Here is a 119,495-nt window from a genome sequence, read left to right on the forward strand (position 1 = left end):
GGGTCAGTAATTTTTTTTTCTTTCTTTTTTTTAATACAATCAATACTTTTATTCAGCAAGGATGTGTTAAATTGATAAAAAGTGATAGTAAAGAAAATATATTATTAAAATATATATTATTAGAATTTTTTTTTTATTTTGAATAAATGCAGTTCTTTTTAACCTTTTATTCATCAAATATATTAGACAGCAGAACTGTTTCCAACACTCATAATAAATCAGAATATTAGAATGATTTTCTAAATGATCATGTGATAGACTGGATGTTACATGTGACACTGAAGGCTGGAGTAATGATGCTGAAAATTCAGCTTTGCATCACAGGGATAAATTATTTTTTTTAAAGTATATTCAAATAGAAAACTATTATTTTAAGTTGTAATAATATTTCACAATATTACTGTTTTTTCTGTATTTTTGATCAAATAAATGCAGGCTTGATGAGCAGAAGAAACTTCTTTCAAAAGACATTAAAAATAGTAATGTTTCCAAACTTTTGGTCTGTACTGTATATACACACACACACACACACACACATATATATATATATATATACATTTTTCCCTCTTCACTTTCTTTGGGGGTTCCAGTCTTAACTGGGGGCCATAATTCACATTTTTTCTGGACCAGGATGGTCGCTAGTAAAGGACTTTGGAGTGTTTGGAGTTAGGAATAGCATACTAGTGTACAACTCTGTTGTAGTATGCTAGTAATGTAGTATGCTATACTAGAAAGAGTAATGCTTGTCCTATTCCAAATTGGTGCCGTCAGCCTTGTCAGAATGACCCCAAAAACTGCAACCAGTTTACACTGAAATTAACTAAATTTGCAGTTCCTTTTAGTTTGCAAACTGACCTCTAGCTCCAAAAGAAAAACATCAGCAACATGTACTTTTGTGCATTCGTTGAGGAAATGTTTAGTCATTTTTAAAAATGAACTTATCAGTGCTGGTTATGGCAAATAGCCTCACCAGCTTCCTGCAACAACCTGCTTTCCCTTCCTGCCCATTTCTTTTGGGACCTTCTATAAAAAGCTTTAGGAATTGTAGCAAAATTCCTTTTTTTAATCTATGTACCCAAGTATGGATACACATATTTTCCACATAATTGGCTAGATATTTATTATACAACTACTGGTCAGATGGCTTTCCTGTCTCAAAGGCTTTCATGGAAATAGACCTTAAAATTACATTGGCAATCAATGTAATCTTTTAACCAGGTGCACACTGATTTACCAGGACCAGACAAACATTAGTCGAAAGATGAGAGGTAAAACGGTTGTAATGGCGGGCAGATGGTGTCCACTTGAGAACTGACGTCTATTCTGAAAACCACTATCAGAGGTTCTGACATCATAAAACCGTTGAAAATGAGGAACTAACTCTGTGGCCGAAAAACAGGATGGAGTGTAATTTAGATAGTCTTTGTTTAAATGCCACACAACGGCCTACATATCCTGGTTTCAGATATTTCACCTGCCAACACACACACACACAATCCTAATAAGTGTACTGGCTCACAGCCACATGGTTTAATGTGAACTGAAGAGTTTCCCATTTTGTTAGCAGGTCGCTCTTAACTCACCCCACTGAGTTCAGCTGAAACGCAGCTGTCTATACTACTCCAGTTCTTAATCTCTGCTATCAGCAGACACGTTATAGTTTGGCTGACTCTTTTGTTTAACTATTCCATAAGGAAAGAAAGGCTGGAGAGTTAGAGGGAAGGAGTAAAGTTCATTAACGAACATTAATGCACCTGTTACAGCCTGAGGCACTGAAATGCATGTGTACTGTATACGTGGGGAACTGAATGTTTGCTAAGTGTATGGGAACTATTATCAATCATGAAATAAAATTCATCACCTAAAATTTAAAAACACAACATCATTATCTATTAATTAGTTAACAAATGGTCTATTCTCTATTGGTATAAAAAAACAAAGCCACACAGATGCTTGTTTTCAGTGTGTGCACTTGATATGAGGCCATTATTTACTCACCTGCCATGGCAGGCAACATCATAATAAACCCTGTAAACAGAGGGAATATTGTCTCAACTAGGCAATAAGCTGGAAGTACTACTTACTACCTGTGTGTGAATGGAAATAGTAAGTCGGTTCAGAACTTGGATAGTGGTTAGGAAAGCACTTAATGTTGTTTCTAAATCTGCCAAGCATGTTAGAGGCCTTCAGCAACACTTCCTTTAGAGATTAATAAGCTCAATGCATTTCACAGACAAACACACGCTCACTTTTTCAGACTGATAATGCACTGTTTAGTTCAATTACATTACATTTTTACATATTTTAAATAAAATGCAGCGCAAGTGATGCTTTCATTTTCCAAACTGGCCCCCATGATATTATACACATATTTATTGTTTGTATTGTAAAATATTTTATTAAACTGCATTAAATTAGATTGCATTCCACTATAGATTTAAAAGCAAAAGATCCAACTAAAGGATCATCGTAGGATAAGGTTAAAAAAAATTCCAATGATATTGTTGGTAATTATTGTGGTAGAAAAAGAAAAAGAATCAAGTGATGCATTAACATGTCTAGTTTAATTCAGGGAACTTTTCGGATGGAACAGGGATTTTACTTTGATTTCAATCTCGAAACATGTAAATAATGTCCGGTGAATCCCCTTCAAATGGGACTAAAAGATTACACAAAAACTTTTCTTTCTCTGGAAAGAGTTGTACAGTCTTTTTTTCACCAGACAGCATTGCATTGTGATGCATTTCCTCCGCAATCTCTCTACCACATCCTGTCTACACATGTGAATTGTATCTGCACTCTCTCACAACCATGCTCACACTCTGTGATCACGCCAAGATGCCACATACATCAATCCATTAAACTTCCTTAGCAACATGCACCAAAATAATTTAATAATAATCCAGTGATATACAAATGTAAGTTAGTTTCACCAAAATAATATAATGCATAGAGGAAGCTTGACTCATTCAGGCCTCTTCTTCTTGCTCAAGTTATTATATAACAAACTCTAATGAAAAACTTGCACATAGACTGTTTTGTGTGAGGCTTGGAAACACAGAATTAAGGATGCCGTCATGCAGTCAGAGCTCAGAAAACAGGAATATAGCATTGGCGCAGTCTCTCGAGTTTTGCATGTCAGTTGTAAAGTCTGGGGACAAAAGCTGTTGTGCATGAACTGAACTGATTTTCTCCAAAACGTTCTCCTTGTTAAGTCAAATATGTTGTTTTTGCTGTCAGACTATCGGTGCAGGCCTAAGCCAAGATGACGTTTGGCACTGTTTACTGACTCCGTTTCCCATGTTAGCAACCACAAACTCAGCAAACACTGCTCTGTAGTGTAAAACAGATTTTCTGAAGATATGTGGCCTCATTTATTAATGACATATAAATTGCCTATTAATGTGCACAGACTTATGTTTTTGTGTAAAATTTCAACCGGAATCACAACAGGTGCCTACGCATACACATTTGTTCATGCCCTCAATCATCCAATGTTGATGGTGAACTCTAAATGAGGGGGCGCGTGCCTGCAGGTAATAATTTGCTTAGAACACGCCCAAACATCTCCATATAAGGGCTTTTCACACAACTTAATCAGCCTCTCTCAGGCTTGTTTTCGCTCAAGTTAAATTAACATGATTTCTAAATGTGTAAGGAATAAAAGTTCATTTTAAACTCAAATTTGAATTATAAAAACGTTCGCACACAAATTTTACGCAAAAATATGTGCATACACCCAATAAATTCCCATGAAAAACTCACTTGTTTCCATCCAAAGTTACGAATTAAACTTATGCTCAAAATTGCAATATCGCATAAAACGATGCAAATGCGAATAAAGCACCATTTCCATCCATTGAGTTGAAGAGAACAAAATCGCCACTTCCTAATTAACTTGCGCTAAATATCACAAAGAAAAAATTTACTATATATAGCTTAATCAATTTGTATAAAATAAAATATGCGCTTCTGAGCACGCAGACGAAACGCGGTCATGTTATTTTATTTTCGGAGTCTGCTGTTTGAACGGAGTTCTGGAAGTTAATTACAACAAAGCACTTTAACGAAATGCGCATATTTAGAATTTGCGCATCTTGGCTTTCCATGCAGTGTATTAAAAATAGGTGGTGGATGCAGAGCCGGTGTTGTGCTGAATTCTGCACCCCCTCGTTGAAGTCACTACCTAAATGCCTAATCCCAACCCCATCCCTAATCCTAACCCCTCCCCACACCTACTTCTAAACCTACCAATAGGGGGTGCATAATCTGGCAGGGTGCAAATTTCGCCACTACACCGGTGCCAGCGCAGCAGTGATGAGGGGGCAGCTGAGGTGACAAAATGGGACAATGACATAGCACTAAATAAAAGTAAAAAAAAAAAAACATATGTGGCCCATTCACGTATTTGTCGGACCGTAAACAGACCTGACAGCTACTACAACTAGGTATTTTGATACAGGGTTCACACAGATAGTGTTTTGATTGCGAGACAGGTCATTGGAATTTTTTTTTTTTTTAAGTACAAGGTCTAGAGATGTATTTTAGTAGCTGGATTTCTTTAAACTTTAGCACCGTGTTTTAGAATGATGTATTATGCACGAGAATTGAGCGAGAAGCTGCTATAAAGACCTGTGACGAGAGCACAGCATTCAAGACCCCGAGTAACACATTTACATTGAAATACAATGGAAAAGTACAGCAGTGGAATGAAAAAATGCATTTTGAGTGAATGACCCCACTAAAAGCTAGCAAATACAGATGGCAGTGTATTAATAAAACAAAATCGCCTAGTCACCAAATTTGAAAATCCGACATCCAGGAAATAAATATGTCTTAGGCAGCAGTTTTACCACAAATATAGACAAGTGATTCCACCACTACCACCAGAAATACTTAATTGTGTCTGCTTTACAATGAAACACAAGCTCATTGCGACCGATTCCCTGACTTTGCGACCCATTTAACAGATGCATCATTTTAAGTTAGAACAACTTGAACAGCAACAAACACAATACAGAAAATAATTAACTAATTACGATCATCTAGCCCTCTATTAAACATTAAACAATTATTTCATCATAGCTTACTCAGTAGTGCTGCATTCTTGCACCGTTTGTGTGGGAATTTGTGTCAGAGATGTAACAATTAAAATGCGACTTTGTGAAATGGACTGTCCTAAATTGTTACTATAGTACATGGATAGGCAACGTCGGTCCTGGAGTGCCGATGTCCTTTAGAGTTTAGCTCTAACCTTGAAAAAAAAAACACCTGCCTGTAGCCCTACCCTGCGTTCTATTCGGAGGGGCTCATCCCTATGCCCCATCCCTTCAAAGGGTTTACCCTCTGGAGTGAGAGCTTCGAAGGGTTGAAGGGTGTAGGGAACCAAACAACTGTTTCTTGAAGTGCCCTTCTGCGTCATCATCACATGCCCAGACGGAGGCGCTGTCATCATGCAAACAATCTGCGCAAAGGATCATGGGAGCCCGAAGTGTCCATCAATTGTACTCTTCAAAATCCTTTGAAGTGGCCAGTTTTGAGCACTTCGGTTTGGAATGACCCTTCAATATGGCGGCCATGATTGTTTTCACTCCAAAATGCCCTTCGGAGGGTGATATATCCTATTTTGGATGCACCACTAGTAATTCTGAAGACCTTAATTAGCTTGTTCAGGTGTGTTTGATTAAGGTTGGAGCTAAACTCTTCAGGACAATGGAACTCCACGACCGACGTTGCCTATCCCTGCTATAGTAGCATCATATTACTAGAAAGCCTATGCATTTGGCAGCTATATTTTTTTAATAAACCATTATATTTCATAATTAAAATCTACTTTCACACTCATCTTGGGTGACGGGGTGGGATAGTCTGTCTGTGGCGTCGCCCCTGGGTGGATGGAAACATAGCGTCATGATATGCTAGATTGTGGGTGGTTGGTTCAGCATTGCTAAAGTATGTGGTTGCTAAAGTGCTATAAATGGTTTTTAGCGTGCCCTTTTGCATTTGTTTAGCAGTTGTTTAGTGGCCCAAGAAAAGGAGCCACCTCTCAAGTCTTTGACATTGATATTCTGGCTAACAGAAATGCTTCATGTTGCTTCTTTGATACTGAATATGCTAATGATTCAAAATATCTACTAGGCCAAAGTGAATCGAAGGATCAATCCTTTTTAGAAATCAATCAAGCAATTACATCCCAAGTTTAACACTTAAAGATAGTGGTGTAGATCAAACCACAGTAACTTATACATGAGCACAACTGCAAAAATTTCACAGGCTAAAAAGGGTCTATAACTTTTTCATCCTCACACAAAACTCCCAATCACCTGTGAAATTTTGCCTAACAACAAATGTGACTGCAACTTAAGAGCAATAATTATACCCTTACTACACTTTTACTATAATAAAACCATGGTTCATTTTGGTAAGGGTAGTGTTGCTTACTTTAGCAAACATCATTAATAGGATATAAATATGGATATTAACATACTTGAGTGCCCCATCTCTACCAAGCTCCCATCTCTCCTGCATTGCTAATTGCACATAACCCACTGTCAGCCCATTGTTTTGCCCAAGCATTAAAAGGCCCATTCATGGCTTTGCTTTGGGTCCCCTTGTCTCCTAACTAAATTATGCATTCAGACTTTTTTTTTTTTCAAACTATCGTCATGGCATGAAACGACTTCAGCTTAAAAACTGCTAAAACCCAATTATGTCTTCAGCTGACAAGTTACCCACACACCCGTCACCGTAACCAAAGACAAAACAATAGCTAATCAAGACAGAGAACTATGCAGTACTGAAACCAGCGACCATCCAAAGAGGTTCTGACGTAACGGGCACCGGCTGTGAAGGCAGACAAAAGGGAAACGACGTAAAGCGAGCAAGAGAAAATAGAAGGGGGAGTATTTAGTGACCTGGAAGGTCAGGCTGTACACTGGATGATGCGCTTTGTGTCTTGTCAAAGCACCATGGGGGAATGTTTTTGTGTGTGCAGGCAGAGGGCAAAGGTTCAGCTCTGACCTAAAGGAAGAGAATCGAAGCTTGTGGCCTGGAATCCTGGGGTCACCCTTTAGAAGCACATTCCGATGCATATTCCTAATAGCGATCTGCACATTCCCTACAATGAATTTGTTTGACATCACAGAAGGTCTCTCAGAGTCCAGCATTAGAGGAATACAACCAATCCCTTCATACTACAATACACACAGTCTCTGCCCCATAGGACGAAGTTGTTTTTGAGGTTAGGAAAGCACATTAGGGTGTAGTCTTTTGTATGAGCTGCCGGTATCATAAGTGCAAAGAAAAATATTTTGGAAAGAAATCAAAGACATCTGCACAATAAAAGCACTTGTGCTCAAATGGCTAGTTTAGTCTGAAGTGGACTTTAGGGAAAATAACCTGAGCATATGTACTCAACATAGAAAAGGCAAAAAAAAAAAAAAAAAAAATTGAAAACTGTACTAGAGAAATTATGAGGGGAAAAATACCATCCTTTTATTTTCAATCTACATTTTCACAAAAAAAAAAAATAAAAAATAAAAAATAAAAGTTATTTACACATACATGCCAAAAAGGCACTTATTAAATATCCTTCAGGACCAAAGTATTTTCAAATATGATCTTCAAATATTATAAAATAATAATAATATATAAAATAATAATAATTCAATTAACAAAATTATAATTTGATTAAAAAAATTAAAAGGTAGAAAATAAACATTAAATAAATAACTTAAACATGAACAAAATATGTACAAACATTTGCTTCTTGATTTAGGTGCAAAATGTGCACCAGGAAATAAAGTTAGACAATGTTAATAAACTGGTTAAAGGAGTTGACAAAGTGATTAAGACACACTGGTCCACATTTCTGGGTCTTGTTAACATATTATTTGTTTATTTTAACTTATTATTTTTTAAGGGATTTTAAGAAATATTCATGTGATATAAGGATTTTAGATTAATTTGAATACTTCAAGTCTAAAACTAATATTTTTTTATTTTATTTTATATTTTGATTATGTTTTGTATTCTTTAGTTATTTTTTTGTATTTAGATTTTTTTGGAACTTTATAAAATTGTTTCTCAATTTTTCTCAGAAAACAAGATGAAAACACTGTTTTATCATCACTGGATTCTTTGGTTTATCTTGGCGTCCACTTTTGGTCTTCAGTTTCCTTTTCGCTTGTTTTAAACAGGGAGTCTTTGAATTCTCAGTTCACTTTTGTTTCTCACAGTTTGCTTTCCTCCTCTTCCAGGGGTCGGTTTAGTCCGGGAATGAACTTCAACAGACTCCGCCTGAAGCTCTTCTGTTTGGGTTTACGCTGCAGTGTGCTATACCCCCCGCACTGCTGTTTCTCTCCGTTAGGCACCGAGGATGACGACGGCGGGCCCCTCAGGTAACTGCGTGTGCTGGCGCTGCGGGTCAGGGTGGTCTTGGCAGTAGCAAAGAGCTCGCTGGCAGGTCGGATGAGGCGTGAACGGCCGCTTTGAGTCTTCTCTTGCTTTGAGTCGAGCTCGTCATTGCTGGCGTTGTTGGAGCGCTCCCCCTGGAAGATGCAGGTTTGGTAGAGTGGGTCGTCCTCAGTTGTGGCGGCACTAAGATGGCTGATGCTGCTGCTCGTGCTCCCGGTGCCACGTAACGCACGCATGGCCGCTGGGCTCGGAGCTCCCAGACTACCGTATAAACCAGCTGACTCCAGAGACTCGTACACAGCCACATCACTCATGACGATGCCTGTGGGATTGAAAACAGATAGCTAAATAAACCTCTGGAAATGTTTTAAAGGAAAATTACTAAATTACTAAATTACTATCCTAAAATCATTAGGATATTAAGTAAAGATCATGGTCCATGAAGATATTTTGTTAATTCCCTATTGTAAATACATTAAAACTTAATTTTTGATCGGTAATATGCATAGCTAAGAACTTCATTTGGCGATTTTCTCAATATTGACTTTTTTTGCACCCTCAGATTTCAGATTTTCAAATAGTTGTATCTCAACCAAATATCGTCCTATCCTAACAAACCATACATCAATGGAAAGCTTATTTATTCAGCTTTCAGATGATGCATACACCTGGTTTCTTGGTCCAGGGTCACATATGTTTTTCTTCATTTACCACACTCTTGAAGTCATCTATCACAACATTGTGCTAACAGGAAGTGTTTTGTGTGATATAAATACATGCAGAAGTGTGCAAATGTCAGGCTGCCAACCTTTATACATTGCTGAAACGAGCTCATTCAAAGGCCTGGTGTAGTAAAGATCACTATCATGTGCTAAAAACTCACCATGCACAAGCCGCTGCTCCTGCACCATTAGAGATCTGTATTCATCCCATTTCTCATGCAAGGTTTGCTGGAGAGACAAAAAGACACAGTAAGAGTCATTTCACGTGTCATTCTACTAGTCTGTTTATTTACTTTTTTCCATCGTCGTCATCATAGAGAACAGGGAAGTGTGTGGTCCATGAGTTCAGACAGTTCTCAAGTTCTCTATTGCTACTTCTCGCATCAAACTCACTCACTGAATGGTTATTTGTTTGTTGGGTGGGTTTTTTTATTTTTATTTATTTTATATGAATATGATGAAAAGAACAAAAAGTTGCTTTGTCATGATACTAATAAACTTTATTTTTGTATTCATTCTGGTATCTTCTGTTTTTATCTATTTTACTGAATCTCATAAAAAGGTATGCACCTATTTTACAATAAACAGATAGCAAAGAGCAGATTATTATTTTTATGTTATGGCAGACAGCTGTTAAATTGACAATATTAAAATGTTATACTATTTCGTCTAAATAAATGAAAAATAAAACATTAAACTAAAATAAATGTTGAGGGTAACTTTCAGTGAGCCAGGGATATTTTAGTATTATTTATATAATACAATAGTTTTTATTAATCATTTTAATGAGTTTTTCCGTTTTCAATTGAATTTTAGTTTAAGTTATAACATTTTTTTTTGTGCTTTTGTAAATTGTTGTTTTTTTAAATTTAGCTTTTTTCCCAATTTTAGTAATTTAAACATTTCAAATGAATAAAAATTGAATGTAGCTGACATCGTCTGACATCTATCTTTATTTGATTTTTCAGTTTTTGTTTGTATTTAAATAACTTCTTTTCTTTTAACCCTGACAAAAGCCTTTGTGCCAAAACTATCTCGCAAATACCACAGAAGTGACAACCAAAATGAATCTGTATTATAGTTGTATTTAAACTTTATGGCCTAGGCAACTTCTTTCACATATGAGAAGGAATGTAAAAATGTGCCTTGCTTCGTTTGGGACAGCGCAATGTCAGCTGTACTGTGGTATGTGAGGATTAAGACTGGCCTGTCACTGGAACAGGTGGGTTTGTGAAAGGAAACAGGTGTGGTCAGCGCTAGTGCTCATGTTCAAGCTGGGCCAACATTACAACGCTTGTAAATGTCTGCGTATACGAGAGGACACGCTGCTTGATTCGTGCATGTCGGTGTACATGTGGTCCAAGAGACTTACCTTTAGATACTGCAGCCGGGCTTCCAATTCTGCTTTTCGTATAGAGTCACTATAGACGGTTTCTAGCCTAGACACAGGAACACAACACAAAGTCACTTCATATTGTGCGGTATTACACTTCAAAGTCTCAATCTATTAAACACTGCAATTAAACAGTCAAAGAGCTCTTTAAAACAGACTTATGACCACAACATGTCTGAATATGAGCTTAGTGGTAATACAAAACTCCCCTTCCCCCAAATGTATATAATTTCAGGACGGGCATTGGTGATATGGATATGAAGCGGGAACCTCTTTTTAATGGGCTGCTGTAAACTTTCTCATTTACAGCATAACCCCACACTTAAAAGTGGAAATAACTGGGTTATGAGCCGTGGAGAGGGAAGGCATGAACTTCTTTGCATTCATGTGGTTCACATCACTGGTCTCCACACTTTATAAATGAGGGTTCATTTTCACTGGCCTTTTATCTTTTATTAAACAGGAAATAAAAGGGGGAAGGAGAGTGTGGTTCCAATCAAGTAATAGCAGATCTAATTCTTCATGCTAATCAAAAAAAGACCACAGGTACACTTGGAACAATTTAGTTTTAATTTAAACTTTTAAAGCTTATTTTCTACTTTGAGGAAAGTGTGACAATTTGGCTCCTTTAGAAAATCAGACATGGCAGAACACTAAGTATCTACATACCTAATGCTGTTGCCTGATGATTTAATGAGCTGGACGATTTCTTTATGGAGAAAGCCTTCCACAGAACTGTCATTCACGCTGGCAATCGTGTCTCCTACGAATCCAAGAAAAGGAGTGTTAAACTGAGAATATATCTGATTGGACATTGTATAAGTAACATTTTGTGTACATTTTTGTGTTTGGCCTTGAATGGACAGTTCAACCAAAACTTTATCATTAACTGTATTTTGAAACCTGACCCATTTTTATTCCAAGGAACACAAAAGGAAACACTCATTTCCACATAATTAATGTGAACGGTGACCATGGCTGATGCCCAAGAGTTCACAGGAAACTTTTTCAGTGATCACATCCAATTTCACTCTGTTCCTCACAGAAACCTATTAAACGGCTTCTGAACATTTGAAATACAATGCATAAATTACATTGACTACTTTTATGGTGCTTGTTTGAATCTTTTTTGAGCTTGGCATGCACTTTCCACTTTCATTGTACGGAAAAGAGCCGCGTGAACACTCTGCTAAACATCTCAGTTTCTGTTCCACTGAAGACAAGTTATACAGGTTTAGCCATGAATGAACACAAAAAGTCATGTAATTGTTTTTTCTCCATTACAAAACTCAACTTGGAGGATTTTGGGAAGACATTTCACTAAAGTGTTTTGGGACACTTCTGCTGGAGAAGGGCTGGAATGCACACATCAATATGGAATGAAACAATTTATTTTCTCCTTGAAGAGATTTGGGTTTTCTTGTCTAATAATGATGAGGTCATGTGCTTTTGAGAGATAGACCAAAGACGACAATAGCGCAAAGCATGCAGGGAATGCAGGAAGCGAAACCAACTCTGAGTAGGAGTTCCTCTTTACCTCTGATCTGACATCAGTTTATCTATTGTTGTAATGGTTCTATTTTGGACTTTGGAGAAGATCAACTGATCTCAGAACAGAGAAACTGGCATTTTAGATGCAGAATTGTTTATTCTTTTTGAAATTATAGAAAAGAATGCAGATTCTTCATATAAAAATTCTGGCAAGTGGTAATTCATACAAGCCTGAATAGGGCATTTAAGGACAATGACACCGATGAATTTTTAGGAAAGCGTTTGTTGTACTTGTCAACTTGTTCTACAAGTGGCTCAAAATTATCTTCTAGATTTTCAAAACTTAAGATTTAACAGCTCCTTTTTATTTATACCAAGTAAAACATTTACGTCAAGTAGAGTAAGAACTTGCTAAAACAAAAAGGAAACAACGTTCAGAAAAAGAAAAACTTTGTGTGTATAAATATGCGGCCCACAAAAAAAAAAAAAAAAAAAAAAGCCACAGAGCGACTTGACAGTATCCGGTTTTACAGTTTGAAAGAGTAAAAATCCACGTACAGTCTACGTGGGTGCTCCTCTGTGATACTGTATTTGCTCTTGCTTAAACAGCAGGGCTGCCACTCAACTGTCATGGTGTTGACAGATTGATGAGATCTCCAAGCGAGAAAGCAAGCCTTCTGAAATATTACTCCTATTCACACAGACTCATTTTACTACAAAACAGGATATTCAAGAGCTAGATGAAGGAAGCTGCTCTTTATGCTTTAAAATGCAGTAACACACTCCCTGTGACCCCAAGGACCACTCTGAATATTCTAGCATCAGTGTCAAATGCCGGTTTAGAGTGGATATTACTGAGCAAACATAAAGGGTGGTGTTAATGTGAGCACACTTACCGACTTTAAGGCCTGCAAGTTGGGCAGGACTGTCTTCGTGGACTTTGCAAACAAAGGTGCACATCTCCACTGAGTTCTCACTCTGGTGATGCAGCCCATATGTCTGTAGACACACACAATAAAAAAAAAAAAGGACTGTAAACAAAGATGTCTTGTCTGCAGAGGGTAACGTTATTTGTAGATCTGTCATCAGATTATACTAAAGTAAACAAAATGAGTCATACACTCGCAAGGTGTGCCATTTTCTTGTAAGCCGTGGCTTATTGTTCGACGTAGCATTGCTAAATTAGGTCTGAAAGTGTTTCCACAGTGGATTAACACCATAATGTGCTCAATGACTAGAATGTTGACCTGCGCGGCTTCACAAAGACTAACTGACAAACTCAATGGCTTAAAGGATGCTGAACATGAGGGATGGCTCCAGGTGGTTTACTCGCATGCAAACATCCTAGATAAACAAGCCACACCGAAACTGGGCCATTTTTGTTGTTGTTTCAACGTTTGAACTGTAAACGCAGTTCATCACCACTAAACCACACCAAGCCATCTGGCTGAGGTGTACAAAAATGTGTGGCTATTCAGCAGTTTACATTTTAGCTCCATTTCTGAGAGCTAGCAACAGCCACAGCCAGTTTACTTGGTGTCAAAACCAATTTTACTTCTGTAATGTGGCGGTTTCCAAATAGAAAAATATTAAATTTAGTCAAAATATTAAATTTTTCAGAAAAGAAGCATGTTACATTTACTTTGAATATATTATTTTATACAAGTTGGATGGTAATATCATACAGTATCAGCGACTCTACATGGGACAAGTGGTTTGCAAAATGGATAGATAATAATGTAATATATTATATAATAAGCGTTGAATGGATGGATGATGGGTAATATAATACAATGAAAATTAATACAAAATATCAGCTACTCTATGCAAGCAGTTTACAATATGGGTGGATAATATAACATTTAAATAGTCAATTAGGTAAAATAAAAGTAGTAATTTTAATAGTAGCAATAAAAGGTAAGTCATGTCAGTAAAATCCTATGCAGTTTCTCCACTTTATAATAAAACTACTTGGGTCAGCTGAAGGACTAGCAGCTGGATCTCTGTGTAAACTTCTATTGATATAAAGAGGCTATAACAAATCATAGTGGTGTAAGATATTCTACGAGTTAAAAATACCGTGCACTTCTACACAGCAAAGAGAAGTTTAAAACAGAACAGGAAGAGACTTAGTGAGACTGTCGATATGCAAAACATCAGCTTCTGTTTCCATTCTAACTGTAATCAGTAGCTCATGTCAAAATGCACACGCTGATATACTAAAGCCATTTGCATGTCGGTGCCTTTGGTATCAGTGGTACTTTGGTTCATGGATGTATGCAGATTCAAATGAGCATCTGACTTTGCTGTTAGTTTCCTGACGTGCATGGAGCCTAAATGTTTGCTATGGCACACAATGTTTTCATCAGTCACCACAGAAACACGCTGTGGCTCCAAGATGCTCTCACGATGTTCACTTTCACAACGAATGACAATTTCTTGAGTGTAACATGCGTAGGAATGCCTTATTTCAATAGCTTTGAGGATGGCTGATGTTGTTGCTCACTTCCCATACAGAAACCCAAAGCTGCTGTTGAGGTTAACAGCTTCGTGAGCTGAGGATACTGTTAAACCTCATTCTGTCAAATAGAAAAGGTGATTCTGACTAAACTCTGGGTGACTCTTCATAAAGGCGGTCTTAAAGGAATAGTTTACTCAAAAATGACTGTTCTGTCATCATATACTCCCTTGTGTTGTTACAAACCTCAATGACTGACATCATTCAGTAGAGCACAAAAAGAGATGTTTCAAAGAATGATCATGCTGCTCTTTAACATTACAATGAAAGTGAATGGGGACTGGGGCTGTCAGCTGCCAAAAAAGCACCAAAAAGCAGTTAATATTACGTGTGTGCTAAACCTTCTAAAGCCATTCTTTCAGTTAAGTTTGTGCGAGGAACATATAGCAATTTCAGTGCATATTCAATTAAAAATCTTGCTTGACTGCGAGTCACCATTCACTTTCACTGTATGGAAAATAGCAGCTCTGACATTCTCATTAAATAAAAAAAATCTATTAAATTTAAATTAAACTAAAAGACAGAAAAAGTCATATGGTTTCAAATATTATGAGGGTGAGAAAAGTTTGAAACCCTTCTCGACTTTACTGTCCCTTTAAGAAAAACCTCTATAGTGTTAAATACCCACTGCATTATTCTATGGCCTGAACTCCCAATAAACACTCAAAAAATGCAAATTGAAACGCGAATCATTTGTAAAGTATAGTTTGGAATCATCGGTTTCCTTCCTCTTCCCACACACTCCAATCGCTTACGCGAATCTCTGAGACACGGAGCGCCTCAGGAGATGCAAAATACAGAGATATTTACATAGTAGATACGGCCAACCGTATCCCTGCTGCTAAGAGACTCCGAAAACAATGTTGTCTACAGCACGCCATCCTAGAAAACAATTTGTTTCTTGATATGTTGCCTCTCATGTGACAGAAACTTGATGTCATGTCCTGTACTAGAGGACAAGGCAGGAAAGGAGGGGTCCTCCATCCTGCATCTGAACTATTATACATTACTAAATATAAACTAGCTATCTGGTACATATGTCAAAACAAATGACATAGTGCTTTGAACCGGGATAAATAATTACAAATGCAGGGTTCATAATCGGTTCCACATTGAGGAACCAGACTTTGATAAAGTGTACACTGTGAAGAACAAATTACAGAGAAAACAAGCATGTTCTCATACTAAGAGGGATTTTTGATTTGGTCACAACTACAACTGGATTACACATGGATAAATCTTAGCTAATAATTGGTTCTGTCAAAATGAGGTCAAATAAACACTGGTGTCATCGACTAAACATAACAGCTATTTAACCATGAATAGATCCTTCATCCAAAGTCTTACGTTGATTTAATTATGAGCGGCCCACCCCCATGTACAAGCCACCTTAGAAAGGTTTTACATTAGTTACCACCACTTCAAACACCTTGAATGAATTCAAAGAGTTTTAAATCCCTCTTACCTGGATCTCAAAGCCAAAGGCCTCCTCCTCTTTCTTCATCAGGATCACCGTTTTCCTGAAAGGAAAAAACAAAATCGAGGGTATTCTGTTAATGTGCTTTTGCACAGAGATGGTCTTGGTAAAGTGTCGTTCTGAAGCGTTTTGTCTCAATCTATGACCTTGACTGATGGTCAATGCTTAACAGGAACATGGATGATGAAAGACACACAGAGGAAACGCATAATCAACCGCATGATGCTGCTGTTAGGAGGATACGTCTGTGTGGCGTAACGGAAAATGTTTGAAAAAAGTAGAAAAGATTCTGGGTGTGACATCTGAACAGCTCATTTTCAAACTTCTGTTGGGAAAATAGTAGTTGTCTACAGTAGTCAGCTAAGAAATCTCAGGATTCAAACATGTCCATTATGAATGCCATGACATCACAAGAGTCCTGTGTTTCTGAAAGCACTCATACATCATTAGGCAATCATGAATTATGCATACGCTTATACTAAAGAATAAAGAGATGCATACAGTGAAGAAAGATCGCATCTGACCATCTGGCCGATCCTAATCGCACTCCCTTTTTATTCACAGACTCGTTCGAGCCTCACTGCAATCATTCTGTCCTCCAAAAAGGCCATTTTATATAAATCTATAATTGTGGTTGTTTAAGGGTGGATATTTTAATTGCATGACACCTTGGAAAAAGCGTGAATGACTAGGGTCTGACGTTTTCATAACTGTCACAATAAATAGAGTGTTTTTTAAGGAGGTAACAATGACGCATGCAAACATCAGTCAAATCTGTGTAGGTGGAGAACAAGCAGTGTCAATCTTACCTTTGTGGTTCTGGAGAGTGTGAAAGGGGCTTCCACTTTTGCAGCCCACCATTCTGTTTAGCAAGATGAAGAGAGATGAAGGGGAAAATAGAAAGACAAAAAGAGAAGAAGAAAATGAGTGTCTGAGACCTTTGGAATATCTGCCCTTGTGCACATAGAAATCCCCTCCTGATCAACAGGTCTTTTCCTAAGGTCTGAGTTGTAGGCTGTGCAACGTGTTCATTTCATGCTGTTTAACAGCTCGGAATGCATCGTAGATATAACCTGAAATGCATGTCTGCCTGCCGCTTTCACGTAACCATTTATACCGCAGTTATCTCTGGTTTGGTTTCTGATCTTATTTTATCTCCAGACTAGGTATACTTATCGCTGTAAGCGTCTCTGAAATTATCACAAGGAGATCTAAGATGCAGCCAGGTTGGAAAATACAAGTTCTGTCATGTGCTACAACAGCACTGATGATCTGGCTGATAACGTTGCAAACCCAACCCAAACTGCACAACGGACATAAGAATTCATTCATATTACACCCGCACTTACAGACGCCCATTCAATAGGGCTGTACCTCAACCCCAACAACTTCAGCTTCCCACAAAGTGCACTTTGTGCACGAACCCTCCAAAGCTAGTAAAACGTTGCCTTTCTTTATTTTCATACACTTTGAGAATTGTCGTAGGGTCCCCCTCAATGACTTCATTTATTTCCATGTAACTAGAGGGTCCCTCGGGGCCAGTTGGATGGGGTAGCAAAGTTCTCGGCCACACAATACCCTGTTGTGGTCCGGCGTTCACGCAAAGTGTAGGAGTCCAGATACAGAGAGCTGTTCATAAACCTGCCCTGCCCTACAATCCAAAAGCCTGCCGTGTAGTACTCCACTGCCAGTAAGCTTTGTTTATAACTAATTTCCACAAATTAAAATACTACATTTAAATGCTGCAGGGTAGTTTTGAGTAAACCAGCGGTCAAGGAGCCATTGTGTTTGACCTTAAAATGGCAAAAATTGCGGTCATTCTGCCCCAATTCAAATAATTATAATATTTTTCCCACCATCTAAAAGACTTCTATTTGTACACGGCAACACTGTCTTAAAGGGATAGTCCACCCAAAAATGAAAACTCGGTCATCATTTAGCCTACTCCCCTTCGATGACAAAAAATGGGATTTTACTGACTTTCAACGCATCATTAAACAAAAACAGAAAATTTCAACTACAACAAAACAAAAACTAAATACTAAAACAAAACATTAAAACTAAAATGAAAACTTAACGAAAGCAAACTAAAACAAAACACTGAGATAGAAGAAGAGTAAAGAGTAAATACATTTCTGGGTGAGCTATCCCTGTAAGAATATCAGAGTCATAACACATACTAGATTTTAGATGTAGTATTGATTGGCACCAGACAGTTACCGGGAAATACTGAGATCATATCAGACCTATTTGAATTTCAAAAGCCATTTCATTACACGGTCACTAACACAACTGAACTGACCCCTGGTCACTCGGCCTTTTCAATTCTGCAGTAAATTCAGTTCCACACCACAAAGGTTATAGATAGACAATCTGGAGGGGGCTTCACTGCCCTGGACACTTGGTCAGGATCCATAAAACGGCTCGGCTGGCCACACAGGAGGTGGACTGTAAAAGAGCAGGCCCAGAATTCAGCAGGGACACGTAGGAGCTGTTTAGTTACTCAAAAGAGTCAGTGGAGTCAGACCTGCGTGTGGGTGGTCCAAAGACACCAGGAAACACTTTACACCATGAGCGACCATGAAACACACTTCAGTGTGTCTAAATCCAAGGGCCAGAACCAAGCAGACTCACATCTGTATGGTCAACACCCAAGAGCAACTGCTTTTGCCAAAGCGGAGTACATTGTAGAACTGACCAGCAGATGAATGCCTCTCTTTGGATTTGGAAAGAAATGTGGGAGACCTTGGACTAGACATTGTCTATACTATCTATGTATGCATCTATCCATCTAAAATAATAATAATAATAATAATAATAAACATGTTCAGATATGTAAATATTACTTTTTCATTATTATTATTATTATTATTAATAGCAAAAAAATTCAGATATGTACATAATAGTTAATAAACAATAAAAGTTTTTCATAATTTACATGAAAATGCCTTTTCCATTTATTATTGTTAATAATACTAATAATCATAATAATAATGTTTTTTAAAGTTTAGCTTATAATGTTCAAAATTTCTTTTCTGATAATGGATGGTTGCTAACTTGCTACCTAAAAAAAGTTGAGCATACAACCTTTGACCTTGTGAAAATGTATGTAAACAATTAATAAAATAAGTTATTTTACCACTGAATAGAAGTAAAAGTTGTATAAAAATGGGTCAGTCTCTACTTTCTGTGGCATGATATGAATTATCGCCTGTGTTGCATGAAAAATAATGATTCAGAGTCATGCAGAAAATGGAAAAGTGGCCACTTCTAAATTTCTGCTTGACTGCTCACACATATACATTCAAATGAGTTTCTTCAGAGGAACCGTCACATGCTGATGGTCACAGATGCACACTGATGAACAGGTGTGAATGAGCGCAGATCAAGAAATTCCTTATAAGCCGAGCAAACTGTGACAACTACTTGAGACATTCAATCAGGAACATCAGAGTCTAAGTGACTACCTAATTGAGTCTAGCTACCTTAACTAGTCCCATGCAACAGTAGTTCTTAATCCTGGAGTATTGCACATTTGGAATGTCTCATACCCCCAATTCAGAGCATCAAACAATGAGCTGATGATATGGATCAGGTGTGTTAAGAGAAACATCCAAAATGTCCAGTTAAAGGCTACTCCAAGACCAGGTTTGAGAAACACTGTCCTATAAAGTTACATCAAATAATGGTGGCATATAAAAGTTAATAGGAGAGCTCAACTTGTGTGCCTTCAAACTAATCAAACTAGAGTGTTGCATGCAACTGCTGGTTCTAATCAAAGCAAACTCATCACAGGACTGCTATTTCTGTGCTTAATTAAGACCAGACAACACCAAACAATATATTCAAGATGTTGATCCACAGAGGGCAGATATAAAGGAGGTAAACATGTGTAATATATCTTTTAAAGCTTTGACTCCAGTAGCTGATATTAGAGTGATGAAGTGTGAGTTCAATTTTAACACTGTAACACCCTGAGGAAATTACAGCTCGGCCCTGCTTAAGATAAAACTGGTTTGCTGGTCTAAGCTGGTCTCCCATGGTTTGTTTAAGATGGTATATGATTATTCAGGATCAGGATTTTCTAAATAAGCATGTGCACTCAACATCTGGCTATAGTGATAACTTGCCAATACTGCTCTAAAAACAGCCTAAACCAGCCTAAGATGGTTTGCTGGTCTTATCTTGTTTAAGATGGTCTCCCAACCTGACTATCTGAAAAGTGCATTTAAAACTATTCATAAACACCTTTTTGATCATGGGTTGGTTGACTAAGACCAGTGAATCATCTTAGGCTGGACTTGAACTTTGTTTTTTCTCCAGAATGGAATCAAAAGTAGATAAATACACTCACATGTACTGAACTAAATATATGTATTAATATTTCGCCATGCTACATGTAAACACAGTCAAATACAGGAATTTCAAATTAAATGCTCTAACCTTTTTGAAGTTCCTTGGTAGGGTCCCTCCAGAGTAAGCGAGGGTCTTATAACTATAAACCTCAGTGGATTTTGAGGGTCCACGCGCCACAGTCCCGCAGCTGTCCGATTTTGAGGACGTAAAGTAGATCTCCCCGCTGTCATGACACAGCGACCCGCTGTCCGGCTCGTTTGAGTTCAGCTTCTTAACGCGTCGGAAAGTCATATTTTTCATAGTCCGCGTGTCACTCAATAAGAAAGCAACAGTATATGAAAGAAGAGAGAGATGAAAAGTACTGAGTGTGGGCGAAAAGCCACCCACTCGCCACGAGCCAGCACTCTGACTTGTGCAATAATCCTCAGCTCTTGCTCAGTTTCAGCAGCAGCAGCATCTGCGGACAGACTCGTCGCGTTGTTAGAAACGCACATGTGAAGGAAATACTTTAAAAGGGGGCGGGGCCACACAATTGGCGCGATGCGATTGGTCGTCATGCACAGAAGCGATGTTTTGGTACGACTCAACATTGAAGACCATTGAAAGTGTTTTGCAGTTATAAATAAATACTGTTATATGATCATACATAGCATTATTTAGTAGACACTATTATCAGTGGTTAATTACAAAAAGTACTAGGCCTATAGTTTTATGTGTTCGACTGCCATGGTCAACAATGTTTGTACCAGTGAGGGCAAGATTGACTCATTTCAGCGAGTCGGTTCTTTAGAACAGTTTCGAACAGAGATTCTTAACAATAGACTTAACACGTCACGATGTACGATTGTAAACATTTATTATTATATTATTAGTAGTATTTGTTGTAGTAGTAGTATTTAAGCGAATTATAATTTGCATTAATATTAATATTAGTTAAATCCTGAACTTTATTTAGTTTCTCTTTTTTGGATTGTTGCACAATAAATAAATTGCCAATTTTAAGAGGTTTTGTATGCGAGTTGCTTAAACTTGAATAAACATATTTCGGGTACATTCGTTATATTTCTAGTGTTTGGATATGAAAGTAACTTTCAGCCACACCATTTAGCGGTTCACTGACTTAATGAATGTTTTGTGAACCGACTCTTTGAAAAGATTCTATCAGACAGCGTTTGTCATGGTGAAAGTGTAATGAACCTTGAGATTAAATCAGACATAATAAAGAATTAGTCCATTATCCTTACATACACATGCAACTGTAGCAACATTTTATGTAAAAAAATAAAAATAAAAATATTGAGCATATTTTAGTACTGATATGTATTATTAATGACTAATATTTGGGTTATCATTGAGTTATCACGAGTTTGGAAGAAAGTATATACAAAATAATTATGATATACTAACTAACTAACTAAATACTTTCAGTAACCTAGAAATGGCATATATGAAAACGAAACTTGTACAGGCTCGTGTAAAATTAGTCAAACTGACAGCGCCCTCTAGTGCTTTTCCGCAGTAAACGCCTTATGAGTTTTGAGGCAAATTATGGCACTTTTATCAAAACAAAGAGATACACTGCAAATCATTTAACATTGAAATGTTTATTCAGACAAATTCACAAAATTAAGAGATCCTCTACATTCTCAAGAGCAACGTAAAATTAAAAGTCTGCCAGACTGCCATAAATGTGCAATCTAAAACCTTCAGGATTTTGCTCATTGAGTTATCAGAAGGAAATACAATAGATTGACTGCTGTGTAAATGTATGAAATGCTGCAAAATCATTTTACACAACCGACTCAATACATTCTTAATACAATGAAAATAACCTAATAAAAAGTTAACATACTGTTGGTTTCATTTTAATATTTTATCTAAACATTACACCTACTATTTTAGGCGTTTGCATTAACAGCAAATAAATTAGACGTCTCATAAAGCTCTTCAGATTTTAATTTGCGAAAGCTAGTCATTGTTCTGGTAAAGATCACACTGGTAACCTGTTTAGCCTGGAGTAATCTGACATTCAAGATTAGTAAATTAGAGAAAGCAGCTGAGAAAAAAATCTAAAGGAATAACTAAAAGCAGTGTGCAGAGTTAGCGAAGATATACTTCTAATATTTAAACCACCTATACAGCAAAGTCACTGCGCATCAAACCTTGATTCATACACTGGATGCTTTGGAGTGATGCATATTTTTTATGTATATCTACATAGCCTTAAAACAAATATCCAACCTATTTACTTGGAATGACCTGTGGACATGATATTTGTATCACAGCAAAAGAATGCATGAGCTACTGTTTAAGAGCACTACATTTCTTTAAAGAGAGCATATTTGATGTTAAGATGGTCTAGCTAAGAGTTTGTACCTCATGTAAGGATAATCTCCTAAAAACACACAAGGATTTTAATAAGAGCTAAAACCTTATTAAGCATTTGGTGCAAAATTTACATACACTTTACACTGTCATTAGCTTCAGAGTCCTTGTTAATGCACACAGAGTTTCAAAGCGAACTGAATCATCCTCAAGCGCAGGTAAACTCTATTTCAGGTTGAAAAAGCCAGATTTGACTTGAGGGCCCATCAGCATACTGGCTTGGTTTTTGTGTGTGATGTGAATCTGAGAAAGAATAAAAAAAATAAAAAGCAACACATTAAGTTAAATCTCATTTAATGCTGATATGTTTCTATTAGTTTAAACTGAAATAAAATGAATTGTTCACTAAAAATGTGTACATGAAAACTGATTACCCTCAGGCCATCCGAGATGTAGATGTGTTTGTTTTGAAACAGATTTGGAACAATTTAGAATTGTGTTTATCAGCTCTCATTCTGATGGCACCCATTCACACCAGTAATGCTAAATTTCCTCAAATCTGTTCCGATGAAGAAACAAAATCTACATCTTGGATGACATTTTAAGTTGAATAAAATTTTTAATATATTTTTTAAAAAATCCTTATCATTCAATAAAAATTAGACGATTACATTTTTTTTTGATTATTTAGAAATAACACTTATATCTAAACACTTTTTATGGAGTTTATTAGTAGATTTGTAGACACAAAGTGTAATAAGACTTGACTTGGTTGAGTTGAGTGAATGAATCGAATGATTATTACTACTACAGTGTAACCAGCAGAAAGGGTCACTAAACAAATCAGTGTATAAATCTGAATCTTTTTAGTAAATAGATTCAAAAGAGTCATCTGGATGAATCAAAGTGAAATGCTTTGAAATGCGGTATGGTGGACACTTACGGTACAAGGTGGCTGCATCCACGGTTCTCCATCAATCTGCATGGGCAAAGGCTTCTTTGTTCTATAAATAAATGAGTGTAGGTACATTTTTAGAAACAAAAATAACCAGTGAATCATTTAATGGGCAATTGCTTGGGTGACTGACTAAGCACACATTCACATTATATGACTCAATAGTGGTTGACAGAGTGTTACAGAATAAATTGACCATCCCCATTTAATAACAAAAGAATTAATGAGATGTCATTTAAATATTTTACTTTTGAAAAAGCGAACAGTCAAGTATGCAAATGCATGTAGACTAGATAGTTAAACATGTCTGAGCATGTCATGACTGGTTTGTGCCTGTATGAGCTTGTTTAAGAACATTTGCTGGTAAGCGTTTGTCTCACCTGATGGTAATCTGAGATGTTTTGGCGAGTCGGACTGCGCTCTTCAGCCCTGTGTATATCTGTCCCATTTCAATGGCTCCTTCCAATCCCACCAGCTCCACACGTTTGTCGCTCATGTCTGTTTGGAGACAGTCTGTTGAGTGTTTCGGATAATCTTCATATTAAAAGTTTCTCCATGCATTGAAGGAAACGTACCTTGTGGGCTCACTTTTAAGACTTCGGGGTCTATTATGACTTCAGGCAAGTCCTGCTCCGCTCTGTCACTTTTTTTGGCTTCGCCCCACAGGTTAGAGCCGCCGTGCATGCTGGGAATGTTGAGGACAGCGATGCCTTCCAGAGAAAGATTACTGAGATCCAACTGGGTCCCGCAACACTGGATAAGGCCAGACAGAGGCTCTGGGGTCAGTTCTGTTACGTTTTTCATATTCAAAATGATTTCTAGCTGAATGCTTCTAACGTGCGTAAGCAGATTTTTAAGTAATGAATTGCATTTGCTTCATATTCTGAATTAATGCCCCTGATCTGGTAGATTGAAATGTTCCTGGCTTGAGCTCTGACAGAAGACTAATACCAGAAGCAGGTTAATAACAGGTGTTAGCACTCTAATGCCCTCACTGTGCTCATGCTTTTAAGCTGATGCCTTTTGATGGGCTTTCAACACAAGGAAAGAAGCAGCAAGGCTGGCTGGAATGATCAATAACCTCTTTGAACTTAGATGCGAGTGTGATCCTTTTTTGTAAGGTGTTTTTTTCTTACCTCAATGGTGAGACACTCTTTGAGTTTTTTACAAGAAGCTGAGATCGTCTCGGACGTGGCAAATTCAAAATACCACAGTTTGTTCTTCATTCTGTAAGAAAGTATATATGCATGAAAACGAAGCCACACACTGACTGCTGATCATTTTCTTGATGGTGTTTATGATTTATGTTTTTGATAATTAAATTGAATGTTAGGAAAACTGCTTTTCAAAAACAACAACAAAACTATTACATACACTATAGTTAAAAGTTTGCAGTCAGTGTAATTTTTAAATGTTTTTGAAAGAAGTCTCTTATGCTTACCAATGCTGCAAATATTTGATAAAAAATACAGTAAAAACAGTAATATTGTGAAATATCATTACAATTTTAAATAACAATTTTCTATTTGTATGTTTTATAATGAATTCTTTTGATGCAAAGCTTTCTGATATGCTGATTTGATATATATATATATATATATATATATATAAAATATACTGTATATAGATAGATAGATAGATAGATAGATATCTAAATTGTAAAAAAAATTTACTATCACTTTAAATGAATTTTAATGCTGAATTAATTTAATAAAAAATAAATAATAATAATAATAATAATAATAGTAATATTTTGTTTGCAGTTATAATTATCTTTATTACAGTTACATTAATTAAATTCCAGGAAATAATCAGCAAAAATTTAATATGTTTTTTTATTTATTTAAGAAAAGCACTCTATTTCATTCAAACAAACAACCTACATTTACAATGGTTTTCATTAAGTTTAAAAAGAATTTTAATTAATAAATGAAAAATTATTTAATGTTTCCTACAAATAATTGACATCAAATCCACTGTTCTGCTGTGCATTGTAAAGAACATTAGACATACACCCTGTTTACAAACATCACATAATTATAAAAGGCCAAGACTGAGTAATTGACTTACATCATAAATATTAAAATTAGGTGATGGATTTTGTGTATATATCTTTTTTTTTTTAAATAAATACATATTGATGAGAAGATCTGTGGACTCTAGTGGGGTCCTAGTTTGCAACATGCCCACCTGCTGTTAAACTTCTGTGGGTGTTTCTCTCTCATGGTGTGGAAGCGGTGAGCAATGGAGGCATCCTGTTCCACAAACAATCAATACAGTCAGAATCATAAATATACTAAGAGCTAAATAACCAAGTTTTTCAAATAACATTATATTGGCAGAGAAACAGAAAGAAAATGAGAGGATTGAAAGTACATAAAAGTGAATATAATCAAGGTCATGTTTCAGATGAATGCAGTACTGAATGTGTCATACCACTCCAATGGAGAAGTAGTTGTTGATGATTTCGTAGGGCACAGGGTCACCTCTCTCCTGACTGTCCTCCAGGGTCACCTGTATGCTCCAGCGATCCATCGGAACCATAGAACTGCCCTCAATGTCCTTCAGGATCCGGCCCAGATCCATTCCATCATAACCTATAACATTATAACAGTGAAAAACACTAGAAATATACATAAAAGCACATGTTCAAGTTTCAAGTTCAGCTTTTGCCCTCACCTCCTCCCCATCGAAGACAGCGTGCAAGATCATTTCCTGTGCCAAGAGGAAGCACGGCCACCGGGGGGCGCATTGGCAGGTTGGCTTTATCTATGAGGAATTAGAAAGAACATTTGGTTGAAAGTGAAATGAGAGCTAAACATACATATACTCTTTGGTTTTGCTTTGAGCATCACACAATGTATGTTTGATTTAGTTTCCAACCTATAGCGTCAAGGATCCAGCCAACTGTGCCGTCACCTCCACAAACTAATATTCTATAGTCGGGCAGATCTCTGAAGAAACATAACCTGGTTTGGAAATAAAAGGTCATATATATTACAACCACTTTACAAGCTTCTGTTAAAGTTTTAAACCCAATATATCACCACCCACAACTATAAAATTCAAAATGTGGTTCATACACCATGCGTTTTTCAATCTTAAGCTATTTTTAATAGTTTTGTTGTCCATAAGTTCAGTCAAGTGGATCCAGGGCATGAATAAAGACATACATATGCTAAAATAGTAGTGAAATCCTTACCCTGGTCCCGGTCCACCATTGGAAAGGTTATAAACCTGCCGAGGATTCAACAAGTACTGGAATTTCCGAAGGATTCTATAAGAACGCACATTTTGTGAGTAAAAATTATGATTTAAAATAGTCATATCTAAGACACACAGGCAATTAGACAACAACTGATAGATGGATGGATGGATGGAAGGAAGAGTTCTCACCTCTCCCCTTGTTTACCACCACTTTTAGGATTCACAAACACCAAAAGAGGATGAGTGTCAGCAATTGGGTTTATCTGATCGGGTACAGAAAGTGTTAGTTTCATTCAGTATCTGTTGTCTCTTTCTGGGAAAGCTGAAACAGTCCAGGCTGAGTCTTACCTGTAGTACCTGTCCATCAGGTGTAGTGTTGTGGTCACTGTCGTCACTTGCTAATGAGCAGCCATTCTTTATGCAGTTCGTCCTCTCCTAAGTGAGGAAACAAAGAACAGAAGATATAATTAATCCAATTAACCTATGCTTTTGTCTTCTATATAAGCAGACCTCTAATCTTTTAACCATTTAAACCTTGGAACTTTGCAGGCTATATTTATCTAATATACAGTATAAATATAAAATAATAATGTAAGCCTATATTTAAGTGGATTCTGCTGTATACTACAGATGCAAATCCTGAGAGTCGAATCCATGGAATTAAGTAGGTCTTCCAAACAGACTTGAATTTGCATTACCTTGATGACGGGATAAATGGCCCACGGTGGTAAGATATGATCTCTGAAAGGGCCACAATCACATTCAAAGGGTTCCTGGGTTGCACACTCATCATGTCTCTAAAATATGACAGTAAAAATCATGTAATGAAAATGACAAACTGACCTGCTTCATATGTGATATTTTATCAACGGTAATTCTTAAGTGCATTTCTTTTTTTTTTTTTTTTATCTTTTATTATATAAAGATTTTCGGCAACTGTATATTGTAGCTTTTCAGAAAGTCTCAGTCTCACCATGGAGTGACACCAGACACATCGTTTCCCAGTGAGGCCATGCAAGCTCTTTATCTTCTTCTGACACCGGTCACACTTCCCAGAATCACAGTTTCCACTCACCCAGTCATGGGCCGCAATCTGCATGCAAACAAATTTGATTTCCAGTGTCCACTTGATGGCAGTACTAAAGAAAAACACTTGCCCTGGGCCCAATAAGTCAGATATACAATAGAATAATGTCCTTAGTGAGACACCCTCATCACAGAACCCGTGACAAGAAGAAATAAACTGATATTTTTTAATACATGTAGCCAATTTTTAGACTATTTGAAGAAGATGAGTAGATTATTTTTGTTCCTTTTTTCTTTAATTCTTATTCTGTGAAGGAATTTACTTTTTAAAATACAATTTTAGAAATAATATGTAACTTATAGAGGTAGCATTTAATAGCATTTTTTATGTTTTATGCATATTACTTTTTACATTATTACACTTATTATGTCATGCAATTCTGGGATGGGATTTATCTGTATTGGTTTTAAATTTAGTTAATTTAAAAAAAAATGAACAAATAAAGGTTTTCTTACCCCTGTCTCTTTCTTTGACATCACATATGTGCGGGAGCACGGAGCCGGGTTTTTATTTGCACACCGACCATGGACTGTGTATTTGCAGCCTGTGTGTAATAGCAAATGATTGTGACACCTGAACTGAATCAGAAGTAAACATATGGATTTGCAAGGTTATGCATAACTATATAGCTAGGTAGATAAACCACAATATATGTTAGCACACTGGATTTCTGGAATATATCTTGAAAAGTTTAGCATCTTATTGCTAAAATGAAACATTTCATTGGCAGTCTGGAAATGTTGATTACATTTGCAAAGCAATCTGTGATCTTTTCTTGTAAATTACCCAGAATATCACTTACAGGTGCAGCAGAGACCCTGTTTGCGCAGCCCCAGGAGCATATTCTGGCAGACGTTGCAGTACACAGGCTTGTTGAAATGTTTCATCCTCCACAGGTGCTGGCCGTCTCTTTGGGTCATTTGGGAAAGCAGAACAACATCATGTTAGAAAACATCTTTTCTGCTAATGTGACTGCACCACAATTCATGAGCGATGTGTGGTTCATGAACAAATCAGTTTGATTTTTGAACTGGATCAATTGGTTCAATTAAAAGAATCAGCTCTTTCATTCACAGCTTTGGTTGTTAACATCAACTCACTGACACAGTTACAGTTTACTGGAGGGAAAGTTTAGCAGTAGATCATCACACAATGATATTGCATTACTTAAAATATATCAGCTGAGTCACTTGAACTACTTTTTGGTGTTTCTTTGCCATTTTTGAAGCTTAAAAAACTCTATGGCCTTTGTTGTAATAGGGAAAAAACATGCGTGAAGATTAACCAGAAATTCTCCTCCTGTGCTTCACACAAAAAAATAACAGCAAACGGGTTTGGAATAACATTAGGGTGATAAATGATGACATAATTTTTAGTTCTGGACAAACACCTTTAATACATAAGATGAAATGTACTCATCTATTAAAAGAAACAGATGACAACACAAGCGTAAATGAAATACTAATCAGTGGAAAGTGTTTATGAACCACTCTAAGTGAGTCACAAGAGTTGTTTTCTTGTTTACTTCACATTGCTTCCTTATCTTACACCTACTGGCCATTCTTTATGAATTCAACGGCCGGCTGGAGGTGGTTAGGGTGGGTTGAGTACATTGACTCACGCAGTAACATCAGAGAATTAGTAATAATTCAGAATATAATTGGTTTGGATGACTCAGGTGGGAACTTCAGGGGGCCGAACAGTAGGTCAGAAACTGTAGCCCACACAGCCATGCTGTAACTGGGCCTGATGGCTCAGCATAGCCCCCTTGTGCCACTTGGGCAGATGGAAATAGCACGTGGGGAAGTCCCTGGCTTTGATACATGGTAAAGCATAACCATGATACAAAGCTCTGACTCACAAATGCAAGACAGGAATGTAAGTTTAGGCTGAGTAAATTCATGTGATTAAAATAATCTATATGACGGCACAAACTACATTTGCTGTAACGTAACAACGACCGTCTTGTAGTTGTAAATTCTGCACTGACTTTGCCTATGTGGTTTAACTGTGAACCATGCCTAATAGTGCTAAATGCACATTTCTTGTGTGAAAGTGCCACTGGCTTAGCATTTAAAAGGTTGAACTTTGCGTTTCATTATATGTAGCTGTAATTAGTCATGGAAAAAAAGTTGCTGTTAACTCTGTGGCTTGTCTCCAGGTCATGCACTAGCACAGTATGGACAGACACAAGAGTCTCAGGAGTTTAGATAGCTTATGTTCCCCCTCCAGAGGAGTGTGAATCCAGCTACTGCTCTAGTGTTACTTGCAGGATGCTAGCTTGAGCAAGCTGCCAAGTGGCTTGTGTGAATAGATGCATGTCAGAGATATTCTGAACACATACCTTCTTCAGATGCATGCTTATTTTAATAAGATGTCATGTAAAGTACATCTTATGCATGAGATGCTAATGAGATGCAAGGGATATCTGGTTTGCAAAAATTCACGAGTCTATTTGCGTCTTACTGCTGGTATATACATGCCTCCTGGTTGTGAACCACCACAGTCACAAAATCTATATGGGTTTACCACTGACAAATTCTTAAAGTTTTGAATCTGGTCCACCCATCATGACTATACCCGCAAAAGTGTGTGGACACTTGGGCACCACATCCATGTGTGCTTGTTAAAAATAAAAATTTAAAATAATAGTAAAATAAAATAAAATTAAACAAATAAAAATGTAAATAATAATTTTATCTATCTATCTATCTATCTATCTATCTATCTATATATATACACTGTATATAAAATAAAATAAAATATTCATATGAAATCATTCTTATATGATGATAAAATAAAATTGTACAATTTATCAAAGGTAAAAATAAAATAAAACAACAAAAATATGACAATAAAATAAATATATAAAAAAAAATAAAAAATTAATTAAACAATATGGTAATATACTTTTGGTTGTACTTAAAAGTATGTGTGTGCGTGCAAGCATGTATTGGACATGTCACTGTTGCTTGCACTAGTGCAAAGTCAGCAGGCTTTTGGTATGCTATACTGAGGTTGAGCCAGAGGAGAGAGCGCAATAAATACATACATCTACTAAATTTTAATGTTTTCTTTTTGCTTCTGAGCAGTGTAATCTGAGGAACACGCTTGTACACTCCAAAAATAGCAGCTCTCTGACATTGCATCTGAAACTGTGAGAATCTATGCTTGTGTTTTCCTACCTTAAGTCCCAGCAAAACCAGCAGCGGGACGTTATTCATTCCCCCCTCCACCCATTCCTGTAATGACACCGTTCCACTGCTATCTGCGTCAATCGCTGTCATCATATCTTTCAGCACCTGAGAACAAGCACATTGTGCAATGAGAAAGTATATGCTTTTGTATTAATGTGTTTCTGTTGTGACCTGTACATGATGTATCTAAATCATCACTTCATTTGTATCAGAAGAAGCAACATATGCAAACGATCTTGTCAGATTTATTTTTTCTCTTCCTTATTTTGCCCCATGGCAAGTTGATTCATGCCAAATGAGGAGGAATTTCTCTTCAGCAAGGTGTGGTTAAGATGGAAAATACCTTGTCGAACACATAAGCATTTCACTTCTTCTCAGCAAAAATCACACACACACACACACACACACACACACACACACACACACACACACACACACACACACAAACAAACAAAACACAACTCACAGGCCTCAGTTCGGACACATCCCAACCGAGGTAATCTGCTGCGTGCATCATCTGGGCAATAATGCGGTCCACTTCCTGTTTTTCAGAAACATGACTCGTTATAGATATTACCGAATGATGTAATTTGAGCATGATGATTTAGTTTTGTTACATAATGAGGAATTGGAAGTAGATTATATTTCAGGCTAAGACCACCCACCGAACTGTCCAGGACACCGTTGCCATCTCTGTCATAGAGCCTGAAGGCAACTGTGAAGGGAAAAACATGGAGACGTATTGCAAAGATAGCAACAATCATTATGGATATTCGAAGTGGCAAAAAATTGAGATTTACATTCAAGTTTGTCCCTGGGCTGCCCGTCTTCCAGGAGAGAGAAATAACAGGACACATCCTTCAGAAAGACTTCCCCTAAGAGAGAAAACAAAGAATTTAAGAAATCCATTCGTTTCATAGTTTGAAACATTGCTTTAAAAAAAAAAGTTATTTAAAAAGGTTTTTAAAAATTCTTTTATAAAGCAAACAAATAAATCCTGACTTTGAAGGTTTTTTGTTGTTGTTGTTTTTAGTAAATTACGTGATAGAATTTGATCAATCCAGCTTAACTCAAAAAGTGCCTTTAAAAAATAAAAAGCAAACACTGATAAAAGGGTTCAAATATATAAATATGATTCCCAGTAATTTAACTAATTTTTTTGATTTACATGTACACAATTGTTCAAAATTTTGAAGTCAGTAATATTTTTTTATACTTTTCAAAGCAGTCTCTTATTCAAAGCTGCATTCATTTGGTCAAAAATACAGTAAAAAAAAATTATTACAATTTAAAATGAATGTTGAAAACAGTTGTGCTGCTTAATATTTTTCAGTAAACCATTATACTTAATGACAGGATTCTTTCATGAATAGAAAGTTTAAAACAACAGCATTTACTTGAAATACAGTATATCTTAGATCATTATAAATGTCTTTTTTTTTTAAAGTATTAATTCCATAAAAAAGAAAAAACTTTTGAACGATAGTGTATGTATGTGTATACACATATACATATACAAGCATATACATGACCCACTGTTTTCATATGATTTTGCTGACTCTGAGTTCTGGAAGGATCTGAAGAGCCGCTTGCACAGATCCGTTGGGAAGTCCTCTACCTCCAAATAAGTCTTCAGGAAGAGGCGGAAACCTTCCTCATCAATGCACTAAAGACAAATCATTTTGAGTGTGGTGCTTTAAAGGCTGCTACGCATTCAAGGAACACAAACACACACAAACAAACCACTATCACACTTAGTTTTTGGAATAGTTCATTAAGCTTTTTAATAACATCTATTTTGGTGATCATTCAGAAAGCACACATTATTGGAAACTAATAAAGTCATAAAATTATCTGGAACCTTCTCAAGGGGATGTAACAGAGATCCAATTAGATTCTGCACTACAAACCTAATCCTAGTTCTACTAACAGCGCCTGCTGTTCCTGTCCTAGTTTTTAAAAGAGTTAATAAGAGAAAAAAAAAAGCCCAGCAAGTTGTATTCAAACTTCAAAGGCCTCAGGATACTGCTGTTCTATCTCGAGTAAAAATAGGAAAGCCGAGATATAAGATATGTTACAGTCAGATACTCCTCCCATACTAACATACATAAGACTTCCATGACATAATTTGTTGTTTATTTTGCAAGTAAACACAAGTAAAATACAAAGCTTAGAGTGAGGCAAACACAAAAATGACTGAAACAAAACTCTTGAAGTCAGTAGCCAAGTCAGCACACAGTCAGCTGAAAAACTAGTGCACGGATCAGGTATACGGACTCAATCTTTGCAACATGAGCATGTCTGAATAGCAAATCTTTTAAGAGCTTCAATCCCACGAATTCAGAGCAATCTCTTTCCATTTTACACTGAACTTCCTGTTGTTTAACTATCACAATTGTGTTTGGAAGCAGTTAACTTTGTAAAGGAAAGCAGTCAGAAATATGTTTTTTTAATGGAACAGTTTATCGAAACTTTCTGAAATCTAATATATATAATTTTAGATTTTAATATACAAGTAATTTTTACATGTATTTTATGTTTTGCATCATATTTAATACATCAGGCTTTTGTGATAAAATTCTGATAGCTTGTGATGTAGGCCAATAAGATCTTTATAACAGTATAAAAGACTTCTTACATAAAATGCATAAACATACCAGTTGGGGAGGGCAAAACATACGCAATGCAAAACAATGATGATTGAAATACAAATTAACTTATTTATGTACATATAAACATTCTTCAAAAGCCTGTTGTATTATTTTTATATTTACATTTTAACATGATTTAAAAAAAAAAAAACAATACAGTAAATGTTCTGGATCTCATCTCATGTGGACAGGCCTTTTACTTTTTAATAAAATATGAAATATTGTGATGAAATATAAAATATAAGTAACAGTATAGGGACCAATTCTCACTATTAACTGGTTGCTTATTATCATGCGTAACAATTACATATTGGCTTTTTATTAGTACTTAAAAAGCACATATTCTGCATGACCATATTCTATATCCCTAATCTTCCCAATAACAACTACCTTACTAACTATTATAAACATAAATTATAATAAGCAGCAAATTAGGAATTTATTGATGCAAAAGTCATAGTTAATGATTTGTTAAGAGATTAGGCCTTAAATAAAGTGACCAAAATATAAAATAGAGGCCTTAGAAATTCATATAGCAAACATGATACAGTAGGCTTTTATAGGGTTAAATCATGCAGCTTGTTGAAGAGATGTGCTCTTTTTTTTTCAATTTTTTCCTGCAAGCTGATAAAACAGGTTGATCTGCATCATAACTACTTGGGGATCAGCTGTTTTGGCTCGGGTCACTAGAATACTCTAGTAAATGCGTAGCAATGCTCTAAAAAAAATTAAAAAAAATAAAAATCACAGTGAATAGGAACTGCAGAAAAAAAAATGTCCTGGCACCCACTACAGCTTCACATAATGGCATTGAGTTTTGTGTGGGACACGCTGCTAAAATCGATACACACGGCACTCACTGACTAAGCAGGTACACGTTACATGAATCGTCCAGCGGATGAGCTCAGATATGCTTAACCAAACGTGAAGTGATTCACATTACAGAGATGGATGGATCTGTTCATGGGTAATTGGACTAAGATGCTGTAAAAGCAGAGTGCTGACAGTTGGCCCCTGGCAGTCTGTTCACTCACCTCTCCGTGTCTGTACTTGGCTAACCTGCCATCTGCATTGAATTCCTTTAACACATCTTTTACTTTTAGACTGCAGTCTGCAATGAGATAGACAGGGCGAGTGGGAGGAAGCAAAGAAAGAGAGAAAGAGAAAAAAAAAAGACAAGATGACATTTTGGCACAAAGAACCACAGCCATCACACCTTTTAATGAACTGTATCCATCTGCATCAACTCTGCATGAAAACAGGCTTAGCAATAACTCAGTACACACTTAGGGCAAGTATCTACAAATACTTTCTGTATAAACATCCCACAATCATGTATGAGACACATGGATGGAGCAACCAAGGGGTCAAGGTTTGGGGGCTGTTAGCAGATCCTGCAATTACAGGAAATGAAAAATGTCTTTCTCCATTGATGGCCATTCAAAATAGGGGGACCATATATCCTCTTATTCATTGACATGTCCTGGATGGGATTTCTGAATTGCCTAAAATGTTCAGGTTTTGGCTTTGTTTTCCTATTTTTGTGCTCCCTCCAGTCCTCATATGTAATATGAATGCAGTTTTGCATTGCTTTGACTGTTTTCTGTAAATCCCACCTTCTTGCCATGATTGGCCAGTTATAAATAATGCCTGCATGATGTTGCTCAAACTACTTTTCAGTTATTATCTTCAGCAAGAATGACATTTTAAGCAATTTACAAATCCCAGGAAGGACAAGGATTTATGATGGCCGTATGTATTTTGACAAAATTATTTTAAATTGCAAATAAAATGTGTAATTTTTATTTTTATGCTAAATTTAAATCCTAAATATATTATAGTATTTGCTTTACCAGTGCACAATTCATCCTGAAGTGCTTTTTTCAAAGAATGAAATGGATCAATATCCATAAAGAAACACCTGGAATATTTTATTTACAATTACACTTAAGTATTTACCAGATGATGCTTTTATACAAATCGTTAAGGCATATTTGTCCAATATATACTTTGTAAAAAAACATTTTTGACACTTTGTGCTTTCTCTGGGAACTGAACCCATGATCAAATGAAGCACAGAAACACTTGTATTTCTTAAAAAGCACTAGTTTTTCATTCTAAAAACTTGTAATGTCCTTTAATATTAAGCAAATATTTGTAATTTTAATAGTTTATCCAATATATTAAAACATAGCCTATATGATAAGGACATGAAAATATACTGTATGCATTGAAAAATACTTGGTGTTTATAAACATTTAGAAAGAAACGGCAACTAACACTCTGTATTAAACATGAAATTTTGAAGAAGAAAAAAATTGAAACATTTTATTGGAAAATGTACTCCAATAATGTGTTTTATTTACATCAAATCCTTTCTTACAGTGTAGTAACTATGATCATTGTGCATTATTAAGAATACTACTGAATAATAATAATACAGAATTATTCTATAACATCAATACATGACACTTTTCAGGGTCCATTAAATAAGAGATGTTAGTGAGAAGACTGATAAAATGGTGTCCTTGTTGCACACTACATGTACTTATATTATAGTAATAACAGTAAATTAAAGGGGTCATCGGATGGCCATTTTCCACAAATTGATATGAATTGTTAGGGTCTTAATGAAAAGTCTGTAACATAGTTTGGTTAAAATTTCTCAATGGTATTGTAAAAAACACCTTTTTTACCCTGTCAAAAACAGCTCTTTTCAGAGCAAGCCGTTTTGTAGCATTTTCATTTAAATGTTAATGAGCTCTGCTGACCCCGCCCCTCTCTTCGGGCCTCTCTCAGAGAGACTGTTTACTTAGTTTACTTTATAGGGTGGTTGTGTACACACACTGCCAACACACATTTCAGTTCAAACAACTTGTAAAAGTGCATGTAGCATCCGATGACCCCTTTAAGCATAATTACATGCAAGCAACCTTAAAACAAACTCTATTCCTATCCCTAAACCTATATTAAGTACATGTTGTTAATTAATAATAGTCAGTACTTTATTGCACAATTACACAGTAACAAGGACACCATAAAATAAAGTGTAACCAGAAAAAGAATTTTCATTTGATCTTTTTGTCTTTTATAATCACATCATTTTAGTGACATTATCAAAATCTAAATGATGTCAATCAGTCAGTCTTTCCCAACACTAGTTGTCCATGTATAAAATACTTAAGCAAATGCATGCATGTAAAATTAAGTAAACTGGGCTCACAGATGTCTTGGATGCACACGACTGGCATGTTTTTTTGACCCTGAGAATAGTGTCATTTCGCACTTAAAGACTGAGAATGAGTCATGGTTTGTAATGAGGCCAAGCATTTAGTGAGAGTGGGAGGGATGTGTGGGCATCACAGACTTACAGTCAATGTACTGCTGAAGCTGGATGAAGTCTACCGGCCTCAGCTCTCTGTCATCCGACTCGCCCTGGTCTGACATCACGCCAGAGCCTCTGAATAACACTGAAAGAGGTTGATGAGAGAAAAACACACAATGAAAGCCATATCCATCTTCTCTTTTTATGCATTAAGATGTTTTCATGCACTTAAAGTGAAAGGAACACCCATAATAACCAAATGCCATTAAGATACTGATGATGAGAGAAAAGCTTTAGGTCTAGACAATTATGCAAATACAAAGCATGTACATTGTTCTCATTCTCGTAACAAGCCCTGTGGCATATTCCATAAATGCTTTTAAATGACAGAAAAAAATGAATCACTGTTGCAATTTTGTATGAATATTCTAATACTATGTGATAATAAAACAGTCAATGGAGAACCGTTTAATAAAAGAAAGTAACAAGTTCACTTTTTGCCTTTCTGATGTCCAAAATGTTGTTTATTCTTTCAGGCTGATCAAAGACAGTGTGTCTGAATAATTTGCTATTCATGCATGAACAAAAAAATATGCCACATATATATATATAAATATAAAAGAAATATGAAAAGATGTATCATGGTTACCATACTGTAATAAAAATAAATGTTTCTAGAGCATCGAATCAGCATATTAGAATGATTTCTAAGGATCATGTGACAATGATGCTGAAAATTCAGCTTCACATAACAGGAATAAATTACATTCTAAAATATATTCAAATAGAAAACAGTTATTATAAATTGAAATAATATTACACAACATCACAGTTTTTACTGTATTTTTGATCAAAACAAATGCAGCCTGGGTGAGCATAAGATATTTCTTTCAAAAACATTAAACATCTTTTATTGTTTTATTAAAAATAAAAATGTATTTAAAATGTAAGCATTTTTAATTATATTATGCATTAAAAATACAAACACTGGTTTAAATACTATTATGTATGCCAGCCTGGCAGTGTACAACAGCATGTCACATCATCAATCATCCATTTACATACTGACGTCACTGCAACTTACTCAAGAAACCAAAACTATGCGAGCAGAAAACCCAACTCTGCTCATAGGTCACATGACTAACAGAAAGGTTGTGTTTTCAATGAAAAGAATCATCTTGTGTTCTGTGTATGAGAAACGAGTTTGACTATTTTATTTGCTGAAAGAATAAAGAGTACAACTATGCACAACATTCAAAACATATTCACTGCCAGCTGACAAGTTTGTCAGTGAGAATATAGCATTGATTTGAGAACCTGGGGCTAAATAAGACACAATATCTCTTTATGTGTGTGTGTGTGTGTATTATATAGAATCTTCATGTTTCTGGGTCTCATCTGTAATGGAAAATGGATCAGCACTCTCATTAAGACAAAGGTAGTCTAGGGAGATCAGTATGCTTGTCCCAGGCTAAAGTTTTTCTTCCTGTGCACATTCATTAAGGTGTCTTCAAACTTTCTAACACAAGGCAAACAGCTTTTATGGAGAATAAATGGGTGACCGATTTAAAGCAAGTCTTCGTAGACATCTATTTTTTTAGCAACTAATAATAGAAGTAAAAGTTCAATAACAGTGAATCTGCATGTGTCTGTGAACACAGAAAACTAGCCACATATTTAAAACCAACAAACAAACATATGCAAAGCTCTAATATGAACAATAGAAGGAGTACTATAACCTAACTTCTTATGAAAATTTGTTAGCATGTGAACAATGGTACAATCCACTTTAAAGATAGTTTATGTTCTTCCTCGAATGATAGAGCTCAGAAACTCTGATGCGATGGAAAAGGCAGCGAGAATGAAGCCCGTACACCCACTCCCCTCATGTGATGTGAGCTAACAAAGGGTCACACCGATCTCAGTTAATTCCCTCAAAAGGTTAGTGTCGTTGCCTAGGAACTTTGTTTGTGTGGCCTATTCCATGTCTATGTGCGTGGGTGTATGTGTGTGTGTGTGTGTGTGTGTGTGTGTGAGAAAGAAAGAAAAAGAAAGAAAGAAAGAAAGAGAGAGAAAGTTGGGAAAACAAAAGCAATACTTTTCTTTCAACAGCGGAAGCTAGACGGTGCATGACAGACTATTTTACATACACACTGCAGTTGTATCAATCATTTTGAAAAGACAGAAGAAACATATGCTTTAAATGTCTCACTTATGCATTTTTAAATCAAGTCGAGGAAAAAGTCGAGGTTCTCTAGCAAACAATCATCTGAACTGCATGTTTTCAAATTGAACGACAATTGAGTCACATGTGAAATGAAACTGCACATTTTCAAATCAGATTTTTGCAGATTTATATTAAAATGGATTTATCTCATGGAGAAATGTCATGATCATTAATATACTGACCTGAAATCAAAAACAAAAAAATTATAATTAGCATAAATTAGAAGAAATTAGAAATTAGAAGTACATCCCCCCACACAAAATTATTTTTCTTATCAAAACGTGGAAAAAATATTGTTCTTACTGTTATTATTGTTATTACTGTAATACAATAAAAAAATTGATTTCTGATAAGAAAATCATTAAGTAAAATCAGTATGAATTAAATTCAGTACCTAAGTTACTTTTGTGATGTATACTTATATAATTATATTTCAATACGCTATAGACAATTAGGAGATTGGTTTAATTGACATGAAAATAATGTCACAATGCAAAAACTCTTAGTGGGCCAGGCTTCATTTTCTTTATATGAAATATAACTATGTATTTTATGCATAGTAGGGCTGTCAATAGATTACAATTTTTAATCTCGATTAATTGCCCCCTTTTTTTCATGAAATTAAGTAGAACACTATTTGTCTTATTTAACATTTCATATTTATCTTGTTTTTTATTCTTATGTATTTGGCGTGAATTATGACCGTTTTTCATGTTGTTCAACCAAATGACAATAAGCATACCACCAACAGGATGGTCATATTTGATACTGAAAGTCTTGCTTCACACCAGTTTTAACAGTCAGTTGCTGCAGTTTACAATTGCTGCTGGCTGCAGGTCTTGGTCTCTCTCTCTCTCGCTGTCTGTCTCTGTCTTTCTGAATCTCTAATTGTTTGGGTTGAGCACAGAAGCGTGGTAATTTGATTCTGGGCTTCCTCATCACTTATTTGCATGCATAGCTCTCTGTTTTATGGAGGGAGACAAATCTCTGCTTCACCAAACACTTAGTCCAGTAAAACACAACGCTAAGGGCTCTTTGTGGCTCGGCTCAAAGTACACCATTTTTGAGACCAGCCACAAAAACAAGATGCAAACCATAACATCACAGCTGCCTGTCATTTATACAATAAAGATGCACATTCATTCATGACAATGTTTCCATTAGCCCAGGTGGATAATTTGTTTTTTTCCATTATAGATGAGGGTTCAATTGGATATCATTATTGATTACAAGGCTCTCAGGTCATTTTTATATAATGAATGCCCAGACAACCAATATTTCATAATATTATATAAATAAACTCAAATTATGTCCTTTATTTATTTATTTATTTAGCAGTATGACATGCTGTATAATGTACAATCAGCTGCTCCTTATCACAAAATAAATATCTGTGAAGCTGTATATTACTGTTTGCTCTACTATTCTAATATTAAACTTGACAGCCCCTACAAGTGCATGAGAGTCATGTGCATCTTTAGATGGTAATCTTTGTCATCCTAAACCATGCAGGTAAAAATGTCAGCAGAATTACAGAAATGTCAGCAACATTAAGGAAGTAGTGGGTGTTTGTAGTAGTTTCATGTTGCTGAGAGATTCCCCTGTATTGTGCATTGTGCCATGCTTCTCCCTTCCTGTATTTATAACTTGTTAGCTGGCAGTGCACTTAAATAGTCCTGCAGTGTGACAGTGTTCAAATATTCCATGTACACTCCTTTTAAAATGTAAAGAATGTTGTATAAACTAGCACTGCAAGCTCCATTTACAGGTAAAGTACTACTAAAAGAAAACATGCAACATTGCAAATGATTGTTGCATGAGGCCAACAAATTCAGTTTCTACAGTTCACCTCTTTCACTATTTCACCTATTAAATTGCATTTCCAACCCACTTTACCAGAAAAGCTGGACTTAGAACACAACATTGACTAGACAAAGGTGCGGTGAGTGATTCTCACGCAAGATAAAAATACTGTGGTTAGAAGCCTGTTCTAGTGATCTAATATTAGCTGTTCACATATTATTTGCCTCTACAATGCCTCTTAAATTCTTTTTTAGGAACAATACTTTCTAAAGCTTTGTGCTGTTTGTACACGCTGTCGCCCTTTTGTCAAGTCAAACTGCTGCTTTGTATCTGCAAGAGTTTATATATTCAAGTGTTTTCCCCTTCCTTTTCCAGAGGAATATCTGATCGCTCAAAGGTTGCTCTTTCATAACTCAGAAGACGTAATGAAGACATTTCCTTGTAGTTTTCCATACATACATACATACATACATACATATAGATATACGTATGTACTTTTTTTTTCATATATATATATACACATATATATACATATATATATATATATATATATATATATATATATATATATATATATATATATATATATATATATATATATACACATATATATATATATATATATATATATATATATATATATATATATATATATAGATTAAGTCAAATCAAATCAAATCATTTCAGCTTTTCTAAGGAAACACAATGTACATCTGGTCAGTAAGAAAGATTGGCAATCCTGGTGGCTCTGGAAAGAGTTTCCCCATCAGCTGCCTCAGACTGTTGCCAAGGGTGACTGACGGGACTAGAATGAGGAAGGGAGGAGGGGAGAGACAGATGAGGGGGAGGAAACCCGGGCAGCAGTCGTGGGTCTTCCCCTGCTGGCCCGCTCCGCCTACGCATGCTTCTCAGTGCACACAACCTTCAAACAGACTGCTTTGCATTCCACCTGCTGATGTAAGGGTGAGTCATTCACCTCAACAAAAGCAGATGATTTTTGTCTTTTTTTGAAGGGGGCGGTGTAGCATGCATTTATCCAAGTCATACATCTCAAACATGATATACTGTAAGCAAAGTGGAAATAATTGATTCCTTCCCCACCTGAGTGGCTCAAGATCATTTTTTGTGCACTAAATGAGAAAAAGACTTAGCTTTAAACACAGCTTGCAAAAAAAATGCCAGGCAAAGTTCAAGAATGTCATAAAACAGGCCGCAAACTGTAAAGCAGTACGAGTCACACCTCATCTGACAACAGCTGGGGCTTCGTTTTGCTCAGCTACTTTCTTGTGTTCTACAAGTTGCATTTCAATGGAAAAAAAAGCATCACTGACTATGTAAGTTGTGGCAGGATGAGTTTTTCGTAAAAGCAAAGGGCCCTCAGTGGCGCGCAGGAAACCCTTTCAAAGTCACCCACTACCCACAGGCATGCCTGAGCTTGCACAGCAGCCGTGCACGTCGTCCTCCTCCAGCCTGCTGCGCGGTCTGTGCAAAGGCACACGCTTGAGGAGACACATGTTAGAAACGTACTTACACCCACACGGAGAGAGCAGTACAGACAGCAGACTCGCAGCAACTGTTGCGCTAGTCTCCTTCCTACACAGAGCAATATCAAGAGTCGAAGCCACGGACAAAGCCATTTAGATTTCATTACCATGTACATCAGAGGGCATGAGAAACCATAGACAGTCTGCAGCTTAAATGACTCAAGTGAAAAATTTGAGGACATGTAATTATATAATTTATGGATATAATTACTACATTTATGCAGACTAAACTACACAGAAACACTTCACAAAAAACAACCACTAGAAAACTATTATCTCCACAAGGTTTCATTGTACAATGAACACATTCAGGGCTGAGGTTTGATTTTTTTCCCCCTGATAAAAATAGCAATTTAAAATGCATTTGAAAAAAAATTAAGGCAACAATATAATAATTTTTAAACAATAGCTGACTTAAATAAAACAGCCCAGCATGTTGGGTAAAAACATTAACCCAACCAGCTGTGCCAAAATAACCCAGCATGTGTTCTGTCCAATAATTACCCAGCGCTGGGTTGCCAAATAATCCAAGTTGGGTTTTTAACCCAGCTTTTTTTTTTTTAGAGTGTAATATTACTAAAATAATATTACACTCACAATAAAAATTGTGTATTCAAGATAAATTATAATAAAATAATTGTATTTTTAAGGGGTCATATGATGATGCTGATATGAAAAATGAATTATGTTGTGTTGCAATGTGTTTACGCGGTTTAATGTTCAAAAAACACATTATGGTTGCTCCTCTTTGCCCCGCCTTTCTGAAACACATCAATTTTTACGAAGCTCATCATTCTGAAAAGCGCGGTGAGCTCTGATTGGCCAGCTATCCAGTGCTTTGTGATTGGCCGAATACCTCAAGTGTGTTACGGAAATGTTACACCACTTACCATATTTGGAAACACACAGCGTCTCCACGATATGGCAGCGGCGGCAGCAACAATACTACAGCGAGAATAAAAGTTACACCTTCTCTCTTTTGCGTAAACATTTGGGCGGTGTTACGCAAATCTTTCCACACAGTGGCGTAAATATGTGGGGGGTGTTGAAATGTTTTAGTGTTTTAGGAAGGTGTGAATGAGCCTTAGGTTTGAGACTTAAGTCTTTGTAACTTACGGATCTTATATATGAATGAACGCCTCATATGATGCTTTTAAAGTCCAACTGAAAAATGACAATACAAACATTTATGGCCATTTTTTGCTTCAAACATTAAAAAAAAGTGACTAAATTTGACATTTCATCATATATAGTCTTATTTGGCAGCGCCAGTGTTTCACAGCACAGCAAACAGTGACAGTGTCAGTCAACTCACGAATAGGGTTGGGTATCGTTTGAATTTTATTGATTCCGATTCCGATACTTATCGATTCCTAGTTTAGATTTTAAACATTTAGATGTAAAACATTTATTCTGTCTTTTTACAAAGCATTCTGTTGCAGCTGAATAACGTGAGCAAAAATCAGCAGCCTACAGAACACAGCAAGAGGAATTTTGCCTATGCTTTAAAAAAAATACCACAGCAAAAACAACTAGATTAATATAAATTTCAAATATTAAAGTGTTAAAGACAAGTAAACATTTAGTAATAAGATAAGAACAAACAAATCAATTAGCAATATCATAAATAAATACAACTGAACAAAATTTCAGGTACAGAAACTGTAATTAAAAATTTTAAAACACTGCATAGTTGTCTTTTCATAAATAAAATATAGATTAATCAATTAAAGTTATTAAATATATTCAGTCAAGATAAGTGAATGATTAGGGCCCAGGCCACTAAGGCGCAGGGGCCTATTGTTCCCATAAGGATTATTATTATAATTTTTTTTTTCAACCTTTCGGCAGCGCGTTTATTAGGCTGCTATTTCTTTAAGCAAGCAGATCTAAAAATACTGTACATGTGTGTTTTCTTTCTCATCTGTTTGCGTTCACGTAAGACAAAAACGGCTGTGTTTATGATGATATACTGACGTAGCTTTCTGCATATTGGTCGACAAATATGATAGAAGTCAGTTTTGGCCCGGAACAACATTTTCTTCATGTGCGCTGCACGCAAACAGGGAGCAAGTTCTTTCCGTTCCTGCACTTAATCGTTTTGAATCACATTAAAATGTGAACGCAGGAATAGTTAAGCAGAATCTAAATGCACGCATCTTATCGAATACCCATCTTGGAAATTTGGAACCGGTTCTAAAATGGAAGCGGTTTCGATACCCAACCCTGCTCAGTGAATCATTCTGAGTTGTTAATTCATTAAATGACTCCTTGACTGAACAATAAATCACTTTTTGTCATTGTCAAAGAAAAGTGGTTCTTCATTAAGAACTAGGAACCAATACTGTGATGTGCTTGTTTTATTAGTACATTTGTGAGACTTTATGTTTTATGTCCTCATTTTTTTGTCTGCAGCCAGATATTCTTATAAATCGGTACCATTCTATTATACCAACTATTCTGTAAAAGCCAAAGAAGATGGTGGTGTTTTACTGACCACTGAATGGAAATATGAGAATACACAAGCTGTTTGGATCAGCAATATCCGGTTTTTGTTCCCTCCCTTATTAGAGATTAATAAGTACTTACCATTTGCCCTGTTAAAAGCGAGGAAATTTGTGGTGAAGTGAATATTGACCCACATTCCATTCACAAAGCTAGACCTTCGTCTGTTTCTGTTGCATAAACAAGGTTAGATCATGACTGAGCTTTAGGAAAGACGGGCTATTCCTGAGTCCAGTTTTCACTGCTTGACTCATAAATTACAAAAGCAGGAGATTACTGGGAAGACAGTAAACCAACCCTGTGATTTTCTAGCCAAGCCCATAAGGCTAGAGATTCCTCAGAGAATGAGTTACCATTATCAGGTAAACTAAGCCAAGAGCTCCGGAGAGAATGTGGGACTAAATTAGGACTTTTAATTTCTTCAGGGACATCCACAAATTTAGTATAGGCTTTCAGATGAGTCAGAGTTACAAAATTGCAAACTAAAATACACTTTGTTCACGACAGCAGAAACAAGAGTGGAAAAACAAGAATGACTGACTTTGTAAGTAATATGGCAAAAAGGTGTAAATGCAGGGGAACTGAAAGAACACTTCAAAACCCTTTGCTTCAACTGTCGTGACTCATGTCGTGACCCAAACTACGGTATGTGACAAAATACTTCCAGTCTGCTATAAATATGATGCCTGTCGAACTGGAAGAGTTGAAATCTCTTGGTGATGAAACAGGATGAACTTAAATTACATAATCAGCTCACAGTAAATAGAAGGACGTTGAAATGAATATTTACATAAACTCTGTATTACTAAACAGTCTAGATTAATGCAGGCATTTAGACCTAGTGAAGAGATAACAGTAAAATAAACAATTCAAGAGAAAAAATCCAGAGAATGCGACAAGTATTTAATCAGATGTGATAAATGTGTCAAACGGCACAATGATACATGAGAAGCAAAAAGGGTACAAATATTTAGTGTCATGGTACACTGCTGAATGAAACATCTTAAACCAGGTTGCTTTGATGGTAATGAGGGGGTATGGGGAACTTTTTTGACTGGTCAGACTGGGAGATCATCTTAACCCAGATTAGACTCAAACTGGGAGACCAATTAGACCATCCTAGACCACCTAAGATCAGAAAAAAACCCTTAAGTGTTTTTTTTTCCCACCATGGTATTCTGTGAAGTACATTTGAGAACCAAGCCTTTGTATTTTTAAACAGTACAAAACTTCCTAAAAATAACTTTTACTTCTTTTTAAGTGCATTTTAAGTTTTTAAGAACTGAACAGTATGACTCAGGATCCACAGTCTATGCAAATAGTTCATTGAAAGAGAATAACAAAACATCTGACAACAACCCGAGTCAACAAGTTACAAGTGAAGAGGAAAACCATCAAAATGCAGTTAACTGGTAGGCTATAATTAAAAATAAACTGGTCTGCGCATTACAAAACATGACTGAGAATCACACAGCTAGGCTGTCTCAAAATCTAGTGAGCTGTCTTTCTTTAGCTCACTAAAATACCTAAACCGAATCATGTTCTTTACGTTCGGATCAGTTAACAAGCATTTATTTGGAACGGAATGCTAAAAACAACTCTGACGACGTTTCCTGCACTACTATTCACCGCAATAATACTACCGAATTTACAGTCCGATACAAACAGCAAACAGTAGTCCGATTCCCTAACAAATGACTCGTATGAGCCGGTTCTTTTTAATGAATCATAAACATACAGCGCGACTAATGCAGACTGCCTGTCAAAAGAATGAATCGTATGAACCGATACTTTTAGTAAATCAAAAACACTTACGAATCGGGCGCAATTGTGCTGTACATTTACCGAACCGTAACTTAATAATTGCATCACGAGTTATGACTGTTATGACAACTGAATTTGAGATACACATATTGAATTTATTTTATAAAAATTAAGAACTAACTGAAATATGTTATCATCACATTTTGTTGGTTTAGTATTAGTATTTAATATTTAGAACCAGTTATCAGACTGCATTTGTGCTGCCTTTGGAAAAGTCTGTGAAAAGCCATTAAACATCTACTACCTAAACAAAACCTTTCGCAATAATATTGTATTGGATTTATTTCTGTGCATTTGTTAAACGCACAGAAACCGGGAATCATCTTATCATTTCCTAACAATTGTTGAGGGCAGTAACTCTAATAAGGATCTTTAAAAAGACATTTCGTCCAAGTACTAAAAGAAAGGAATTCTAATTGGAACCGTTATGGAACCGAACTCGTCAAGATGAATCGAATTTAGAATCATTTAATTCCAAACGATTCCCATCGTTAACTAGACTGCATTCTGGGCATCGATACAAACGCTCGAACACGCTTTTTGGAGGTTTTGAGACACAACCTTATGAGTCTCTACCGTAAGAAGTCGTGCATCAAAACTACATACGACAGTACAAAATCACTGTTACTGTTTAAACGGTCGTCACTTCTCTAAAACACACTCGTTTTACCACAAAAATAAATAAGCGTTGACGTTAACTTACCTTAATATCTTGCGGTCTGCAGCACCCGGCTAGTGATTCTGTCTTATCTTTAAAACAGACGCCAAGAGCAAAATCGCCAGTATCAGATGCAGTTTGAAAACTGCTTCAACGCTTAGAAGATGAATAAATCGCGACGGGGCAGAACCCGCTTCGTTTATGAGAAGCGTTTAGCTGTGTTTGTCCGGTGGAGAACTGACAGTGAAGTGAACACGCCTAACTGTGAGTGACACTCCCATAGAGTCACAGCACCGCCCGCACTTATGTGTCTGAGCTGAGTGATGCACTTTGATCAGATGCTCTCTGTGTGTGTGTATGTGTGTGTGTGAACTGCTTCTAACTCTAGAGATAGATAGATAGATAGATAGATAGATAGATAGATAGATAGATAGATAGATAGATAGATAGATAGAAAGATAGATAGATAGATAGATAGATAGTAGCCTATATACACTTATTAAATTTTTAGTTACACGTGGACAAACAATAGAGTGGTGTGACTTTTAAACTATTGAAAGTGTCATCATCAAATGCCATCATTTTCAGTATGATGTTTGGCATCTGAGTGATTGTATTTATATCTGTACTTTTAGACTGAGCAAAAGTTATCACATAATTAAACTGAAATATATTTGATTGCCAAATGCCTGATTAACTGATACAGGAATTTGTGGTACCAGATTGTAAAAGCTCCAATCAAATCCTTACTTTTTGAAAGGGATTAAGGACCATTTCCTTTATTAGGGAGACATGAAACAAAACTGTTTAACTGTTTTTTATCAGAATGAAATCCTAACTAGATAGATGGATGAATGGATGGATAGATAGATAGATAGATAGATAGATAGATAGATAGATAGATAGATATACAGACAGGTCCGGAAGAATTCGAACACTGAATGAGTTTTTGAGCTTTTTCCTTTATACACCACTACAATGGATTTTAAATAAAACAATCAAGATGTAATTGAAGTACTCACTTTTAGCTTTATTTTAAGAGGTTCCACAAAAATATGACACCACATTAAGTGTCAAACATGGGCATGCATGTATGACTGCCAATGGAACGAGCTCACTGGTGTTTACTGATGACGTAACTGCTGACAGAAGTAGCAGGATGAATTCTGAGGTCTTTAAGGCTATACTCTCTCTGCTCACATTCAGCCAAATGCTACAGAACTGATAGGACACAGCTTCACAGTGCAGATGGATAATGACCCTACATACTGCGAAAGCAACTCAAGACTATTTGAAAGCAAAGAAATGGAATATTATTCAATGGCCAAGTCAGTTGCTTGATCTCAATCCAAAAGTGGTTTTCAAACCAGTCCTGCAAGCACCCCTAGCACCTCACATTTTGTATGTCTCCCTATATCTGACACACCCATTTCAGGTCTTGCGGTTTCTACTAATGAGCTGATGAGTTGAATCAGGTGTGATAGATAAGGGAGACATCGAAAATGTGGGGGTGCTCGCAGGACCGGTTTGAAAACCACTGCGAATAGAGCATGCTTTTCAGTTACTGAAGACAAGACTGAGGGCAGATAGACTCACAAACAAGCAGCAACTCAAGGTGGAATACTTCTGGACCTGCCTGTACATACTGTACGTGCAATACACTAACCATAAGAAAATATTATTAGCAAAAGTGTGAGCAGATAGTGTATTTCGTGTGGAGCAGGAGCTGATAATGAGAGCTTCTAGAAAAACAATGTGACATTCCTACCCTCACTGGTACTATAATGGGCTGGATTAAAATGACTTTCTGCATTAGTGGCTACAGCCTGGTCAAAGAAAATACCAACAACAGGAGGCTTATTCCTACGTGCATGTGAATATGTATGCTGTTTGGCCTCAAAACATTCACAGAACAGAGATCAGCAGATAGAAGTGACTACATGGTCACCAAATAGCAATAAGAGTTAATTCAGCTCAAAATAATGGTATATGGCAACAGAAATACTTTAAAACTCAACGGACTGCTCATTTTAACAGTTAAATTGCACTTTAGTGACATTCTGTGGTAGAAGAGAGGAAAAACAGCAAAAACATGAGGAAGCAAGCTTTCTATTGTGGTTAGCATTGCATGCTTTTGCTGTTTAAAACAGCTGATGTAAACAACACGACCAACAAGACGTTCCTGCTACCATGTTAATAATAAAGACAAAAGACACTAGTGTCGTATTGCAAAATCATTGATATTTATTCATTCTGTCAGTAACCCACAGCACAAAAGCACGAATAAAAAACAAAAACAAACAGAAGAATGCCACATCCATGGACAATGCTGCAGCAGGAAACATGAGCTCTTCAAACGTTTCATCCCTGTTATCAGATGATAAAACCTGAGAGTCAAGAAAGTCTTGCGTGTCCAGTAAGAGATGATGAATCGAACGCAAAAATGTGAACTTTTATTTTTATGAATGATACGGAAGGTGATCAGATCCATCAGAACCAAGAAGTGAAACACACTGGGTCATGTTTAATCTCTCCAGCTTCAGAGTGCGGTTGTGAGACGATGTGCAGAGAAGCCATGTGACACAGCGATCATGCAACGAAGCATCGAATGAAGTGTGATAAGGCAAAGTTCACAGACATTTCTCCCCAATTCACTCACAGACCTGGCTGAATAATGCAGAGTAAAACATTCTCGGTCCTTAGTTTTCAGCTCATTGAACAACATTTTCAAAAAAGCTACTGTAAACAACGCAATGAGCATTCAGGTCTATGTAACACTGAAGCAGATGACACACAATAGCTCTGAAGATACATTTCAGAATCGCTGAACTTACATTATCGATGTCCGCGCAATGACAACAACAACAAAAAAAGCAAGCACGATGTGCATACAACACAATAAAACACTTTGGTTGCAGAGACAACTATCGTACAACACAAATTAAACCGATTCTTAAATCAACTATGTACAATGAAGGTACATAAAATATGCAAAATAAATTCTTATCCACTTATCCAGGAGTCAATTGCACAATATACACAAACATTCAACCATTCCATCTCTCTTTATTATTTGAAATTCATCAAGAGGTGCTGTGGCAAATGATGGATAAAAAAACAGTTCTGATGTAAACCACGAAGGTAAAAAGGTCCAGATATGGTTGAGCATCTGCAGAAGATCCCACAGACATCATGTTTTACATCAGCGGTAAGTTGGTCATTTTTCACAATGTTTTTATACTTCATATTGATTCATAAGCTTTTCATCCATCATTTATGGGTTCGCATATGGTGAAACTACTAGACAAAAAATTTTGATGTGACTAAGACCATCTTAAAGAAGAAAAATCTGGTTCTGGTTTATAATAGTGTAATAGCCAGTGTTGCCAGTAGAAGAAAAAAAAATATTTCTGGAGAAAATTTATTTGAAAACTAAAGAGTGGAATAAAAGGTATCAAATCAGCTGTTGATTTCTATCATATCCTCTCCATCACTCTTTCCAACAAACATCTTCACAAAACAAGATTCATGACATCTTGTTTTTCCAATCAGCACACAGTGCAAACACCGAGCAGAATTCTTTATCTAGCATACTTTAATCATAGCTCTATTGAGAAAAAAAAGAAAGATTGAGATCCATGGTAGTTAAAACACTCTACTCTAAATAGCAAACTTAGGTGAAGACAGCAAATATGTCGACTACTCTATTAGAACAAGAACAGATAGCATATTTGTCTATATTTCTTTATCATCTGTATTTACAAGAATCTTAAATTGTCTTAAGCCGTGACACATATTTGCTCTCAAGAGGGAAATAAATGTTAAAGGGGAAATTAGACATCACTTCAAATCCTTTTGATTTCAATGTTAATGTTAAAACATACGTGTACCATCGTCCCTGATAATGTTTCAAGTTGGTTTTTGTCATTAGGGTCCACTTTTTGAAAAATGTCCATTTAAGGCAAAGAGAATAGGGAATGCTGGAGGTCCACGAGCGGAGCGCTTTCTCTGCCTGTGTCCTTCCTTAGAATTTGAGGTAACGACTGCCGATGAGGTCTTGATATTTTAAGTGGGATGAACTGAGAATTTTTTAGAGGGGGGAATCAATTCAGTCTCTGTAAACCCCTTTCTGCTTTTCTTTATTGGCACCCACCTATGTACAGACTATAAGATCTCTTCAACGCCATGAGCGAAGATCATAACCAACCCCGGCTCCAGAATCATATCTTCACCCATGTGCTGGTTCTCACAGGCCATCACCACCACGGCCTGCTTACCCGGAATGCGCTTGGCCACATAGTTTTCGTAATATCGGCGGTTCATCTGCCGTGTCTCCAGCGTGGCCAAGCCTTGGGGCCAGTTACGCTCGTGGGCGTTCTCGATGAGGTCATTAACGATCGACAACGGGCATCCACTGTCTATGAGTGATCGTTTGATGACGGCCTGGAGGACGGCGTCGGGTGTGGAGATCATTCCTCCCCAGCGGGTCACGCGAGCAGGCTGGAGAGAGTTCACCCACCTGTTGCCAAACGAGAGTGGTTAGTTTGAGAGTCATCACATTAGCAATTACAGAATCAGCATTATTTACTTACTCAACAGTAACCTATCAGTATTCATGATGAATTTACTTACTCCTTGTTTACATAGTAGACTTACATTTTATCCACAACACAATGCAAATAACTGTGGGTTTAGCCTTATTATTTTCACAAATATATTAGGGATGGATGCAAGGATGCATTAAATTGATCAAAAGTGACAAGAGACTTTCTATTTCAAAAGATTTCTATTTCAAATAAATATTGTTCTTTTGAGCCATCAAAAAAAATCTGGAAAAAGTATCAAGATTTCCACTAAAATATTAATCAGCACAACTGTTTTCAACATTACAATTATAATAATAACTGTTATAATATTTCAAAATATTAATATTTTTTACTGTATCTTAGGTTAAATAAATGCATCCACGGCAACCATAAGAGACTTATTAAAAATAAATAAATAAATAAAATATATGATTAGGTCATAAATTAAGTCTATGTTGCTGCATATATATATATAAATTACAATGATTTTAAACCGTTAAAGATCTATTTGAATATATATATATATATATATATATATATATATATATATATATATATATATATATATATATATATATATATATATATATATATATATATATGAGAAGAACATTTCACTCACTCTAGGATCTCATTGTACTCTATGCTCTCCTCCAGGTTCTGTAAGTTAGGGTTAGCGCTTCGTATCGCTCGCATGTAAGCTTTCAGGAGCTGGATGTCACGTTTCTGAATAACAGAAATCATGAGAATATTAAAAACAGTGTTGTGTGTGCTGATAAGAGCAGAGAATGCAAGATGTTAAATTCAAATAAATTCATGTGACATGATAAAACATAAAACACACAGGTCTGACCTGTTCTGCAAGTTGGTGCTTGTGCTCAGCTGCAGTCTTCTCTAGATCTGCGATCTTGGTCTGCTGTTGTTGCACCACGCTGCGTAGGTGCTTAATACAGTTGTGATTGGGCATCTCATCTTTGGGCATTTCTAGCCTGCGGAGTAAAAAAGCAATTGTGATTAATATGTCAAAAAAACATTAAGGGCTGATCACACAGGATGTATTCTTGCATAAAAAAAAAAAAAAACGTGTGACGCAGAGCAGAAAAAGACGCTGAGAAAGCAGTGAACCATGGAACTACAGTCAAACACATCCATACAGCACATGAGTGGGTTAAGTGAGAACTAGATAAATATGGTAGATACCCGCAGCCTTCTTCACACGTGACGGGTCGTTTAGGGTTGTGTTCGCAGTCCTTGAGATGTGACTGCAGCTGGTCGAGCCGAAGGGTGGCCGTGCAGCCGAAGCCGGCGTTATCACAGGTGATCTGCAGCTTGGAAAGCATGTTACGCATGATTCGGGGAACGGGTCGAAGATGGGCTAGAGTCACCACGGTGCGGTCCACAGGGCAGATCTGTTGCTGTGCAAACCACTGTGTGATGCAGGCGTTACAGAAAGCATGCTCACAATGCGGGGCCTGAGAGAACAGACAGATTGATCAGGGTGTAACCTGAACTCAGTGGCTACTGAGTGTTCTTGCTGAAGTGCATTTTTCAGACATTTTGCACTGTGTATTTGGAGCAAAATAAATCAATTGGCAAATACAGTAATTTATATCTAAAAAATTTATAAAATAACTAACTTTTAGTAGTATTAGTAACTAGTATATCTATTGTTGTCATTTGATTTATTAATGTTATTATTACTGCTGTCAAACAGTTAATTGCGATTAATCACATACAAAATAAAAGTTTGCATAATATATGTGTGTTCTGTGTATATTATATATATCAATACACTAGGGCTTGCATAGACTAGTCGAGTAGTACAGTGATCGACTACTTCAAACACTAGTCGGCGCTGTCGGACACAATCGACTACTCGAGCATGCATTAACCATAATGCATGCACAGAGTTTGCAAGTACAACGTGAATCTTAGGATTACAATATTGTGTGTAGCTGTTACTTTCTATGGCTTTATCTATGTTGCATGTAAAATTAAAATATGTAATGTAATAATTAGGGGTGTGCCCGAAGCCGAATATCTTATCAGGAACGGCACAGATAATGGCTTCAAAAACGAATAACGGACAAGGAATAATTCTGCCTGAATATTCGGCTGAAGCTGGCACAGTCCGGTGTTTGCTAGATAACAGTATATATACAAAGCACACATAGATATATTATGTAAACAAAAACTTTTATTTTGGATGCAACTAATTTTAATAATTAATAAAATAACTAATTGAATAATTATAAAGTATTATTGTTGATATATTACTATTTTATTACTATTATCATTGATTTTGATTAATTGATCATTTTGAACCCTTATGAAACACATTCACACAAACTCAATGTTGTCTCTGTCACTTTCTCAAGGTGTTCTAGGATGTTGCGGTTGAATGAAAATAAATATCGACCTGCACTGGCTCCTCCAGTACCCCACTGCAGATGGGACATAACAGATCCTCGTCCACCTCTCCTTGGAACCTGGTGACGTCGTACCCCATGGCACATTACCAGAGTCCTTTGATATCTGAAATGAGGCAGGCAGGAAGAGAGTGTTGTGAGAACTCAGGCAGCCAACCGCCTCTGAGACAGAGATGCATGAGAAGAACTGGAAGTACAACAGGATGAAACTAAAAACTCATAGCCTCTGTTGGCCATCTTTAACTTGAACACTAAAAGCAGCACAAGAACTGAAGAACTGTGAAATCAGGCCTCAAAAAGATTTTAACCAATGTATCATCTGAGTTTCTTTGTGGTACTTGCTTTAAAATGTAGGTTTCAGATTAAATATAAAAAACTCCTTAGATGCACTAAAAGTAAACTGGTAGAGGTTTAACAAACATGGCATTTTGAGCTGAACATGGAGGCACTCAATGTCCTGCTATAATACAGACGTAACATGATCGCATTTACAAAGGTGACCTTCTTTTTGTTCTTTGTAGAGCCACTAGGTCCACACGGCTCTCTCAAGTGAAAAATGCAATGTCTGTGTGTTTGTGTGTATGCTGGTATGAGAATACTAATGTGCCGTCAAAAAAATATAGGTCCACTGTGAAGTGTGGCGGCCCACTTAGTAACCCAGCATAATGGGAAACCATTTTAAGTGGCCTAGAGATTACATTAAGATTAACAATGTGAGGATAGAAATTTCACCTCTTTTCTGACTTCATTTTGAGAAACTGCTAAACGGAAGGCGAACATTAATCAGTTAGTGTCCAAAAGCAGGTGTGACGCAATCAAAACGACAAGTAACAAAAACCATCACCTATAATCGTTTTTTGTCCTATTCAGCTTTGACAAGCAACAAGACATTTTGTCAGTCGGTTTCTATTTTTCTATAATGAAATTTTATTGCAGCAAAATCAGTTCCCATTTAGCTGTATATTTAACATTAAATACACCATGATTGCTTGTGACTGTATCACTTGGCACTTTTTAAGGTAATCATTCTTGCTAATCATTCCATTTAAAGAGACTGCTGCATTATATTTTGAATATATTTGAGTGTCTTCAGTAGGGCTGCAAAACCGTTAATTGCATTCAAAATAAAAGTTTACATACTATGTGTGTGCTGTCTATATTTATTATGTATATATAAATCAGGGTTTCTGCAGGATTTTTAAGCTCAAATTTAAGGCCTTTTTAAGACCTGCACAAATAAAATTAATACCATATGAGCACGGTAGGGCAATGTCTATAGTGCCATATTAAACTGTAAAATTACTGTAAAAAGCATAATTTACAGTTCAGATACAAGTTTTCACAAAAACAAAACGTTTTACAAAATGCTAAACTTTACATTTCAGCCTTTAAACCATTTTGAAGAAAATGGATGAGTCAAAAGTATTAATTATTATATTAATTTAAACAATTATTATCAATAAAATATATCAATTAAATAACAAATTGGGGTGTGCGATATCAACAAAAAAATTATTTCTCGATAATTTTCTGGGATTTTATCGATAACGGTAATTAGATAATATTTTGTTATAGTGTATAATTGTGCTAACAGCTGACTCTTGAATTTTTTTATATTCTTCATCTTCTGTGTGGTAAGTTCACAGCAATAATAGAAATTAATCATTTCCAACAAGTTTTATGGCCATTTTTACCTTTAAGCCATTTTTTCTTAAAGTTTGCACCATCTTTTGAGTCAAATTCTTGCATTTGGGCTTTTACCAAGCAAATGAAATCAGTATCAACAAAACAGGTCTTTGCAATGCAGTGGAAACACAGAAGCTGCATTAGAAGTGGCCCTTAGATGCATTTACACACTGTTTAATGCAGCTCTGAGGGACATGGAATACTTTAACTTTTAATACATAAATAATGTTTTGATATTTTAAACATAAAACATTGTAAACTGATGTATGATGTTATTTCCTTAAATGTGAAATTGAAACCGCCAGTAGTTGGCTGCAAGTCACAGTTAAGTGAGTCATTGCGATTGAACTGAATCATTTACATGGGTGATTCATTCAGAAACGAATCACTGTCGTGTTGCTCAGAGACACAAAACAGCGCTGTGACTGTGTTTGTTTGGAATGATTGTCTAAAATGCAAGTCTCTTAATATTAACTTGTTTATTGAACTGTAAAATCAATATCACATTTGTAATCATGCTGACTTTTGGAGAAAAACACGGCACTCTTTGTGTGATATTACCTATATGAAATGATATTATATACATTTATATTTTCTGCCCCATATCTTGAATTATGTGATAATTCTAAATGCATTTTAATAGACTGATTCATGTAGTGAAAGAGAACACTATAAATGCGCACGCGCACTAGTCTAACCTGCTAGACTTCATGTAATGTATGCGCGCACTCTGTAGGTGTTTTGTTTGCTTTTTGCGATACACTGGATAATATCAAATCACATAGTTAAAACAACAATTACGATATTATTGCAGGATTCGCAGACCATAAATATCGCACACCCCTATCCTGTGTAGATTTTGATAATGCATTGTCTTGACCGAACCACCAGTTAACATTTAAAGCTCTGCGTGTTTGAAGGGTAAAAACATGGGTCGATTTTCGCATTTGTCTGAATTCTGAACAAAACAACAGTTTTACTGAAAATGCTCATTCATTCTGACAGCAGGTGGAGCGTATGGTAGAAATAATACTGTTTCCTTGGTAACAGCAGAACACAAAGCAGCGCTGGCACCGGACTTTGAACGTGCAGCGCTCGTGTTTATTTAATGAAATCATAACGTTAGCCTTTTGAAGTTTAATCGTCACATTCAGCCATATCGCAATTCTGGTCTTTCTGTCCCCAAATTTAAGACCTCTTGAAATCATGATTAAGACTTTCCTGTACAATTTAAGACTTTTTAATTTGGCATTTTAAGCTATATTATATAATATTATATATATATATATATATATATATAGATTGAGATATTATATATATATATTATATATATATATATATATGAATCTATCTTTTTCCTTATATACATGTATGTGTGTGTATTTATAAATATACATAATACATATACACAATACACACATATAGTTAATATATACGTTAACATAATGCTGTCAAATAATTAATCGTGATTAAATCACATCCAAATTAAACGTTTTTGTTTACACTATATGTGTACTGTGTATATTAATTATGTATATATAAATACACACACATACAGTACATATTTAAAAAAAAAAAATACATGTTTATACATTTATATTCATATCCATATTCTCATATTTTATATTATATAAATACATTTAATATATAAACATAACATATTTTTCTTAAATAATGCATGTGTGTGTATTTATTTACATAATAAATAAACACAGTAAACACACATATATTATGGAATGTAAAATATTATCAAAAACTTTTATTTTGGACGCAATTAATCATTTTGCAGCCCTAGTTTTCAGTGCCAATTTACTATTTTGGTACCAGTTAAATATTTAGGATAAACCCATTCCTAGATTACAAATAAGAACAGTTCTTAGCCAGAATAAGATCCAAAATGGATCAGATTTTATGGCGGAAATCATTAAGTTATTAACGCCCATACAGATTTACAGAAAGCAGACCTTTTAGTACCACAGAGCACAAACGATATAAACCGTACTAAAATGCATTTCTGAATAAATATGCATGATCCGAGTGATTATATAACACACAGTAGCATTAAAGGATTACATTTCCTTTGCAGCTATATCGTGTGAAATATTTAAAAGAAATGTACATTCATACCTCACGAAAGCGCAGCCCTCATGATCCCTGTACAATGAGTGGTCCTCATGTGTCAGGTGGGCAAAGTGATCTTCCTTACGATGCAAGACTGAACATCCCCCTTAAGAAAGAGAAAACAAGACATCCATTAGGATGCAATCAATACACTGCTATTTATTTCAAAGCAATTTAATTAAGATTTAAAAAGCCCGTTTGAAACATTTCCTGGAATCTTCAGACAAGTTTGGCGTATTTATTGTCAATTAGTCCATTCCGATTTCAAGATGTTTAGTATATTATGATCATTTAAGCTTACGGATGCTTTTCTCCCTCTTTGTCCCTTAAGTGGAAATCCAAAACCATTAATGCCTTGACGCATCGCAATCAAATTAAGAGCTGACTCATTCAAGAGGCTGATGACGTATGGGTAGAGGCTACACATGCACGCAATCACAGGGCTGGATGGTATAACGTGTAATGAAATATATTTTTGCAATATATATTTGGGTAGCCATCAGTAGGCAGAGCTTCTAAAGCAATTAAAAATCATGACTCGAATGTGGCTCATCCGATTAGAGTTTGCCTGGCAGGCCAAAAAAAATTCCCATAGACTTACATTGAGCCATATATAGGGACCAAATCATCACAGAGGCTTGTGGCTGGGCTGGTAGTAAGAATCCACCCAGAACACCCCAGCAAACACAAAGCAACACCCTGGTAACGATTTATTACACCCTAGCATTTTCCACAATAACTTGTGTTTTTAGGTTGGCGTGTGCCAACATGATTTAGACGCCCGTGGCTTTCACACAGCCTACTGAAACAAAACAAATGTAGTCAGCAAGGATTAGACTTGTGATGGAAAGCACTTATCCAGGAGCACAACATTTTTCCTTTGGACTCTGATAAGTCATTAAACAAGAAGCAGAATGCTGATGTTGGGACACAGATCCATTCTCTTAATTTGGTAAAACAAATCCAAAGCAAAAAAAGGGGCTGCGTTATGTAGACACAGCATCTTTTCAGATTCATAACAGTTCTGGGAGGGGTGGTATTGTGTCCCGGTAGGCTGGTGGTGACCTAATTTTAGCTTGTCTAAGCAGACGGTGGGGGAGAGAGTGGGTGATTTGGCACGTTCTCACCTCAACCCCCATTTCAGCAATGGCGTTCCTGGCTTTTATTCAGTAAAGATCTGGTTTAGTGGCACGGATGCATGATCACCAAGAGCACATTTGGAAGTGCACAGCTACACTGGCACACATTTGCCAGTGTTAAGTGTTTTGTTCCATTAAATAGTTGTAAACTGCCTGAAATTTTGGATCATGTACTGGATGACAGGTCTGACAAACCCCTAAATTCAAGTATGAGACGATAGTAAATTATGATGTTCTGATGATGCAAAATGGGGGTATGTTTCTGCATCAAAAATCTGTACACATGACAGTCCTGTCTCTTAGCATATACAACTGGATAATGTCAGGGGTTAAATGTACAGATGCAGCCATTTAAACAAGATGCATATTGATCATAAATAACAGCTGAACATTACAGACAGCCATGAATATGAATACAGTGTCATGCTGGATTCGGACAGACAGGTTAACTGTACTTCTACCAAAATACACACATATAGCAATGAACCAGACACGGCGGGACAGATGCAAACATCCGTACAATTATTAAACCTCCTGGCGATGTAAAAAAAAAAAAAAAAGCTTCTGCCACACGTCTGCTGATGTGTTTGATCGAGTAACGTTAGGCGCTTAGCATTAGCCAGCTCGCTAACGGTGCTGTACAAAAACAACCAACAATCATCACAACCACGGGCCTTCCTTACTGCGCTTGTGTTTTTTTGCGTATAAAAAGGAACGAGTGTCTTAAAATGCCATTTTTCCACAGTGAAATTACATTTAAAGTGTATGCGTTGATGCTAAGGAGCTAGCGTGGCGAACTAGCATGAAATCCAACTAACGTTAGCTGGCGCACGCCGAAAGAGCAGCTTTGGTCTAACATTACACCACACTTCCTTAAATGTCACATTACAAATTCTAGCCACTACTAAAACCGCTGTAAATTTCATTTAAATACTGTTCTGATCAAAAAGCATCTTGCTGTGTTCATGTTTCGTCACTGCCTCCAGTTTGTGCTACTATCCGGTAATTTGACATAAATAAAGCGTTGAAACTCACTCAGCAGGACTGTAATACCTGTTCCCGTGGATCGCGGTATTCCTCCCGGGCTTAATGTGATTTCTGGATTTAGAGCCTGTGATATTTGCAGTGATGGCCGGTTTAGAGATGGCCGATTTCTCTTCCTGAGCCGAGCGGATGAAGTCTGACTGAATCTGCTGCTGCGCCTACAGGACAGTGTGTGTGTGGAGGAGCAATTATACCTGATTTACTCTTATATTACATGCATACTAATCTTAGAGCGTATATATATCCTATACAGGAATTATTTAAAAAATAATAATCTATCTATCTATCTATCTATCTATCTATCTATCTATCTATCTATCTATCTATCTATCTATCTGAAGTAACTATATAAAAAAGTTAGTTTGACATGTCAAAGTAGGGCTGCAGTGGGCCTGTACTTTAATGTATTTGACAGGATGAGAAAGAGAATGTGTTAAATTTACATCATATAGTCATGAGGCAAACCAAAGCTGATCAATGCCTTCCCGTCGTGTGATCTGAGATAGGCTTAAAGCTGCCTGCTGGTGAAACATTAACCTCCTCTTCATAAAACAATGCGCCATGCCTCATGCTTTAACACTAGGACACTGAGAGGATACTGGAGATCATGTAACGGGATTAAGAGACTGCAAAATATCATGGGCGGACAGACAGTCTGGTAAAGAGTTGATCAGACTTAAAGCATTTTGGAGTCTTTAAGTACTTTGCTTGACTTTGCAATGTGCTTTCTGTACGCTTTTGATTTAAGAGTCTTTATCTAAAGTTTGTATTACTATATATTGATTAAATGTTGCTCTTTCATAGCTCTGAATGTTTCTTACATGTTTCTGAAGTACAATGCAATACGCTGCTAGATATACCTGCTTTTGTTGAGATTTATTCTAAACTGTAGGAGAAACATATGAGAGTATTAGGATTATTTTCTCAAAGGAATAATCTCAAAAGCAGGAAACTTGAGTTAAAGTCTCAATTTTGTCTCCCTTAAACCTCGTTCCATCTAGAAGGAACATGAGAGATATTATAGAGCCCTCACTCATGATTTTTACAGTATGGATTGTAATTTATTTTTACCAACTGTAATATGGATTTATTTATAAATGCCTATTGAATTATGCTTGTTTGATTAAAATTGTGTTATATTGATTGCTGAGGCCCACATGCTAAAATAATTCATATTTTTTGGTACTTTCCCTAAGACGACTCTGAGCTTCAATCTTCTGCTCTACCACTGTATGATTTCTGTGACGATACCAGCCATACTTGTACTGGCAACACATGTCCAGGTCGACAAGCTCAGAAAGTCGAATGAAAGCACTCAAGTCAAATCTACACAAGAACACTTAGAGGAAGCTTTTGAAGAGCAGGTATGTTTGGATGATTCTGTCAGATCATAACGTTTAAGTAAGCAATTATTGTTTTTGTTGCTTGTCTTTGAGAATCGACAGTGACTAATGAGATTTACTCGTCCCTACATGTCTGGTAAAGTAGATCAACCACATTCCCTGAAGGATTTTTCAAAACATTAAGAGATCAAATGCTTTTTGCTTGAGGGTTACACTTAGTGCAGAAAATCTTATCAACAATGACTGATGCAATCACTCAAATTTAACTAGGTTAGAGTTGTGGTTCTAGCACGTATGTTGAAATTCATGGATTGGAGTTATGGTTGCAGACTAAGTTTATGACACCAAAGCACTATCATAAAGACATTGACACGTGTGAACCCTGAAAATCATGTCTGTTGGTAAAATAGTCAGATTTAATCTTCTTCCAAGGGCTACTACTTGCAACGCCTATTTCTTCAGTATGGGGACAATGGGACTTTGACCTATGAGGGTCTGCAGAAGTTGCTTGGCAGTTTAGGTCTTGGGGAGGTCAGTGTCCTGGAGATCCGACATGGTGAAGTAAAGCATTCTTCTCAACCCCAATCCCATTCCCACTCACATGAAGACCATGATCATCCTCAAAGGACCACAAACTCACCTCCCCTAGAAGAAAGGTAATATGACTAAAGAATTATTGTAATATTCCCTACTCTTTCGATTTGCAATCTTTTTTTACACTTACTGTGGTTATTGACTATAAAGTCAGCTTTTTAAAATTTAACCTTTCATTATTCCCACAAAAGCAGAGTTGAATTTCCCTGTATTTGATCTGGTTATTGTTTATATAATTCAAATATAGTTTTATGCTCATTAAAATATTCTATTCTAGATCTCACATTAAGTCAGTGCTCAGTGGATCTCTTGCAGAATGGGGTCACTCAGACTATTTTCCACACCCTGGTCTAAGACACAAACTGGAAGAAAGTGCGTCAGCGATGTCAGACCATCCGACAGAGAAACACCTCCATGGGAATGTGAGTATTTATTCCTAAACTTCCTGTTAAGAGTGTTACAAATGGACAAAGTCTACCACTGAATTCTCTTCACTATCACATGACCAAAGGTCTGTTGATATCTTAAGGTGTGCAGACAGTAAAATTCAATTCATTGTTCCTGTTCTGTGTGAGGTACACCAACTATTTTGGAGAGAGATAATCATGTAAGAGGTCTCTGCTGAGAAGACTGGTTTAAGCTGGTTAGTGCTGGTTCAGTGCTGGTCTACCTGGTGAGCCAGAATATGATATAATGCCGTATATCTGCAAAACTCTGGAAAAGGCTTGCAAAGCTAGTTGACCATCATAAACCTTCTGGTGATGCTGGTTGATCAGATTATTCTGGTTAAACTACTCAAGAAGCCTTCTTGGACTATACCAGCACACAAACATGCTCAACTGAGGATTAGCATTTAGATCACAATATATGCAATATGTAAACATGTAAGTATGGAAGCCGTTTTCTTTGAAATTATGAGATACTAAGTCGTAATTATGAGGTAAAAAGTCAAAATTATAAAATATCTAGTCATAATTAAAAAAGTTATTATTATGAGATAATAGTCATAATTGTAACATAAAAAGTCAAAAGTGATATAAAACATCAAAATTATGGGCTAAAATGTCATAATTATGGACTAAAGAGCCATAATTATTACATAGCGCAGTTATGAAATAAAGTCAAAATTATGAGATAAAATCCTAGTAATTATTATATTATAATCTAAAAGTCAAAATTACGTCAAAGAAAGTAATGCTATAAAACATCAAAATTATGAGTTAAAATATACATATATAATATGTATAAAATATAAAATATAGTCAGAAATACAACAGAAGTATCTGGAATTGTGACAAAAAGTCAAAATTATGAGAAAAACAATTGACAAGTTTTAAATAATGAAATAAAAATTATGACAAAGTTCTAAATTATAAGATAAAAGTCATAATTATGACCTTATAATTATTTTGCCGTGTCATGACTTCTTATGTAATAATTTTGACTTTTTAATCACATAATTATGATATAGTATACCAAAATTTTAACTTTTTACCTCATCATTTAAACTTTTGTAGTAATACAGCAGTCAGGCCTCATTACAGCAAAATAAATCAGTCTAATTTTGCCTGTATATTATTTAATATACCTTACATTACAATGCACAAAAGTGACATGACCACTGTACTCGTTACAATAATATTAAAACTTAAAGTCCTCTGAGGCCATTTTCACTACGGCTGATAACTGATACAGAACATGGCATCAATGTGTTTGTAGAAAACAAGAGAAAGTGTGTCTGCGTGTGATACGAGAGACATGGAAGTAGCGCAAGCTTTATAATGGAGTATATAAACTCATAATGGAGTATTTCAAAGAGCCGTGTAATAATGTTGAATCTGACTCTCATCTCATATTGCTTTCTCCCTTATTGCAGTGTCTAAATGTTACCCAGCTCCTGTGGAACTTTGGATTAGGCCAAGCGTCCCATATCACTCCTGCCCATTTCACCTTCCTGTGTCCTGCCCTCCTGTACCAAATTGACAGCGGAGTGTGTCTGCAGCACACAGAGGAGCATTCCCAGGGAAGCAAAACCAGCGAGGGTTTCCTGAGAGGTGTGTGTGTACACGGTTTCTGTAAAGTGTGATATCAGAATAAATTTTTTTGTTTGTTTTCATGATAGAGCTGGTTAAACAAAGTCATTGTATCTCAGCACTAGGATGGGCCTCCTTGGCACTCTTTGTTATCAGTGTGCCTTCCCTGGTTGCCCTGGGACTGGCACCCCTGCTTCAACCTTCCATTCTTCAAATATTCCTCTGCCCGATGGCTGGCATGGCAGTGGGCACGTTATGCGGAGATGCCCTCCTACACCTCCTGCCCCATGTAAGAAGCAAAATACAAAATTAAGCATAATTTCAAGAAACTATATAATTATTCTGTAATAATTCAAGTGCTACAGATGTATATTATTTGTGATTTTAGGCCATCTTCAGTCAGCACACTGAACATCAGGACGCTGTTTTCAAGGGTCTGAGCGTGTTGGGAGGACTTTACCTTCTGTTTGCCTTTGAGAGCCTTCTGGGACTTAAACAGCATTTCAAGGTAAGTTTCATCCAGTGGGACTTAAATTATTATTTATTTGGGGGAAAGAGATCTGGAGAAGTTTTCCATTAATGGATTTTTTTGCCCCTTCTTCAAACAGAATTTAAAGAAAAGGAAACATGATGCAGAGTCTGGAAGGGAGCTGGACTCATTGCAGGGTATGTTTATTTTCAGACAAGAGAAAGAGCGTTGATTCATTAATAATTAGGAAACTTCTGAAATCATTTGAACTCTGTCATAGGTACCTCATCAGCCAATCAGAATCAGAGTTCAGGGCATGGCCATTCTCACGGGCAGACTGGATCAGAGAAGATGGGCATCAGAAGCATGGCATGGATGGTGGTCATGGGAGATGGGATACATAACCTTACAGATGGACTTGCCATTGGTACAGAAAAATTATTAGAGATTAAAGGTGTATTAAGTAATAAGTAATCAATTTAAAATTGTTTAAAATTATGTACACCTATTAGATAAATAATTTAGCTAAATAATAGTTGTAGTAACAGCCTATTGGTAGTAGTAGCAGTAGTAAAAATAACATTAATTTAGTTCCATAAGCAAAACCATCTGAGAATCACTGATATAGAAACCAATGAAATATAACTGTTAATTAGTGCACCTTTTAAGCAACTGTATGTAAGTTTTTACCTTGAAATGGCAGTTCCAAAATCATTTTAAGTCTTTCCACAATCCTCTGTTATGGGAGTGTGTAAATTTGGTGGGCGGTACCAAATCCCACGAAAAGGCAAATTGCTTTATGGCAGCAACAAATGCACGTGTATATAGACTGTAATTATGACAGTGATATATTTACAACAGTGAATTCCACTCAGTTAACTCTAGGGGGCTCTACGTAACGTTACCTTCATTTAGGAATAAAAACATTTTTTAAACAATTCTGACACTTTAATCTCAATAAATTTAACTTTTAACATTTTCTTGTTCTCCTCCAGGTGTTGCATTTTCTCAGAGTCTGACGGGTGGACTCAGTACTACGATCGCTGTGTTCTGCCATGAGCTTCCTCATGAGCTAGGTATGATTGAATAATTTCTATTATGTTCATTATGAATTATGATCAGGGTTCACACGTGTCATTTCTTTGCTTGTGTCTGCAGGTGATTTGGCAGTGTTGTTGGCTGCAGGCTGGCCTGTACGCAGACTGGCTGTGTTTAGTGTCATCTCTGCTCTGCTGGGCTTTGTTGGTGTTTTAACAGGGACTGCACTGGGAAACCAGTGGGCGACACACTCACCTTGGATTCTCACCATCACTGCTGGGGTCTTCCTTTATGTTGCTCTTGCTGACATGGTAATAATCTTGATAGATGAAATACAGTAATGTTAATTTATCTATGACTGCATTTTATTTTGAAAAGCTACTATATCCATAATAATCACACCAAATACAGTGTCTTTACATAAGTTAAAGTTTCTGTTTCTCTCTAGATGCCTGAAATGCTCCATGGAGATGCTGGATCGCTGAGCCCTCTGAAGCGCTTCCTCCTGCAGAGTCTGGGTTTGCTGATAGGGGGTGCCATCATGCTTTGCATCGCCCTTTTTGAGGATCATATTGCTGTTAGCCTGGGGGAAGTCTAAGGATATGAAGACTTTCTAAATGAAATCCTCAGGATGTCACACCAGAATTTCCATCCAAGCAGCGGTATTATGTATTTACCTCATCCCATAATGAACTACCGTGTCGCTATTGGGTGGATATTCTGAAGAAAGTGCACTGGATGGATTGCTATAAAAGAGATACAGTGGGAGGAACTCATATATACGCATCCTTGGGCAACTTCTTTTCAACCTAAGCTGAATTTTACACAAGAAAAACTTCTTACTGAATGATGACATCTACAGAAAATTCTAGGGCTTATCTCTAAGAATGGTCTGATGAGAGTTTTTCAGGCCTGAATGAGTTCAATGCTGTGTCGTCAGTACGTTTTTTCATTTATCATATAAATGTTTCTGTCTTGCAACTTTAAACAATGCTGATGGTTGTTGTTAAAATTATAAAAATTAACCATCTTTGTAACAACCATAATGTCATTGTTTCCAGAAAAAGAGCATTTATGAATTTATAACCATAATCAAGTTATGGCTATTAGTTATAATTTTAGTTACAATTTCATAATTTTAACCTGAATAACAAAGTAACATTGCAAAAACATTGTTCTAAATAAAAGCCTAATAGTTAATGAAAAGTACATCTCTTCTTGACAGTCATTTTAATATGGAAGCTTGTTGCTGCCACAGAATAAAAAGTAAAGGTAATTTTTCTTTTTCTCTCAGAAATGTGAGACAACTGACATTTTTCCTTGCAATTCTGAGTTTATGTATGTGTGTATATATATATATATATATATATATATATATATATATATATATATATATATATATTACATATAAGTTTATATCTCACTGCTTTTAAGGAAAAGTCTCTTTCCGTAAATGGCAATCAGTTGATCATACTGTTTTTACCAAATCTTGGTATAGTAATTATCTGCAGTCAAAGAAGGTTGCTTGCTGCAAACTGGAGCGCAAGTGGTGTTGCTCTGGCTTGAGAGTTTTTCATCAGGCTTGGAAAGCATCTCTGGGTCAATATAAAGTAGCACTTAAAAAAGTAAGATCATCCTACTTTTCTCAGATTATTGTAAATAACCAAAATAATCCCAGGCAGCTCTTTCACACTATTAACTGTCTTCTTAAAGTTGACGGTGCTAATTCTCAGACTGCTTTAGTTCAGTTAATGTAATGTAATGTAATGTAGTAATGATTTTCTCACCCATTGTAGTGCTAAAACTGCTTGTGTCCGTAAACATGCATCTTGTTTCTCTGGTTCACAGACGTCGGCAGTCAATTTTTTATGTTTTTCTGATACTCCTCTGTCCAGATTTTCTTCAGTTCATCCAGAATCAGACTGTGTGCAGGTATCTAGTATGAAAGCTTCGATTTGCGTACTTGATCCCCTGCCAACTATTAAATCTTGTTTTGGCGTTTTGTGTTCTTTCAATCATAAATGATTCATTGTCAACCGGTGTTGTACCAGCAGCACTTTAAACTGCTGTTATCACCCCTGTTCTAAAAAAGCAAAATACCAATGTGAACAATTTAAACAATTTTCATCCAATATCAAATCTTCCATTTTTGGCTAAAATTTTAGAGGGTGTTGTTGCTTCTCAGTTACACAGTCATTTGACTGTTAACAATCTTTTTGAGCCATATCAGTCTGGGTTTCGGAAACTGCACAGTACTGAGATAGCCTCGGTCAAAGTTACTAATGACTTGTTATTAGCAGCTGGCGCCGGACCCAAGTGCAGCTTTTGATACTGTTGACCATACGGTATTACTTAATCGACTTGAATTGGTCTTTGGGGTGACGGAGATTGCTCTGGATTGGTTCAAATCCTATTTAACTGATCATAGTCATTTTGTTTTTATGGATGGTCACAGATCAGAGGTCGGTCCTGTTAGTACTGGTGTCCCTCAGGGCTCATTACTTGGTCCCTTGCTTTTCAGCATTTAGATTTTTCCTCTTGGGCAACTGTTAAGATCTCTCGAACATAACTACCATTTGTATGCTGACTATATGCAGATTTACATCCACTCTAATTCACCCCTGTGAATATTTCCCATCTATCACACTCTCTCTGAGATTAAGTTGTGGATGTCTGAAAATTTCTTGTTTGAATAGTTCCAAAACAGAAGTTGTGCTTCTCGGCTCTCCCCATAAATTGCGTAATGCTGGATCTTTAGCTTTGTCTGTTGATGGTGTTGCTCTGGAGTTACAATGTAAATTAAAAAATCTGGGCATTATTTTTGATCCCAGCTTGTCATTTGAGCCTTTCATGCTGAACACTGTTAAGACCTCGTACTTTCATCTCAGAAATATTGCACGGCTACAACCTATGCTGTCTTTCTCTGTTGCTGAAAGATGAATTATTTTGTCTTTTCTCGTCTAGACTATTATAACATCATTCTTATTGGAGTCTCAAAATCTTGTATTAATAAACTTCAACATTTTCAGCAATTTGCGATCTTCTCAGAGAGGTCTTTTAGTCGTTCGGAAGACACAGCTGCGTTCTGGGGGTGATCGGGCATTTTCATCTTACGCTCCTAAATTGTGGAATTCTCTCCCGGCTGACATCAGGGAAGCAAATTCGTTAGGCATTTTTAAACCTCATCTTAAAACTTTCTATTTTCATCTTGCTTTTAACTGATTGTTATTCTGTATTTTTGTGTATTAATTTGGATTGTTGTGTTTGCTCGCGTTGTAAAGCGCTTCGACAAAATACTCTTTTAAAGGTGCTATACTAAATAAAATGTATTATTATATAAATTCCCAAATACATATAGAATGGCAAGAAAAGTTATAATTGTCAGCAACAATTACCTTTTCCATTTTTTTTTTTATTTTCTAGAAATAAACTTCCATTTATTCAGATCATTTACTAAAGAGAAAGAAAAACACCAATTTACATATTAGCAGGGCAAGTATCAATCTGAACTACTAGCCAACAGAAAATAAATAAATAAACTGAGTCCTAAATTTAGTCGGTTTCAACATAGTAACATTTTGTAGTGTTCAGAGCAACAAAAGAAAGACACACCACAATAACTTATATGTAGCAATAGCATTTTATTTCAACATTACCAATTCTAAGCCACGATACTGAATGACAAGATCTACTGGCTGCAGCAGTTCATGAACCTGACTAACAAAAACATATGGGATATTATTTTTTTTTGTCTTTAAAGTCAGAGAGACCAATTCATTTTTAATAAGCTCAAATTAAAAATGATAATGTTCTTTCTTTCTTAAATACATGTACAGAGTTTAACATCTGTTAGTAACAAGTAACCATTCACAAGCTCATACTATGAATTAACAAGGCAAAGTGCTTTCAGGATTGCATTGTCACATAAGGAAATGAATGGCTTGAGGTCTTTTTGAGGGGTTGAAAGGGTGAGGGTTTGCCTTCCTCAGGTCTAGGAGGGGGTCACGTGACCGTCCTGACAGATTCAGGCAGAATCCACCGAATTCGCCCCGTGCCCACAGGTCCAAAATGGATATGTACAGAGGTACAAAGTTGGCAGGGTGGCAGATAGCTAACGCGGATTAGTCAGTGACCGGAGTAGTGTTTTTGGAAGGGTGTAAGGCTAGGGAACTCTACATACCCCATATTTTAGTACAGAATGAATGTGCATAACTCAAACCAACCAAACCCCCTTTCAAACCCCCACCACCAGTAGAAAATTGAGTTGTTGCTTCAGTACCAAAGTCATACAACCATCCACGCATTCTACTGAACTCGACCAGATACACGTACATACCATGAAGAGCTGTAAACTTGAGTTCAGAGCGCTCACAGTGAACATTTAGAAGTGAGAAAAAGTGAAAGAGACAGAAACGGAAGGAAAAACGATCACGGATGTAAATGCCAGCTAGTATATGCTGATATTTTTCCCTGTTTTGTCAAAAAAAAAAAGAAAAAAGAAAGAAGCGACAGAGGCAAGACACATATGACATCATTTGAAATATAATTGGGAGAAAGCTGGATTCGAAGAAGAAGAAAAAAAAAAAAAAATCATAATACAGTCTGGCTTCACATTCCAGTGGTACTCTGTTGTGTATACACTTATGTGTATCACACAAATATCATGTTACACACAGACAGACACAGTCAAGTATGCTAACTGTCATCTTATATCACCGATTGTTGGTTATAAGTTATATATCTGTTCATACACATATATATTTCCATTTTGTCATCAACAATTGGTGGAGTTTTCAATGCATCAAGCTGTAACACAGAGGTAGGATAATGCTACTTAAAATGCCTCACGTTTTGCTAATTCTAAACCATTGTGTCGGTGATGGGTCAGGCCTGAAGCGGAGCGGCAGGTGTTTTACGCAAGCAAGTGGTGATCTTATTGGTTGATACGGAATCGGTGTTATGTCGTAGACCCTGCAATGGTCCCAGGCTTCTGCTGGTGATGGTATCTCCTACACGTTCAACTTAAAGACAGGATAAGAATATTTGCAGATATGTCGATGAGGTATACAGGGTTGATATGACCCCTGTTTGTCGCACTCGCACGCACAACACATACACACTGGGTGTTGCCCTACACGATCGCTCGCTATGTTTCCATCGTCGAAACAATTAGCAGAGAACGGCTTGGAGTTCAATACTCAAGTAAATAGTGCAGTTTTGTGTCTTAAAAAAAAAAAAAAAAAAAAAGTCAGGGTCGTAATGCTTTTCAAAAACTTGGCATGTTCAAGCAGAGCTTGGAAGCAGTGATGGTAAACCTTTTTTAGCAGGAATCCATTTCAGCCGATTGGTTCTGCATTTCGGCGATGGAAACACAGCCACAGTGTAGTATTTTAGCTTTTTTTTTTTTCCGTAACAGCAATCTTTTGGAAAGTCTTAAAGACGGCGGGTCCTAGTGAAACTGGATTCAAACACGGGACGCAGGAGAGCCACTCAATTAAAGCCAGTCGCTTCAAATTGGCCAAATCCTGCATGCATCCAATTCACATTCAGTTTGAGTGAAATAAGGCTCTCTCAGCACTGAAATCTCTTATGTTGGATTCAGTTACAAGAAGAGGGTGTTAACCTAAGGTGCCACAGATTACATAGCCAGGCCAAAAGCAGCCAGAGCCAACAAATCTTTAGAAATATACAATTGTCTCTTGATACTTGTATTGCTTGTTCTTGAATGAAATCAAGTGGCCATCTCTACAGAGACATACATTGGTCCTATGTTGTGAAATACTAGATTACTTTATTCAGTGTGCTCCCTGTGATATCAAATATGAAATCATTGATTGCTTGAAGCCAAAATGAAGGACCTTAAAGTAAGTTACAACTTAAGGTTTTCTGAAGATAATTATTTGACTTCTGGTATTGGTTGTCAATGGTATTTCTGCTTTGTACAATGTAATTCAAAAGGAATGTTTCTTTATGATACAGGTTTCTTTTTTGTTTATTTTTTAAAACTTGCGAAGACATTTAATGACAAATATTGCGAACTTGATGTCAGATCAAAAAAAAACAAAAAACACTGATCCAAAGATAAGCAATGAAACGTTCTTTGGTACCGCAGAACATATGGCCCAAAGTTCAAATGTTGTGTGGGGAGAAATAAAACCCTGCATATTTCACTGCTGACAACAACAACATTCAAGATACCATTTCCAAATAGAACTCTCTCTAATCCAAAAAAATAATAATAATAATTGTAATTCTAGGCAATGCGCTTCGATTTTGGTATCAAATCAATTGATTAGAGGTAAATGAACAGGTCTGAACACCCACCAACACACACACACACAAATGCTTAACATGCCACTAAAGCAGACACTGACTTTAAGTGGCACTGGAGAAGGTACATGGAAAATGGCACTCTCTGACCTATCAACCGATGAGCAAACAGAAATGCCATTTTTCCAGTAAGCGAGAAGTATTGATAAGGCTTTGACACCCATCACAGTTTCCACCAAGTCCATTGTACATTCCACAAGAAAGTGCCACTTATGGAGGCAAAGCAGGAAGGAGTTCAAATTTGTACAATCCAAAAAAATAAATAAGTGAAATAAAATACCCTGCTTAAAGAAGAAAGAAAACATGGATGTAAGAGGGCATTTTCCTCCATTAAGGATACTATGGCGCACAAAAAAAAGTTATTGCACTTCAGTCCATTTCAGGTGGATACTTTGACGTCGATACAACATAGAGAAAAGGAGTCATGCCAACATTCTACAAGACACTGGGTTACAACTAATCTCCAATGCATTACCACACAAAAACGACACGGCACACGTCTACTTCACTAAAGAGTTCACACGTTGTAAAACTAAACACGTTTTTTTTCCACACAGAGTTTGAACAGGTCACTAGCTAGAACCGATCAAATGTTTCGCCATTATGGTTTCATTCAATTTACAAAAGTTAATTATTCATCTGCGGTGTCGTGACAAATTTGATCGCGAGTTTTGACGGCTCAAAACGCAACCACGTGGATGGTGGCTATTTTTAAAACTTGTTGTTCATTCATAAGGCTCACTAAAGGTGTTAATGGAAGACCATACCCTGTGGCATGTACTTGATAACAAAAGGCACAATCCCACATACTCGTCACAAAGTGTAGTACTTTAAAGAGATGATGAAGATGCTTACAGACTCCAAAGAAATAGCAGCATGCCACGCAAAGCAGTCATTTTCTCAACCGAAGCCAACAAGCATGTAAGGTCAGTGTTAGATTTACAGATGAACATCTGAAGGTCCGTGATCGGTCAATGAACTATGCAACTCTACGAGATAAAAGAAAGTATTCCTGCATAGCTTCTTTTTTTTTTAAATATGAAAATGTTTTTTAAAGGGATCCCTACGTGCCCTGTCAGATCAGCCATTCAGTCAGGCTCCGGTGGTCTTCTAACTAGCCTTATGAAAACAAGCTGCTGGCGAGAACAACAAAAAGCAGCTATTTTCGATTAGATCATTCGCTTGCAGATTTACAATTTGAACTATTAGCGCTTACTGAGTAGAAACATGAAGTAACACTAAGCCAGGGTGAAGGACATCATCAAGTTCAAGAGCACCCCTTGAAAACGCCAATGTTTTCTATTTCAAGGCCTTGGAACATGACTTTAGGATTCCAGTTGCTCTCGATAGATTTTAAGGACAGCTAGTTTACGAGGTAAGATTGCCACGTCAAGGCAATTCTGACCATACGTCTTGAGGAATTATGTACAGCACATCTTCTTGTGCTCTTCTTATTTACCTTGTTAGAAATATTTGCATTTATAACACCACACACTTACTAATTTACTACCTAAATGTTTCAACTAAGACACAGAAAAATGGGGGGAAAATTTATCTACTCTGTCTTGTATAAAATAATTTAGCATTGGATAAAACATTCTTAGATGTATTCCCAGATCTTTTACCATTCACTACCCGTGTTCCCATACTGATTTTTTTTCTGCAAATTGGTGTTTCTATAAATCAGTACTTTAAATGCTTAATTTAGGAGAACCTAAACCCACCATTATCAGATTTTTGCTTAATGAGTAAAGTTGGTCAAACATTAGCTGTTCCAAATAAATTTTACAGCTAAAGATTTGAAACAAATGTATTAAAAAAGACAATTTTTTTTCTATGTTCTAGTGCAAAAACTCCTAATAAATTCCATGAAAATTATTATTTTGAGGCCAGAAGCCATTATGGTACATCGTTCAGCAAAACAACCTATAGAACAGTGTGCTTCTTATGAATCTCATCGAAATGAGATCTCAGGTTAACGACAAAATCTCTCAAGTGCAGCGACTGCTGAACTATACCGTTTCCTCTTAAGGCAAAAGTTGGGAGATAGACATAGGTTAAATGAAACGGGTGTTTTGAGTATTGCCTTAAATGGGTGTGTCTTCAAGTAGTAGGGACGCTGAGGTCCACTGAGGTAAAACAGACATTCTATCAGCCATTAATACCTTTACGAGAAAAAAAAAATGATATTGATACAAAAATGCGAGGATGGACATACAATAAGGACACTGAGTTAGCTACAATAAATCTGCTTTCCAACAAAATGGTTACAATTATTAGACGACTCTAGTTTCCAACTGCCTGCATGTAATTGCAACCATTATAACTTGGTCAACAGGCAATGAAAGCTGGCCCTTCATAGCAAAGTTGCATTAAAAAAAAAAAAAAAAGGCTCACAATTTGCTGATCCAGAATAAAACAAGAAAAGCTATGTAAATGTGTCATTTTGGTGAATGTCAAATTTGCCCTTCAGTTAATAATGAAATTAAGGCATTTCATAATTCCATTGCTTAGAAATAAACCTCAAATTATCAATGGTTTGTGGGAACTATTGATTACAATGGAACATTTATAAAATATTTTTGAAGGAGCCATTGACTGAATGACTCAAATCCGGCTACTCAATTTATACAATTTATAGCTTAGTTACGAACATACTGGGATTTTTAGACAGTCTGATTGTGAATGTACTGGCATTTTACAATAACTAACACACTATGTGGATCTTCAAAAAATATAATGGGCACAGTAGCTTGTGTTAGCTTGGACATTGTTCATTTTCTTTTTTGGTAATGGTCTTGATGCACACTCAAAAACTGAACCCAAGGAATCATTCATTCACATTTTTACAAACGTATCAAAATGAGAAAGGAAAAATAAAAGTTATGGCACTAAATGATTTCGGGAGGAAACCCCCGCTTATTAGTACTCTACCCTACAAAAAAGTCTTGCCACTTTGTGACTGGTTCCCTTATTGTTCGTACACAGAACACCTAATGCACCAACTCAGTCTATTAAAAGTTCTGAAAGGGTTCAGTTCCAAAGTTCCTGTTGTCAAGCTAATTATTTAATCGCTAACTACTGCATACAAGTTTTTCACCAACATCGAAGCAAGCTGCTACCATCATGGCATACATTCGACAAAACAATTCAACGATTTAAGTGCAATGCCAATAAGACAATTAGAAATTGGAGGAATTAAAACAAGTACGTTTTACTTTGTTTTGGCTGGATAAGAATTATTTTCGCTAATAAATAGACAAAGATCCCCTTTAAAAAATTATCTCCAAGATACAATCGAAAGCAGCACTTTTTCTTGCACCAAAATGAAATGTATTACTAATCACAGGCTCCACGGGCACTTGTTCTTTGAACTCAACTACATGTGGTACGACTAGCTAGACTAAATTTATTAAAAAAAATTTTTTTTGTACAACTACAAGCAGTATAACTGGCAGTGCAAATAACTTCAAGCTCATCAACTTGCACTTCATTATCGTACCCTGTGCTGTCTACACACGCACTGATTCCCTCCACCAAACCGCAGCAAAAGTTATTGTACGTGATAAAGTCAAGCTCAATTACACGTAAATAAGCTTGAATTAAACTCCCAAGAGGGACTTCCTCTAAGTCATGTAGCCTACTCAGATATATTTCCCAGGCAAAACACTACGATATAACTTGACTAATCTGATTTGCACACATGCACATTTGTACTCTTGCAAGTAGAGGTCAGATATTTGCCCTTTTACAGCTTGTGACAGATCTGAAAGTGTATTTTTTCATCCTTTTTTGTTACTGAATAAGCAAGTGCTTTATATCAGGTCTGCGTGGAGTGGAGAAACTTGTTTAAGCAGCCAAAACCTGTCATTACAAAGACGAAGAGGTCATTTTGTGAATCAGTATAAATATGCTCTCCACACAGCCTTCAAACATCTTACATTAGTTTCCTTTATCTACACACCTTCATTCACCCATAAAATATCAGTTAATGTTACAATACTTCAAAGCTACTCTATCTAAATCACTAAAATCCTGATATACTGTAATGAAAGCAATAGTATTGGTATAATTGAAAACAAGTCCACATTTCACGCCTGAAAGCATGCATGAATTCTTGAATTAAGAGATACAGATTTGTATAGCTCTTCCTAATTGGAAAAAAAAAAACCTAAACAAAAAAAAAAATTTGTTGATGCTTTTGCGTTTATGAAAAAAATAAATCTATGGCAAAATTAAAAGCCCTTTCAACTGATTGTCTCATTACTGACTGAGCATATATTGCCTGTTTGTGGTGCACAAAAAAAAAAGAAAAGGGATGTTTCAAACACTCATTCACAATGTTCTTGATTTGTGTTTAGGTGCAAAAAACCTAATGGAAGCACAATCTTAACTTTGTTAATTAATCTACCTTTGGCAATAAGGAAGCATTTTAAAAAGAGCAGGGGTGAATGTTAAGTACTTCAATTGAAAAGATAATGCCTTTTTGGATCTCTATTAGTTTCTATTAAAATAGTAATTAGAAATTGCTTGACTTTGGTCATTCCCACGACTGCTCCTCAACACCATAAACAAATGTAAAAAAGGTCTAGTCAGCGTAAACACTCAACATATACACTCCCCAAAGTCTAAAACAGCCCAAGTGGGTTCTGATACATGAATCACATGTTCATCTATTCAGGTGATCAATTCATAACGGATTTTAGTGAAATACTCATGTTTCACTGGTAGAAGCACCATTTCGACGACTTTAAGGGAGCGCATATGGTGTTTTTAACTGATTGGACCCTAGGTAGACAAAACTCAATTCAGTAGGCACTGTGAAAGCAACTCCACACTTAATATTATAGCAAAGGAGTAGATTTAATTGAAGAAAATTTTATGAGGCCCAAAAAGCAAAACAAATATAACGAAAGGTCCCAAGGAGCAAGTACTGTTTAGGACGTTTGCATCTGTAATGATGTTTGTGCTTTCTAAAATGTTGTTTAAACGGCCAAAATCATGACACTTAACTCCTCTTTCTTCTGCCCACCTATAAACAGTGATCTGGACTACCTAATACCTTCATTGTAAACCTAATATGAATTTTCAACCTCAAAACCCATCCAAACACTATCCCTTTTCTCTCAAACAAGTAAACAAGCATTATATATCAGACCCCTCTCTCAGGAGGTCACTGGTCTTTTGGCTTAAGGTAGTATGGTTTCCCTTCTGTCAATATGATTCTGTTAGGTTGTTTTTTTTCCTGATCAGTGCTAAATCAGATTGCACCTCACATAAAAACCTTGAAATGTAATAAACAAGTATGGGATGAAAAACTTGGACTGTTGCGCAAAAGTGGATGTCACACAAACACGTGCACGCACACACACAAACACACACAAGACCACTATCAAATACATGGTCCCGCAAATTCATGCAAACCTAGTGTAACCCGTTTAAATTGTTCCTCAGGGCAGGCTGTAAATTCCTATGCAAGGCCACAGCGTCACGCAAATAGGAGGCATGATATGGAAACCCATCCATTATCACTGTTACCATGGAGACACACAGCTGCATAATTCTAACATGAACCGAGTCGAATCTACTGCAAATGGAGAAGAAATAATGGACTGACTCGCCAGTGATGGATACTGGTTTGAATAGATGGCTTAGGTTAAAATTTTAGACTTGTACTGAATGGACAGCATCTAAAATGGGAGTCAAGGGGTGGGAGGAAAAGGAAAGCGGGGGAAAATAAATAAAAATAAATAGCTAAATTCGTCCTCTCGTGTTCGCTATCTACTGAGATGTGAAGAAAAGCTTTGATACTGGCACAGGAGGGATGTGTGGCTGTAATTGCATATAGGTTTATCTAGGTGTGTAGAGAGGACCAAACCAAGCAACCACGCTTTCTTTTTTTTTTTTTGCGAGTAAGAACGCCTTACTCGGTCAAGTAGCCATCCAAGCCGATAGTAGCACCATGGCGATCTTTGCCGTAACCATGGCGAAGGCCTCCATTGGGCAGGGGGGGACAGGCGGCGGTGATGCCACAGTGCTTGAGCAGGTTGAGGCTGGGAGACGACGGTGAGGACGAGGAGGGCGTGGAGGAGGAAGGCTTCATGGTTGACAGAATGAGAGCTAGGCAGTCGGCAACAGCTTTATTGGATGCGCAAGCCAGGGCTGGCGTATGACCTGTGACATGACAAAAACACAAACGGCATCTTAGCCGAGGACAAACTCATTTAAATGTAGCAGTTACATGATTTATGGAGCGGTTGTTCAAGGGATCGTTTACCCAAAAATGAAAATTCTGTCATTAATTACTCACCCTCATGGCCTTTTTGTGCGCAAAGAAAACAAAAATAACTTAATTTACCAATTTCTTCTCTTCTGGGACAGTCTGCCGCCATTTACGAAAGTACCATGGTGAATGGCATTATTTTTTTTTCTTTGCACACAAAAGGTGTTCTCTCAGCATCTTAAAATTACGGTTGAACCACTGATGTCACAGACCATTTTAATGACGTCCTTACTACGCTTCCATGCCTTGACCATGACTTGCTGTCATCAAAAATATCTTAATTTGTGTTCCGAAGATGAACGAAGGTCTTACAGGTTTGAAAAGACATGAGGGTGAGTTATTCAAGAAAGAATATTAATTTTTGGGTGGACTATCCCTTTAAGATGGAGCACTGTGCTAATGTACCGTGTTTTCCAGAAAGTCTGAATTGTGCTGAGATTTATATTCCAAATTAATGAAAATAACATCAAGCACACACAATATATCTTATATGTTCTAACATGGTTAACTTGACATCACAGCCTATTCATCAAACTAAAAAGCAGTCAACCAAGCCTAAAGTAACATGGTTCAAATTCCCACGTCTCTGTTTTTTTTTTCCCTCGCAGAGAAATGACTGTCCTTCAGTAAATGACAGCAAGTTGTTGTAGCTGTTGTCGAATTATAAATGGTCTATGCATTTATACAGGAATGTTTTATTTCTTGGTTTTCACTTTTTTATCTCTCCCGAACACCATTTGTGCTTGATAGGCAAAGCAAAGCACATCAAGTTTATTTCCCACATGCTGGTAATTCAGTTTAACTGAATTACTTTAAATAAGACTCCACACTGAATTTGATAGTAGCAAAAAATACTACTATGGAATTCACTGTGGACCAGCAACTGTTTGATTTTCCACGTTCCTCAAAATAGCATTTATGTTCAGAAGAAGAAAGAAACTCATTCAGGTTTAAAACAACTTTTGAGTAGGTAAATGGAGGTATAAAAATAAAACAATATGACAGAATTGCCAGACAGATGACAGAATTTTTATTTTTGGGTGAACTATTCCTTTAACGTTAATTAAACAACAAAAAGAGAAAAATCACTCACTGCTCTTGATTGAAGAAATTTTATACAGTTGCTTTAGGAATCAGTTTATATAGTGTTTTATTTTTATATTTGTTCATTCAATTTCTTGAATGCTCCTGCTAAATAAACCTATTGTACCTGAAAATAAAGCACTGTTTGTTTTAGTTGTATATTATGTGTAACTGTAATGTGTATCTTTGTCATTCTTTTATCTTTGTTATTAAAAAATAAGAAAAGATTTTTATCTTCGCCTTCTTTGGCCTTTTTTTTTTGTTACCTTGAAAGGCTGTCTTTATAATAGGGAAATTAGTTTGGCTGTAATGCTCAGACAACTTGCAAAATAGTAAAACCAACATGACAAAGAATCATGATAAAATCGTGAATCGTGATATTTAAAAAAAAAAAAAAAAAAAAAAAAAAAAAAAAAAAAGTGATATGATATTTTTTCCATATCACCCACCCCTAGTTTCATATCAGTTACAAAATATTATTACTTTCCTATAAGGCCCTTAATTAGTCTTCTATCACGCTACAATCCATCACGCTACAATCCACTAAAGGAGGTAGAACTTTTTCGCATTTGGCTCCCGAACTCTGGAATAGCCTTCCTGATAACGTTTGGGGTTCAGGCATACTCTCTCTGTTTAAATCTAGATTAAAGACACATCTCTTTGACCAAGCATTCAAATAATGCATCTCATAATCTTAGACTGCAGTTATATCTGATCAAATGCATATTATTATTATTTAGCTTGGGTTAAACAAATCAATTTTGCTTTGTTTGAACAGCAGCTATGCTAATTATGTCTCTATTTGTTTCTGTTTCTGTTCAACTAGGATTTACACAAGCTCTAGAACACCTGAGAAGAGATAATGCCAACCCTAAAATAATTTTCCCGTACATTTCTGCCACATCTGGCCCATCTAAAATGGGGATAATTAACAGATTTGTCATGTTCAGAACAGTAAATTACTAGAATGCTTAGTTCATCAGTATTAATATATGATTTCTAATAATTATTCCATGGAAACAATTGCACAATATACTTTTTACCCCTAATATTAGTCCTTGCAGAAGTTCATGTTGCTGTGAGCATCTCACGCAAACTTTTCCCTAAAATGCAAAACATGAATTTGTCTGTATTGTATTGCAAATTCAATTAGAGAAACCGCAGCAAGGCCTGTCTTACCTTCCTCATCCACTGCCAGCACTGTGGCTCCACGATTCAGCAAGGCCTGAACCACGGTGGCCAAACCATTCCTGGCGGCAATGTGGAGGGGCCTAACATATAAAGAAATTAAAGTTGAGAATGATTTTAAAATGTTTGTCCAGTTTATTCTGATTGAGTAAAGTGTGCAGTTTCTGCGCCACAAACACAAATCAAGCAAATGTTTAAAGATAGTCAGGATGCTCCAAAAAGAGAGCAATGTTATGATATTGCTACAGAGCCATGAATAATTACTTGCTTGTTGTATTTGCAAACTAGAACAAAGAAACTCACATCTGAAGCATACTGTTGGTTGCATTTATGAGGATAGGGTTGTGGATCTCCTTCAAGATCAGCATGGCACACATTTCATGAGCCTTCAAACACAAACACAGTTAGCAATATGCACAACATTTGAGAAATTTGATCAAGAGAAAATTAGTGTTAAGTTTAAATAGAGCGCAGTTTGTTACCTTGCTGCAGGCCAGGTGCAGGGCAGTGTTCTTGTTCACATCCAGGAGGGACAGGTCGGCTTTGGCTCTGTGCAGCAGCAGGGCTGCATATGACAATAACAAAAAATCTGAGCTCTCTTTAAAGACATGAGATTTACAATGTCTGAGGGTCTTGGATTACTTGTATCACATATGGTACAACTCTTACCCACAGCACCGCTTTGGCCATTGTCTGCGGCCACCATCAGTGCAGAACGCCCTGAGTGGTCTACGGCGTTGATGTCAGCTCCATGCCGCAGAACCAGCTGCAGCCCAGCCACGTCCTCGGCAACCGCGGCAGCGTGAAGCGGGGTCCTGAGTACAAAACGTCAGAACAATCATTTAGGTAGTTGAGAAATCACAAACTGGTTTTCAATTTCACTTTTTTAAAAATTAATATATATATAACTGTATTTTAATAACTACTTGCACAAACCTTCCTTTGGCATCCCTGATGTTTACCAGCGAATTACAAACACTGGATTCCAACAGCAGCTCTGCAGAACCACTATGGCCATTAATGCTGCAATGAGACGACAAGAACATGCAGCATGGCGATTAGGAAACATATACCATAGATTATTTATTCAATATAGTTTTATTTAAATACTCTTTGCATATCAAAAACTTAATATATGGGTTTACTACACAGAAGAGATTCAATGGCTAATTTCAGTGGCTGTAAAAAATTTATTCTAACAAGTATTCAAGTACACCATCATCCAAAAGTATGGGGTTGGTAAGATTTTTAAATGACTTTTGAAAAAAGTTTCTTATGCTCACCAAGGACACATTTATTTGATAGCAAAACTGAAAAAACAGAAATATTGTGAAATATTATTGCAATTTAGTTTTCTATTTTACTATATTTTAAAATGCTAATTCTCATACGCTCCTTTAGTGCTCAAGAAACATTTATTATTATCAATGTTGAAAACAGTTGTGCTGCATAATATTTTTGTAGAAAAGTTTTGTGATACATTTTTTCAGGATTCTTTTGATAAAAAGTTCAATTGCATTTTAAAAAAATATAATTTTTTGTAAAAGTCTTTTTTAATGCATCCTTACCATATACAAGTATTACCTGTGTTTGTTTTTTATCTTACTATCCCCACACTTTTGAATGGTTGTGTACACTGGGGTGGAACTGATTTAAAAATTAGTGAGGATTTTTTACACCATTATTACTAATATTGATTTAAATTTCAAGTAATCTGGGTACAAACTGCAAAGATGATGAACAAAAAAATAAGATAATTACTGGAATTATTTATATCAGACATGTCCATGACTTTTTTGAGATTTTTATATATATATATATATATATATATATATATATATATATATATATATATATATATATATATATATATATAAAAGAATTACATCACCTTTGAAACTGAAGAGAAAAAAACAAACACTCACAGAGCACAGTGCAGTGGGGTGAAGGGGTTTCCCTCCTGGATACTACATGGTTTAAGTTCAAGTAAAACATCCAAACAGTCTTCATGACCTGTTTCACAAATAGCACAAGTCACCTTTTTAACTTATGACAGTTTTAGCATTGTGAACGAGCCATTGAGGCTCAAAAGGTCTGAGTTCTTACCGTGATAGGCTGCCCAGTGTGCGGGTGTGTAGCCGTGGCGGTCTGTGATTGGGTCGTGGGGATGGGAGTGGTCAGCAGCAGAAAGAAGATTGGAGAGAATGTCAGCATGGCCGCAAGAGGCAGCCAGATGGACCGCGGTTCGCCCCTGAAAATCTCTGCTGAGGACTGAGACACTGTGGGACAGCAGGGCGGTTATACAGTCCTCCCGACCCATCACCGCCTACAAAGACAGACCTGGTTAGAAACCTCCCATTATGAGGACTATAGCAAAAGCTTTGAGATTTCAGGATCTCACCCCTCTGTGTAAGGCTGTTCTTCCTCTACTGTCTCTCATATCAGGGCAAGCTCCTCTCTCCAGCAGCAGATGCACACAGTCAGTGTGTCCCCCCAGCACTGCCAGCATTAGTGGAGTTCTATCAAGAGACAGGCAAACAGTGAGAATGATATCAACAAATGAATACAGTTATGATTATTTTTCAGCATTGTTTGGGAACATTTTAATAACATAATTACAATTCTTATGAGGATCTCTTATCAAAAATGGAAGTGCTATGCATGGCTTATTTTGTTTACATCTCTGAAACATATATATAGAAAAATAATTATATACAGGTTGTGACATGAATAGCACTTTACCTAAAAAATGTCTCTTTTTGTATCAAGTATTTTGGAACCCAGACAAACTGCATATTTCAGTCTTGTCACAGATCATAATTGTTATTACTATTAGGAATAATATTAGTATATTTGCATACAATAATAATTAATATTTCACTGCAGTATGGTCCAGTAACAGACTCAAGACTTCATTGCACATGAAGACCTTGTGAGTTAAAATACTTAATTTTATAACTATTATTTAGTTATAATTTTAATAACTGTTAACATAAATCAATATAATTATAAATACAATTATAAAAGAGTAAATAAAATTATTATAAATATAAAAAAAAAAAAAAACATAAAAATGAATACTATACTTTTTGTAAGTTTATTCAAACAATAAAATTTTTTTTTTTTTTTTTTTTTTACCCAAATGCTGGTAAAGGTAGTTTTTCTGTAATTAAGCAGCTGGGTCATTTTTAATGCTGGGTTATTTTTTTCTACCCAATCGCTGGGTCAAAATAACCCAGCATGTATTCTGTCTAATATTTACCCAGTGCTGCATTTTATTACCCAGCATTTTTTAGACTGAAATTATTGTAAATCATTAGATTCAGTCAGATTATGCAAGATGCATTACCTGTCAAGTGTTACCTAGTTTATTACAAATGAATGCTGTGAACATGAGCAAAACAATAAAAAGCATTGAAAAGATGAAGTAATAGAGCCATTAGCTCATACATACTGTCCCTCTGCATCTGTAACATTAACAAGGTCGGCACCCCTCTCGCTACAGAGCAGCATCCGCAGACATTCTGAGTGGCCGTTGGCAGCTGTCAACAAAAACACACAGCAACTTGTCAAAATCCCACAGAAAGATAAGATTCACAAGCCAATTTACACATAAGTGCTCTCTGTACCTGCAACATGAAGAGGGCCCCACTTGCTGCGGTGCTCTGCAAGCAGGCAAGATGCTGATTGGCAGAGCAGCAGCTCTACACAGCGAGCATGTCCTTTTTGAGAGGCCACATACAGCACAGAGCGCCCCACTGGGTCACAGGCATCCACATACGCTCCAGACTCAATTAACACGGTGACACATTCCCAGTGACCCGACTCCACCTGACAGCAAAAGGAGAGTGGAAAAGTCATTTCTTTTAATATTAGCTCATTATATATATCTATTTTTGGACCAACAGGGGGCAGTTCTCTGCAGAATTACAGAATATCTGTTGATCATACTGCTGCTGATTTTTGTCTTGACATTTTGTACTTACCGCCAAGTGCAGTGGGCTGACAGACCCGTTGCTCTCCTTGTCTACTAGCGTGTTGAAGCACATCTCCAAAAGCTACAGAATCAAGAACAAAATATGAAGCATGTATCAAGTGTTTTATTGTTCGAAAATGTAAAAAAAAAAAAATCACAGTGGACAACATTAAAGTGAAGATCAATCTCACCAGCTCCAGGTTTTGTTTGTTGCCATGGGCCGCAGCATAATGCACAGCACTGTATCCTTTAGTGTTGCACAGAGATGGATCAGCACCATTATCCAACAAATGCTCCACACACCTGAAAGTATCAAAACACATGGGACTTTGGGAAATTGCGATTTAAAATAACTTTTTTGTATTTTAATACATTTTAAATTGTAATTTATTATTACTTAATCAAACAGAATCTGTTGTACCATCAGTGATGTTACATTATACAGTATAGCTGAAGATGCATTCTTGCTAAATAAATTGATTGTTTCTGTATTATTTTCTACAGTTTTTTTCTTAACTATTTTGCTGACCCCTGGGAGACCTTTGAAACATTGTGCAGTACCTTAATGACTTTAGGTGCGTTCAACTTCATGCGGTGCCGTGCAAACCGATCACAATCTGACTTGAAGCAATGCATGCCGGTTAGAAATTTTGTCCGACTTGAGACGGCGCCGATGCCCATGACTGTCACGTGTGACATCAAAGTACCACGAGAGCGTTTCGAAGGCAGCCGGCTGACTCAGCCACCGCAGTTTCTCCAGAGCGACTGCAGGAGCGCTGATGACGACACAGCTGTTTCACGATTGGCCAGATTCACTACATGACAACGATCACGTGCGTTTCGGGTTTATTCGTACCTTTTCATTTTCAATAATGAACAAATCTGTGTTTTAGAATGGTAAAAGCTTTTTTACTGTAGTCGCACTGTTGTATTGAGTCACGTTTATCATACAACACTGATAAAAGCACATATATCCCCACTTTATTAGTATTTAAATAGTATGACTAATGTTGAACTTTATTCTTGAAAATATGGCGCTGTATTAAGCAGTATGTAAAAACTGTTTCTGTTTCTCATGAAAACGTTTCTAATATGTGGTGTATTTGACATATATTGCATTTAATTCACGTCATCTGTGATAAAGTATGCAAACACCACGTGAGTGTCACTAACGAGAGCAGAAAGTGTCCGGCTTGACGTGTCTGTTTTCAACTCCGCCCCTGACTGAAAGCGGCTACTCTCGTTGACCGCCGTCTGTAGCCGTGCTTCAAGTCGAAAGCACCTATTATCTTCACCAATGATTCCACTCCAGATGGTCATGTGACTCATATGTAATGCAAGTTTAAAGCATATATAATGTAATTATTATTTAAATAATTCAAGTGGAAAAACTAACTTCAAGTAAGAGCTGCTAAGATTAGGTACAGAACTTTTACAAAAATAAAAAACAAAAAAACCCAAACAACTTACAGGAAGGATTCCTTCTCCCCATCCTCTTGGTTCTGATGGGTGGTGGCATGGGGTCGGTCCGTTCTGAGAAAGACACCAGGAATCAGTAATGCTGTGTAAGCCATGCACTATTATATTTAATAGATGCAAGATGATGTGTGTGCGTGTGTGTGTGTGAGTGCATTTCACCTGCAGAATGCAGTCGATGCAGCCGAGTAGTGTAGAGGTATACAGCCAGAGCGGTCACGCTCGTTGACTTCCGCCCCCGCTCCTACCAGAACCACCACACACTGATACCTCCCGTTAGCAGCCGCATAGTGCAAGGGAGTCCTGGTGGAGAGACACAAATTTAAACACTCAGCCTACTGGAAAATCTCCATAAAAAAAGGGGTTCAGCATACTTTATGCCAAAATCCTATATTAAAAAGAAGAAATTGCATGGAATGCACTGAAACTAGGGCTGGGCGATATATCTAACGATATGATCATGCGCATCTAGTCAGTAAATCTGGTTCCTTGATTACCGCTAAAGCGAGCGGCATTTAATAGACAGAGCCGTAGATCACTGACAAGCTACGCAATATCGCGTTCATTATCCCAGATGAATCGCCTTCGATAATCAACGCGATATTGCGTAGCTTGTCAGTGAACTACGGCTCTGTCTATTAAATGCCGCTCCATTTGAAAGCAGGTGATGGCGATTTAGCGCTAATCAAGGAACCAGATTTACTGACTAGATGCGCATGATCATATCGTTAGATATATCGCCCAGCCCTAACTGAAACCAAAAACAATCAAAATAAATGTTTTGACAAAATGATGTACTTAAAAAGTTGATATAAAAACTGCATAAAAACTGTATATTTGAGTGTTGATTATTAAATGTGATAAAAAAAATTGTTGAGCATCACTACTTTACATCATGCACACTTCAGATATGATCATGACTGAAATTGTGTGCATCCCATTTTATCAAAGAATGAAGATTTGTACCTTCCAAACTTGTCCTTCTTATTCATGTCAGCTCCACTGCTTAAGAGCAGGTTGAGACATTCAACATTCCTGAATGAAGAGAATGAAGGATATGCATAAATAAATATTTTAAACATCTTTTTCACTTACATTCCGATGCTGGCTGTTGAGTCAGAATCAGCAAAATGACCTTGGTTGGCATTTGTGCTGTTGAGTCAGAATAAGAAAAATGACCTTGGTTGGCATTTGTGCGCATAAAGTGCTGTTTGGACAGTTCTTGTTGTTATATGGTGCTGTTATATGGGACACCCCCAATAGCCGCAGCATAAAATCTAAGCTCCGGGAGCTGTTCACAGTGTTCACCCTCCAGAGTTAAATGCAGCAGCGTGTAGACATGTCCTCCCTAAAGTTGTTCTGGGGGTAAAGTTGATGTCAAATCCTGCAGCCGCAGAGTAGACAGGTCCTCCCACTGGGGTGTTCTTTACTTTCAATCCGGCCGAGAGCACGTGTTCTTTACTCATTGATAACACAATGCTGTAGAGCTGAGAGGAAAACACTGTCACTTTGGCTGGCAGGAAATCGGTCATGTGAAAAGCAGTTAATGGACTGCTTTAAGACTTCAGTCTAGTACTAATGAAGTAGCATGGGATTTGACATTTTTTGAAGTAACATGCACAAAAATGTCAACTATTTAGTACCATATTACTACAATCACAGCACTTCCCTATGGAACAGGGACATATACAATATAGTTTAGGGACAAAACCATTTTCATTTGGCCCTTGCTGTAATTGGTCACTGTACAGGGAGAAATTGTGCGTACCTGAGGAAAGTAGCTTACGACAACAGTCAGAGGACCCATAGAGCACAGCTAAGTGTAGAGGAAACATCCCATGAATCCCTTGTCTGTACAGAGGACAAATAAGCAAATTATTTCATTACACATGCCACAAGCAGATAACATGCAAACTGAGAGGAGATTAGAATCAGTTTCCTTGTAAATGCAAATCCTTTTTGCATTTACAAGGAAGTGGGGTAGACTGTGCCATTTTTACCTAAATTGTCAGAAATACAAGAAGAAATGAGATGCACATGAAACAAATACACCTAATTATATGTGAGGGTGTCTGCTATTAACAAAAATTCCCACATTTTCATGAACAAAGCAAGTAAATGAATGTAGTGATACAATTTTTAACATTTTGCAATGAGTTTGCAATGATTATTGTTCATGTTTTTTTGCTCTTTCTTGAGCCAGAGACACTTTGGCCCAGTGTTAATGTTATTAACTAAAACTAAATCATATGATAAAATGTGCCATTTTGTCATAACAATAAAACTAAAATATAAATATTACATGAAAAACTGAAACTTATAAAGATGAAATGTAGTTTTGGCAAAAACTGAACAAGTTAAAGTACTTTCTAAAGAGCACTAAACTTTTCGAAGAATTATTAAAAAAAATATATATATATATAGCGCACAATTAATTGAACAAATTAAAGTAAGTTAAAAAATTGAAGAAACAAAAATTAGAATATACTATAATTTATAATAAAAGAACACTGCCTCAGCCCAACATACCATTTTGCATAAATGTAATTCATGAACATTAGCCACAGAATTTGCTTAAGATTGTATGATAAAGACATTATGCAACTGTTATATTGTAAAAGATGACTTTACTCCACTCACTTCGAAGCAAAAAACAAAACAAAACAAAACAAAAAAAAACACACCTAAACCAAGTCTCACTTAACAAACGTGTTTTTACCTGGCTGTGTCAGCACCGTTTGTCATTAAGGTGCTGATAAGCAGCTCGTGGCCGTACTTAGCAGCAACATGAAGAGGAGTATTGCCATATCTGTCCACACAATCTATCTCCCCACCTGAGGAGACAACAAGTGGGGGTTAAATACTACAAAAGGAATTGGAAATTGAGTGAAAAAGGAAAGAAACTAACCGTTTTGAATGAGGATCTGAGAGCGAGTGAAACGTCCATGAATGGCTGCCATGTGCAAAGGGCTTTTCCCTTCTTTACTCTGTGGAAAAGAAAAAAAAGCTTAAAAACATTGAGAAAGGACACAAAAATTCAAGACAAATACATTTAGATCATCCAATCAGTGCAATGTATTAGTAAACCACTCCCGTTTCCCTATCCAGACCTGCATATTGACATCAGCACCGTTGTTGACCAGCAGCTCCAGGCAGAGAGCCCCGTTAGTGGACACGGCAGCCAGGTGCAGGGGTGTGTAGCCGCGGTGGTTGGGCTGGTTGACGTTGGCCCCACGGTTGACCAGCTCGTTGGCTACGGCCTCCTGTCCCGTGTAGCAGGCCACATGGAGAGCAGTGTTTCCAAAGGCATTAGGCTCATCAATCTGAGAAACAGACAGCATGGAATAAAATATCCTGTAAACCAAGGATCTTTCTTTTCCAGGAAAATAGACCAAAAATATTGATGACTCATTCTGCACTACAGATTTTTGCCACCATCTTGCTAGCACAAAATCATGGGTCATGGCTATGACATAACTAATACTGATCCTTTTTTTTATTGACAAGTCGTTCAAATACCCGCAAAAAAAAAAAAAAAAAAAAAAAAAAAAAAAAAAAAAAAAAGTAATTAAAATTATATTATGACAATAATAAAATATTCACATGAGGTGGGTTTCAGAAACTAATTATCATCACTCAAGTAGACCAAATCCAGGAACATCCGATTCACTTTTTTGCCTAAAATTTGTTCTTTTAAAAACGATTCATGTGTAAAAACACTTTACATTGCAATCATTTTTGACCCATGGCCTAGTGACGTATAGCCACTGAGGAACATTTATCTGGGTTAGAAAAGGTCATGTTGTTCAAATGCATCATGTTTGAATACGGCTGACTTCATATTTCTGATGCCTTATCCCATAGACGAATTGTTAAAATGATTTAGGAACCAGACACTTAATCTTTGGACAAAAAAATAAATCAAGAAAGAGTCAAGTCCTGGTGCTGACCTCGGCTCCATTGCGTAACAGATACTTGACCACATCGACGTGGCCACTGGCAGCAGCAGCATGGAGAGGGGTGTATCCTCGCTTATCCTTACAGCTCTTATCCGAGCCCTGAGACACCAGCAGCTTAACCACCTCCAGATGTCCTGAAAGAAACAAACAGGTAAGTATTACTACTACTTCCAGGAATCACCACTAAGTAGCTAAAGATGATGAAACCAATCAGTTGCTATTTAGCTACAGAAAACACCTACAACACTTCAGAAAGATATGAGTATATACTTACCAAGGTAAGCAGCCCAATGAATAGACTGCCTGTCCTTCTTGTCACTGGCACTCAGATTGGCTCCCCTGTTCAGCAGCAATTTAACCATCTAGTTGGCAGCAAAAGCACAAAGTCACATTTTATACATTTATTAAAACCATCTGTGCATTAGAGGCACCCATGAGAACATAACAAAATAGCAAAGTCACATTTTGAACCTATACAGGCATGTAAACTCAAAGTGGCCCTAAGAAAGTTAAAAGGACTGGTATTTCAGTACCAAGTTAATTGCTTTTTTTATTGTAAAAATAGATTTTTTTTTGTGCCATATTAAAGCACTTAAAGCAATATCACCCTGCCGTAAAAAAAAAAGAAAAAAAAAGAAAATTGATAACTATTTTATCTAGTGTAGCCTAATTTAATACACAAATAAATTATTCTATTTAATCCTTGAAGACTTTGTAAATCTTGACAATTATATTTAAATTTATATTTATTTAAATAAATTTTAATACATTCAATATTAAAAATATTATAAAACATTATTGTAACTGTGCACAGAATGTATTGTAACTCAAATATTTAATAATATTAAAAACAGAAATAATATAAAATTAAAATTACTGTGTGCACAAAATGTCTGCTTTTCTTAAATATTTAATATATTAAAAATACAAATATTATAAAATATTTAATTACTGTGACTGCACAAGATGTGCAATTATCTCAAATATTTAATATTAAATATTAAAAATACACAGATATTATGAACTACTTAAATTATCACATTTTAAGATTTTAATTATAATTTACTGGCATCTACTATTGACATTTGATATTGTGACAATTAAACAAACAGTTCCAAATAAAGACTAAAAGCAGTGAAGGTTATATAAAATATTACACCAAAAAGGAAGTATCTGTCCTCGCTCTAATGGCAATTTGCACTTTCATAATCTTGTGGAGAGCTAAAACAAAGATGTTGAGGGCCCACCCTGTCGTTTAATTCACCCGAGTGCATTAGAGGAGTAATTCCACCCTACCTCCTGGAATCCACTCTGAGCAGCGTGATGCAGGGGCGCTCTGCCCGTGCGGTCGGCCATATTCAGGCTGCTCACATGGGGCAGCAGGGCCTCGACGCAACGCGTGGCTCGGTTGGCCGCTGCAATGTGCAGTGGTGTCTGCCAGAACTTATCCCGCGCGGTAACGTCAGCTCCCTTCCTTAGCAGCAACCCCACAGCCCTCTGGGTAAAAAACAAAACAATGCATGAATCATATTAAATTGCTAAAAATGTTAAACAATGGCATGAGTAAGCTGTTACTCAGATTGAGCCTCCACTCAGGCATATAAATCACACAGGCTGCTTACCTCGTTTCTGGAAGCAGCTGCTCTGTGCAGTGGTGTTAGCCACACATGGTCCTTTGCATTGACATTTGCACCTATGCAGTAAGATGAACCAAAAAAAAGAAGTATAACAGATTTAAAGAATTACGTTAATAAATGACTAATACTTAAAGCAATAAAGTAAAACAAGCCGTTCTAGATTGTGAATTTATTTTTGGCTAAAGGGCGTTGTTAGGCATGTCACGCAGCAGAGCTTCTCATACCAAAATGCTTCTATATGACAGTTAATAAATAATAAAACCATTACGGACACAATTTTTTATTAAAACACTTAGCAAATTAATCTAAGGTGAAGTGTGTAATTTCTGTGCCATTAGCATCAGCAAATTGTAAAAATAATGATTGTTTCCAAACAGGTCACAAATTCATGCTCTTGGTTGAGCTAAAATTAAAATTAAATTCTACATATTATTTTTTTTTTTCCCCCCAGCAGACATTCTACTGAGAACTTAGCACTGAAGTCACTACATATTTGCTTGCTTATCCTCTAAAACAAAACAGAATTGGATTTGGATTCTGCCTAAAATAATAATAATAAATAAATAAATGAATGGGTTTGACATGCCATAAATTAGTCTATTTTATGCAGTTTGGCAAGGCTAGTATGCTGTATCATCAAATCAGCTTTTGATACCAGAACTATCTGTTTTATGAATAAAAACATTAGTGCATATGGTGGCAGCAATGCTGTTTAAGGTCATACCAGCGCTGATGAGAAGCTCCATTATATGAACGTCCCCCAGCCAGGCAGCAGCATGAAGAGGTGTACGGCGCTCTTGGTCCTGACACAAGAAAGTAGGGAGAGAAAAAAAAAGTTAACAGATTTTTTATTTCCTTTCCACACTGTCATTTTTCATTAGAAGGCCCACACAGCCCATACGTACAGTCACCCGGACAATCTGTCCATAGTTATTACATCACATATGCAGATGAGAGACACAATTCACACTCACACTAAAATACACCATTTGGAACATACCAGTGCATTGACTTCATCTTTCTTGTGCAAAAATAACTTCACTTCATCCACATTTCGGTTAAATATGGCCTGGACCAGAGGCGGCTGGAGGAGGGGTAAAAAGGGTGGATGTTATGATAATGCTATGAAACATGAAAACAAATTCAAACCTTTTGTTTTGAGCAAATTCTGATTACAGTGTATAACATTAAGTGTCAATTGCGAGGCGTATAACTGTATGATTATAATCAAATATCATATAATCACTGAGTATCATAAGAAAGCTGCAACAAAACAACACACGCTGCAATTGTATCTACGTAGATATGATAAATCTGCATACAGTTTTGTTATAGTAAGGGATTACTTAACAAAAGCCGGATTGTTTTTTAAACAGATTAATAAAACTGTGCGGTTTGAAAACATAAACACACAAAATATGTTTTGCTATGCGGCTGGCTGACACCCAGCTCATCAGGCTAGCAGGCTGGCTAACGTCTGGGCGTGATAAAAGGGCTATTTTTCATTTTTATCGCATCTTGGGTAGCCCTACCCTTATTATACAGTAAAAACGTGACGTTTACATTTAAATGCATGACAAAAACACAAGTTGTGATGCCAGAATTATAAGGGAAATGCCATAATCCATCGTCAGGGAGCTAGCTAACATATCAGGCTCTGCATACAAGCGCAGAGAGCGAACAACAAAGTGCTTGATTTTCGCTACTCTTGGGGTTTTAATATCCCTCACCTGGTCTGAAATATTGTGTACCCCCATCTCCCTGCGTCAGTCGGGCCGAAAGTCCCTCATCAGTAAGGAATGGAGACTGGGAAACCAAGACAACAATCTTGTGTTGCGATTACAGACGTGATGAGTGAGTCTTTAGCTTGGTGAGGCAGTTGAAAATAGCGACACCAGCGTGATGGACGCCTGCTGCAACAACTTTCAGAATAAATGCCCGTGAACTAACCCTTGCGCTGCAAAAAGGGTTCAACCTTTAAGGTGGCATATATATATTTTCCTGCTATGTATGAATACTAGCTTGGAAAATATTTAGTGTGTTAAAATAAATAATATTTTTATCCAGATATTTAGAGTACAGCGTTAAGAGTTAAGGATGTTCTGGGCCTGCTCAAAAATATAAAGATATAAATGTACTAAAACGATGCCTGCTTTGACACAGATTTCTAGTATGCAGTTAAAATGGGTGTAGAAATGCATGCATGCAATGCTGAGTGTGTTTAAAGATGCATAAGAAGCTCTTCTGTGCCGCCTTTTGCAGTGTACATTTTGAGAATATATATATATATATATATATATAAACCTTTAAAGAAAAATTTGCAAGTTATGCAATTTTTAGAATGCAAATTTTTAGAACTTTTTTCTATTTTTTTTTTAAGTCGGTCTAGATGATGACTAAACAAAATTTATTTAATAATTGATGCATGTAAAAGTCTAAGTGTTTATACAGTAGATGTTGAAGGATTGTTTTTCTTTTCTTTTTTATCCAACAGGACATGAATGGAGGAGAAAAGTTTCTCATATATGGTCAAAAGTCATGCATCCAAATAAACTGATATATTTGAAGCAGTTTGTAAATGCGAAAAGCGATACGTTAAAGATAACACAAAAATCTAATATATGTGTTTCACTTTTTTTGTATTTAAATATTTTTTAACTGCATAAATCTGTAAGGTTTTTTTTTTTTTTTTTTTTTTTTTTTTTTACTTTTATTTTGAAAACGCACCGAAAACAGCAACCTTCCGGTGGCCCTGTTGGAAATTTTGATAAGGTTGCCATTTTCACCAAATATAAAATCACCCAATACAGTTATTACGCAATGCAGAACGCAGAATGATTTTATTTGCGAGTGCTAAACACCAGAGGACAAACCACTAGAGTTAAAAAAAAAAAAAATATGGCAGACTCTGTAGTGATGGGGAGCGGATCTTTAAACTCCGGAAGCGTAAATATCTCCTTTCATTTCTGTTACCTTCAGTCTGCTAGCTTAGCCAAACAACACTAACTTTATGAGTTTGTTTAAATATAAGGCACATTTAAGGGCAGAATTGCCATATATTTAAAAATAGACACTGTTTTATATAGAAACACATCCGTCTTTTTATTATGTAATGCATAAATATATAATAGCCTTACAATAAATGTAGTGAAGCTATCTAGAAACAATTCAGTGTCTGTCAGCATAAAGTCTTAAACCAAGTGGTCTTGCCTACCTGAACACTATTTTTTTGGCCATCATATGCCCAGTCATGCTGCTGGAACACACTTATGATGTCCAAAAATGCTGTCTAGGAGATTAGCCACCCCTATCCCTGAAAAGGTCTTAGCTGATTTAAACTGGTCTCCCAGGGTTGAAGACCAGCAAAACATTTATGCTGGTTAAAACTTTTGATTAGAACCATAAATAGCAGCAACCTTGGTTTTGAGAAAGTCAAACATTTGCAGTTGGACATCCTGATCTTTAATACTCTGTTCTTTTGATTAATAATTGCAGCGCTCGGGGAGCAGTAAGACCAGCACAAGTCCTACAGACAACTATCAGCTGGCTCGGAGACGCACGCTGCAGGTGGTGGTCAGCTCTCTGCTGACAGAGTGTGGCTTTGAGAGTGCTGAGAAAGCAGCGATGGAGACACTCACTGAGATGATGCAGAGCTGTAAGTCCTTCACTTTTCGCATGCAAGTCACCTGTAAGATATTATATACATGTATGTGTGTGTGTGTGTTTATATAAATAAAATATGTATGTAATTGTTTTTATTTAGATTACAGAACAAACATGTTTCATTGTATGTGTTTTCTATATTAAGATTCTGATTATCTTTTGATAGATATAACTGAGGTTGGACGTTGTGCGAAGGCAACATGTGAGCACACAGCTAGAAGCACCCCTACACTCTCTGATGTGGTCATCACTCTGGTCGAAATGGGTTGGTTGCTCTTTTATCAATATATTTTATCTTAAGAAATAAAAGTTTCAGTTCTGTATGTGGTTGAATTCGTGTTTATCTGTAAGTGAGATTTTAACTAATTCTGAGGTTTACTTTTTCCACAATCGCAGGTTTTAATGTGGATACTCTTCCAGTGTACGCCAAAAGATCCCAAAGGATGGTCATAACTGCACGTAGGTTTACCACTTTTTTTACTGATTCATCTGTTTATTCTATATTATCTATTATAACTGTTTAAATGTACTCTTCTGTGTTTAACAGCTCCAATAACAAATGCTTCAGTCGTCCCAAAAGCCCTCATAGCCGGACAGAAGCGCACTCATCCAACATACATCCCCAGCCACTTCCCAGAATTCCCAGATCCTCATACATACATCAAAACGCCAGTCAGTTATTCTGCTCACCTGATGCCTTGCTATTGTGTGACTTTCAGCTTAACAACCAATAACATTAAGAACATACATTCTGCTTCAAAATATTATACCTCGCATTTCTGTGTTTTAGACCTTTCGAGAGCCTGTGTCAGATTATCAGGTGGTGAGAGAGAAGGCAGCATCACAGAGGAGAGATGTGGAACGTGCGCTCACACGCTTCATGGCCAAGACAGGAGAGACGGAAAGCCTTTTTAAGGATGACATCAGTGCATTCCCTTGTGAGTTTTTCTGCCCCAAATACTGCCAGTGTCCTATTATACTTTGACTACCCTTTTGACTTTCTAGTGTTTATTATTCATCTGTCTGTGTGTAATAAGTGATCGCAGCAAAGCCAAGCGCCATCCCTTACCTGAGTGCCCTGCTGCCCTCTGAACTAGAGCTTCAGACACTGGAGGAGACAGATTCATCCGAGCAGGACGACCAGACAGACACTGAGAACAACTCTAGTAACGTCAGTCAGGCAAGCATGAAGCATTTTTGCTTGTCAAAATGTTTATGCAAAAACATGAAAATTTTTTTTTTTTTGTAAGTTAACACGTGTGTGTGTGTGTATGTATATATATATATATATATATATATATATATATATATATATGTATGTGTTGTGTGTGTGTGTGTGTGCAATAACTAAATTTTGTTTTGCTTTATTTTGCTTATAAATGTATTTTATAATGACATTTTTAATAGAATTACTTATTATTATTATTATTATTATTATTATTTTAATAATAATCATAATCAAGTTTTTTTTGTTTTTTTTCTAGGATGACCAAAGTGCAGATAAGGAGAATGTAGTGCTGCCGCCTGGTGGTGTTGTGCCCACAGGGAAGGCCAATGAGGAAAACATGATTGACAACCCATATCTTCGGCCAGTCAAAAAGCCCAAAGTGAGAAGGAAAAAATGAAAATTGATATATTGACTCGGCTACTTCTACATCAGCTGATTAGGATGGATGATGACTTCTATGCACGAGCTAATAACATTGTGCCCCTTGAAGTTACAGCTAACATACAAGGAATTGTCTTCAACAATTGCAGTTTGGAAACGCACAGTGGTCCATCATGTTACTGATGTTTGATTCATGTAGAATGACAGACTGTTCTGTACTTCTGAAAAATATTAGATGGAATTCAAGCAGGCAACTTCTTTTAAGAGTAACACAGCTTACAGTTGTTTTTTGGTAGTTTGTTTTGATAAGCCTTCCCTTGAGATATCATTTAGTTTTTACAGTTCTAAACAACACATCAGAAACATGACATTCTTTTTTGATTTGTGTGTATTTGTTACTCATTTTGAGTGATGGTAATAAATGTTTTTCATTGTCTATTTTTAAGTTGAAAATTAAACCATAACGTGGAAACATCTCCATTATGAGCATGTGTCTCATGTCCTGTTACTCTACTCACTACTGCATTAGTTTAATTTTAAGTAATGTACCTCAAAAATAAGGTTTCATACTGGACATGTTATGAAATAGGAAAACTTATCTTATAAAGCTTTAATGTTTATATGCAATGACAATCACACTGAACTTTTTGTGGCTGCATTTTAGTGTCATCAGTAAAACAAACTTAGATATGCCACCCTGTTCTTCTGCTTCCGAAACTCTCTGTCATGGTAGAGCTGCATGGACACAAAACACATAAAGTTAAAAAGGGGGGGGGGGGGGGGTGTTGTGCATATACTTTGTTTGTTTGTTTGTTTAAATTATAATTTGTAGAAGAATGTAAGATATATCTGTACCTCTGTACGCAGTGCTCTTCTCTCCAGCGATGGCACTTTTGACCAATCTGGAGAGCCGAATTTCATAGGCCACGACACCTTCTTGCTTTGGACGATATCATGAACATATGCCCCTGGACTAAAAAAGGGATATACATTAAAAATCTGTGATTCATTTAATTTAAAACCTGGAATTAGAAGTTTGAGTTCTCAAATCATGCTGGCAAGTGAAACCATCAGGCTTTACACAAACTTGTGTTTTCAAGACAGACAATCCAAATACCTAGAGATTCTGAAATTCATGCAGTTTTTTCAGTTCATTTTCCAAGTATACATTTTCCAAGCTCTAAAATATTTTATTAGGTTGAAAATGAGAGTAAAATATTCTTCAAAATCCTTATCCCTAATCTTTATTCAGTTACACAAACGACTGCAAAAGTCAAGGGGCCCAGTCTTCAATTATTGTTAATGCAGGCCCTGCAGCCAAAAAGTTTGAGAACTACACTGCTCAAAAAAATCAAAGAAACACTTTTTAATCAGAGTATAGCATCAAGTAAATTAAACTTCTGGGATATTGATCTGGTCAGTTACGTCAGCTGCTTTGGTGTTAATAAAATTAATAACAGGTGCACTAGATGGGCAACCATTAGAAAACCCCCAAAACAGGAATGGTTTTACAGGTGGAGGCCACTGACATTTTTTTCTGTACTCATCTTTTCTAATTGTTTTTCACTACTTTTGTATTTGGCTAGGGTCAGTGTTACTACTGGTAGCATGAGGCGATACCTGGACCCTACAAAGGTTGCACTGGCAGTCCAACTCCTCCAGGATGGCGCATCAATATGTGCCATTGCCAGAAGGTTTGCTGTGTCTCCCAGCACAGTCTCAAGAGCATGTAGGAGATTCCAGGAGACAGGCAGTTACTCTAGGAGAGCTGGACAGGGCAGTAGAAGGTCCTTAACCCATGAGCAGGACCTGTATCTGCTCCTTTATGTGCAAGGAGGAACAGGATGAGCACTGCCTAAGCCCTACAAAATGACCTCCAGCAGGCCACTGGTGTGAATGCCTCTGAGAAAACAATCAGAAACAGACTTCATGAGGGTGGCCTGAGGGCCTGACGTCCTCTAATGGGCTCTCGGCTCACTGCCTGGCACCGTGTAGCTTGATTGCCATTTGCCATTGAACACCAGAATTGGCAGGTCCGCCTCTGGCGCTCTGTGCTTTCCACAGATGAGAGCAGGTTCACCCTGAGCACGTGTGACAGATGTAAAAGGGTCTGGAAAAGTGGTGGAGAAAGTTATGCTGCCTGTAACATTGTTCAGCATGACTGGTTTTGTGGTGGGTTAGTGATGGTCTGGGAAGGCATTTCAATGGAGGAATACAGAGACCTCTACATGCTAGACAATGGCACACTTAATGCCATTAGGTATCGGGATGGAATCCTTGGACCCGTTGTCAGACCCTACGCTGGTGCATTGGGTCCTTGTCTCTCCTGGTGCATGACAATGCCCGGCCTCATGTGGCGAGAGTATGCAGTCAGTTCCAGGAGGATGAAGGAATTGATACCATTGAATGTCCCCCACGCTCACCTGACCTAAATCCAATAGAACACCTCTGGGACATTATGTTTCGGTCCATCTGACGTTGCCAGGTTGCACCTCAGACTGTCCAGGAGCTCAGTGATGCCCTGGTCCAGATCTGGGAGGGAATACCCCAGGACACCATCCTTTGTCTCATTAGGAGCATGCCCTGACGTTGTCAGGCATGCATACAAGCACGTGGGGGCCATACAAACTACCATTTTGAGTTGCTGCAATGAAATTTCAGCTTAATGGACTAGCCTGCTGCATCCTTTTTTCACTTTAATTTTGAGTGTCTTTGAATTCAGCCCTCTGTAGGTTGATAATTTTCATTTCCATTAAACAATCGGGCATCTTTTCATTCCTAACAAATTACCCAGTCCATATCAGTATAGATATCCTGCATGATATTTTTCCCCATTGAGATCTTATGTGTTTTCAAAGTGTTCCTTTAATTTTTTTGAGCAGTGTACTAGAGTAGTTGCTTTTCATTACCAGAACACACATTTATTACCAAATACATGTATAGTCAGATGTTAAAAATAATCATACCCAGGGCTGGAATCTGTATTTGAATGTCTAATTCTTGCAGTGGTACTATTGAATGGTGCTTTTCCAGGAGGACACACTTTAGACCAAGTCCAGTCCTGCTGGTATTTCTGTGGTGAAGGGGTGTCCGTCTATAAAAACAGGCAATGCATAAAATAATAATAATAATAATAATAATAATAATAATAATAATAATAATAATAATAATAATAATAATAATAATAACTTAATTAAAACAAGCTAAATTGTTGTCATAAACTATACCTTAATTGGAGGCAGAAAGCGTGGTGCAGTGCGCGCTCCTAACACATATCCCCTCTTACTCTCAGGTCTGTGCTGGAGTTCATATGTAAGAGTGCCCACCTGGGAACTTCTTAGTTAGGTGAAAGGAATAACACTTTCCATAACTTATAAGTTATTAACTGCTGTGCCTTCCTGCATACTCACCGTGTGGTTGTCGTAACATCCGGGTCCTAGCTCCTTGGAGCCGCAGAGCGCGAGCATTTCATTGCCCATGCGATCAGGCGCAAAATGCGTTGGAAACATCAGACGTTTCTGGCAGCTACCGAACGCGACCCGTGGAGCTGGAAAATTGATATAACAAATGATAAAATTACATTTTTTTATGCAAACGAAGCAGTTTAGCCCGGTTATGGATAAATTACCTGCGCCTCGTGTCGTCATTGCGTCCTGATGTTTACTGGTTACCATGGTATCCAGGTACAAACAAATGCTGATGATGTGGAAGTAACTTTATCTGAAACAAACCGCTACATGAAGAAACATCTGAGGTAAGATCTCACCCAGCTTTCAGATTAAGATGCCTGCCAATCTTAAAACTTCACATGCACATGATATATCATATTTTAACATTCACCAGAAGATGACACAACTGCCTTGCACAACCATATATCATGTCAGCACATGAGACTATGCTGTTCTCCTGCGTGTGGGTTTGTGAGTAAAAACATTTATTCTTATTACTGATTTACTAATTAGCGTAGTAGGAATTATATAAAACACACACACACACACACACACACACACACACACACACACACACACACACACACACACACACACACACACACACAACAGTTTCTGATAAATTTAAAAAATTATTTTCTCCAAGGGTTGGATTGATTTTCAACATCTTTATAAAGTTGATTCAGTACATTATTCACAACTTTCACTTAGAGATCTTAATGAAATCTATAATGTTGCAATGCTTTATTTGTCTCAATGTTACAGAGCATGATCTGCATCAGTCGGTGAGGAAATAGCAGACGCAGCACATCCTTTTCTTTATCACGCTATTTCTGTTTCTGTTTTCTTTAAAGTTGCTTTGAAACTGTTTTTTGCCAAAAAAAATAAAAATAAAAAAATAAAAAAAGCTTTATCTAAAATTTGCAGTTGAAATGAAATCTGCATCCCCTCTTTCACACATTAATGTCCTTTGAACAATCATATAACATGGCACAGCTTGTTACAGTAGCATTTAATGGGTTGAAACAAATCTATAATGAAATATATTATTAATTAGAACTATATGCAATAGAAGGCCAGTTATGTTTTATAGGAAAAGAAGTATAATATGAACAGAAGTATATAAAACACTGATAGAAGCTTATACTTTCTTCTCAGTTGTAATTCGGTCAGTACATTGATCTTATCAGATGCAGCAGGTGTTTTTGTCATTGTATTTCAAATCATGCCAAAATATTAAAAGTCAAAGCATGCAGATAAATAATCAGGAATGCTCAATACTCAAGAACAGCATATAAAGGCCATAGTATTTGAGATTTCCTGGTTCAAAAAACACTTTTATGACCAACCAAAGACCACAAAACTATATCTACTGATAACAAGGCCCAGCATAAGGACGTAACATTTATCATTTATTACATTAATTATGACAGAGTCAGAGACGATGCTGGAAAATGACTCTCTGTCAGACTCCCTTCATTCCTCACAACCAAGCCCAGGCACACATAGTTATACAGATCACTAGACTTAAGCCATTCAGGTAGCCCAGGCACACACAGATAGTAAAACGTGGTTTCTTGTCTCCTATACTTTTTTTTTTTTTTTATTGGGGGGTGAATGTGTAAAATCATACAATCCCACAACAGGAACAACTTCTGGATATTGTAAGGAGTCTCAGTTGCGTCTTAAAGGTGATTGAACATATGATCATAAACAGTAAAATGGGATCATACAGATGATAATGGATCTGTATGTATTATAAATACCATGTGCACATGTCTAGAGTTTTCCTTCTGTTCACACATTCAACATGTTGGTGCAAAAGCTAAGCTGGATCATTTGTAAGTATTCATTTAGAATTTAAAGGATTACTCTACTTCCAGAATAAAAAATTCCTTCTTCAATGATTTCAAATGTTCACTTCAGTGTTTCAATTGGTTTCTTGTGATTTTGACTTTCAGTGCTGCTCTTTCTGTGTCAGCATGGTAGTTGACTATATATGGTACAAACTTTCAAGTACAGAACAAAATTAAGTAATTGTATTATCTTCTTGCATGTTTCCTCCCTGCAGGAGTAGAAGCCAAAAGAACAGTGGCCTGTGAAGGAGGATTTATGCGCCTCAGCTGCGATGAGTAATTCAGTCATTTCTAAGTTATATTTTTGGTCTTTTGTGCCCAAATAGGACAGTTTGAGAGAGACAGGAAGCAATGGAAGAGACCTTGAGCCTGGAACCCAAACTTTACCACAATTCTGATTATACTTTTACATTAATTAATTAATTAATTAATTATTATTATTATTATTACATGTGTCAGTTTTGGGATTAATAAAGATCATTAAAGCCAACTATGTGAGGACTGATCGCACAACATGCACTCAGGAAATATTAGATGTTCAGACCTCAAATATGCACTGCTTCCAAAGAGCATCCCTCCGTATAATGTCAAATCGGTAGGATTAACATACAGCAGAGAAAACATTTTTTGTTTGCAATTAAATTTTATGCATAATTTTACAAGAGCAAGAAAAACAATTCTTATGTCAATGGAATATTAAAGATATTCTCAAGTACTTGTCATTGTCTGACCAGGTGTGATGCAAGAAAGAGATGTTCTGTTCCTGCAATGAACACAGTTTTCTCTGATCCTTGTGCTTGGACTTATAAATACCTGGATGTGCATTATGTCTGTGTCTAAAAGGTACATTTTGAAGTTGATTATTAATCAAAAAATTATTTTGCTTCAGACATGCTATGTAGATTATAACAAATAATAATCTTTGACTTTTACCTTTTGCTGCATTGCGAAGAAGCCAAATAAGTGCAACTGCCTACTCTGATCCTGGAAGTGATGTATGTGTATAATTTAGTGACTACACTTTCACATAAATGTATTCTATACAGTATTTTTTGAATGAAAACAGTTTTGAATGAAAACAGTCCCAGTGGTCCAAAGTCCTCTTTTCAGATGAGAGCAAGTTTTGTATTTCATTTGGAAACCAAGGTCCTAGAGTCTGGGGGAAGGGTGAAGAAGCTCATAGCCCAAGTTGCTTGAAGTCCAGTGTTAAGTTTCCACAGTCTGTGATGATTTGGTGTGCAATGTCATCTGCTGGTGTTGGTCCATTGTGTTTTTTGAAAACCAAAGTCACTGCACCCGTTTACCAAGAAATTTTGGAGCACTTCATGCTTCCTTCTGCTGACAAGCTTTTTGAAGATGCTGATTTCATTTTCCAGCAGGATTTGGCACCTGCCCACACTGCCAAAAGCATCAAAGGTTGGTTAAATGACCTTGGTGTTGGTGTGCTTGACTGGCCAGCAAACTCACCAGACCTGAACCCCATACAGAATCTATGGGGTATTGTCAAGAAGAAAATGAGAAACAAGAGACCAAAAAATGCAGAAGAGTTGAAGGCCACTGTCGAAAAAAAGGAGCCCCTACCAAGTATTGAGTACATGTACAATAAATGAACATACTTTCCAGAAGGCCAACAATTAACAAATTTTTTTTTTCTTTTATTGGTCTTATGAAGTACTCTAATTTGTTGACATGGAGAATTGGTGGGTTTTTGTTAAATGTGAGCCAAAATCATCACAATTAACAGAACCAAAGACTTAAAACACTTAAGTCTGTGTGCATTGAATTTATTTAATACAAGAGTTTCACAATTTGAGTGGAATTACTGAAATGAACTTTTCCAAGACATTCTAATTTATTGAGATGCACCTGTGTATATAAGAATTTTGATGACTGCAGAAATAATTTAATTTCAGTATACATTATCCATCCGGTCACAATTGTGACCAGCCATAAAACACACACTTTTCCATAAAAAATAAAAATAATTATTAATTCCAGGGGTTACTAATGACAAATAATCTTGATATTTTCATGTCTGAGAAAAATTTGGGATTAAATGGGTTAAGTCACACTTCAAATGAATAAAAGTTATTGTATTAAATGACAACATATAAATCCAAATACATGATCTGGTCAAAAGACTTTAGATATAGTCTTAAAGGGACTTTGATCTGGTGTCAAGGTAATTTTAGTGGATGTATAGTCCTCACAAGTATAAATGTCCTGAAAAATAAAAAAAAATTCTGAAAAATATATATGAATAGTTTTATAAATAAATTAAAATCTTAAAATCATTTTGCTTATACAGTGCCATGGTCTATTTCTTTAAATTCCAGGTTTAATATCTAATGCAATGATATTCACACATCTTTTAAGTGTAGATGCATGAACAACCGATGATACAAATTTGTGTGTTTGTGTTCTACACATAAAGAAAAAAAAATACTGCATAATAGGAGCACAGTTTATACAGTTAAAGTGTGTTCACTTGGATATAAAATACAGATTAAGAAATGCTAGAAGTTACTTTGTCTGAAACAAACCACTAGAAGAAGAAACATCTGTGGTCAAAGTATGATCTCAGCCAGCTTTCAGAGGAAGATGCCAGCCAAACTTAAAATTTCACATAGGCCTACACATGGCATAGGCTTATCACATTTTAACATTCACCAAAAGATGACACGACTCAGGGAAACATGCCTTTCACAACCATATATTATGTAAGCTCATCTGAGAATTTGCTGTTTTATCAAATGACTATAATTCAAACCTGGATGTTTACTGTGTGTGGGTGTTTGTAATGCAGTTGATGGGTTAAGTTTTTTTTCCCCATAATATCGTTAAAAAACCATATGACTGGTTACCACTCTTTTCTGAACACCAGCTTCAGGCACTTTCAAGTACTTTCAAGAGAAGTGGGAACCCTTTTATGATAACATTTAAATCAAGATTATGAAGTGTCACTGTAATTTCCTCTTTTGTTATCAGTTGTCAACAGATGGTGATAGATCCGCTGAGTTTGCTATAAAATACCATCTGCACATGAATGTAACTTAGAAGTCCAGATTTGTTTTTGTTCAAATGTTCCAATCTACCATGCTGGTGCAAAAAGCTAAGCGGAGTCACTTGTATGTATTAATTTTTTTTTTCTTTAATTCAATTTGTTAATGTTTTTTTTTTTTTCTGTCTAGTTTTTTTTTCAATTTGTCTCTGTTTTGATTTTACAGTGCTGCTGTTGCTGTGTCAACATGGTAAGATGTCCAGTTAATGTACAAAGAAGCCCCACGTTTTCAGTAAGGGACAAAATGTCATAATTTATTTTGAGTAATTTTACTTTGCTATTTCTTCTCACCTAAACAGCATGTTTCCTCTCTGCAACTGGCATTGCAAAAAAATCAGTGACCTGTGAAGGAGGATCTGCGTCCCTCAGTTGTCGTGAGTAGTTTCTCACATACTGTGTGTTTAAACTTTACAAAGATTTCTCATGGTCTTCTTATGTGTGTAAGGCTCTGGATTTTCATACATATCCTTGGTGCCAACTATGGACGGACTAATGGCAAAACATGCTCTGCTGGAAGACCACCTGGACAGCTCTCAAATGTTTCACTGCTCCTCAAAAAACATCCCTCCAAATGATGGCCACTCAGTAATTAATTAATTGATAGCAGATTTTATTACTTTTGCAAGAGTGGGAACAACTGTTATACTTTTGTATCTTTATTTTTAGGTAGTGATTTTCTGTTCATGAATCAGGTGCAATGGAAAGAAAAAGCTGCTCTGTTCATGCAGTGAACTCAGTTTTCAATGATCCTTGTGTTGGGACGTATAAATACCTGCAAGTGTCTTATGAGTGTCGCCTAGTTAGTAAGTCAATGGATTGATGCACATAATTTTCCTAATTTCATAATTTGGTCAATACTTTTGCTATTACTGACCCTTGTTCCTATTCTCCACCAAAATAATTCTAGAGCAGCATGTAACTTGTGAAAGTTTCAGAGGTGTACATTACCTGTGGTAAGAATAATTTAAAAGTTTTTTAATTTAATTTTTAGTTTTTTTTTGTGTCTTTGTTTTTTTTTTCTTTATAAAAATTTTTTAATCCTTAGGGGTTTATCTGTGAATGGTTGTCACTCTTGTTAAAAAAATAAAATAATATATAGATATCTATATATATATAATATATATTATATATATATATATATATATGTGTGTTGTGTGTGTGTGTGTGTGTGTGTGTGTGTATATATGTATGTATGTATGTATGTGGTGTGTAATATGTATGTGTATGGGGTATATATATATATATATATATATGTGTGTGGTGTGTGTGTGTGTGTGTATGGTTTTGCGATTTTATTTTGATGGCCCCTTCTACATCCTGTTGACTAAGTAATGTTTACAATGATGTATACTTGGCAAAGTTACTTACAGTCAGTAGAATGTCTTTTGGGAGACTATCACAATAAAGAGTTAGCAAGATATTATGCAGACAATCTACTTACTCTCTAATGAGGAGTTAACATGAGTTGGCATGTAGATGCGATGTTATTGTATTGTCAACAATGTTCAAAAGAGACCATCAAAAAGTGTTACCAAAATTATATGCGTTTCCCAAAGGTTATTTATTAAAATAAGCAAAGCATTGTTTTTTTTTTTTAATAAATTGATCTTTGGGAGCAGCAGTGGCAGTGTGCCGACTCTCATTAATAACCAAAAAACTGTGAGTGTGAATGTAACGGCACACTAAAAAAAAACTTAGTTATCATTTTCACTTGGAAATAGCTAGTAAATTTCACAAATAATTACAAAAAACACAGCAAGTAAACACATTTAATGAAATGTGATACTTTGAAGTACAAAGACTGAAAACTGTTATCATCAAACGTCAGTTTTTCTGTTTCAGAGAAGGGGTGTTATTTCTGTTCATCATGCCAATTATGGACGGCAGGATCTTGCAACCCTGCCCTCTCATAAATTAGCAACTACACAACACACTGTTACTCTTCTCAGACTGCCCGTATGCGTTCCAGGGTACAGCCGAAACATCATCTATTTAGACTAGAGTCACTTAAAAATCAAACAATGGAAAATTTACAAAAATTGAAAGTGCAATAAGATTTTTTTTTTCTTTGTAAGGTGCAATGGAAAGAAGTCTTGTCATGTACTAGCTTCAAATTCGGTGTTCTCTGATCCGTGTGTGGGAGTCTATAAGTACCTGGAAGTGGCGTACTCCTGCAAAAAGTGAGTAAAAAACTTTTCTTATTGTTGATGTTTATTTTTTCTATTTTCAAATAAGAGTAGTGGGGAATAAATTAAAAAATGGCAGTTTTTTGATTAGTTTTGAAAGTTATTTTCTCTGAGGGTTAGATTTGATTTTCAGCACCTTTATAAAGTTGGTTCATTGTGTACTTTGACTTTAATTGTTTAAATAAAGTAGAGTATAAATTTCACTAAAATAACACTGGTTCAAACAAGAAGAGCAGACATTTCCAGCGGTAGATTCAATCAGGTGCGTGATTTCACATAGAGCAGCGGTTACTACACGGAGCCGTTGATCACAGACAAGCTGCGCAAATCCACCTTTCATTATAAGCTAGGATTGGCGCAGCTGGTCTGTGATAAACGGCTCCGTGTAGTAACCCGTTGCTCTATGTGAAATCACGCACCTGATGGAATCTACCGCTGATTAGAGAACCGGCTTTACTCACGAGATGCGCATTAACGATCGGCCGATCTTGATCGGAGCACCCAGGGGTGTTGCACAAGATACCGGGCCCTATGCATAGGCAGTCCTGATGGGCCCCCATGAAAATATCCAGGTTAAATAAAATATATTCCAGACTTTTCAAGGGCCCTCTCTTCCTTTGGGGCCCTGGTAATCAGTACTGGTTTTACCCCCAGTCTGACGCCCCTGGGAGCACCCCTACTCAAAATCTCAATGAAAACTATAATGCTGCAATGCTTGATTTGTCTCAATGTTACAGAGCATGATCTGCATCAGTTGGTGAGGAAACCGCCTGGAAGAGCAGAAGCAGCACATCCTTTTCTTTAGCACTGTTATTTCTGTTTCTGTTTTTCTTTAAATCTGCTTTGAAACTGTTTATTGCAAAAAAGCTTCATACTAATAAATTGCAGTTGAAATGAAATCTGCTCCCCTCCTTCACACACACACACACACACACACACACACACACACTGGTGTCCTTTGAACAATCATATGACATGGCACAGCTTATTACAGTAGTATTTATTAAACAAATGTTACTATAACATACTATGGATTAGAACAATACAAAAATAGATGGGCCAGCTATATGTTTTATAGGAAAAGTATAATTTAAGAAGTATATAATTGTAATTTGGGCAGTTCATTGATCTTATCAGATGCAGCTGGTGTTGGTGTAACTCCAGAAACCGGACTGAGAAATGATTTGCTCAAGAAGACCACAGAACATGGTCTGTAAAAATATCTGGGAGTGTGAATGCCCAAAATCATTACAATACCACAACAGGAAATTACATTTCTGGAAATCGGTCAGTCTCAGTTGGGCCTTAAAGGTGTTTGAACATATGAATAAAGCAGTGAAATGTGTTGATATTGAATCACAAAACATTTGCTATGTACATTAACCAAGTTAAACAATCAACAAAAGATTTTGTTATCTGTTATTTACAGATGATAAAGGATCTGTCTTTATTATAAATACCATATGCACATGTGTCTTAAGAGAATTCTAGAGTACCTTTTTCGTCTGTGTCAAAAAAAGGTATATTTGAAGTTGATAATCATAAAATTCTTTAGCTTCAGAAATGCTATGTAGATGATAACAAAAAATAATCTTGTTTTTTATGTTTTTAAGATGCATTGCGAAAGGAACCAAATAGGGTGCATTAGATTCTGTCCACTCTGATCCCGTCACAGTGTCCATAAGTACCTGGAAGTGATGTACAACTGTATAATTTAGTGAACCTGTTATGTTAATGTATTTTATGTTTTGTGTGAAAAGAAAACAGTCTAGATAATAATATTATAGATAATAAAATATAATTATAGATCATTTGTGGCATTCTCTAGAGTCTAGACTATCTGTCTCTCAGTCTCGGTTAGTAATACAAGACACACTTTTATACTGCATAAATGTAAACCTATACAGTAATGTTTGTTGACACATCAAAGTGTATAAAAAGAAATAAGACGCCATCTACTCTGAAAGAAAAACTCAGCACCTACAAACCTCATTAATTGAGACACAATCAAGAGATCTGGTGAGAGAACAAACTCAAATTCTCTATCCAATGTTTCAAACGGCAGTTCTGACGTTCTTTAAAAAGAAGACAAAATAATAAGGTATGTGTAACATTGAGGCTGAGGCGGCATTAGAATCCATGCGCAGAACTGTTTTTTAATTAAGAGAAAATATACAATGAAAGAATGTTAAGCCAGGCAGAGAGTCAATACAGTTAAAGTGTGGTTCACTTGGATATAAAAAATACAGATTAAAGAAATGCTAGAAGTTACTTTGTCTGAAACAAACCACTAGAAGAAGAAACATCTGTGGTCAAAGTATGATCTCAGCCAGCTTTCAGAGGAAGATGCCAGCCAAACTTAAAATTTCACATAGGCCTACACATGGCATAGGCTTATCACATTTTAACATTCACCAAAAGATGACACGACTCAGGGAAACATGCCTTTCACAACCATATATTATGTAAGCTCATGTGAGAATTTGCTGTTTATCAAATGACTATAATTCAACCTGGATGTTTACTGTGTGGTGTTTGTAATGCAGTTGATGGGTTAAGTTTTTTCCTCATAATATCGTAGAACCTTATGACATGGTTACCACTCTTTTCTAAACACCAGCTTCAAGCACTTTCAAGTACTTTCAAGAGAAGTGGGAACCCTTTTATGATAACATTTAAATCAAGATTATGAAGTGTATCTGTAATTTCCTCTTTTGTTATCAGTTGTCAACAGATGGTGATAGATCCACTGAGTTTGCTATAAATACCATCTGCACATGAATGTAACTTAGAAGTCCAGATTTGTTTTTGTTCAAATGTTCCAATCTACCATGCTGGTGCAAAAGCTAAGCGGAGTCACTTGTATGTATTAATTTTTTTTCTTTAATTCAATTTGTTAATGTTTTTTTTTTTTCTGTCTAGTTTTTTCAATTTGTCTCTGTTTGATTTTACAGTGCTGCTGTTGCTGTGTCAACATGGTAAGATGTCCAGTTAATGTACAAAGAAGCCCCAGTTTTCAGTAAGGGACAAAATGTCATAATTTATTTTGAGTAATTTTACTTTGCTATTTCTTCTCACCTAAACAGCATGTTTCCTCTCTGCAACTGGCATTGCAAAAAAATCAGTGACCTGTGAAGGAGGATCTGCGTCCCTCAGTTGTCGTGAGTAGTTTCTCACATACTGTGTGTTTAAACTTTACAAAGATTCTCATGGTCTTCTTATGTGTGTAGGCTCTGGATTCATACATATCCTTGGTGCCAACTATGGACGGACTAATGGCAAAACATGCTCTGCTGGAAGACCACCTGGACAGCTCTCAAATGTTCACTGCTCCTCAAAAACATCCCTCCAAATGATGGCCACTCAGTAATTAATTAATTGATAGCAGATTTTATTACTTTGCAAGAGTGGGAACAACTGTTATACTTTTGTATCTTTATTTTTAGGTACTTGTGATTTTCTGTTCATGAATCAGGTGCAATGGAAGAAAAAGCTGCTCTGTTCATGCAGTGAACTCAGTTTTCAATGATCCTTGTGTTGGGACGTATAAATACCTGCAAGTGTCTTATGAGTGTCGCCTAGTTAGTAAGTCAATGGATTGATGCACATAATTTTCTAATTTCATAATTTGGTCAATACTTTTGCTATTACTGACCCTTGTTCCTATTCTCCACCAAAATAATTCTAGAGCAGCATGTAACTTGTGAAAGTTTCAGAGGTGACATTACCTGTGGTAAGAATAATTTAAAAGTTTTTTAATTTAATTTTTATTTTTTTTTTCTGTTTTTTTTTTTCTTTATACAAATGTTTAATCCTTAGGGGTCGATCTGTGAATGGTTGTCACTCTTGTTAAAAAAATAAAATAATATATATATATATATATATATATATATATGATATATATATATATATATATATATGTGTGTGTGTGTGTGTGTGTGTGTGTGTGTATATATGTATGTATGTATGTATGTGTGTGTATATGTATGTGTATGTGTGTATATATATATATATATATATATGTGTGTGTGTGTGTGTGTGTGTGTGTATGGTTTTGCTTTATTTTGATGGCCCCTTCTACATCCTGTTGACTAAGTAATGTTTACAATGATGTATACTTGCAAAGTTACTTACAGTCAGTAGAATGTCTTTTGGGAGACTATCACAATAAAGAGTTAGCAGATATTATGCAGACAATCTACTTACTCTCTAATGAGAGTTAACATGAGTTGGCATGTAGATGCGATGTTATTTATTGTCAACAATGTTCAAAAGAGACCATCAAAAAGTGTTACCAAAATTATATGCGTTTCCCAAAGGTTATTTATTAAAATAAGCAAAGCATTGTTTTTTTTTTTTAATAAATTGATCTTTGGGAGCAGCAGTGGCAGTGTGCCGACTCTCATTAATAACCAAACTGTGAGTGTGAATGTAACGGCACACTAAAAAAAAAACTTAGTTATCATTTTCACTTGGAAATAGCTAGTAAATTTCACAAATAATTACAAAAAACAGCAAGTAACACATTTAATGAAATGTGATACTTTGAAGTACAAAGACTGAAACTGTTATCATCAACGTCAGTTTTTCTGTTTCAGAGAAGGGTGTTATTTCTGTTCATCATGCCAATTATGGACGGCGGGATCTTGCAACCTGCCCTCATAAATTAGCAACTACAACACACTGTTACTCTTCTCAGACTGCCCGTATGCGTTCCAGGTACAGCCGAAACATCATCTATTTAGACTAGAGTCACTTAAAAATCAAACAATGGAAAATTTACAAAAATTGAAAGTGCAATAAGATTTTTTTTTTCTTTGTAAGGTGCAATGGAAAGAAGTCTTGTCATGTACTAGCTTCAAATTCGGTGTTCTCTGATCCGTGTGTGGGAGTCTATAAGTACCTGGAAGTGGCGTACTCCTGCAAAAAGTGAGTAAAAAACTTTTCTTATTGTTGATGTTTATTTTTCTATTTTCAAATAAGAGTAGTGGGGAATAAATTAAACAAATGGCAGTTTTTGATTAGTTTTGAAAGTTATTTTCTCTGAGGGTTAGATTTGATTTTCAGCACCTTTATAAAGTTGGTTCATTGTGTACTTTGACTTAAAATTAGGGGTGCTCCGATCAAGATCGGCCGATCGTTAATGCGCATCTCGTCAGTAAAGCCGGTTCTCTAATCAGCGGTAGATTCAATCAGGTGCGTGATTTCACATAGAGCAGCGGTTACTACACGGAGCCGTTGATCACAGACAAGCTGCGCAAATCCACCTTCATTATAAGCTAGGATTGGCGCAGCTGGTCTGTGATAAACGGCTCCGTGTAGTAACCGCTGCTCTATGTGAAATCACGCACCTGATGGAATCTACCGCTGATTAGAGAACCGGCTTTACTCACGAGATGCGCATTAACGATCGGCCGATCTTGATCGGAGCACCCAGGGGTGTTGCACAAGATACCGGGCCCTATGCATAGGCAGTCCTGATGGGCCCCCATGAAAATATCCAGGTTAAATAAAATATATTCCAGACTTTTCAAGGGCCCTCTCTTCCTTTGGGGCCCTGGTAATCAGTACTGGTTTTACCCCCAGTCTGACGCCCCTGGGAGCACCCCTACTCAAAATCTCAATGAAAACTATAATGCTGCAATGCTTGATTTGTCTCAATGTTACAGAGCATGATCTGCATCAGTTGGTGAGGAAACCGCCTGGAAGAGCAGAAGCAGCACATCCTTTTCTTTAGCACTGTTATTTCTGTTTCTGTTTTCTTTAAATCTGCTTTGAAACTGTTTATTGCAAAAAGCTTCATACTAATAAATTGCAGTTGAAATGAAATCTGCCTCCCCTCCTTCACACACACACACACACACACACACACACACACTGGTGTCCTTTGAACAATCATATGACATGGCACAGCTTATTACAGTAGTATTTATTAAACAAATGTTACTATAACATACTATGGATTAGAACAATACAAAAATAGATGGCCAGCTATATGTTTTATAGGAAAAGTATAATTTAAGAAGTATATAATTGTAATTTGGGCAGTTCATTGATCTTATCAGATGCAGCTGGTGTTGGTGTAACTCCAGAAACCGGACTGAGAAATGATTTGCTCAAGAAGACCACAGAACATGGTCTGTAAAATATCTGGGAGTGTGAATGCACAAAATCATACAATACCACAACAGGAATTACATTTCTGGAAATCGTCAGTCTCAGTTGGGCCTTAAAGGTGTTTGAACATATGAATAAAGCAGTGAAATGGGTTGATATTGAATCACAAAACATTTGCTATGTACAATTAACCAAGTTAACAATCAACAAAAGATTTGTTATCTGTTATTTACAGATGATAAAGGATCTGTCTTTATTATAAATACCATATGCACATGTGTCTTAAGAGAATTCTAGAGTACCTTTTTCGTCTGTGTCAAAAAAGGTATATTTTGAAGTTGATAATCATAAAATTCTTTAGCTTCAGACATGCTATGTAGATGATAACAAAAAATAATCTTGTTTTTATGTTTAAGATGCATTGCGAAGGAACCAAATAGGTGCATTAGATTCTGTCCACTCTGATCCCGTCACAGTGTCCATAAGTACCTGGAAGTGATGTACAACTGTATAATTTAGTGAACCTGTTATGTTAATGTATTTTATGTTTTGTGTGAAAAGAAAACAGTCTAGATAATAATATTATAGATAATAAAATATAATTATAGATCATTTGTGGCATTCTCTAGAGTCTAGACTATCTGTCTCTCAGTCTCGGTTAGTAATACAAGACACACTTTTATCTGCATAAATGTAACTATACAGTAATGTTGTTGAACATCAAAGTGTATAAAAAGAAATAAGACGCCATCTACTCTGAAAGAAAACTCAGCACCTACAAACCTCATTAATTGAGAACAATCAAGAGATCTGGTGAGAGAACAACTCAAATTCTCTATCCAATGTTTCAAACGCAGTTTCTGACGTTCTTTAAAAAGAAGACAAAATAATAAGGTATGTGTAACATTGAGGCTGAGGCGGCATTAGAATCCATTCGCAGAAGTTTATTAAGAGAAAATATCAATGACAGAATCGTTAAGCCAGGCAGAGAGTCAATACCGTGTTAACAGTCCAATCTTTCAACATACACAAGGGGAATCCACAAGGCAGAGAGGAGTAGGCAGGCAAAAGGTCCAAACACAATCATCAGTCAAAATCAGGCTACTAATCCAACGTGGCAATCCAACAATCGTAAACAAGAACTCAGGCAGAATAACAATGGATAACGCTTGGTAAGGCAGGTAAACTGGCAATACTTCACAATGAGCAAATTCACAGACTCTTGTTTAATACTGTTCAAACAGGAAATGAATGTAGAAGCAGAGGGAGCGGTAAACAGGCAGTACTCAGGTGAGGGCTCCCTCTGCTGGTGCGGCGTTACAGAACCCCCTCCTCTAGGGACGCGGATGTCCCAGTGGTCATGGCGCTGGTCTATCGGGTCTGGCTTGATGAAAGTCCTCCATGAGAGAGGGATCCAGGATGTCGCAGGCAGCTACCCACGATCTCTTCTCAGGTCCATAGCCCTCCCAGTCCACCAAATATTGGAGCTGACCCCCTCTCCGTCTTGAGTTCAGTAACTCACTCACCTTGTAAGCTGGAGAGCCATCAACACCCATTGTTGGGATCAGCATCCGGGTGGACCGATTTGAGTAGCGAAACATAAAAGGATGGAGAGATACGAAAATTAGCAGGAAGCTCTAACTGGTATGTGACTTCATTTATTCTTCTTAGAATCTTGAAAGGACCAACATACCTGGTGTAAGAAAGGCCACCCCTTGAAAGTGAACTCTTCCGAACCCTCCCGCCTGTGTTCGTGATTTGGACTGTTCCAAAACTTTCCGCGGAGTGAGAACTAAGGCAGTATAGAGGCTGGATGTGTAGATGTGTTTATAGTCAATATTTCATAGTTAAATTAGTTAGAAGTGGCCCTTTTAAGGATTGTGTGGATATATGTGTGCGTGCAACTAATCGTAAGTACATTTACATAATTCATTGTGTGATAAGTTCACGAGAGAGATTAATGACCGCTACCGCGGCATTCCGCCTAAATGCTTACATTGTTTATTATATTTGCACATTTTCTTGTAGACAAAATGTTTTAATTCTCCTGTGTTTTTTGTTTGATAGAATATTTAATGTTATATTGCATATTAGGCTATAATGCGTAGACTTGAAACGCATGGTCCTTCGAGCCGGATGTGTGGATTGCTACAGACATGTCTCAACCAGAAAGAGAAGCCCCTGCTGTGCGGCCAAGGAGACGAGTTAACCCTCCATCCTACTTAAAAAATTTTGAGCTCAGTGGACCTGGGTCTCATCAACAGCAATCATGGTCACTTACCTGCCAGGGAGTACTGGAGAATGAACCAGCAAGTGCTACAGGTCATTCCAGATCCACTTCACCAGTGAGCCAAGCATCAGAACATTCCGAGTGGATACTGACTGACCAATGGGACTGCACTTCTGAGAAGCTGAGAGAGGAGAATGCAGCATTGCAAAGCCAAATGAAACAACTGCCAGAGCTTACAGCCATGTTAGAGGAGATGAAGAGGGAGAACGCAGCCTTGCAACGACAATCCAGCCAGCTCCCTGAGATCATTTCAGCATTCCAAGAGATGCGTCAACAGAATGCTGCATTATGGCATGATCTCCACCCGAGTCGGTCACTCCACAAATGCCATCACCACGCTCTCACTCTCCAGCAGTTAACTTTCAGACTCCACAGCCATACCGCCCAATCCCAGCTCCACGCTCCAGGTTGCCACCATCTGCCACTAAGAGACTGCCACACCCAGCTGTGCCAGAGGAAAGCTCAGAGCTGACTGAAGATCTGAGAAACATGAACATTTCTTCCTCCCCTCATGAGAGACCCACCTTTACAGCACATTATAGTGACTCAGCTCAGTTCAGGTATCCCAACACTTTCCCATATTCCCAGCCACCTCAGCTGCCTGAGTCCGTGGTCTCATCACAGGAAAGGAGGAGGCCAGCCCATGCAGAATACAGCTCAGATCATTTCTTACCCTCATCTACTCAAGAGAAAATCTACAGAGGTCCAGCCCCTACCATCCCCTGCCTAACGTCTTCTGACCCTAGGGAGTTTTCAAGACTGAGAATTGCTTTAGAGAACATCCTGCCTGACGATGCCACATAACGTTTCAAATTTCAAATCCTCACAGACCATCTGAAACTGGAGGAGGCCCTCCTTGTGGCAGACTCTTACAGCAATTCCAGATTTCCCTTCACCAACACCATGAAAGCTCTGGATAAGATGTATGGTCAACCCCACCAATTAGCCTTGCAACGAATCGCTGAGCTGATGGATGGAGCTAATATACGCAGTGGAGATGTAAAGGCCTTCAGGATGTTCGGACTGCAGGTGCGCTCACTTGTCAGTATGTTGCAGCAGCTTGGCCACAAAGGTACTGTAGAGCTGGAATGTGGATCACATGTGTCGTGTCTCGACTCCTGAGTAAACTGCCACATGACCTCAGATCAAGTTTCAAACGGTACAACCCAACCTTTGCAAGTCTCTATTCCCACTTTGCTGGACTTCGCTGATTGGTTGGAATATGAGCTTCAAGTACAGGAAGACAATAGCCAGTACGCTTGTTATACAAGGCAGGAATATTCAGTGCGTGGCAGAGAGGTGAGAAGAGAGTCTAAGCAGCTTCGCAGACCAACCACCATTCTACTTGGTACCGACAAGTCACATTCCACATCAATGTCGTCAGCCACGTCTAAACCAGCTTCAGTCAGAGAAGAGAAGGTGAGAGCTTATTCTCCATACTGTGACAATAATAAACACTATCTGAATGGCTGTGACAACTTCAAGCTTCTTACCAAAGACCTGAAGATAGACTGGATATTGACAAAGAACCGATGCTGGCGTTGTGGTCGTGGACATCAAGCAGCTAACTGCACACTAAAGACTTTCTGCCCAACCTGCAACAAGAAGCACCTTATGGTACTACATGATGTCAATGACCAGGTCAAGCCATCTCAGCCAAGTGCAGCTCCTTCCAGTGCAGTTTTATATGTTGACCGACCAACCTCCGGAAGTAAAGTACTGCTCAAAGTGACTAAGGTTCTGCTCAAGAATGGCAACGTGGCAATGGAGGCTTACGCCATATTAGATGATGGATCAGAGTGGACCATCATTCTGCATGATGCAGTGCAGAAATTAAGACTTGTGGGGGAGCCAGAGGACCTTGTACTTCGTACAGTGAGACAGGATACCCAGGTCATACACGGGGCGGCAGTGACTTTTACTGTGTCCCAAACTGTTAACCCCAGCAAAGCTTACAAGATCCGTAATGCCTTCACAGCCAAAGCACTCGGTCTGGCAGAACATACACACCCAGTTATTGTCCTGCAACAGAAATTTAAGCATCTTGCAGGGTTACCTCTACAACAGCTGGATAAGGTACATCCTGTTCTTCTCATTGGCTCTGATTGCCCCCACCTCCTCACACCCAGAGAACCAGTCCGACTGGGGCCCCCTGGTGGGCCAGCAGCAGTAAGAACACGTCTGGGATGGACACTGCAGGGTCCAACTGAAGAATTGAGCAGTCATCTTTCCCCTGATCAATGCTTCTTCACCACGCTGCAGCCTGTCAATGACTTTTATGCAAATGTGGAGAGACTATGGCAAATGGATGTTCTACCCTACCAGAGTGAAAAGGTGATGACCAGGTCACGCCAAGACAAAGAGTCCATTCAGCTTCTGCAAGAAAACACGGTGAGAGTGGATGTTAATGGTATCCAGCGATACGCTATGCCTCTGCTCCGTGTCAAGAACATGCCTCGCCTCTGTGCACCAAAGGAAGCTGTCCTGCCACAGTTGAGAGGAATCGAGAAACGGCTGGAAAGGGACCCTGTTCTAGCTGCAGCATACCAAGGGGAGCTGGCCAAGCTAGTGCAAGCTGGGTATGTTGTCAAGCTTAGTCAGGAGCAAGTGGAGAGAACAAAGGAAGCCTGGTACATCCCACACCACATGGTGCAGCATAATGGGAAGAACAGGGTGGTCTTTAACTGTTCATTCTCATATCAAGGGCACAACCTGAATGAGCTACTGTTACCTGGTCCAACACTTGGTCCATCTCTCCTGGCAGTCCTTCTGCGTTTCCGGGAGCACTCTGTTGCCATCAGTAGTGACATCCGCGGCATGTTCCATCAGGTACGCCTCTTGCCACAAGATAAACCTCTTCTGAGATACATCTGGAGAGACATGCAAAGAGACAGAATCCCAGATGTCTATGAATGGCAGGTACTGCCTTTCGGGACCACTTGCAGTCCGTGTTGTGCCTCGTTTGCTTTACAGAAGCACGTTCTTGATCACAGCCAGCCTGGAGAGGACACACAAGTTTCAGTGGAAAAAATCATTCTATGTGGACAATTGCCTCCAGAGCTTCGCTTCTCGTGACATTGCCAAGAATCTTGTAGACAAACTCTGTAGCCTTCTAGCATCTGGTGGCTTTGAGTTACGACAGTGGGCTAGCAATGACCCATCAGTTATCA

The 119,495-nt window shown here is 36.9% G+C and overlaps 9 protein-coding genes and 1 long non-coding RNA gene across 12 annotated transcripts; 5 read left to right on the forward strand and 5 right to left on the reverse strand.

Moving 5' to 3' along the window:
* Window positions 1–8,104: 8,104 nt before the first annotated feature.
* Window positions 8,105–20,866, reverse strand: LOC109063361 (general receptor for phosphoinositides 1-associated scaffold protein-like). Its single transcript, XM_019080435.2, has 8 exons — window positions 20,460–20,866; window positions 16,826–16,878; window positions 16,005–16,059; window positions 12,918–13,020; window positions 11,200–11,293; window positions 10,510–10,576; window positions 9,299–9,365; window positions 8,105–8,737 (listed from the first exon to the last, which is right to left on the reverse strand). Exons 1-8 carry the CDS (start codon window positions 20,670–20,672, stop codon window positions 8,232–8,234), a joined length of 1,158 nt encoding a protein of 385 aa, XP_018935980.1. The 5' UTR covers window positions 20,673–20,866; the 3' UTR covers window positions 8,105–8,231.
* Window positions 20,867–21,957: 1,091 nt separating this feature from the next.
* Window positions 21,958–47,973, reverse strand: LOC109063347 (diacylglycerol kinase alpha-like). The gene is made up of 24 exons (XM_042750294.1): window positions 47,726–47,973; window positions 37,166–37,264; window positions 34,829–34,905; window positions 32,680–32,809; window positions 31,944–32,018; window positions 31,809–31,858; window positions 31,610–31,684; window positions 31,132–31,248; window positions 28,749–28,866; window positions 28,402–28,490; window positions 27,833–27,952; window positions 27,558–27,656; window positions 27,208–27,294; window positions 27,049–27,122; window positions 26,855–26,929; window positions 26,536–26,621; window positions 26,332–26,421; window positions 26,089–26,249; window positions 25,843–25,907; window positions 24,789–24,879; window positions 24,228–24,405; window positions 24,033–24,150; window positions 23,641–23,701; window positions 21,958–23,000 (listed from the first exon to the last, which is right to left on the reverse strand). The coding sequence occupies exons 2-24, from the start codon at window positions 37,239–37,241 to the stop codon at window positions 22,923–22,925; spliced, it is 2,190 nt and encodes a 729-aa protein (XP_042606228.1). The 5' UTR covers window positions 37,242–37,264; window positions 47,726–47,973; the 3' UTR covers window positions 21,958–22,922.
* A 1,928-nt stretch (window positions 47,974–49,901) lies between these two features.
* Window positions 49,902–60,899, reverse strand: LOC109100928 (E3 ubiquitin-protein ligase NRDP1). Of its 2 annotated transcripts, none has more exons than XM_042750328.1 (7): window positions 60,695–60,899; window positions 58,509–58,608; window positions 54,686–54,801; window positions 53,467–53,738; window positions 53,120–53,255; window positions 52,889–52,992; window positions 49,902–52,199 (listed from the first exon to the last, which is right to left on the reverse strand). In XM_042750328.1, exons 3-7 carry the CDS (start codon window positions 54,773–54,775, stop codon window positions 51,845–51,847), a joined length of 957 nt encoding a protein of 318 aa, XP_042606262.1. In that variant the 5' UTR covers window positions 54,776–54,801; window positions 58,509–58,608; window positions 60,695–60,899; the 3' UTR covers window positions 49,902–51,844. The 2 variants fall into 2 exon arrangements, with proteins under 2 accessions (XP_042606262.1, XP_042606263.1); XM_042750329.1 differs by having other exon boundaries at window positions 60,677–60,899.
* A 292-nt stretch (window positions 60,900–61,191) lies between these two features.
* Window positions 61,192–67,346, forward strand: slc39a5 (solute carrier family 39 member 5). Its single transcript, XM_042750314.1, has 12 exons — window positions 61,192–61,343; window positions 61,881–62,049; window positions 62,461–62,684; window positions 62,900–63,044; window positions 64,499–64,676; window positions 64,775–64,944; window positions 65,044–65,163; window positions 65,264–65,321; window positions 65,405–65,551; window positions 66,120–66,200; window positions 66,283–66,473; window positions 66,611–67,346. Exons 1-12 carry the CDS (start codon window positions 61,240–61,242, stop codon window positions 66,758–66,760), a joined length of 1,737 nt encoding a protein of 578 aa, XP_042606248.1. The 5' UTR covers window positions 61,192–61,239; the 3' UTR covers window positions 66,761–67,346.
* Window positions 67,347–69,783: 2,437 nt separating this feature from the next.
* Window positions 69,784–94,054, reverse strand: LOC109052907 (serine/threonine-protein phosphatase 6 regulatory ankyrin repeat subunit C). Its single transcript, XM_042750339.1, has 28 exons — window positions 93,825–94,054; window positions 93,095–93,178; window positions 92,819–92,897; window positions 92,080–92,150; window positions 91,754–91,954; window positions 90,732–90,819; window positions 90,449–90,591; window positions 89,609–89,821; window positions 89,407–89,485; window positions 89,218–89,332; window positions 88,267–88,349; window positions 87,807–87,999; window positions 87,465–87,533; window positions 86,661–86,801; window positions 86,493–86,555; window positions 85,214–85,325; window positions 85,033–85,104; window positions 84,676–84,877; window positions 84,501–84,588; window positions 83,448–83,565; window positions 83,153–83,372; window positions 82,972–83,059; window positions 81,983–82,069; window positions 81,716–81,861; window positions 81,529–81,611; window positions 81,350–81,432; window positions 81,038–81,129; window positions 69,784–78,666 (listed from the first exon to the last, which is right to left on the reverse strand). The coding sequence occupies exons 1-28, from the start codon at window positions 93,849–93,851 to the stop codon at window positions 78,416–78,418; spliced, it is 3,291 nt and encodes a 1,096-aa protein (XP_042606273.1). The 5' UTR covers window positions 93,852–94,054; the 3' UTR covers window positions 69,784–78,415.
* Window positions 94,055–94,872: 818 nt separating this feature from the next.
* LOC109052949 (transcription initiation factor TFIID subunit 8-like) lies at window positions 94,873–97,852 on the forward strand. Its single transcript, XM_042751502.1, has 8 exons — window positions 94,873–95,040; window positions 95,590–95,749; window positions 95,924–96,022; window positions 96,154–96,216; window positions 96,305–96,429; window positions 96,548–96,695; window positions 96,795–96,937; window positions 97,242–97,852. Exons 1-8 carry the CDS (start codon window positions 94,993–94,995, stop codon window positions 97,380–97,382), a joined length of 927 nt encoding a protein of 308 aa, XP_042607436.1. The 5' UTR covers window positions 94,873–94,992; the 3' UTR covers window positions 97,383–97,852.
* Window positions 97,853–97,961: 109 nt separating this feature from the next.
* LOC109053019 (protein pitchfork-like) lies at window positions 97,962–101,131 on the reverse strand. Its single transcript, XM_042751508.1, has 6 exons — window positions 100,995–101,131; window positions 100,777–100,913; window positions 100,594–100,692; window positions 100,333–100,460; window positions 98,222–98,339; window positions 97,962–98,101 (listed from the first exon to the last, which is right to left on the reverse strand). The coding sequence occupies exons 1-6, from the start codon at window positions 101,038–101,040 to the stop codon at window positions 98,036–98,038; spliced, it is 594 nt and encodes a 197-aa protein (XP_042607442.1). The 5' UTR covers window positions 101,041–101,131; the 3' UTR covers window positions 97,962–98,035.
* On the forward strand, window positions 100,910–107,916 carry LOC122141886 (L-rhamnose-binding lectin CSL3-like). Its single transcript, XM_042750525.1, has 7 exons — window positions 100,910–101,120; window positions 101,210–101,286; window positions 101,581–103,266; window positions 103,406–103,509; window positions 106,425–106,535; window positions 106,640–106,685; window positions 107,808–107,916. Exons 3-7 carry the CDS (start codon window positions 103,223–103,225, stop codon window positions 107,914–107,916), a joined length of 414 nt encoding a protein of 137 aa, XP_042606459.1. The 5' UTR covers window positions 100,910–101,120; window positions 101,210–101,286; window positions 101,581–103,222.
* On the forward strand, window positions 105,780–106,126 carry LOC122142039. Its single transcript, XR_006158298.1, has 3 exons — window positions 105,780–105,799; window positions 105,899–105,922; window positions 106,032–106,126. It is a non-coding gene; the product is annotated as an uncharacterized LOC122142039 (long non-coding RNA).
* A 2,726-nt stretch (window positions 107,917–110,642) lies between the features above and the next one.
* LOC109052989 (L-rhamnose-binding lectin CSL2-like) lies at window positions 110,643–113,747 on the forward strand. 2 transcript variants are annotated; one of them, XM_042751505.1, is made up of 9 exons: window positions 110,643–110,780; window positions 110,873–110,896; window positions 111,005–111,079; window positions 111,149–111,284; window positions 111,394–111,503; window positions 111,607–111,651; window positions 112,517–112,637; window positions 112,743–112,851; window positions 113,588–113,747. In XM_042751505.1, the coding sequence occupies exons 1-8, from the start codon at window positions 110,735–110,737 to the stop codon at window positions 112,849–112,851; spliced, it is 666 nt and encodes a 221-aa protein (XP_042607439.1). In that variant the 5' UTR covers window positions 110,643–110,734; the 3' UTR covers window positions 113,588–113,747. The 2 variants fall into 2 exon arrangements, with proteins under 2 accessions (XP_042607439.1, XP_042607438.1); XM_042751504.1 differs by having other exon boundaries at window positions 112,743–112,847.
* Window positions 113,748–119,495: the final 5,748 nt, after the last annotated feature.

This window comes from Cyprinus carpio, chromosome B23, assembly GCF_018340385.1.
Source record: "Cyprinus carpio isolate SPL01 chromosome B23, ASM1834038v1, whole genome shotgun sequence".
Lineage (NCBI taxonomy): Eukaryota > Metazoa > Chordata > Actinopteri > Cypriniformes > Cyprinidae > Cyprinus > Cyprinus carpio.

What these genes read in the sequence shown, in the direction of transcription:
- LOC109063361 (XM_019080435.2), bottom strand. Translation starts at nt 20,672, where the DNA reads ATGAAAAATATGACTTTCCGACGCGTTAAGAAGCTGAACTCAAACGAG. An exon ending in CCTTTGGCTTTGAGATCCAG is followed by an intron (nt 13,021 to 16,004) that starts GTAAGAGGGATT and finishes GTGTGTCTACAG; the next exon opens with ACATATGGGCTGCATCACCA. An exon ending in GGAGCAGCGGCTTGTGCATG is followed by an intron (nt 8,738 to 9,298) that starts GTGAGTTTTTAG and finishes TCAATCCCACAG; the next exon opens with GCATCGTCATGAGTGATGTG.
- LOC109063347 (XM_042750294.1), bottom strand. Translation starts at nt 37,241, where the DNA reads ATGTCAGACCAGGGCGAGTCGGATGACAGAGAGCTGAGGCCGGTAGAC. An exon ending in ACAGGGTCTCTGCTGCACCT is followed by an intron (nt 28,491 to 28,748) that starts GTAAGTGATATT and finishes TATTACACACAG; the next exon opens with GCTGCAAATACACAGTCCAT. An exon ending in ACATCTCAGATTACCATCAG is followed by an intron (nt 23,702 to 24,032) that starts GTGAGACAAACG and finishes ATTTATTTATAG; the next exon opens with AACAAAGAAGCCTTTGCCCA.
- LOC109100928 (XM_042750328.1), bottom strand. Translation starts at nt 54,775, where the DNA reads ATGGGGTACGACGTCACCAGGTTCCAAGGAGAGGTGGACGAGGATCTG. An exon ending in ACGTGTGAAGAAGGCTGCGG is followed by an intron (nt 53,256 to 53,466) that starts GTATCTACCATA and finishes TTTACTCCGCAG; the next exon opens with GCTAGAAATGCCCAAAGATG. An exon ending in GAGTACAATGAGATCCTAGA is followed by an intron (nt 52,200 to 52,888) that starts GTGAGTGAAATG and finishes GTTTGGCAACAG; the next exon opens with GTGGGTGAACTCTCTCCAGC.
- slc39a5 (XM_042750314.1), top strand. Translation starts at nt 61,240, where the DNA reads ATGCGCCATGCCTCATGCTTTAACACTAGGACACTGAGAGGATACTGG. An exon ending in CAGCGAGGGTTTCCTGAGAG is followed by an intron (nt 64,677 to 64,774) that starts GTGTGTGTGTAC and finishes ATTGTATCTCAG; the next exon opens with CACTAGGATGGGCCTCCTTG. An exon ending in TCCTACACCTCCTGCCCCAT is followed by an intron (nt 64,945 to 65,043) that starts GTAAGAAGCAAA and finishes TTGTGATTTTAG; the next exon opens with GCCATCTTCAGTCAGCACAC.
- LOC109052907 (XM_042750339.1), bottom strand. Translation starts at nt 93,851, where the DNA reads ATGGGGGTACACAATATTTCAGACCAG. An exon ending in GGGCCCTCTTCATGTTGCAG is followed by an intron (nt 84,589 to 84,675) that starts GTACAGAGAGCA and finishes TTTTGTTGACAG; the next exon opens with CTGCCAACGGCCACTCAGAA. An exon ending in ACCCCACTGCACTGTGCTCT is followed by an intron (nt 82,070 to 82,971) that starts GTGAGTGTTTGT and finishes GTCTCATTGCAG; the next exon opens with CATTAATGGCCATAGTGGTT.
- LOC109052949 (XM_042751502.1), top strand. Translation starts at nt 94,993, where the DNA reads ATGGCAGACTCTGTAGTGATGGGGAGCGGATCTTTAAACTCCGGAAGC. An exon ending in GATCTTTAAACTCCGGAAGC is followed by an intron (nt 95,041 to 95,589) that starts GTAAATATCTCC and finishes TAATAATTGCAG; the next exon opens with CGCTCGGGGAGCAGTAAGAC. An exon ending in CATCACTCTGGTCGAAATGG is followed by an intron (nt 96,023 to 96,153) that starts GTTGGTTGCTCT and finishes CCACAATCGCAG; the next exon opens with GTTTTAATGTGGATACTCTT.
- LOC109053019 (XM_042751508.1), bottom strand. Translation starts at nt 101,040, where the DNA reads ATGGTAACCAGTAAACATCAGGACGCAATGACGACACGAGGCGCAG. An exon ending in AATACAGATTCCAGCCCTGG is followed by an intron (nt 98,340 to 100,332) that starts GTATGATTATTT and finishes TCCCTTTTTTAG; the next exon opens with TCCAGGGGCATATGTTCATG. An exon ending in GAAGAGCACTGCGTACAGAG is followed by an intron (nt 98,102 to 98,221) that starts GTACAGATATAT and finishes GTGTCCATGCAG; the next exon opens with CTCTACCATGACAGAGAGTT.
- LOC122141886 (XM_042750525.1), top strand. Translation starts at nt 103,223, where the DNA reads ATGCACTGCTTCCAAAGAGCATCCCTCCGTATAATGTCAAATCG. An exon ending in TGTGCATTATGTCTGTGTCT is followed by an intron (nt 103,510 to 106,424) that starts AAAAGGTACATT and finishes TTCATGAATCAG; the next exon opens with GTGCAATGGAAAGAAAAAGC. An exon ending in AGAGGTGTACATTACCTGTG is followed by an intron (nt 106,686 to 107,807) that starts GTAAGAATAATT and finishes TTTCTTTGTAAG; the next exon opens with GTGCAATGGAAAGAAGTCTT.
- LOC109052989 (XM_042751504.1), top strand. Translation starts at nt 110,735, where the DNA reads ATGTTCCAATCTACCATGCTGGTGCAAAAGCTAAGCGGAGTCACTT. An exon ending in CTCCAAATGATGGCCACTCA is followed by an intron (nt 111,285 to 111,393) that starts GTAATTAATTAA and finishes TTCATGAATCAG; the next exon opens with GTGCAATGGAAGAAAAAGCT. An exon ending in ACTGCCCGTATGCGTTCCAG is followed by an intron (nt 112,638 to 112,742) that starts GTACAGCCGAAA and finishes TTTCTTTGTAAG; the next exon opens with GTGCAATGGAAAGAAGTCTT.